Consider the following 144179-nt stretch of genomic DNA (forward strand, 5'->3'; position numbering starts at 1 on the left):
AAGCTTTCTTGAGAAAACTTCCTTGAGAAGCTTCTTTGAGAAAACTTCCTTGAGAAGCTAGACCTTAGCTACACACACCCCTCTCATAACTAAGCTCATCTCCTTGAAAAGCTTCCTTAAGAAGATTTCTAAAGAAGCCAGAGCTTAGCTACGCATATCTCTCTAATAGCTAAGCTCACCTCCTTGAGATGAGAAGCTAGAACTTAGCTACACACCCCCTATAATAGCTAAGCTCACCCCCATGACAAAAAACATGAAAATACAAAAAAAAGTCCTTCCTACAAAGACTACTCAAAATGCCCTGAAATACAAGGCTAAAACCCTATACTACTAGAATGGCCAAAATACAAGGCCCAAACGAAGGAAAAACCTATTCTAATATTTACAAAGATAAGCGGGCTCATACTTAGCCCAGGGGCTCAAAATCTACCCTAAGGCTCATGAGAACCCTAGGGCCTTCCCTTGGATCTCTAGCCCAATCTACTTGGAGTCTTCTACCCAATGCCCTTGCGGGATAGGATTGCATCAAATACCCCCATCACGATCCAAGGTCATGTGTTTCATTCGGATCTTTTCGTATTGGGCCTTAGCGGGGCAGACATAGTGTTGGGCGTCCAATGGTTACAGGAATTGGGGCCCATAGTTACTGACTACACCTCCCGGACGATGCCCTTCACTTGGTTGGGGGCCCCAGTCCAGCTCACGGCAGACGTTCCCCTCCTCCCTGCTCCGGCCTCTGTCCACCAATTCCATCGACTGGTTCATACGCAGGGTGTCACCGCTTTGTTCCAACTCACCCACATGCCTGACCCGCATCCACCCACCATCAACTCTTCCCCCTCTGATACACCTCCTGCCATATTACCTATCCTCTACCGATATGGCCATCTCTTCCAAGAACCATCCACCCTTCCACCACCACGGCCTATATCCCACCATATCCACCTACAACCAAACTCTCAACCTGTTAATATTCGCCCATACCAATACCCACACAGCCAGAAAGCCAAGCTCGAATGCTAAATATCCAATATGCTTCAAACCGGGTTGATCCAAGTAAGTCACATCCCCTTTTCTTCCCCAGTGTTGCTAGTCAAGAAGAAGGATGGTAGCTGGAGGTGTTGCGTTGATTACAGGGCATTGAACGCGATTACCATCAAGGATCATTTTCCAATGCCAACCATTGATGAACTCTTGGACGAATTACCCAATGCTTCTTATTTCTCCAAATTGGACCTCCGTCAAGGCTTCCATCAAATCCCCACGGCGTCCACCAACATCCACAAGATTGCATTCCGCACTCACCAAGGACATTACGAATACAAAGTGATGCCCTTCGGTCTTTGCAACGCGCCGACAACATTTCAGGCAACCATGAATCAGCTGTTTAAGCCGTTCCTCTGCCGGTTTGTTGCAGTCTTCTTCAATGATATTCTCGTCTATAGCCCCACCTTGGAGACATATCTTGAACATTTGCAGGCAGTTATGGAAGCTCTCGCTCAACACCAATTTTTGTTGCACCTCAACAAATGTTTGTTTGGTCAATCCCAATTACACTATTTGGGCCATGTGGTTTTAGCAGCAAGGGTGGCCCCTGACCCCTCCAAAATTAGTGCCACGGTGGACTGGCCACTTCCTCACACCGCTTCCGAGTTGCGTGGTTTCTTGGGCCTCACCGGCTTTTATCGGTGTTTCATTCGCCAGTACACCGCCATTACCAGGCCTTTAACTGCTTTACTGTGCAAAGATTAATTTCATTGGTCAGATGAAGCTACCCACTCATTCCTTCACCTTAAGGAAGCGATGACACAGGCTCCAGTGTTGGTCCCGCTTTGCCTTCATCTTATTAGCGCCCATAAAGTTGCTTCGTTGTTCATTGATATCGTGTGTAAACTACACGGGTTTCCAAGGAGTATCGTGACTAATCGTGATCCTATTTTCCTTAGCTGTTTTTGGCATGAGTTGTTCCGCCTCTCTGGCACTAAGCTCCGGCTCAGCACTGCCTACCACCCCGAGATAGACGGCTAAACTAAGGTCCTGAATCGAGTGCTCGAACAGTACCTACGGGCATTTGTACACGATAAACCATCACAATAGTTTTCCTTCCTTTCTCTCGCAGAATGGTCATATAACACCTCCGTTCATTCCGCCACCGGTGTATCTCCCTTTGAGGCCACTTTTGGTAAACCGCCTCCCTCACTTCCCAGTTACTTAGCAGGGGACTTTTCTATTGAAGTTGTGGACTCCATTTTAGCTTCACGGACTCAGCTCCATGCAGTGCTCCAACGTCGTCTTGCTAAAGCTCAGACTGCCATGAAGAAACAAGCAGACTCTCACCGTAGGGACGTCTAGTTCAATGTCGGAGATTGGGTTTTTGTGCGCCTGCGTCCATATCGGCAAACATCTCTTCAACCTCACTACACCAAACTCTCTAAGCGCTTCTACGGTCCATTCTGCATTCAGGCACATATCGGTACGGTGGCTTATCATCTTCAATTACCCTCAGCCTCCAAAATCCACCCCGTGTTTCATGTTTCACTTCTGAAATCGTACAAGGGGCCCACTCCTGTAACATTGGATCCTCTGCCACCTCTTTAGTCAGACAATCATCTTGTCATCACACCCCTTTTTATCTTAGATTGGAAGTGGGATCATAGCCTGGATCCACCAGTACAAAAGGTCTTGGTCCAGTGGGCCAGCCTCGCTCCAGAAGATACCTCTTGGAAGGATTAGAGTTCTATTTGCACCACCTACAACCTTGGGGACAAGGTTGTTCCTCCAGGGGTGGGTATTGATAGTAACAATAATCCTAATGACAGCAGGCCCACACGTGTACACAGGAAACCAACATACCTACAAGACTATATATGAGTTGCTCCCTTGTAGTGGTCCTTGCCGACAGCTCTGGCATTTCTGTTATTTTGCTTTTTGCATTCTGTTATTCCTGTCTAGTAGCTTTGTGCCTTTCTGTTATGGCCCAAGTGTCAATATCCATGAGTGTATTAATTATAAATACCATGATCAATGAAGAAATAAAGGCAAGGAAGAATTTGAGTAAACTTACTATTAGTGTAGTCTGATAGTTTAGCTTACGCCCCTATCAGAACCGCAAAAACCCTCTCCCAAGAAAACCATCAACACCTTCGCCCAACGCACCTCCATCTACCGCTACGTCACCCGGTATCTTATTCATCACCACCACCTTTCAATTAATTAATTAATTAATCATCCCTTAAACCAAACAACACTTATCGAAACAACGATGTTTAATTTGTTAATAACTTCTTACCTCGCTTGCGCTCACGTGTGTGGCCGAAGGCGTGAACGACATTGTCGGAGGTATTGCCGATAGTTTCCAAAATTCAATTTTTTCAACACCTATGTGTGCCATGTCATCTCACAACACTGTAACAGACTTTGCAGACAAAAGGGGCAATCATGGACAAAGAAACAACCTTCTTGAGCTGATCTTGCTGCATCTTTTTCTTTCTTTCTTTGCTCCTTCCTTTATCGAAGACCGAGTTGCAACTTCAAAATTCAGGACAAAAACATAAAAAATTGAACTGGTTAAACCAATTCGAAAATGGAGATGAAACCCTATAGCAGAAGCAAAAAGACTCCATATGAGCTTAGAGGAGACGTAGAGACTATTTGGTGAGACAGAGAAAGAGGCTGAAACTATTTTTTTATTTATTTCGTGAGATAGAGAGAGACAGGTGTCAATAAAGGAAAGCTGGTACAAATTTTTTAAAATTCCCATTTTGCTAATATAGGAAGATAGGTGTCGAACAAAGGAATGAGAGTAAAAGTGTATTTACGATGCACTATTCTTTTATATAGATATTGTAAGTTCTATTCTATGATTTGTATCAACATTCGATTCAAAATGCCAGTGAAATTACACGGACGGAGAAATCCAACAAAACCACACCGTACCCGACCAGCAAACCTTCTTTCTCTTAAAGGCTGTCTTGGGAATATCTTTCTATGTCAGTCCCGCTGCGACAAGATTCTCATGCAGAAGTAGAAGGAAAGGAAGTGAAAGCATACTAAGAATCCAGTTAGAAAAGAGAAAGGCCTTCGAGTAAAGTCAAGAATGTTTTAGAGTGCTTCAAAAGGAGGTGCACGGGCTAAGGGAAAAGCTCCCAGAAATGACAGGAATTTACTTTACCATGAATGAAAGTTGGTTGCAATCTGTCAAAAAGGAATTTTATTTTGTGTTGAGTATTTAATAAAATAATAATTTTTTTATTTTGGTATTTTATTTTATTTTTTAATAAGTTCGTGAATTTTATTTCAACTAATAAAAAGTGAAAAAAAATTATTAAATAATAAATACAAATTTCACTAATTTATCAAGAATTAAAAAAACATCAAGAATAAATATAAAATTTTTGTTTTATTAGAAACACAATGTAAAATAAAAATTTACTAAGAAACAAATATAAAAATTAAATATTTACTAGAAATTAAAAATATATTTAAATTTTTTTTTAATCTATAGGACCTCATAGATTTATCCCAATAGCTATAATAATTACCAAAGGATATTGAGTCATTTTTTATTTGAAAATATAACGATAAAGAATCGGATAAATATTTATTTTTTTCATTTAATTTGTTAGACAACGACAATTATGTTTATAAATGATGAAAAATTAAAATTTTATCTCCAAATTTATAAAAAATTGTGACAAATAAGCTTTCTTCATTATCATTATTTTTGTAACTTTCACGTGATTAGAAATTCTAGATAAGGACCCATGAACGTATTTGAACATTCTAATATTGAAGGGATGGTCCCTATCGTGATTAGAAATTCTATATAAGGACCCATGAACCTATTTGAATATTCTAAAATTGTAGGGATGCTCCCAGCGTGGTGCGGCATGTCGTGCGCTGATAAAAATGATTTCAATGAACATATTAGGTTAAATTATAAAAACAGAAACGGTAAAGAAAATCTAACAACCCAACCAAAAGTAACTAAGCCAATCTAAATGACTTGAAGATGTGTAATATATATGGCCTTGAAGATTGAAAATTTGAAATCATGATGCCTTGAGTAGTGCGAAACAGAGCTGAGAGGAGAACCTAAATTGCCTTGAAAGTAAATTGAATTTGAAATGCAACCATAGATAAAATGACAGAAATGTAGAATGCTTCTGAAATATAAACTGAAATCAAATGCAAAACAATATAAAAATTGCATAAAAGTAAAGAATAATAAGCAAATAAGTTAAGAGTTCATAGAAGAAGTAACGGTGATTGACAAAAGTTAAGAGTTTGGAGAAGAAATGTAAAAGGAAAAATTTTCATGAAACATAAATTGATCAAAGAAACAAAAGTGCAAAGATTGTAAATTGTACTAAAGCATGGGTTCGAACATACACTTTTTATTGGTAATTGATAGTCATTTTCTTGTGCGATGTGTTGGTGTAAAGGTGTTTGTGTGATCTTTGTAATGAAGAAATTGATAGATACAATCACACATTTATTATAATACAGACTCAATCCTTACTTCAAACACTCGGACCACTTGAAAAGTTTAGGGTCATGTTACAATCCCAAAATTGTGATTGTAGCAGATATCAGGCTAAACACTTACCATGTTCTCTCAGGTTGATCCCATGAACTATGTGTCGCCGCTGTTCACTTTACAAAATATTTTGCACGTCTACAACAACTCCTTTGGTTTACCATCACACAAATTAATGTGGCATGAGTATGAAGGAGATCAGTGAAGTCTTGATCCAAGGAGAATGAGGAGTGCAAATGGTTGTTCGGTTTCAACTAGCATTCCAACTGAGATACGAAACAAAATGAAACAATTGTCCCAACATGCCTTCATCTCTAGTTTTCCCTTAGAATGCATTTGGATAGAGAATTTTAACTCAGGAAAATAATTTATGAGAGAATTTAAATTTCCGTAATCTAAAATTCATTGTTTGAATATTCTTTTACGAAGAATTTAAATTTTAGAAATTTTAAAACAAAATTTTAAACAACTAAAAATGTGAAATTTGAGTGTGGGTGTAGGATGGACAAGTAAAACTGCACCCTCTAGTTAGGGGAGCAGCTGTCTCTATCCACCACGCGGCGGAGGTGCTCACCGGCACGAGGTTTATGGGTCATGCCTTGCGCCGTTGACGGAATGTTGTGGTTGGATGTGGTGGTGTATGCTGTCGTGTCTCGATTCCCATGCAACTTTCCACGCCGCATCAATATTCTTCTCTTTAGAAGCACACCAATCATATTTTCTCTTCTCTTTACATTCATTTCCTTTCACGCGGACAATTTTAATTTTTTTATCCAAACACAAAATTTTAAAAATAAAAGAATTTCAATTGAAGTATTTGAAATTCTTAGAATTTAAAATTTCTCACAATTTTAAATTCCTCTCATCCAAACATACAAATGTTATTGTTTAAGTATTTTATTTATAATGTAATGTTCTTCTATAAATAAATTATTAAACAAAAAATATTATCATTTAAAAATTAATGACATAAACAAAAAAAATTATATTTAATAAAATAATAAGATTAAAACTTTTACTTTTTTTATTAAAGCAAAAATATTATTAAAAAAATTCAATTTTTTTTTAAAAATTAAAATGTTAGCTTAATAATATTCTTGTATAAATTAAATATTATCAAATAAAGTATATTATCAATTAAATCTTGTATAAATTAAATAATATAAGAAAAATAATTATACTTAATAACGTCAATTTCTTAATCAAATTTAAATTATTTTAATAATTTAAATTAAAACATAAATTTAAAAATAAAAAAATTTAAATTTTAAAAGAAGTCAATGTTCAGAATGTTGGAAGTGATAAATTCTGGCTTCTCAAACAACCTCAAAAGTCATGTATTTTGAGAAATAAAATGTAAAGTAATGTATGTTGGGAATATTATGATGAGAGAAGATGTAAATGGATAAAAAAATTCTATAATGGTAACAATGAAAATGAATTTTATCTTTAATTACATTAAAGATATTCTCCTTATCTAATTTCAAAAAGAGAATTGTTTACTCTTTTCACGGTTCTCCATAAAATAAAACCTTCTTCCTTTTAACCTTTCACTGTTGCACTTAGAACTCAAGCTCTACAACTTTCAATCCCACTTCTCTATTTATCTCCTTTTTCTTAAAATTCCTTCCTTTTCCTTTCACCATGGTTGCTACTTCAAACTCTACCGAAGGAAGCAACCTTTCTAATGTTGTCACTGCTACTAAACTCTTGGAGTTTAATGGAAAGAGATTAGCTTATTTTCCAAGCCTACAACCAGAGACAAAGAAGCTCTGGGAGACTCAGTTAATCATCCCTTTCTCACTGGCTGAAAAGTCTTGGAGTTTAATGGAAAGAGATTTGCTCCTTCTCCAAGCCTAGAAGCAGAGACAAAGAAGCTCTAGGAGATTCAGGTAATCATCCCTTTCTTATTGGTTGAAAAGAAATTAGCTTTTGCAGGTCCAATTCGTACCAACCCACCAATAGAGTCCTTCTATTTCTTTCATAGTACTGAAGAAGAAATCCCTCCATTCATGATGATATAATCATAAGGATTTCATGAAAGAGCCTAAGAAAATTTTTCGTTCAAATTTGTCTTCTGATCAAACGAATTATATTGCATGGTTTGAAAGGCTCGAGACCGAGTATGATAATCACTGGAAAATGACAAGGATTTTCGATCTACTTCAACTCAGCAAGCTCAACATACAAATATTGACATTTCAATGGTGATGGATGCTGCTCTCTTTTGGAATCAAAACACTTTCCCTTTCGAACTACTATGTGGTCCTGTGGCTCCAACACTTCTTGATGTCGCATCAATTACTGTTTTAATGCCTATTGGTGAAAAGTACTTTGTAGGCTCTTTTGAAAAAAAAATTGACCCTAAGACTCTCAACTGGGAGAAAATATCTTTTAGAGGTTTTACAGAGAATCATAGAGGAGGTCTAGATGACTAGATCGAAGATCCAATCATTGAAGGAGAGAACTTAGTCTTCATGTTATATTGGGTTTTCATTAATTTCAATTGTACTAAGTCTATTCAGTTCCCTACCAGTTTTTATAATCTTGCCCAATTGCTTCGTACTGGAGTGCCTCGACTCTATCTTGCCAAACTCCTTTTGACAAATGTTTATCAAGCCTTTGCTAACGCTGCTAATGGTCTTCGTTGAAAGGAACCCATAACTGGCCTTTCTGGACCATTTTGGTTTATACAGTTATAGCACAATTTGATCTTCAAACAAAACTTGAGGCGAGATACCAGACTTTCACCTGCCCTGAAACTCGAAGGTGCAAGACTGATTTATTATACTCTATCAGGAAAACCTTTAGAACAAATTTTCAGAAAATACATTAAAGTGCTTCTGAAGACTATTGATTTTGTAGAAGATTGTGCACCCTTCATTCAAACATAAATCACAGGACCTGAATGTTTGAAGAACACTTTTCCTGCTGAGACTCTTGACCAACAAGCTGAATTGATCAAAATGTGGTCAGGTTTCTTGACTTGGGATATTCTAGTTGATTGTCTTAACATCAAGGATGTTTCCTTTTTCCCTCACCAACCACAACTATTTTCTTGTCAATTTGGTTTAATTCAATTAAAACCATATCCAATCATGAAGAAACTTCCAGACCCTGAAGACTTCGTAGTATCTGAGGAAACTTTGCCAAAAGAACTCAAAACTTTTTCCCAAGAGGAAAATGCAATTTCAACCAATACCCTTTGAAGAGAGCTTCTACCTGCACCAAAGAGTTCCATGAATGGTGGAACAATTTCTATTTGAAAAGGACCATTTCGCTTGAAAATACTACAAGAAGTTGATTTCATTTCCATCTCGAACACTACAAACAATTTACTAAATTCGAGAGCTTCAATAAGGAGTTTCATAGCCCAAATGATAGTTTTACAGATAAAGTAGCAACCTTGTCCCTTAGAAAGAAGATTAGACAAAATAGGCTTAATCAAAAAGTGATAAACCCCCAAGCCTCAAATGATTTTGATAATTTTGTCCAAATAATCTTCCTACTTTTCCTTCAGCCAAATATGGTCTTATAAAATCCCTTAGACAATCAAAATGGGTAAGTGAAAATTTGTCTTTTATTGCTCTAAACGAACTTGATCCCCTAGGCATGAAAGGATTTTTCCCACAAAACTCTTCTATGACCCTTACCTTTAGCTTGATGATGAAGATCTACCCCCTTAGCTTGTTAGTATTCATAAAGTAAAATTGCTTACTGAAACTCCCTGGGGTAAGGTTTATCAAATTTATCCATTCAACTCCCTTTGCCTTTTACTTTTTGATTATATTCTGATTTCATTAATTTCTTTCATTTTTTCATCTCAGCACTGCCTAAGAAAATTCCAGAGAACCATGATGCTTCGAATGATGCAAGTAGTGATGAAGAACCAAAACAAGGCAAAGAAGTCTTCTTCCAAACCAAAGAGCAATATTGCCATTAAGGTATGTTTAACATACTACTCACTTTCATGCTTCTAATTCTTCATTTTGAGGCCTTCATTTTAAATGCCTTTATATGTTTTTTGCCCTCCAAAGCAACTCCTTCGGATATAAGATCGAAAAAATGTGCATCGGTGATTAAGAGGAATATTGGAGCAAAGAAAACAACTTCTACCTCTGAATCGAAATGTAGTGCATCAGAATCTATTACCCAAATGGGTGAAGTATAGAAATCGAATGAAGTTGATTCTCCTTCAGAAAGAACAATAAGTTTCGTCTTAAGTCATTTATCATTACTTTACACATGGCTCAATAACTTATTCTAATTATGCATTATTAGGTAGTTGATGTTAAAAACTAAAATAAAAAATGAAAGAAAATAAATACGAAGAAGATGCACAATCTTAAATTAAATAACAAAATAACAGTAGTAAAATAAAATTAATTGACAGCACATGAATAATGCACTATAACATACAATAAGCACAAGGAAAAAATAAATTAGGGGAAGAAAAATATAGTCTGGGTTAAAGCGCGTAAACGCTATCCTTAGAGAGAAAACGCCCCACTGCACTAGTAGGAAAATTTGATTACGCTCCTCTCACAAGATACGACAACCCGTTGGTTCCGATCGTGTGCATCGAAAGGATCTCGAACCTTCTGAACACCAATGCTCTTGTTCTCATGAAAATAAATTTTTTATAAAAAAAGAAAGAGACAATTTGTTTTTTTGGAAGAAAGAAACTCTGTCGTTGCTTTCTTTTTTTAGAAAAGAGGAAAGATATATATATATATATATATATATATATATATATATATATATATATATATATATATATATATATAGGCATTTTGCAACAACAAAATATGACCGTTGGAAACCAACCTACAATTGTCACAACAAACAGTAACAAACTAGTTGACTCATTAAAACAAAATCTTAAGAAAATCTAAAATAAATATTTTATTTTATAAAATAGAATTAATATATATTTATAAATTTTAAATTAAAACACAAATATTTACCAACATTCCCCCACATAATTTAAAATTTTAAAATATATTTTTTAAAAGATAATTTGTATAAAAACATAAGAGAAAGAGGATGTGATATTGTATTTCGGTATAAGGAACCTTCCGGGTTTGAGCCTTATACCTAGTGTTTATGAACTTCCATCCGAGAAAAATGTAGTGACTTGATTGTCTTGAACTACATATTCTTTAATCGGACTTTAGTACACAACCCCTACAATATTGACGTTCAATTAGGTTCTAATCAGTGGTAGCGCGTTACACGGCCTTGCGCTTGTATCTTGTTTCGTGAGTGTCACTTAGAGATTAGTCCATATCTCACAGTGGCGGCCCCACCACCACACTCACTAGGTGAATCCTCAAAGAGTGAGTTGTGACTCTCACCCCTACAATAATTGTCATCGGACTCATTAAGAGGTATTTTTTTCCACCAAAAATACACATATATAAATACCTCAACCTTAATATTGCCACAATTTATAATACACCTCGTCATAGGAATGAGAAACGGAACAACTCCGTCAAATTTCATTTTGGTGTACTTTAGTCAACAAACAATTTCGTTGTTACCCGTTGAACTCCATTCATGGGATCACCAATCACACGGAGACGAGTGTCCATTGTTGTAACTAAATAATAGGCTTTAATCTCATTCCCCTCAACGACTCATATACTTGTTGACATGTCAACCCTTTTGTAAGCGGATCCGCAATATTATTTTCTGACCTGACAAAGTCAAGAGAAATGACACCATGAGAAATCAAATCTCTTATAGACTTATGTCTCACTCTTAAGTGTCTTCTTTTTTCATTAAAATTTTGCTTGTCACTTTAGATATAGCAATTTGACTATCACAATGCATTGAAATTGGAGGTATACGCTTATTTAACAATGACAAATCACATAATACATTTTTAAGAAATTCAGCCTCACTAGTAGCAGTATTTAAAGCAATAATTTTTGCTTTCATGTGAAATAATAATTTGTATAGTAGATTTTCATGATACTGCACAACTAGCTAAAACAAAGACATAACCACTTGTCATTTTTATTTCATCAAAATCAGAACTTCAATTTTATATCACTAAATCCCTCAATTACTTTCCAATCTACCAACTGCATGTGCAATATCAGACAGGCCTAGAGAAGTTTGTCAAATGCAACAAAGAACTGATACTTTGAGAATATTTATGTGAAGAAAATCCTTTACTCAAAATTTTCTTTAACTTGATGGATGAGTCATAAGGAGTAAAAGCATGTTTCGCATCAAAATAATTAAACTTCTTCAATAGCTTTTCAACATAATAAGATTGGGTAAAAGTCATGTCATCATTTTTCTTTATAAGCTTAATTCCCAAAATCACATCTACTTGACCAAAGTCTTTTATGCCAAAGTTTCTAAACAATAAGGACTTCACATAATTTATGAAATGCATATTACTATCAAATATCAATATGTCATCCAGATACAAACATAAAATGACACATCCATTATCATCAAATTGTTTCACATACACATATATATCACTATCATTAATTTGAAAATCATACAAAAGAATAACTTAATCAAACTTTTGTGTCATTGCGTTGGAGATTGTTTCAAAGCATATAAAGATTTAACAATTTATTTTTTAAGGAAAAAGATTTTCAAAGAAAGTGACATCTCTAAATTGCATAATAATAACATTAGAAATTTTAGTCACTTCTAAATTAACAACTAAAAATCTATAAGTAGTATTATGTAAAAAATATCCAACAAAATACAATTAACATTTTTTTTCCAATTTTCCTTTTCTTATTAATAAGGATGTTAACCTTTACTAAACTCCCTCACACTTTAAGATATTTCAGATTTGATTTTCTTTTTCTCCATATCTCATAAAGAATTTTTTAAAAAAAATATATAAGATACCATATCAAAAAAGTGACATACAAAATATAAAGTTTCACTCAAGTGTTCATTTTATTGCTTTGTGTGTTGTATTTTCACATGTTTATTATTATTATAGCAAGAAGCTACATATATAGAGGCAACCAGTCATTAACGTGTAACAACAAAATATTTACAACAATAACGTTAAAAAACAACATAAAAATCAAACAAACTTCCTAACATTAAATATTTGTAACGTTCACAAAGGAAATTGACCAAGTAAAACATTGCTTCCTAACATATAGGAATGAAAATTAGTGGGATGCTTTTAGTTTTTCACATAAACTAATTCTAAAAGCATTTTATCTTAAACAAAAATACAATTGATAAAGAAAATATTTTTCAACAATCTCATACTAATTTAAAATTTCAGGAAATAAATAATATAATAAAAACATTTTTAATGGAACATAATACATTGTGTTTTCATCCATTAATTTTTCATGCTTACTAGAAAGGAACTCAGTCATATCCATTATAGATATTTTGATACAACATCATGCTACTGCAGAAAAGACTATGCAAGAAGAAAATATAAAACATTTTCTCTCTAAAATAATTTTCTCTCTAAGACTGTTAAAAAAATAAAATAAAAAATGAAAGAAAATAAATACGAAGAAGATGCACAGTTTTGAATTAAATAACAAAATAACAGTAGAAAAAAAAAATTTAATTGACAACACATGAATAATGCACTATAACATACAATAAGCACAAGGAAAAAATAAATTAGGGGAAGAAAAATATAGTCTGGGTTGAAGCGCGTAAACGCTATCCTTAGAGAGAAAATGCCCCACTGTACTGGTAGGAAAATTTGATTACGCTCCTCTCCCAAGATACAACAACCCGCTGGTTCCGATCGTGTGCAGCGAAAGGATCCCCGAACCTTTTGAACACCAATGCTCTTGCTCTCATAAAAATAAGTTTTTTATAAAAAAAGTAAGAGACAGTTTGTTTTTTTGGAAGAAAGAAACTCTGTCGTTGCTTTCTTTTTTTAGAAAAGAGGAAAAAGATATATATAGGCATTTTGCAACAACAAAATATGACCGTTGGACATATGACCATTGGAAATCAACCTACAGTTGTCACAACAAACAGTAACAAACTAGTTGACTCATTAAAACAAAATCTTAAGAAAATCTAAAATAAATATTTTATTTTATAAAATAGAATTAATATATATTTATAAATTTTAAATTAAAACACAAATATTTACCAACAGTTGATCCACTTTTGAAACCTAATGGAGGGAAGAAATGAAAAGTTGAGGGCACTGAGACTTCTAAAGAAATTTTTTTCTAGATTCTATTAGCATTCCCAAGGCTCAGATTTTGAAAAAGAAATAGGTAAATTTTCTCCATTACTCCTCATAGATTTACTGAAATACTTAGGGGGTGTTTGGTTTAGTTGTTTTCTATTTTCATTTCCACTGAAAACAGAAAACGGTGATGAAAATGTGTTTGGTTTGATTTCTGAAAACATTTTCAATGAAAATGAAAACAGTAAACAACTAGAAAATGAAAACAAAAAATTTTCGTTTTCAGTATTTTCAGTTGAGAACAGAAACCTCATTTTGGTTAAAATGAAATTGGGATGACAATGAATGTAGTTTTAAGCAAATCTAAAAATACAAAAAGACAATAAGTCAACATATCATAAATTTTCAGTATTTTCATTTCATGAAAACAGAAAACAAGAAATCAAACCAATCATGTTTTCAGAATTCAAATCTTTTGAAAATGAAAACAGTTTTCAGAAAATGAAAATAGGAAATGAAAACAGAAAATGAAAATGCAAACCAAACACACCCTTAGTTTCCCAAATTAGTATTTTCGATGTGTCAGTATATTCCCACTAGGAAGTATGCTACTCGTTCCCAATTTCTGTGTCAGTATATTCCCACTAGGAAGTATGCTACTCGTTCCCAATTTCCTAAGCAGTCATCGAATCTTCAACCATCACATGTACATCGAATGACTCGTTGTCTTAGTAAGTTTTATTTTTCAATTGTCATTTTTTAATTATGTTCTGTATTTTAGGATGGAAGTGTGGTGAACATATCTTCCTCTCAAGATCAAGAAGCTAATAGTGATCAAGATTAGGTATGAGTTAACTTCATGGAATAATCACTCCTTCTTCATCCATACTTTTTCTCTCATACTTAAATTTCCATGTTAATCTAGGAGCTCAATGTTGCTTCCAAGAATCTCATGGATCCCATACCTGAAGATATTATGGTAAATGTGGTCGAAATGGAAATAAAGACAGTAGGGAATGTGGATCCACCTTCAAAACCACCAACCGAATTAGATGAAGGTAGCAAGAACGAATTACTCATATTCATATGCTTTTTAAGAGCTCAATGTTATGTCATTCGAAAAGTCTTTGGTTCTAAAAAGTTTTATTTCATCCCAAGATTCTGAGGAAAGAAGAAGAGAAATAAGCAACTGCTAAAGAAGACAAAGAAGAAGCAAATAATGAACCAGAGTCTTCGAAGAGCCCAACACCTTCCTAAGAAGCACAAGAAAAGGAACAAGCTACCCGTGAAAGTGAATCTTCTCCTAACAAGACCATGCATGAAGAGGGTTATGTTAACATGCAAGCTCAATCTAATCCTTCATCCATTCTTCAAAAATGCACTCCTACTCATGTCACTTCAACAATTCAATCAAACCCAATGGAAAAAGAACCTTCGAGCATTGCTCATACCAATAACAAAGCAACAGTTAGAGTTCAAGAGGTCACCAAAAACCCATTTTTGCTCCTCAAACTTATTTCGAGTGATTCGACCATCTCCAAAGGATCTGACACCAGTGTGCCAAAGCCTACCTCCAACCAAATCTTTGAGCAAGCAATCACATATTTTTGAAGGCTAGCATATTCTCAATCTCTTAGGTTAATCTTGATATTCTATCTTTTTGAGGTTAATCTTGATATTCTTTTCTACATTGAGGTGATTAAACTAGTTGAGGAAATTAAAAAAATGGATTTAAATATTTTTATGGTTTTGGTTTATAGAAGAAAAAAAATAAACTAATGCAAAGAGAGATTTGAGTGATGATAAGAGTGACAATGGGTTATGATTCACTAGTACCAATTTTCTCCTAATCCCAATACCAATGAAATTCCTTTCCCAGTTAGTTATTGATTCTCAAAATCAACCAAAGCCTATAATGAAGGTCAGAGGATATTCTTTCCCCTAAATCAATACTCCAATGATCATGACTCTATCAATTTAAGTCATATGATATAACTAATTCTAGGGATGATTAATTAAATATTAACTAATCTATCGAAGATTACTCAAATAGTTTGATCATATAATTTGGTGTAAAATATTCTCTACCTAGATTTATCAATTACATGTAGATGATCAATTACATTCTAGGGCATTCTAGATTGGCTATGACCCTCATGGTAGACCATGACCCTCATGAATTAACCAAGATCATGGTGAATTTATCATGGCCTTTGTCGGATTATCAACGTTATTTTGGAGGGTTGCTATCATCTTATTGTAGTTGTATATATATATCTTTTCTTTCTTTCTTTTCTCATTTTTGTTTTTGTTTTCTCTTTTCTTCTCTTTTTATCAACCTCTTTTTGTCTTTTATTTCACTTGAGAGAAAGACTTATGATTTATTCACTGGCATAACCTACAATGTGTATTACTTCCCCCTTTTTTCCGCACATCAACAATTTACACAATATAGTGCAAGGACCAAAAAGGAAATAATCATTCAATCTCAAAGTAGTCAACTAGGGGAAAAACTAGTCAAAACAATTCATTGGTCTCAAGAAAGCCTATCAAAGTCTCATGTTTTCATAAAACACAAAATTCATTCAAGTATATGCATGTCAAAATAAAGAATAGAACAATGTTAATGAAATGATCAATTCACCCACATTAAAATAATCAAAGCTTAATACTCACATTTCTAAGCTCTAAGAATAGTCCACAATCAAGCATGTTAATGTTCCTTTCTGAAGTAAACTCCAATTACTCTCTCACTCTCACAGACACACAATTACTCACACACAAATAATTTGTTTTAATCAAGGGAATAACCAAAAGTACAAAATAAGAACAAAATAGAAGACTAAAATAAAATTGTCTAAACTAATGCACTTGAGTAACAACTAAACTAAAATGTCGAATCTGAAAAACTAATTGTACTTGACACCTATGCTAACTGCCTGGGCCGTGGTCAGATGACCATGGTTGTACTCGATGCCTGATGTTGAATGCCTAGGCCATGGTAAAATGACCATGACTATAGTATTGGCAGGAAGACTGTCTTAGAAACTAAATTATAAATGCAATAAAATGTAAATTAAATGGATACAAATCATAGGTTGCTTCTCAAAAAACACTAGTTTAACATCACGAGCCTAACGTGTAATGATATAGTTGCTCAGAGGTCAGAGGGGTGTGCAATGGTTTGCACCTGTTAGAATCCCTCATGATATGCCTTCATCTAGATAATGGGTTTAGCATCCTCTCCTTTGACAACTTCCATCATATTAAGTTTCCTTTGGGATGACCATTTGGGCAGGCACCCCTATTTAGTGTTGATCTTGTGAGTGCTGAGCGTGGGGTTTGAACCATTCATGTCATGAATGTTCCACCCAAAGGTTTCCTTCTTGTCCCTAAAAACCCGCAACAGTTTATCCTCTTTAGTTTCATGTAAACCTGCAGAAATCATAATCGGAAGAGAAGATGGTTGGTTAATAAAAACATATTTGAAGTTGGAAGGAAGAGGCTTCAACTCCAATTCGGTAGGTTCATCAATAGGAGGCTTTAGCTTTGGAACATTGCCACATTCCAACTTGTCACAACTGGGTGGTCAGGGACCACGTTGAGGTTGAAGAAACGTCAATATTTTCTCTACTTCAAGATTCAACTCCCAATCAAGGTCCTCATTAGTGAGAACTGTCTTTAGAGGGTTAGGCATCCCCACACTTGGGAATGCCCCTTTTATCAGTGCATCAACTATATCAACAGACTCAATAAATCAAAAGGAAGCAAATGAGGAAGGTTGTTTCAAAGAATAAGATAAATTAAATACCACTCTCTCATCCCTTAATCTAAGGGTGAGTCTACCAAGCCTAACTTCAATAAGTAAATCACAAGTACTAAGGAAAGGACATCCCAAAATGATAAGGACATCTTCATCATTCTCCATATCTAAACTAACAAAATTAGCTGAAATGATGAACTTGTCCACCTTAACCAACACATCCTCAATCACCCTTCTAAGATAGACAACTGAACGATCAGCAAGGTGAAGAGTGATGTTAGTAGGTTCTAAGTCTGTTATGCCCAACTTCTTAAATACAAAATAAGACATCAAATTTACACTAGCCCCCAAATCACATAGACACTTATCAAAGTTAGACCCTCCTATTGAACAAGGAATAGTAAATTTATCGGGGTCTTTCATCTTATGGAGAAGTTTTCTAAGGACCACAACGAAACACTCCTTATTGAAACTCACAGTGCAAAAATTTGTCACTTTTCTTTTGTTTGATAAAATTTATTTTTAATGATTTTCATAAGATGACATTTGTGCTAAAACCTCAATGAAAGGGAGGTTGATTTGAAATTTACTCATAACCTCAAGAAATTTTCTAGCTTGCACATCCTACTAGTCATTCTTAACTGTGTGAGAAAAGGATAGACTTACCTAAGGAGATGTTAGTATCTCCTTTTTTTCATCCCCTTCCTTCTTTAGCACTAGATTCCCATTAGTAGGAACCTCAACTTTCTTAGGTGCTTAGTCCTTCTCAATAAGGACGTCATCCGGAGTTGGGAAAAAACCTTCCTTCTCCTCGAAGTCCTCTTGAATCCTCTAGTTTCTAATCATCACAACATTGGCATCCCCCTTCTTAGGATTTGGTTCAGGTTATGAAGAGAGGTTGCCTGATTGCCTTTGTGAAAAGAGAGATTGTATGCTGGTTAGTTGAGACTCCACTTGCTTCATTCTCTGATCATTTTGGGCCATATATATTAAAGAATGGTTTCTTGAAGAGTGGGTTGTCTCCCATCTTGTCTAGGACTCTGATTTTGCATGGGTTGAGACCTATACATTTCTTGATTTTGCTTGAAGTCCTATTCTTGATTGAATTTGTGGGGGCATTGATTATAAGAACTGTTTTCTCCCCTAACAAAGTTGATCTCATCCATGGTTGTAGCTAGCTTGCCATCAATAATGCATTCTCTTAGCCCATGCACAATCCCACATCTATGACAAGTTGGGAATAGAGATGTAGTGATGGGGACTTGAGCTTGAGCTCTCATGAGTGTCTCAATATTCAGTGTTAGAGTTTGTATTTGTTTTCCCAATTCAGTTTGAGAATCATCTTTCTTCACCTAGTTGATGCGTCTCTTCATAATCTTTTTATCCCCTGAGTTGTTATAGAGGTTAGAGCACATATCATCAATGATCCTGATGGCATCAACAGGGGGTTTTAACATAAGGTTACCCACACAAGAAGCATCTAAACTTGTCCTATTTTGCGAGGACACTCCACCATAGAAAATATGAACTAGCCTTTGTTAAGAAAAGCCATGATGTGGACACCTTCTAATCACCTCTTGCAATTTTTCCCAAGCTTTAGGTATGCTCGCTTGTTCCCTTTGAACAAAGTTTCCAATGTCCCAAATGTATTGCTTCGTCTTCATGGAGAGGAATACCTCCTTAAAAACATACTTAGCACTAGTTGCATGTAGTGATACTATTCTCTAACAGTGAACACAACCAATCCTATGCCTTCTCGTTAAGAGAGAAGGGAAAGGCATAGAGTCTGATGTATTCTATTGATGTATAGTTCTGTCTCACTATGTTTTTGAACTTGATGAACTTCCTCAAGTATTGCATTAGATCTTCATGGGCAACACCACTAAACATGTTATTCTCCAACATCTGTAAGAACCCATGTTATTCTCCTTAAAGTGTGTGTGTGAACCAAGAATCCTTTTGTAGTAATGAATTTAATTTAGAGTATGTTTGGATGAGGGAATTTAAAATTCTGAGAAATTTTAAATTCTAAGAATTTCAAATACTTCAATTGAAATTCTTTTATTTTCAAAATTTTTGTGTTTGGATAAGAAAAAATTAAAAGTGTGATGGTGAAATAAAATGAATGCAAAAAGAAGAGAAGATATGATTGATGTGCTTCCAAAGAGAAAAATACTGATACGACATGGGAAGTCGCAAGGGAATCGAACACGGCGGTGTACACCACCACACCCGACCACAACATTCAGTCAACGGCGCAAGGCATGATCCAGACCTTCCGCACTAGTGAGCACCTCCATCGCATGATGGGTAGCGACGACTGCTCCCCTGACTGGCGGGTATAGTTCTACGTGTCCCCCTACGCCCACACCCGACGATGCTCCATGAGCTCAAACGATGTTTCTTGAAGAAGAGGATCATCGACGTGAGGGAAGAGTCGTGAGTTCGAGAATGAGATTTTGAGAACTTTCTGGTGGAAGAGAGGATGAATGTTATAAAGAAAATATGCGAACATTTTGGAAGGTTCTTCTATCAAGAAGAGAATTTCAATTTCTCACCTTTTAGAAGGAAATTGAAATTCCACATTTTTAGTTGTTTAAAATTCTGTTTTAAAATTTCAAAAATTTAAATTCTTCATAAAAAATATTCAAACAATGAATTTTAGATTACAGAAATTTAAATTCTCTAATAAATTATTTTCTTCAGTTAAAATTATCTATCCAAACACAATCTTAAGGCTATTGAAATAACTTACCATTCAATTTAAAAATAATTTATTTCTCACCTCTCACAAGCATTAAATTTTTAAACTCTCTCATCTCTCACCTTTCACTTGCATTAAACATAGAATGTTAGTATTCTTTAAAATAAAACATAAATTGTTACTACCTTTAGACCTTAATATAAACAAAATTAAATAACTTTAAATTAATTAAGAAAATTGGTTAATTTCATTAAAAAAATACTTTCTCATCCTTAATTATAGGACATAGTTTACTAATTTGTGCTTATTAAAAAAATTAATTAATTAATTTCTTAATATTGAATTTCTCTATAATATAATATTTTTCCAAATTTATTATTAACTTTATAGGAAACTTATTCATTTTCTTCAATCTTCATAAGATAGACAAAGAAGCAATTCAAGGTATTTTAGTCATAAAATAATTAATGCACAAGACAATTGAAATGAAGTCTTATAAAATGGACTATTTTTTTTTAAACCATGTCTTATAAATAGAGACAAATGGAGTAATCTCTTTTTTTTTTCCTAAAATGTTTTTCATTGGAATTTGATATTAAGAATAAAAAGTAGTCAATGGAACTAGAATCACTATTAATTGAAGGATAGTTTTGGAATAATATCATTAAATAGAGTCGATGTAGGGAAAATTTACTTATATTTGAGGCCAAAATATTTTTATTTTGTTGTTTATATTTAGATTCAAAGTTAGTATATATCAAATAAATATTACACAAATAAATACTTTCATTACATATATAGAACTATACATAAAATATAAATTCTAGTGATGATATTTATAGTTTATGATATGTTTAATTATATATCTAATTATATTTCCTTTTTATCAATTAGTTATATAAAAATAGGGACTGAGACGTGCAAGGAACTAGTAATTGGCAATTATTCTTATGTACCAATAGAATTAAAAGAAAAAATGGAAATTTTAATAAAAAGTATTAGTTATGAAAATTTTGGTCTCTTAATTGATTCCTAACATTTTTCTTTTTACGTGATCATTTTTCCCATAAAAAAAAACTTTTTTCTTACTACGCAATTTTTTTCGAGGCTAAACACTGATAATGTGGATCGATACTGTGAAACAGCTAATTAAGTGGTTACATAAAAATTATAGCAAGTGTTAACTAATGAAAAGCACATTTATAAGGTAAACAATGTTAAGCGTTGCTCACCGCTTTTTTGGAGTTTTGGATGTGGTTCAATACTTCAATAATTTCGAGTAAGAATATAGGGAAGTCTTGAAGAATGTTTTTCAAGTTGAAGTGAAAGTGGAGTTTTCTTGGACGGCGATGGAATGCGCCAACATGCTCTCCTATTAAAGTAGTTTTCTTCTAAAAAAGGTGAATAATCTTTAGAAGAAAAAAAAATCATTAATTGATTTTCTTAAATAATTTCGTTATTTCTCTCCCTCCCTTTCACCTCTCACACAAATATGTATATATTTTATACTTTAAATTATTATGTATTTTTTTATTATTAAAGATTATGCTAATTCTTCATTGTTTTTCTAGGGACACTATCTGAGGTGAAATTCTAAAAAAAAATATTGCAGAAATCTATGGGTCTTGTCCAAAATTAGGAAAACATTAGTATTTTGGTCAAAATCGAAAAACGTGGTTCTTTAGCGCCCGAAAGGAAACTTGTTGCATTCCGACCAAACTCAATCCAAAAAGATGCCATCAATGCGTAACATGCCATGAAAATTTTAAGTCAACTTTGTCTTTGTTTCTATTTTATTAATGAATTTTCATTACATTGGTCATTCCCAACAACCCATATGAAATACCGAAAACGTCACCATCTGTTCATCTCATTGGCTAGTGCATACATTTTATGACACACTTCAGCACACAAATTTTCACCTTACTTTAGAATTTGACTAATAATTTATTTGGGAATGATATTTGATATATGTATGCAATATCTTTATTCTTAACTTTTATATTTTGACGAATGGCTATCATTTTTCATAATCCACTGCATACCAACTGCTCTGGGCCCGTCCTTTGTGTCTCTTCCTGCGTGTAAATCAACGCGGTTAGCAAGACTTGTTTTTCGTTAACCCTAAATAAGAAAACCATGCTTTTGGTAATAAATAACGAGAAAATTATTGATCACTGAAACAAAAAGTTCAAAGATACGTACTACTCCATTCCATTGTAAGATTAGAAACATCGTATAATAGGAAATCAGTTTGTATTTATATTGTTACAGGTCTAGTCACGAGGTGATTTCTAAAATATCCGGTTAGTAATTGTGTTTTGTTTTGTTTAATATGAACGTGTTTATACGTAGAAGAGTGTCATTAATTCATTAAGCGCAATTAAAAATTTATTGACAAGAATTAAAGCACAATAATATGAATTATTTTAATGAGTAGCATAATATATGAATTAAGTACTCAGAAAAAATGATAACGTAAATGTTAAAATTAAAGATGGATAATTTTTTTGGACATAAAGTTGGATAATAAAATAAGTGCATGCTTGAATTAAAGTTGGGAGTACTAAAAAGTACTTTTATTTTAGAAATAACAATTTTTTTCCTTCTCAATTCATGTATTGAAACGCTTAATTTTACATTTAAATTTGCGAAAATATTTTATGCAACTTTAAATCAAAGATAAGGCTAAATAGTTAGCTAGGAGAGTTATAATATAACATATATAAATAGAAATAAGATAGTAGCGTGAGTAAAATTTAAATCTTCAAAAACATGATAAAAAAAATAATACTTTGATCAAAGAGTTTTAACCTGAAGAAAAGGACATTAAGCAAAAGTAACACACACGGTGAAGTAGCACTAGCACGTGACTCCCTAAGGCACTTAGTAGTTTGAATAACACGGTACTTTGATTTTGAAGCAGTCTGAGTAGTGCATTTTCCTTAGTAATTTCCCTTCAGACGTTTGGAAAACGTCCACTACTTAAGTTTCTCTCACTCTTTCCACTTCGGTCAACCATTGTTTGTTTACTTCTCACACCTCCTTCCTTCCAAAGCCACCATTCTCCCTTCTTCCATTTTTTGTTTCTCTTTTCTCACTGCCCAATTCTCTCTTTCCCAATATATCTGCAGCCTTTGTATTCAAGTTCTGAGGCTTTGTTTCCATGTTTTTCCTTCATGGGGTGCTGATATTTCTCCGTTTTTTGCATCATGGGTTTTTCCCTCAAAATGGATTCTTTTGAGATGATGAGTTGGTGAGTACTGTGGTATTTATTTTGGGTTTTGGCTTCAATTTGGACTGCATGAAATGGCTTCTCTTGTGAGAAAGTTAAGGCCTTCTTCTGTGCCTACTGTTACTGTGGAAACTGAAGATAGCTTAAGCAGCTATGAGTACTCCCTTGCTGTGGTGTATAATGGCCCTCCTCTCAGTTACTCCATTCCTGAAATCCCTGCTTTCAAAATTGACCAAATCCCAATTGCAACCATTGCTTCTCTCTCTCATGATGACGTCTCAGTCCCAGTTATCCAACCTCTTGGCAAAAGTCTTCACAAAAGGAAGCAGAATCACTGGGTGACAGATTCTGTTGTCCTTTCAAGCTTGGACTCTTGTGCAGTAGATTCACCACCAGCACCAGACGGTGTTGATGGTGATATGCACAAGAGTAGTCCAGACACTTTGGAATTTCCTGATGATAGAGATGGCACTTTTCTTCACACAACTTCTGACACCACAGAATCAGGTCCAGGTTCGGTTACAACCTCTCTATTTGCCCCTTCTGATGAGATTTGTTCCTTCAGAGAGGAAGAGCAAACACCAAGTCCAACTCCAAAGCATGTGAAGCGTGTTTCTGCGGTGACCTTCTGTGATCCTGAGTCAAACTACATGGTGGAGACAGATAGTGATGAGTTTGGTGACTCTCAGGTTGAGAGTGTTCCAGTGATGGAACGTGCTGTGAGGCCTGGGAAGAAGGGTTCTTGCTATAGGTGCCTCAAGGGGAACCGTCTTACGCCAAAGGAGGTTTGCATTGTTTGTAGTGCAAAGTATTGTCGCAGCTGTGTGGTGAGGGCTATGGGGTCCATGCCAGAGGGAAGAAAATGTGTGACTTGCATTGGCTACAGAATTTATGAGAGAAATAGAAGCAAGCTGGGGAAGTGTTCTCGTATGATGAAATTGTTGCTGTCTGAGTTGACTGTGACTCAAGTCATGGATGATGAAAGGTCTTGTGAAGCAAATCAAATACCACCGGAGCTTGTTTGTGTCAACTTGCAACCTCTGAATAGGGAACAGCTTAAATTGCTCCTCAACTGTCGAAACCCACCAAAACAACTGAAGCCAGGATCCTATTGGTATGATAAAGCATCTGGATTTTGGGGAAAGGTGAAAACTTAATTTCAACAACTACTTACTTTAATTTAGTCTATTTAGGGTGTGTTTAGGTAAAAAGCTTAATTAAGTTCTTATTCAACAAGCTGTTTTAATTTATGTGGTAGGTTATGCCATACATTTGATCATATAACTTACTGAAATAAACTAAGATGAGGTTAGTTTGAAAGATTCATGAAGAAGCTTAGTGAAATAAACTAAAAAGAGCTTGTCAACCTTTTTGTGGATATATATCTCAGATTAGTTTAGTGTACCTTAAAAAATGGCACTTAGAACTCCAGGAATGTGCCTTCAACGTGGTTTCATTTTACTTACAAAATTTAATTCATGAATCTTTCAACCCCATTTAATGTTTTTCCAAGTGAAGTTCTAATCTATTGCATTGCTTGATTTTACAGGATGGCCAACCGCCTAGCCAGATAATCAGCCCCCAGCTTGATGTTGGGGGTCGCCTGCACAAAAATGCAAGCAATGGAAACACTAATGTGATTATAAATGATCGCGAGATTACGCAAAAAGAGCGATTGATACTGCAGGTTTTTTGTCTTGAACACTATTATATTTTATTGCCTATACATAAATATATATTTTAAGGATGTTAAACCAAAATGTTGCATTGCATTGATTGTTGCAGTTGGCTGGAGTGCCGTGTGAGGGAACACCTAACTTTTGGGTGAATGCTGATGGATCATACAGGGAAGAGGGGCAGAGGAATGATAGGGGCTGTATATGGGATAAGGTGATCATTGTTGAGATGCATGCTTCCTTTCCTTGTTTGGTTTTTATAGAAATAACAGCTCATCAATAGTTTTGGATTTCCCTTTTGCAGCGTGTAGCAAGGTTGGCTTGTGCAATTTTGTCTTTGCCAGTCCCTTCAAAGTCTGTAGCTCTTTCTTGTGAAGGTGAAACAGCTAACACAGACAGCGTTCATCGAAAAATACTTCACAAATTTCTCCTTGTTGGTTCTGTCAATTCTGGTGCATGTACTATATTTAAACAGGTAGGTTTCTCCTTGGGAGAACTCAGTTTTTCAGGCGCCTTATGTTGTATTCATATGCATGCATGCTTAATGAATTGGCAAAGTACATGTGTACATTTAATGACTGTGCTGTGATTTTAAATGCTGAAAGGATAGTCCAATTCATTTTCAGCTCTTCAATTTACTTTTCAGTCTCATAATTTGGGTGATGCTTTGTCATATCAATATGGAGTTGGATATAGAAGAACTACATATGGACTTGACACACCCTAAGTCTTATTAGCTTTTACTTTTGAGTTTACAGTGAAATGCACTAACAACAGCTTATAAGGTCCCTGCCTATTATTTTCTTTAAAGCTGTCCTGTTCTCTATAATACCTTCTAGAAAGTAGGGATGCTCAATTTATGAGGGCATTTATGTGTGTGATATGAATGTTAGGGTCATAAGAGCTCAAGTTGTTGATTCTTATCAGTCACATTGCTAGTTGTCATGAGGTTCAGATAAGTTTTGAGTGCTTAATCTATATCTTGAAAATTTCTGGCTAATGTAAATTGTAATTTGTCAAATTTTGGAGTTTACTTTCCTCTTCTGGTGTGTATGAGACTGCAGTTCTGAATACTTCTTTATACTTTTAATTAAAACCTTGATTTTGAGTGACACTAATGACTGAACCTTTTATCTTAGGCCAAGCTTCTGTATAATGATCCTTTCTCTGAAAATGAGCTCCAAAATATCAAGTCGGTGATCCAAAGTAACCTGTTTACCTACCTTGGTATACTGCTGGAGGGACGTGCACATTTCGAAGAAGAGAGTTTGTTGGAGAATAGGAAAAGAAGGTCTGTTGATGAATCTACATCATCAGGTAATTCTTATTTCCTTGTATAAAAGGTTGACCAGAAGGCTATTTCTTTTTGGACTTTGGATGAAGTAGGGGGCAGCAATTTTTTTAACATTTTCCCTTTTCAAAATTTTCTGGATAGTGTAAACTGTAAAGGAAGTTGTCTTCCATAGAACCTTCCTTTAACAATGTTGAATATAGCAGAAGGAGTATTGTCAACTTTGCGATGACATCCTTCTTTTCTCAACTAAGAAAGGTTAACTATGTTAGTCTCTTACAAATTGCAACAGATGCATAGCTTTCGTTTTTGGAAACTGTGCAGTTTATCTGGTTTTGTATCAGTAGAAGACTAATGCTTCAGACTATTTCATTATTTTCTTGTCTCTAATGTGATTTCAGTTTTAATAGAAATCTTTTTACCTTCAGTTTTGTGCTTATCCTTTCACATTGATCCTAAAAGATGGTAGACACTTATTAATTAGCTGATAGAAGAAGCTTGTCTGCCATTAGTTGGAGATATGTGTTATGGAGAGAAGTCACTGATTTTAGTTTGTACAGGGAATATCGGCAGTGATGATGTTGAAACAACACTCTATTCCATTGGCTCACGATTGAAAGCTTTCTCAGATTGGCTACTCAAATACATGGTGTCAGGTAACCTGGATACAATATTTCCAGCTGCTACACGTGAATATGGACCAATGGTGGAGGGTTTGTGGAAGGATAAAGCCATTCAAGCAACATATGATAGGCGAAATGAACTAAAAATGCTACCCAGAAGTGCAAACTATTTTCTGGATCGTGTGAGTTAATGCTTGGTTGTCTATCTGCTCATCCTCACATGCATATTCAAGATCATTCATACTATTTTTTTAATATTAATGAAGCCAATATGATTTTTAATTTGTTCAATTTTTTGTCTGATGTCATATCCTCTATTTCCATCTGTTTCAGCATGGCGTTTGGATCATTGATCATTTGACACATAATCTGAAGCAGAAATTAGACAATAAATTTACAGAATTTGAATGTAGCTTTTCCCTTGTATTAGTTGTCTTACAGTTTTGTTCTTTTCTTTCTCTCTTTCAAACCCTTTTGGATACCATGTGTTTCAACAAGGTTCATGACTATCTAAATCACTTCAGTGGGTTACTAGACATTTTGTGAATCTAGGCAGTGGTAAAAGTTTCTTGAACTGATTAAATTTATTTATAACGATCTGATGAACAATTTATTGTCTCCACTTAACAGTGGATGTCTAAATCCTTTTGACTGTGAAATTATTTGGCCATGCATCACATCAATAAACAATAGATTTTCATCAAAGTCTAATTTATCTCTCACATGCAGGCTGTTGAAATTTCCAAGACTGACTATGAGCCATCTGATACGGACATCTTGTACGCTGAGGGTATATCGTTATCCAACAGCCTCACTTCAATGGAATTTTGTTTTCCCAAGTCAAACAGTGAGGATTCTTTGTTTCCTGAGTATCAACATGAATCTTCTCTCAGGTTAGCTCCATCATTTTGTGCAGTTCGTCACACAAGAACTTGTTACTTCTGAATTAAGCTCACATCAGTGTGCATCCACTAGTAATGTTCAGTTTCTTGATGATGAGTTAAATCTTAGTTGTGTTCCAAACTGATGAGTTAGACACATAATAAAGGAACAATTTGGCAAGAGTAGTGTGCATGCATGTTTTGCCGTAGCTCACTTACACGTGCTCACATTTTAAATGCCAACATTTTATTCAACTACATACGTCTCTAGAAAAGAAATACTCTATAAGAATGTTTAGATTTGAGTAGGCTTGTTTCAACAAACAGTGTTGTGTGTTATTTCACTTTATCTATTTTCATGACTGTAAAAACATATGGATCCTGAAATATTTTAATTTGGAGTGAACCACCACATAGGTCACCGAGATTGTAAGCATCAATTACTTTAGTCCATAACTCAGTAAAACTCTTGTTTTTTTTCCCAAATTTTGCAAAATGTCATTCACTTCAATCTTTTCTGACTGCATTTTTAATTGTCATTAAGTACTAAAGTGAATGGCATTTCACAAAGTCAGGGACTAAGGTTACATTTTTATAAATTCAGGGACTAAAGTAATCGACACTTACAATCTTACGACCAATGTGGGGGGTTTACTAAATTTATATAAACATCTTTAGCTATGATGGATCTATTATGTGTACTTGCTCTCAGTTATCAACAGCTTTCTTACTCCACTTTATGTTCCATTAATAGATACCAACTGATCAGAGTACATCCTAAAAGCCTTGGAGAAAACTGCAAGTGGTTGGAGATGTTTGAAGAGACCGATGTTGTAATGTTCTCAGTTGCCTTATCTGACTATGATGAGTACACTACAGACAGTAAAGGAGTTTCTACCAACAAAATGTTGGTAGCTAAGAATCTCTTTGAAAACATAATTTCTCATCGAAGCTTCCATAACAAAAAATTTCTCCTAGTATTGACTAAATTTGATCTGCTTGAGGAGAAGATTGAACACATTCCTCTAGCACAATGTGAATGGTTTAGCGACTTCCAACCATTTATCAGTCCCAATCAGAAGAAAGGCTGTAGCAATGGCAATAATAACTCTTCATTAGCACAATGTGCTTTTCAATACATTGCTGTCAAGTTTAAGAGATTGTTCCTTTCCATCACTGGCCGAATTCTCTTTGTTTCACTGGTTAATGGATTGGAACCTGATACTATTGATGAAGCTCTCAGATATGGAAGGGAGGTTATGGAGTGGGAAAAATGGGATCCCTCTATTGTAACTGATCCAAAGTCCGAGAATACTTCAACAAGCATTGATGAGCAAAGTTACTTATGTTAATTTGTATGGTTTAATTACTTATTTGATTTTTATAGTTACAAACTTTTTCTTTTAGTCTTTATACTTAAAAACATCCTTTATTAGTCTCTATACATACAATGTTTGATATCTTTTAGTTCTCATGAACTAAAAGGAATTAAAAATGATATATGTAGGGGTCACTGTACTTAAAAACATCTTTAATCCCTACATATATCATTTTTAAGTATAGTAACTAAAAGGAAGAGTATTTGTAACTATAGTTACCAAGTGATTAATTAAACTCATCTGTATAGAGAAACTTAATTCTGTAAAGGGGCTTAAAAGAGTTCATGATTTTCCATACAGGGATGAAAAAGTGATACTTAAGGTGAGGGATTCATAAAATTTTGAATATAGATTCATTAGGCTGGACCCCAATATTTAATTTTGATCTTGTTCACAATGGGTCTTAGTCTTGCGAAATTGTCTATGTACAGATATACTTGTACACCACGAAACATAAAGGGGAAGAACAGAGAAAAGGGTTGGCCATTTTGTCATCTTGAATATGAAATTGAAGATTAATTTGTCCTCTACTTTTGTTACGAGAAGAAAATAATGTTCACTTGTTTGCCAAAAATATCCATTAGTACGAAAGATTTTGTTTATTCTTTCCTATAGGCCAATTTAGTCCTTGTCTGCATGAAGATATTATAGCTATTTGGTAATGTACGAGTATCACTTTTCATGTCTCCGACCAATCCTTGATATTTTTAGGTTTTCCAAATATCTTGATGAGAGCAGAATGCTTTACCCCTAATATCTTGTAACTTCAAAGATTTCGAGCTAAGGACATGCATACTAAATTTGATAGAAAGGTGTAAGAGATTTCTCTATCACTTTTTTTAGAGTTTTTTTTTTTTTAAAGATTGTTCTTTGTCTAAAGTGTTGTGTAATGGAGGAGATTAAATATCGAAAAAATTTTCATCAATATATTACGAGCACTCCACACAAGTAAGGTGTAAGAGATTTCTCTATCACTTTTTTTAAATTTTTTTTAAAGATTGTTCTTTGCCTAAAGTGTTGTGCATCGGAAGAGACTAAATATCGGGAAGTTCTTTATCAATATATTACAAGCACACCACACATGTAAGCTGGATATCACACACTAAGTCAAAATCTTAAGGTAATAAAACTCTTTATTGATCACTTAGGTTTATTTTCATGAGACACATGTCTTCTTTATAAAAAAAAAGTCTTGTTGAAACCTAACTTTATTTTGACTTTCTAATTAATGTTGTTTTCTTGTTTGAATTATTTAATATAACTCTACTTGTATACATGCATCTCAAGAATATTCTTTCAAGACTAATTAAACAATGAAAATTCATAAATTGTGATAACATTAATTATTAAAAGAGAATAAGTTTCAAAAATTTTAGTAGGCTAAAATATATTTTTAATTCTTAATATATTTCCAAATTTTATGTTTGCTCCTTAATAATATTTATTTTTGCATTTTTATTAAAACAATAATTTTGTTTTTGGTCCTTATCACTTTTTTCAGTCCTTGATAAATTAATGAATTAAAAACCTAATAATAAATATTTTTTTAGAAAATAAATACAAAATCACTAATTTATCAAGAACTAAAAAATGCTAAAGATTAAAAATATTTTTTTTGTTTTATGGAGAAATAAAAACAAAGAAACTTTTTATAAAGGAATAAACACAAATTTTAGATATTTATAATAAATCATAGACATATTTTAACCATTTTAATACATCCATCATAAATTGCGTTGGTTTACGTAATAAAGGAAATTTTTAAAGCTGACACTATATGCTAATTAAAAAATTTGGATATAATTTTAATCATTACAACCTGAGTGAAAGGTTTCTTTTCATGCCTTTTGTAATTGAGTCTTAGTAGGAAACATTGGTAGGCCAAAAGTTACATATCATCAAGGTTTGATTATGGTTAAGGGACAGATATTACTAATCAAAAAATTGATAATCCAAAAATATTAATTTAGTATGGTTGTAGCTAAAAAAAGTCATAAAAACAAATACAATCAATCGATGTTATCATGGTGTTAAATTGTGGTTCAATACCGTAATTATGGCCACAACCTAAAGGTTGTTTTGAATTACTGTAACTGTATCACGACCGCAATTGTGACAGTCACATTTTTCATAATTCCCCATAACGTAAAGATTTTTCAACTCACGCAACCGTAAATTAAAATAATGGATGCACCTAATATTAGGATCGTATTATATGCTTGCAAGCAAAAACTTGATGTTATAGTCGAAGTAACAGACTATTTTCTAAAGACCTTGGTAATAATTCATGATTATGGTACAATTTTATTTGATAAAAGATTCTTGGAATAGTATTTAATTTAAGAAGGTACATACACCCTTTGTAGTTGTTGGCACCAAATAAAATCAATAGGTTCCATCCAAATTTTAGCATTGGCACAAAAAACCAGCAACTAGACCAACCAAAATTCTTAATTTGCACATTTCCAATAGTTAACACTTAACACATCATTTCCATTACAAACCTCCTTCTCTTAATTATCAACTAAATCGTACACAATATATAATAAACAACACATTTTGAGCACCTAGCACACACATGCACATGCGTCAGCATGGCACAAATCTATCCATAAGCAAACACACTGTTGCCTCTGACATGGTTTCATGAGTGCTGTCTCTCTGAACAGCCATGATAGCCTTGTGAGCCTCCTTCTCCACGACTCTTTCTTCTTCTTCTGACCCCTCTTTGCCTTTGGAAAAGAGGCTCTTCCGGGCCATGACAACTTTCTCTCTGAGCTTTGTCAGCTCCCCCTTCCACCCCTCTACCATGGCAGACATTTTTTTTCCTCAGCACTCAATTCGTTATATTTGTATATAAAAAAAAAAAAACTATCACTCACTCTCACAAAAACTATGTAATCTAAGAACCCCTTTTGTTTCTTGATCTCTCTCCAATTTTTGTTTTAATTGGTACGTGGTTAGAGTGAAACTGTTCATGTTTATATAGAAACTAGAAAGGGGAATGAACCTCGAAAGTGGGTGTAGGTTTATAAAAGGGATGTTTTGGCGCTTTTTTTGATACAATGGCGCATAAGGAAGGATACCAATGGGATATACTGCCAGTTTGGGATATTTTTTTGGAAGATTTATATCTTGGCTGCTGAATTCCATGAGTAGTGGTGCATATTCATTCACTTTCATAATGGTCTCCTTTGGTTACTTTGACTCCGCGTGTATCAAGGCATTATCACATATTAAATTTATTTTCATGTATAATATTTCAGTTTATTTTTAAGAATAACGGGTACTTTTAGGTTTTAATTTTAAAATTTTAAATTCAATTCTTTTGAATTAATCATATTTTATTTATTTATTTATACTTGTAGAATTTAATTAAATTAGTAATATTTTTTTGTAGTTTTAAATGTTTTTATTTATATTTTAAATAAATTTAAAGATGTGCAATATTTGCAAATTGAAATTTAAGTGTGAAAAAAAACTTAAAATCATTTAATTGATTAAGAGCATTTTCAGGACCATTTTAAGAACATTTAATTCCAGTATTAAAAAAAGACCATTTGAGAACCTTTCAGGATAGTTCATTCCCTATTCCGTTGTGGACAGAGAGAAGAGAATTCAGTTATGCACAACCAAAATGCCAAATTGGTTTTTCCTATTCGATTGTAGGGAGAGAAGAAAAGACAATTCAGTCATGGGCAACCATTTGAGAGCATTTCAAGACAGTTAATTTTTTCTTCGTTATTGCTGTTGTTTAATGAGATTATATTTAAGTTGTCATATTTACTTTCTTATTCTACTTACCTTGAATTAATTAAACCTTTTAGAAATGAATTTCCAAACCAAAGTAAATTCTTATTAAAAATTACCTACGAATTTTGTAGGTATCCCAAGAAATGAGTTTCAAAATTAGAGTAAGCTCTTCAAAACAATTTATGCAAAACTATCTACGCACGAAAGCATACCTAGGCAATAAAGGAAAACAAATTGGACAGAGAAATATAAAAGGCTCAAAGCCAACATACAAAGCAAACAACAAAGTATAGTCGAAAAAAGTTCTCTTATTTAATTTATTCAACATTGATAATATTACATTGATTTTGGATCAAATCCTACAATAAAGATGACAAAACCACCTCCCTAGTGCATAGTATACAAAGATAACACTTAGAAAAATCCACAAAGGGAAAGGAGAATATAGAGACAACAAAGACCATTCCAAAAGCAATCGACGGCCCAAAAGAGCTTTCCAAATGGGAGAAGGCCAAAATAGAAAAGCCAACACCACCTTCTTGAAAAAAATACAATGCTCACAGCAACATCTAGATCATTCGAGCGGGCTAGAAGAAGAAAGTATACTAATGCCTTGGGACTCTTCCTCAACCTAGGCGGAGCGACTGCAAAAGAAGGCCAAAAAGGAACGGTTTGACCTTGTAGGAGAGCTCTTGGGATGATTTTTAGACACTAAAACTAGGCAAAAAAACTTGTTGGTGTCTAAACCTTTAATCACTCAAGCCATGTTGAGAAAGATTAAGGGTGCTCCAAGCAACCTCCAAACTTACATTAGCCACTCTAGCATTTTGGAGACAATGAGCATGTTCATCAAAATGACTAGACTGACTAATAAAAGGAAAAAGAGGTTGAGCATCAAAGTGAAAGAAAAATTGTGAGTTTTTGAATGGAAAGAAACCAAGAGAAAAAAGTACTAGCGAAAAGGAAGAAAAGTTCATATTTATAAGTAGAAGAGAAAACACTATTAAAAAAAAGGCTTTCTACATCGGTCAATTAACATCGGTTATTGCAAAAACCAATGTTAACGAAAGCGCGGTGGCATTTTTGTAAATAAATGGAGTTACTTAACATCGGTTTTATAAAAACCGATGTTAAGTACTTAATGTTAACATCGGTTATTTAAATAACCGATGTTAACATGATGTTAAGATGAATATGTTAACATCGGTTTTGTAAAAACTAATGTTAACTTCATAGTGTTAACATTGGTTTTGACAAAATCGATGTTAAGGAGTTGAACTAAACATCGATTTTTTGAGAAACCGATGTTACCTTGTTGATGTTAACATCGGTTTTTAGAAAACCGATGTTAACAGATTCATCCTAACATTGGTTATCCTTAAAAAACCGATGTTGATGTTGTTATGTTAATAAGTTAAAACGTGTTGAAATTTCACAACTTGCGCGCTCGAAAACCCTGCTGCACTCTCTCTTCTCTTTCTCCTCCCACCTGAAATCTGTCGGAAACCGCTCGGTCGACACCCACATTGCCCCACATTCATTTCAATACTGTCGGAAACTGCTTGCTGGAACCCACAAAACCTCCTATCGAAGAAAAGTCGAAGAAAACCCTACACTGCTCTTGGAACAGTCGTGGGTGCTCAAAGCTCAAAGCTTTCTATGCTGCCAGTTAACAAGGTATGAGCTCTACCTTAGTTTGTTGCTCTTCTTAGTAAGTTCTTAATCAGTGCGGTGGCATTGTCCGAAGGTTCTTATCAAATTATTGGGTCATATTGTCCACTTGGCTAACCATATAAAAGTATCAATAAGAATTGTAATGTGGAGTTTCATTTTGTTGTGGCAGTTGATTGTGCTTTACGTGGTTTTCAAGCTTGACAAGAGTTACACGCCGAGCAAAGTTTCCATCCGTGCCGGTGATGGTTTTCACAACTTGAAGGTAAATTTTTATTTTATTGGTTTGGGTTTGATTGGGATGATTATGCTTAATTATTTGGTGTTCACTTTGGGAACATTTTTAGGAGATTAAGACCGTGGAACTCGTGAAGCCAACTGGGTGGGTTTATCTATCCTTGTCTGGAGCTGATCCTAGGTAAGTACAGTGTTCTTTCTGTATCCAGCTTTTGTTGGTTTAAGTTTGTATCTAGTTTTTGTTGTTTGGAGGCCTGGATTTTTTTTTCAACCAAATTTTGTGTGCATGTTTTGGTAGATTTCTAGCATAGTGTGAAAATGAATTAGTATACTTTTCTTCATTTTTTTCTATAAAAATTTAGTGATGTTCATATTAATTGAATGATTTGCTTTCATTGGAAAAGATTGTCATATCTTTTTCTTCCAGTGTCTAAAATTAAGTGGTTACAGGTATTATAGAATACCCCTGCCATCCCTAATACTTTATTTGTAATTTGTAACAACACAATGCTTGAAAAAACTTTTTGGTCCATGCTAGAAATTAATGCCATGAGGACCTGGGCTCTTGTCATTGCCACATTCCCAAACAACATTCTGAATTTCAATCTCCTGAAAAGGGGCCACAAGCATGGAATTCTGCTATTGATCTATGGTTTTGAAACTAATACCATCAATCTTAGGTCTCTAAAAATCTGCTTCTTGGAATCTGTTGGAGAAGAAGGTTCTGATTTCTTCCTTCACCTTATTAGGTTCATCTGCCCATTCACCTTCAATGAGTAGTCCTTTGATGCAATTTGTATTTCTATTTGCATTCACCCTGATATGGAAAAATCTAGTGTTGCAGTCTCCCTTCTTTAACCATCTTGATCTAGATTTGTGCCTTAGCAATGCTTCATGGGCCTGGGCAGCCACCCACAAATCTTCCTGCAGCTTCTTTCTTCTTGAAATTTCCAAATCAGTCATCTGTCTATGCAATGTGTCCTCCTCTAATTTATTAAGCTCCACTTCCAAGTGCTGGACTTTTTTAAAGCTATCCCCATATTCTTCCTTGTTCCATATCTTTAATCTGCACTTCAACCTTTTGATTTTTTTCTTTTAGTACATATGCAGCTCTGTCGCAACCTACCCTTCGACGGGAGGGCGACGCTTGACTCGCGGGTGCGTGTTGCAAGAAAGGAATACGCGCAGAGTCGCCACCAACGTTTATTTGAGGAAAACGTCAGAAAAACCAGAAAAGACGTGATCTACGAATTTTAAGTGAAAGGTTCGGGAGTTGTATTTACACACGGGGAAGGTATTAGCACCCCACGCGTTCGTCACAAGAGACGGCAGCCTTTAATCAAATGTGCAAATATGACTTCAATTCTTTTCCCTTTTTACGTTCTTATGTCTTTTTTATGCCTTTTTATGTTTTTATCTTTTTGTGGTCGACAAGGGCGTTTCCCTTTGCTCCTACGTATTCCTCAATTGTGATGAGAAAATCAGACCTACGTAGTTCTTTTGTGAACAAAGCGTTTTGGTTAAGTTATTTTTTATCCTTTTTTGCAAGATGTGTTTTTTATTGAATGAAATGTCATTTAAGGCGTTGGACCATTAGACAATCTTTCGATTCTTTTGAAAAGTGAGAAAACATTAAGGCATTGGACCATTAATGATTTCTTTATTTTTGAAAGAGGTAACAAAGTTACATATTGATTTTAGGCTTTTTAGAAATCTACCCTTAACCAATAAAAGTAGAAAAGATCATTTCAAGGCGTTGGACCTTTGAAAATGGCTTTTTTAGGTGATGACAAAAGTTTGGTTTATGAATTGATTTTAGCCTTAGTTTCACTTTGGTTATTAGTCGATTCGATTTAAGAAAGAGAAATCCCAAAGAAAAACGTCCGATTGATTTTTTTTTTTTTTATTTCGCTAAAAGATATTTTTGATTATTATATTATTATTTTACCTCTTTTTGGTTTCCAACGTGATTATGGCATGACCGAACGGTCGAATTTCATTTTAACAGAAATTAACGGATGTTACAATTCAAATGATCGGTGGAAATTTATTTTATTTTTAATTAGGGGAGAAAATGACTTAAGTAAATGACTAAAGCACGTCAAAAGGGGGTACGGAAAGTAAATGAAATGAAAATAAAAGCACGTGAAAACAAATGAGGACCACTAAGGGTACATAGAATGAATTGAAAAGTTCGATTTCGGGAACTTACCGGTTGAAGACCAAAGAACGACGAAGAACGAACGACGAACGACGAAGAACGGTTGAAAATCTTCGCGAAATCACCCACGAAAACGTTACGGAAGCGCCTCGACTTGGATTTTCTTCATGGAAATAATTTTTTTCACTAAGTTCAAGTGATCTCGAAATACCAGAAGGGCTGAACATTTTTCTCCTTCACTCCTCCCTCTATTTATAGGAAAATAGGGGAGGAGCTTGCCACCCAGCTCGCCGCTAGGTTGCTTCCTCCAGAAGCAACCGCCTTCTGGAGGAACATCCTGGAAGGCCCAAGTGGGCCTGGTTTCTATTTGCACCCCCATTTTTACTAAGTATACCCCCTTGCCTTTTTTTGGTGATTCTTTTTTCGTAACGTTACGAAACTTTACGAATTTCATAACGACACTTATTTTCTTTCCATAAGGTTACGGAACCTTACGGGCCATGTAATTACTCCTTTTTTAGCTTTCGGAATGTTACGGAAACTCATGAATTGCGTAACAATACTTATTTTTGATTTTCGGCATGTTACGAAATTTCACAGATTGCGTAACAATGCTTTCTTTTTATTTCCGGCATGTCTCGGAACTTCACGAATTTCCTAACGATGGGTGCCAAGTACCTCGAAGTGGTCAAACGAAAGTTGCATGCCACCAAAAAATGGTCCCCGGACGAAATTAGGGTATGACAAACTCTATTGATGTTCTTTAATTCCCCTCTCAGCTGCCATCATATCATCTCTATTTTCCATATCCAATATAAGCCCCTTAACCTTATTGGCATCTTCCCCATAAGTCAAGCCCATTTCCTTTAAAAGAGCACATTGCAGCTCTATTGGGTCCTGTTGTATTAAAGGCATGGAATCGGTTTTAGAAACTGAGTTTGAGTCCACAACTGGTTCCTTAAACTGTTGGGCCTTTCCATTACTTCTCAACACCTCATTTCTTCTCACATAAACCTTTGTGGCAGAATGAGTTGGGCCACTTATCCGCTGGCCCACTTCCTCACTTGCTACCTTTAAGTCTTATTAACCAAAGGGAACATTGACCCTGCTTTTCTTCTTTATATTCGAATTGCTGCTGTGAGGCAGAATTACCTCAAGAGGCAAATCCTTCTCCTTATCCCCCTCTATGGCTATTTCTTTTTTTTTTTTTGAACGGCCAAAATTATATTAAATATATAATAGAAGTTACATAGTACCAGAAGTACTACAAGAAGCCACAGGAGGTAAGATCTCCTGGAACAGAAAGGCAATTAAAACTATCCATCAACCCAACAGAAACAATACATCCCAGCCCAACAACACAACACTACTTAAAAGCCAAAGCCATAGATGAGGACCATTGGTGAAAAGGAACATTAAAATCCTTTTCCCACCCCTTCATCCAGACCAAGAGAGGAAAATTGTATTATCCACTAGGTTGAGATGACAAAAGGATGATTGTTGAAGATAATGTCATTTCTGAGCTTCCATATTGATGTTGTAGCTGCTATCCACCAAATTTTCCTCCTTGTGTTGGTATCCTTTAATCCTGCCATGGGAGAGTGCTGAAGGAAATTATCCATAGGCCTACAATGGAACACTCTAGGTTCCTTAACCCACGAATTAAATTCCCACCATAGAGGCATAACTTTATGACACAAGAAGAACAAATGAGAGGCAGATTCAGCTTTGTTTTGACAAAAGGGGCAAAGATCATTTTCAATGGTAACATGCCTCCTAATTAAATTATCCTTAGTGGGCAATCTGTCCCACAGAAGTCTCCAAGCAAAAACTAGAGCTCTAGGAGGGATTTTGATGTTCCATAGGTGCTGGAAACCAAGACACAGATCTTCATCAAGATGTTCAGCTTTGACACAAAGATAGGCAGAATTGGTAGAGAAAATTCCTTTAGGGTCAGCTCCCCACACCCAAGAGTCTTTCAAACTTGCAGATGGACTAATTGCAGCAGTTTGATCAATAAACTTTGAGGTTCTTCCCATTTCATTATCAAACAGATTGCGCCTCCAAGAAAAGCTCCATTCCCACCCAGATTCACAAAAGGATCCCATGCTTGCCACTGTCTGAAATTTTTTAGATGAGAGGATAAAGCCCATATCCATGTTTGGATGTTAGAATTCGAGCCCATAGTTGGTTTTGATTAGAGGATAAAGCCCATATCCATGTTCCCAACAAAGCTGCATTAAATCTAGTAATATCCTTAATCCCAAGTCCCCCAACCTCCTTAGGGAGGCAAATGCCCTCCCACTTCACCCACGCAATTTTCTTGAGATCTTGAGAACCCCCCCCACAGAAAATTCCTTTGTAAAGAGATCACTTTCTGAACTACTTTTGAGGAATTTTAAAAAAACACAGAGATATATTGGTAGAGCAATTAGTACTGAATTTATCAAAGTAACCTTCCCTGCCATTGATAGGAATTTCTGGTTCCACTTAGATAGTTTTGCTTCAAATTTTTTAATCAGTGGTTCCCACACCAAGCAGCTAGAAGCTTAGCCCCTATAGGAATCCCCAAATAATGAAAGGAGTCTCCATCTGCCTACACTTGAGAAAATCAGCTGCATCATGTACCCAGTTAATATCATCTCCAAATATCCCTACATTACTTTTTGAAAACTTAATCTTCAACCCAGATGCCATTTCGAAGCCCCTAAGCATGGCCTTCAGCACAATCACATTATCCCATAAGGCTTCTCCCACAAAGACAGTATCATCTGCATATTGTAGAATGTTTACTGGCACCTTTTGCTTTCCTACTAGATAACTTATGTAAAGCTTTGATTAAAGCTGTCCTCATCATACCAGTCAAGCCTTCTGCCACAATATTAAAAAGAAAGGGGCTAAGGGGTCCCCTTGCCTCAAACCTCTAGTGGGACAAATTCCTTTGTGGGGTTGTCATTTATTAAGATTGATATAGTGGCTGATTGAAAGGTGGTCCGTGGTTCTGCAGGGCAAAACAGTTGGTGTTAATGTAGAAGATGATGATTCATACATGGACACCTATGTTAGTCCTTTGACCGCTCAAATCATCGTAACGTTGTCGGAGAAGAAGAAGCTGACGACGTTCATGCTAATCGAAATGATCATGATGAAGGAGAATTGATTAACATCGTCTAATGTAATTTTCTGCAGAGACAGAGGTCACCAAAGCTAGTAAGTGACAGCTACATTTTCTCTGATTGAGGCATCGGTTTTTTGTTTCAATTTGCCTCCTTAGGACTTCATCCAGCTGATGTTTGTCGCCAGTTTCATCATCCACCACCCTTTTCTTCTCTGTCTTCTCACGTTTATTGTTGTTAAACCCATATTTATGCTTTCTTCCCTTCATGTCTTGTTTTATCACAACTTTAGCTGAATCTCCCATCTTCAGCATAGTTGAATCTCCTATCTTATTCTCCAATGACACACTTTGATGGCCTGTATCTCTTTTCTTCGTATGTTCTAGTGCTTCAGCTTCAGAATGCATAGAGCAATTAGAATTTTCCAGTGATCACCAAAGGCTTCTGCATCAACATTGACACTCTCCACCCTCTTTGCTTTATGCTTTTGTGCTGCATTCTGTGCTTCCTCCTTATAAATCTCACATTTATTAGAGGTTGCACTAGAACGATCAGCACCAATCTGTGCTTCTTCCTCGTCTACCAGCTCAATATCTTTCCTTTCAACTTTTGTTTTGTAAATTACAGTGTAGTTTACAAAAGCAAAGGTGAAACAAAAGATATTGAGCTGGTAGAGGATGCTGATTCTTCTAGTGAGACCTCTAATAAATCTGAGAATTATAAGGAGGAAGCACGGAATGCAACACAAAAGCATAAACCAAAGAGGGTAGAGAGTGTCAATGCTGATGTAGAAGCCTTTGGTGATGACTGGAAAGTTTAGATTACTCTATGCATTCTGAAGCTGAAGCACTAGAACATATGAAGAAAAAAGATACAGGCCATCAAAGTATGTCATTGTAGAATAAGACAGGAGATTCAATTGTGTTGAAGATAGGAGATTCGACTAAAGTTGTGATAAAACAAGACATGAAGGGAATAAGGCATAAATATGGGTTTAACAACAATAAATGTGAGAAGGCAGAGAAGGTAAGGGTGGTGGATGATGAAACTGGCGACAAACATCAGCTGGATGAAGTCCTAAGGATGCCATGTACATGTGTATTTCTGAAGATATAGTATTTATATTCCATCAAGCATACATTGACTATTGATTACATGTAATAGACTTTTTATAACATGGTTGCTCCAAATCACAATTAAAAAGCACATCTAAATCACTTTCAGGGCACCCCTTTTGACCCTCCCAAAGTCATGGATGATGTTTTATTTCTTGCTTGGTCTTGGTTAAAAGCTAGTGAGAAAGGTTTCAATACTTTATTTAACCATTGGTCTACCAATCTTTCGGAGTCCTTTGGTTAATTTGTCTTGTCTCCTTCTGTGGTGGGGTTTTGTTGGCTTTTTTGTTTTTGGAAGGTGGCACCTTGGGTGTCTTGTATCTGATCTCCTCAGTACCTCTGGTACTGTTATGTTTTATTAATAATATTATACTTTTTCCTTCCAAAAAAAAAATTATGACTGATCATCTTTTGATTAATCCTATTTTGTATGTTGTTGTATGTTATTGTATAAAAGATCATGGGTTCTCCACCTGCCTCCCCTCCTTCTCCTCCTCCTCCTTCGGACGCATCGACTTCGCCGTCTGCCGTGAATCGGACACGCAAAGCCTCACGTCTATGATCGTTGTCCACTAGACCACCTGGTGCTGAGATACTAGTGGTGCATGTTGATCCTGCTACCGGGAAGGCTGACGGTCCCCACAGGAAGAAACTAAGAACATATTTGGGGATTGTGGCGCGTGATAAGGTGGACGTCACCTACGAGAACTGGAAGGAGGTCCCTACTGCTTAGAAGGACCTGATTTGGAAGGATATTCAGGTATTTTTCTTTTCTTATTTGATTTTGTTTAATTAATAGCCAAAAAATACATTATTGTAACAAATAAACTTTATTTCATGTTGTCAGGCGGAATTTGATATCCCAGAGGCTTCTGAAAGTAGGACGAAAAAGAAGTTACTACAGACCGCGAGGGAGAGATGGAGGCAGTTTAAATCTGACCTCACGAGGAAATGGGCCCTTGTAGCCGATCAGGACGGTGTCAAGGACACTGTCTGTGAGAAATACGGCTTCAGCAAGGAAAAGTGGGCCCGGTTTTGCCAGACTCATAGAGACCCTTCTTGGGAGGTATGTTCCTTGCCATTTAAGTTGTTTTTCAAAAAAGATGATGTTGTTATACTTCATTCTACCAATTTCAAACATTATTGTTTAATTTTTTTAAGATGTGTGCAAGAAGGCACAGGCCATCCAGAAGCATAATACTGCCCCCCACGTTTTGTCTCGTGGGGGTTATGATTATTTGGAGCAGAAGCTCCTGGCTGAGAAGACGAAGAAGAAGCTGGAGGAAGCTGCACAGTCAGGAAGCGTTGATGATTATTTGGAGCAGAAGCTCCTGGCTGACAGGTGCGGCTTGTACATAGAAGCAGATCCTGCCCGCCTGGTTGCCATGGGGAGAGTTTATGGGGGATCCACTGTTGTTCATAACACTCCTTTGTTGCCTGGCCAAGTAAAGGTGAGTGTGGAGGAGGTTACAGACGCATTTGCTCTAGTTCCTGCACTTCACACCTTCCTTGCTTGGCCGACACATCTGGTCAAGTCTTTATCACAACAGGTACTTATTGTCCTTACTATATGTTTCTTTTTTTAAAATTAATTCATTAAGCGTGCCTCAAATTAGGCTATTTAACTTTGTTTCATGAACAGGTAGCTGTGTCTCTGGCAAAACCACCTCCAAAGCCCGATCCAGTGGTCGATGATCCGCTTTATCTGATGACATTGACCATCCCAGAGCTTTTCTTGAGGCCTTATCAGGTTAGATGGGATGCCACCCTGTTCGGGGTCTTTAATCCAGATTTCCCCCTCTATATAAAGCACGAAGACCTCTCCGAAATCGCACACGGTGGTCAATGTCTCAGCATATCAGTGTTACAGTTGTGGATTTTGTAAGTCATTTTATATTACTTTTAATTACCTGAGTTATTGCTTTCAATTCATAAATATTTAACTTTGACTTAACATAAACAGGCATCTCATTGAAACATGTATGCGAGTGGGGAATTCTTATATCTATGGATTCCTCGAGCCACAGTCCATTCAGAGGTCTGAGCAATCGCAGTTTGAGTCTGAAAGTTACATAAAGAGTTGGATGCAGAGTTCATAACGCGATGTCTATCTTGGAGCCTACCTAAATGGGTAAGTCACAAAATAACTAAATTTAATTAATGTTTACTAATTTACTAACCCATTTTAGGTTCCACTGCAGCGGACACTGGCAGATGGTGGTCATCCTGCCCAAGGAACACTTAGTTGTCTGGTTTTCTTCTTTGCATAACAGGCCAGACAACTACCTTAAAGAGATTATTAATAGGTTAGTGTTCTTTTCAATAAATTTGCATTGTAATACCTTAACGTACAACACCGGTTTTTAATTGTTACACATCTGGAACAGTGCTTTAAAAGGTCTTAATGATGCTCCACAGCCTAAATCAAAGGCTTCTGCTAGGTGGATTGTCGTCAAGGTACGTCATTTACATAAAACTTCCACTTATATATATTTCTTTATGTGTCTGTACACTAGTTGTTTAATTAATATCCAAATTTCATTATGTATTTAGTGTAATAGACAAAAAGGAAGTACTGAGTGCGGCTACTATGTGATGCACTAGATGTCCACCATCATTTTAGGAACTTTTAGGAATAATTGGGAAGCGGTAAGTTTATTTCAAACAAAATCGATTTATTTATAATTTGTATTACATTATTAACTTATTATGATTTATTTCATCATGCAGTATTTTAACGATCCTAGACCATTGGAGCCAGAGAGATTAAAGGCATTGCGAATCCAGTGGGCACAATTTTATCTCCGAGTTAGAGATCAGGCCTAGGATTTAGGGACATTATCTTTAGCTTTAGTTTACTTTAGTTTAACATTTTTGACATTTTCTATTTAATATGAACATTGAATTCATTTGATGATTGTTCTTTATGATAAATCAATTATTTGATGTTTATTATCATTAAAACTGCTTAAAAGCATAATAAAATGTTTATTTGCTGTGAATTGAGCTTGAAATTGCATTTGACAAGTATAATTTTGGGTTTACTGTAAAAATAGAAAGTATATATAAAAAAAAACTTGAAAACAACATCGGTTATTAACAAAAACCGATGTTAATATGATAAACAACATCGGCTATTTACAAAAACCGATGTCGACATGAACCTTAACATCGGTTGTAGTAGAAAACTGATGTTAACGTTTGTATATTAATATCGGTTATTTGTGTATAACCGATGTCAGCGTTTGTATTTTAACATCGGTCATCTGTAGATAACCGATGTCAACTCTTGTATATTAACATCGGTTATTTATAAATAACCGATGTGAACATTTGAATATTAACATCGGTTATCTACACATAACCGATGTTATACACAAAGAACTACACCAAATAAGTGTATGCATCATCAACGTTGACATCGGTTTTCTAGAAAAACCGATGTTAATGGAATATATTAACATCGGTTATCGTAGGAAACCGATGTTAATATGTTATATTAACATCGGTTTTCTATAAAACCGATGTTAATATAACATATTGACATTGGTTTTACTGCAAAACCGATGTCAACGTTCATCATGCGTACACTTTTTTGTTGTTGTTCATTGTGTTTAACATTAGGTATTCAGAGAACCGATGTTGTCATATATATGTTAACGATGTTAACATTGATACATTCAACATCGGCACTTTCAACATCGGTTTTAGAACCGATGTAGAATGTTCTAAATAACCGATGTTGAAAGTGTATTTTCTAATAGTGAAAACAAAGCATAAAAACAATAAAGAAACCTCTCACAGGGAATCGTGTCAATTATAAAAACAAAAGAAAATGTAGGAAGTGTTGAGCAACACGTTAGCGCAATAAATGATGTGAAAGTTCAAAAGATAAAGTAGCATGTGTTTTCAAAAATAGATCTGACATGAAATACTTAATAAAGGAACATGACAAGTTAGCCTAGGAAAGGATCAAATACAAAGTCTGACAAAATTGCAAAACAAAAACCAACATATTCTCAAACAAGGATGCATTGTATTAACAGTTCAACATAACATAAATACCAACTTGAGAATCCGATGTCTAACCAAATGTCAAAGGTAAAAGGCGTATCAAAACCAAGGTGTGACAAAAATTTATTATGATGAAAGTTACTCATTATATAAACAAATTTGCAAAAGGTAAGTCAAAATTAAGATACGAACAACATCCCTGCAAAGCAAGTCGAATAATATGACTAAGAAAGTAATATATTGATAGAATTCCATTTAATTTCACAGTTGTCACATTTAAAGGAACAATTTTTACAATGATCACAAGATACGACGGAGATTCCAATCCCAATGAAAATAAAACAAAAAATCAAGCAACATCGGTCATCGTCAACAAAACTTTGGTACAACTTGAATAGATCTCTGAAAGCTTCCACTTTGACAGCAAAATTAATTACAACCGCTCTAAGCTATATCCTATGTTGGGCTGCAAGGAAAAGGCCAAAATAGAAACCAACAAATGTCAATCAACCCTGATAAGAAGATCACATCACCAAGAAAAGATGAGTGTAGATGATGGTGCCCCATGGCAACAGTGATTCCACATCCCAGGGAAGGCATCTCAAAACACTAAATCTACAACATTGACACAAGCCAACATCAAGACGGACTTTCCATGAAAGGCTCCCAATAGTACGCTATAGGAGGTGCACTAAACCAGTCCACCATAATTCCACACTGTCCAAGACTGATAGAAAAGTGAGAAAGTTTAACAGAATAAATAAATGCAAAAATGAGTATCCCCTGAAACTTCTCACATTCACTTTTAATCATGCAAAATATGTTGAAAAAAGAAGACAACAAAAATGGTTCTCAACATAATAAAAAAGTGGAAGAGAAGACTAAAAAGTTAATTCAACATTGTCATTAGTCACCAAAATACCCTCAACTTGAAAATGAAAATGTAGGAAGTTCAAGATATTTTGGATGACTAATACAGAAAAAAAAGACTAAAGAAGAAGCAAAAAGAGCTTGAGATATTTATAGGAAAATAAGATAGGAGAAGTAGCCAATAAGAAAAAGAAACATTAATCAATAAAGATAAATATGAAATCCATTTTGCCTCAACAAAAATCTGGGAAGAGTTCTCGGAAGAAGTGAAAGTTACATATATTCAATAAAGTATTAATGAAGTATAGAGTCAGTTACACCAAACCAACATTCAAGAGAATCTCGAAGAAATAAAGATGACAGAATAACATAGGTATTACAAAGAAAACCTAGAGATGCCAACAGAAGTCATATATAATTAACAAAAGATGAAACAAAGACATAAAGAACGAATAAAAATGAACACCAAAATTGGCAACAACATAAAGAAACTGTAGAAGCAAATATGTCATGAAGTTTTGATGATGCCAAAGAAACACGCTTCTTATGTTTCATCCAAAACAAGACTCCAAGAAATCCAAGATAAATGATAAATCTAGTCTCTAGAGTCTTAGAAAGAGTTTCTAAATTGATGATGCACAAGTTATGGCAAAAGGATTTTTTTTTAAAGTTTTTAAGAATTCATGAAAGTGGTATTTACTCTCTGGTAATCGATTACCAAAGGCTGTAATCGATTACCAGTGGGCAAAATGCTTTATAAAATGTTTTTAAAATATTTTAAAATATTTTTGAAAGCTTGTAATGGATTACACAAGGCTTATAATTGATTACCAGAATTTTTGAACGTTTAAAATAGCCTTTAGAAATTTGAATATAGATTTCGAAGTCTGTAATCGATTACAGAGTGTATGTAATCGATTACCAGAGTTAAAATTCAAATTTCAAATGTGAAGAGTCACAACTCTTCAGAAAACAACTGTGTAATCGATTACACCATTTTGGTAATCCATTACCAGTGAGGAATTTTCGAAAATAACTCCCAACAGTCACATCTTTTCTAATGTTTTTGAATGACCATCAAAGACCTATATATAGGTGACTTGGGACACTCCTCAGAGTTTTTACTGAACAAAAAAGTTTTATCCTCTCAAAAATCAAATTGTCTTATTCTCTAAAATATTCTTTGGTCAAAACACTTGCAAATTCAATAAGGAATCATTAAGTGATCTTCATTGTATTATCTTTCTCTTAAAAGAGAGAAATCTTCTTCTTCCTCTTCTTATTCAAAGAGATCTGGTTAAGGGACCGAGGGTCTGTTGTTGTAAGGTTATCTGAACACAAATGAAGGGTTGTCCTTGTGTGGTTAGACATTGTAAAAGGAATTTTTACAAGATAGTGGAAATCTCAAGCGGATTGCTTGGGGACTGGATGTAGGCACAGGACGTGGCCGAACCAGTATAAACTAAGTTTGCACTTTCTCTTCCCTTAAACTTCTTTTAGTTATTGTTATTTGTTTTTGCATTAAAGAAGTTTATTTTGAATTGTCTTGTTAGTAATTCATAATAAGGGTACATTGAAAATTTTAAAAAAGGAAAGTTAAAATTTTAATTGAGGAAATAGTCTTTGATATCTTAATTCAACCCCTCTCTCTTAAGATATATGAGGCCACTTGTCTAACAGAAACGAGCCAGAAAGGGAAGTAGACAAAGAAGATCACACAATTCAAGAAAGTCGGAAAGGGAAAAAGTAGGGTAAATGTGAATGTGATGATTAGTTTTACATATAACTAATGTAAATGTGATATTTTATACTATAATCGATATAAAATGTGATGTTTTTTACATCGATTATGCATATAGCCGATGTAAAAAAGTCATGCACGTAGGTTCAATTGAACCTTGTTTCGAGAAACAAAAAAATAATACATTTTAATTTTGTGAGGACAAAAAATATACTAAAAATTTTGCAAAACGGATTATGAACATTTTAATATTTATGAGGACAAAAAATATATTTTATCACACAATTATTCAAGATAAGCTTTAGATCAAATTCATTAACAATGATATGTAATTAATTCACTTATTTTATTGCTTAAATATGCTTTTGGTCCTTATAAGTTAGCGTTTTTTATTTTTTGTTCTTGTAAGTTTATTTTTCTAATTTTAATCCTTGTAAGCACAAACTTATGGAGACTATAAATGAAAAATAAGAATTTTACAGGACCAAAATTGAAAAAATATCAACTTACAGGAACTAAAATTAGAAAATGAACTTATAGGGATCAAGAATAAAAAAAATATTAACTTATATGGATAAAAAATATAATAGACCATTTTCTAATTTAAAAAAAATATTTTTAAATTTAATTTAATTTAATAAATTTTAATAACCATATGAAACAAATTCTTATTTGACCAAGAAAGGTTAGTTCAATTGATAAGAAATGAGCTCATATCTTATGAGGTGAGTTTAATTTTTGCTACTAATACAAGAATTTTGTTGGTAGGTAATTTATAAAATATCTTTAAGTATTTTTTGAGGGTCGAGACCTATGTGATTATGATGAAACTTGAGTTACTGAACTTTCTGTAAAAAAAAAATAAAAAAAATCTTATCTATTTTGCCGTGGTATATAGTTTTTGCTGTAACATACAATCACATTCCATACATCATATTTTCGTTACATTTATTTGATCAGCATAAGCATATACATATAGTTTATTTTCATCACCTCCTAGGTAGAAAACTTGATCACATAGTAATAAGTACAAGAGTAGTAAAGTTAAAGACACTTATTCTTTTTTTCCTTCAAGCACTGAAGCATTCAACAAGCATGGAAACCGAAGCCTCGGAATACATCAACCTAGGTGTGTGAACTTGCATATGTTGTTGGCCAGCAACCACAGCCAACCCAGTTGAACTCTTTTCCTTTTCTTGAATTCCCTGGCTAGGTTCAAGGTGAGAGGGGTTCCAGCCAGCACTAGAGAAAATGGTCTCACTCTTTTCCTTCAGCTTGGTCCACATGTTGCTTGGTTCAAACATGACTAAAGGCTTAAACAGATGTATAAAGAGTGATCAGCAAAATATGAAATGAAATCAAGACTTATAATAGTAAGGACACTTAGGATATTTTGGTTTAATTGAATCTATTGGTGGGGGTGGTAATTGGCAGTATAGATGGTTTGAAACGTTAAGTATCCAGGTACAAATAATGAATGAGATGAGGTTCTTTTAAATAATGAGACGGTGAATTGATGAAATCATTTGGATAAGTGAATGGAAGTGGCTCCCACCTTTCTTTCAATGTGTGTGCTTTTATGTGAAATAAAGATGGAAAACAGGAGGCCAGGTGGGCCTAGCTTTGGGATATGAAATCGATGTCTTAACTACGTTTAGAAAATTGAAAGATATACAAAACCGATGGATTGAAAGAGATGCTGGAATTTTCTACCAACACGTTGACACAAGTTAGGTTTGTGTCTCTTAACAAGTAGTTTAAAATTTAAATTTTGATCTTAAATATAAAATAAATTATATTAAAAGAATATTTATTTTATGTGTTTTTAGATATGACACCGACACATGAATAAGTATTGTTTTTTTAATCTTTGATTTCGACTCTTCAATTTCAACACCGGTTGAAATGTGTTATTTTATCTTCATATATGTTGGGTATCGAGTAACTCTCTTATCCCGTCCTCTATTGGATTTGTAAAATATATTTTTTTAAAAAAAATTATATTAAAAATTTGATTTTAGAAAAAATAAATCAATTGTTACATATTATTTTTAATTTCTTGTATATCAATAAATTCATTGTAACACATTTGTTTATAACAATCGTCAAGAAAAAAAATCTTAAATTATATAAAAATTTTAAAATAAAATTAACAAATAATAAATAAAATTTTACTAATTTCATGATTGAGACGGATACGGGACAAATATGGGTATGGATATGAGATGGGTAATGACATCTCCATCTCCGATTCTGATTAAAAAAGTCGGACAATCCTGGAATCCAATCCCTTATATGATCAACTCAGATATTCCTATTAAAATTGAGACATATTTAGACGGATAACCACCGGTGCAACTCTCTTTGCCATGCTATGTATTTTTATCAATTCCAACGTATTAACTAAATATTTCATATTAAGTCATGATTAGAAAAATAAATCTGAAATTTTCTTCGGGTATAGCTAATAATTCTAAAGGAAGTGAATTATTTTATCGCATGGACCCTAGGCGTTGGAAAAAATTAAGGTTTACATAAGACTTTTTTCGTTATAAATATTTTAAGATTGGATTTATAGTCTTTGTAAAATAAATGTTAGTATTCGGTACCTAAGTTTTCAATCATAAACAAAATTAGTTTTGACTAATAACTTTTTTTCTTCTGGAAATAAGGTGATATCGTGTCCTGAAAGATGGTTTCCCTCGAGATTGGTTATTTTTAGCCAAGAATAAGAACTCTGATATCATTATAGTCATAATAGAAAATAAAAGTTGAATGGAATGCACAAACGACAACAATATGAAAAAGTGAGCCATCGATCTATTTCTCCTATGCTACCAAATGGAAAATTACAAAGAATAAAAATATAGCCTGTAAATATTGTAAAATGCTGAGTGTTGCTCCAGCACCAACTGTCTTGTATACGGTCTCCCTTCATCACGTTTTATGGATTTGAAAGTTAAATTCCACAATTATCACATCATAATTTAAGAATACATTTAGCAATAGAAACTAAACACATAAACAGATTGAAACATCAAAAACTAAAATCAGTTAAAATTCTATTTAAATACTAAAAATGAAAACCTAAAAAACTTCAGAAATTAAAATCATAGTTTACCTTTTTGAAAATTACTTTTCAGAATATGTATATGCTTCTAGAAACTAAGTTTTGGTACTTTTATTTTATTACAATTTTTTTCTTTATAAGCACTTATACCCAATCTAGCATAGCATGTGTGCATGACTTGTAACGTTAAAAGAAAGATTTCAAATTAAATAACACTGGACTTATATATATATATATATATATATATATATATATATATATATATATATATATATATATATATATATATATATATATATATATATATCATTTTATGTTTATTTATTTATATAAATAAAAACGATAATTTTTAACTATTTTATACTATGTCAAACATGATTATATTATCAATGATAAAGTTGATTAATTATATTTTTAATTGAGTTAATTTTATCTTAAAAATTAAGTATATTAAAATTTATTGTAATTTTTTGTTTATTCAATTAATAATAAAGATGCAATATCTTTTGAAAAATAAATCTACGTAAAAAAAATTATACATTTTAAATATTTTTAGTAGTGAAACAAATAGATAAATATTAAAATTTAAAAATAATATTAAATATTATATTTGTAATGAAGACATGTTTTCTTTAAACTTATTAAATATATTGAATTTTACTATAATTTATTTTTTCTCAAAGTAATAATATTAATACAATACCAATATGAAACATAAAAGTTAAAGAATAATAAATAATATGTATATAATTAACAATATTTATTTAAATTTGAGTGTACATTTATGACAAAAATTTAAATATTTTTAAAATTCGTTAAAATAATATGAATTTTATTAAATAGATATAGTCATTAATTATTTTTAAAACTATAATTTTATTTATTTTGAATATATTAGTTTTAAAGTTTGAATTAATTAACCTCATTATGACATAATATAAATTGAATAATCTCAATTTAATAATAATAATAATAATTTTTATTATTTATTTTCCATTAGTTTTAGTTTTATTTTCATTGCTTACTAATTTTCAAAAGTTATTTATAAAAAAATTGTATGTTTCAAAATTTAAATATTATTGTTTACATATTTATTAACTTATTAAAGATGTCATCAATTATTTGTATTTATTATTAATCTTTAATATGTTATTAACTATTACATTCTATTGTTTCTTTGTAATAATAATTATATTATTACATACGTTTGCTATTTCAAATTAATGATATTTAATTGACCCGATAAAATATGATCTCCAATTTTTAAATGTCATTTCTCACATAATGTATTGGATAAATGATTCATATAAGAATTTTTTAATAAAAATATGATATTAATTCAAATGTTTATTCAATATCACAAAAATTATTCAAAGAAACAGTTAGACTTAAAATAAAAATATAAATATAAATAACATTGAAAATAAAAATTTAAACAGATGAATTTTTTTATCAATTATGAATATAGATCCACCTTATACATTACCAATTTAAAATAGTTAAATTCTCAATTTTGACAACGATCAATAACATATTAAAGTATCATTTTTCATACCTAAAAATAAAAATAAAAATAAAGAATGAAAGGAATGATATTATAATAATATAAGAAAGAAGAAGAAGATAGAAAACAAATGGAAAAGAAATTGGATGGATATTTACAATCTTTTGAAGTAGAGTTTATATAGAAAATAAAACCATCAATTTAATAATGAACGTGAAAATAATAATACAAATTTAACTATAATCAATGATTATAAATATTATTAATTTCAAAAATAATTTCATTATTAAAAGCTTTAAATAATAATAAATTTTTATAAAGAATCGAGTGAAAAAAGAAAGAATCAAATAATATATTATACTATAATAATAATAATAATAATAATAATAATAATAATAATAATAATAATGTCTATTATTTTTTATATAGAATAATAATAATGTCTTAGATAATTTTAATATATATTATTGTACAGTATATAATATTATAAATATTTTCAGTTGTTTTGTGAAATATATACTTTAATGTACCATATTTTTTTTTTAAAAATAAAACTAAGCATAGTTAAATATTATTTAATTTATTATTAATGTGGAAATTATAATTTAAAATAGTATCAAATAATATAATTAGGATTAATACATTTAATTAGATGAACTTAATTGAAAATTATATTTCACAAATAAGTTAATTTAGAGTTCATATTTATTTATTTATTTATTTTACATAAAATTCAATCTTAAAACTTATTCATGTATATATAACAGTTTTCTATTAATCTTGTTTAATATGATTCAATAATATTTTAGTACATATAACCATTAAATCTTAAAGGTATTCATTATATTACTTCAATGTGATATTAAAATGATCTAAAATATAATTAATTTTTTTATTATTAACAAAGAGTTATTTTAGAAAACATAATTTAAAATTAAAAAATATTGTTAACTTTATCATAGGATAAAATTTGTAACATATACTTTTACGTATAGCTATTTTTATACAAAACTGAAGCGAATAATATTTATTATTTGATTATTACATTTTTAGTAAATGGGTAGGTGTTTATAGCAACAACCTTAAATCAGATATCCCATCTTATATTTTCAAACTTAATGTACCGAATCAAATTTAAGTTACCTTAATTAGGTAACTTTTTTATTATTTGAATTTTATTTTAATTTTAAATTAATATTTTTAAAGTATATATATAATTTTTTAATGAAAAATGTTAATATCCACGTGTGCATTAGTATTCAACACAAAAAAATTAGACTAAAAGATTGTTTTTCAAAATTTAATTTAAGAATATTATCTTATTTAATCATTTAACTTAAAAAATAAATAAAAATTCATATTTATAGGAGAGAAACATGAAAAAAAGATGAGAGTGAAAAATAATATTTTATTTTTAAATTAAATGATAATATTCTTAAATTAAATTTTGAAAACAAAAGAATAAATGAATATTTAGTCCAAATTTTTTGTGTTGAATGCTAATATACATCAATTAGGGTGAATATTAGCATTTCCCTTTATATATATATATATATATATATATATATATATATATATATATATATATATATATATATATATATATATATATATATATATAAACGTATAAGCTGGATGAATGGATCTAATTATCCACCCAAAGTTGACCAAAAAGCTGGCTCAGACAGAAAAACTACACTACATACAAAGACACATTACTGCACTTTGCAATGATCAAAGCATAATTAAATAACTCAAACAACAAAGTGTAGACTAGAAGGGTTATTAAGTCAGTTATGAGTTAGGAGTAGTTATATTCCTTTAGAAATTCATTAGTTAGTTAGAAGTGTAGTTATCAGTTAGGAGTAGTTATAAATAACTCTTCTCTATTTGCATTACTATGAGTAACGATCAATTTCAGTAGTTCATTGAATCTCTTCACTCTCATTCCCACACCTTCTTCTTCTTCTTCTCAATCTGCTACAATGGATCCAATCTCAATCAAACTGGATGATGACAATTTCCCAGCATGGAAGGCTGAAGTCTTAGGAAAAATCAAAGAACGCAACCTTGAAAAGTTCATGACAATGAAAGATTTGGGAGGAAGGCCACCCAAGTCCAGTGAAGAATACAAAAGCTGGAAGGAGCAGGATCAGGTTCTTTATAGGTGGCTTCTTGCATCCTTGTCTACAAAGATTCTTCACGGAATTGCAAGATGTGAATATGCTTTGGAATTATGGAAGGTGATAGAGGTTTATTTCTTAGATGTAAGTAATATCCTGAACCCACTTGAAGATTTAGAACAAAATTATAATTAGTTTAGTTGGTTCTTTATAAAGATTGTTAATTTATTTGTGGTACACCCTTTGATATATTTCTGAGTCTGAGCATATACATGTGATGAATAACATGCAATGATTGTTTTAGTTTACACGTAGGGGTGGGTAAACGGACCCAAGTCCATAGACTGGCCTGCGGGGCCTACAGTCCGCGTGAGTAATGAACCAATTTTTTTAAACGATCCATGGTTATGTCATATTTTTGGACCCGCCCCGCTTAATCCGTGGACCATGCGGGTTTGGCCTGCGGGGTCTGTGGGTTACCCGTATTAGGATTTTATTGCTTTAAATATGGAATCATTTGTTATTGGAGATGTTTAAGTTTCATATTTTAGATTTATTGCTTGAATTTTTTTTTGTTAAGACATTATTTATTTTATTGATGTAATTGACTAATTGTTAAGCTTTTATTTACATTTGTATTGAACTTAATTTGATTGTATTGTATTTTTATTGAAATTGAAATTCGTTTAAAACTAGATCTGTTTGACCCGCGAGGTCCGTAGGGCGGAGACAGACCAATTTATTTGGTCCATGTAAAAATGCGGGATAGGCTGGTCCAGTCTGCTGTTAATGTAGGCTTATGCAGGTGGGCCTTACACGGGGCAGATCAATCCGCTTACCCACCCTCGTGTTATTTCCCACTTAACATTTTATCATGCAATAGCGTTTACTTGGTTATAGGAAAGGAATCATGAACACCCTTTCAAACTGGAGTGACAAAATTACAAAAAAGAACCACATGACTACACAAGATTCATAGACTATTATCTAATTATACAACCACCCACTTATCAAAAAACTATTTCTAAGTCGTACCATTGTATTTTATGGACATATTGTAGTGTAGATATATATGTGACACATTGCTTTAAGGGCATGTATATAGAAAACAGTTGTATTCTGATTGCTCTGCTTCTGTTATAATGTTGCTACTTTTATGTGTTTTAGAGCACATAATTGATCAAAAGGACACCTAAAAAGTTGCCTTCATTCATAATTAGTCTCATAGGATATGCTTATACTTCTAACTGTAGCAATGAAAATTTGTTAACATAAATGCAAGGTATATTTTTTCTGAAAAAGTAAGCTAATAAATTCATTGTGATAAATAGTATATTCTTAAAACAACCTATATATACCTTGTTCTGTAACACACGAACATGGCTTGCGTAAAAGCCAAATTCATCTCTTTGATACTGAAGTAGAAAATGTTTACTTCTGCTTCTCACTGACTTCTATTAGATCTCTTGTGAATTTGGTTTGGTTTCTTTCTGGAAATAACTGACAGATGGTGAAAACCTTTATATATAGTTGTGTTTCTTAAAGATTGTATTTCATATGATATTTTCACCTTTTGTTTCTTGGCAGCTAGAAATTGAAGATCTACGCAAACAATATAAAAGTAATTTGGAAGAAACTATCATTCTTCAACTGATGCGTGGCAAGATTCATGCTAATGCTGTGGAGTGTCCGGAAACTAGCAATGAAAACGAAGCCATAGAGGTCCATCATTTGAACTCCATCACCTATTTGTTGAATCATTCAATTGAAGTGCTTAGGTTCTTGCTAAATGGTAGTATGGCCTTTGTGTAGTTGGAATATCCAAAAGCCAATGAGATTGGCCTAACATATCACTACATCCTAACTCAATTTAAGGGAATGAATATTTTTAGTACTTTTCACTTAGAATAATATATAGTTTTTGCACAAACCTAAGCAGCAACCATCATCTCTAATATCACTTAAAAGATGTCCGTCAATGGGCTAAGAGAGAAACCACAATATCTTGTACTCTTGTGTGTTTTTATCTTACTCACATGGTTCTCACCTTTATAAAAGTTTGCAATTTGGTTAAGAAAGCTATTACCACTCCATGCTATAATTAAACTCGCTATCTTGCACTTGCTATTTTCTACTTTCAATTTTATAAAAACAATAATAGTTTTATCCCACTAGATGAGATTAAACTACATGACACCATTACTCTTTGTCAGAAATCAATTTCTCTGAAATATTATTTACTATGAATTTCTCTTAATAATTTCCTCCAATGGCTTTAATACATTTGGATTTTTATTTTAAAAAATGCCCTTAACTTTTCAGTTTTTCCTATTTTTTGACAGAAACCCCTTAGTTTAGTTCAAACTTTGATTAATCATATTCTAGCTAGTGTGCCTACTTGCATTTTGAGGATAATTTTTAAACAACTTCAATTACAGTAATTTATTAATTAAGAGAACGAATAGAAAACTGAAAGTAAGAATTGCATTATGAGTCCAGCTCTTTCAAATGACACGGCTGAATTTTTATGTATGATGCCCAGTTCAGGTAGTTTCTTGGATAATAGGTTATTTATTCACCAGCCTTTGAAGATGGTTAATTAATTATGAACCTTGACTTGATGAATGATGCTGAAATGTTGTTGGTGGTCTTATTATTTACTGTGGTTTCTTTTCTAAGCAAGAATAATTAGTACTAATTTGAATGTGATTTTGGTGGGGCGACAGGAAGTGCGTGGACCAGAATCAGCGGCAGATATATTGTCCATGAAGCCTGGCACCTCTGGCTCTGCTTAAGGAATGAGTCATCTTACAACTGAATGAATGATCACAATATGTTGCTTTAGTTTTTCTTTTTTGTTAGAGCAGAACTTGTTAATATGAATTGGCTCAGTTCTTTTAGGTTAAGGGAGGAAATGCAATGCAAGCTTCCGAAACATAGGAATTGTTATAATAAAGGACATACGACAGAAAATTACTGTTAATCATGAAAGGCTCAGTTGATCAACTTTCGAGAATGCTATCCGAAAACTTCACTTGCTTGGATTTGACCCCCTTTAATGGGGAAAATAATTAGTAAGTTATAAAGATGAATAGACCTAGGAGTGTAACACCAGTGCCTTTTTGTATTTTATTTAAATATAAATAAATAAATAAAATTAGTTCTATCATTTTTCTCATTATATAAATAAATTTTTAACTCCAGAGTAGTAAAATTAGGTCATCAGTGCCTTTTGATTTATAAATTTTTAATTGATGAACTCTTTCTAATTGAATATTTGATATGTTAAATTGAGTGTAATATTTATTATCCTAAACATCTAAGATTTTGTTTACTGTATATTGACATATTATTTTTATTGAAGCCGCCTGATACTATCAGGATTTATGTTTGGTTTCTGTATTATCAAATTTTTATCACTCAATTTTTTGTGTATATTAACGTTTACGATATTTTGTGTTTTATGCTTGTACATGCCACTGTTTTCGAATTGTCAGTCAATTCCTATCACTCGAACTAAATGTTTGGCACAAACAATTGTATTCATGTGGCTTGCAATCAAAATTTTATGTTCCAAGTATTGTACGGGTTTGTTGAAATAGAATATATAACCACAATTGTTGCTGCATCGGCTACATTTGTCTACAATTTTCCACAATTTCAAGAAATGTGATGAAATCGCAACCACGACCAAAATTTAAAACCATGTTTCTAATCTTCCAAAAGGGGTGTTATGTTCTTTTTTATGCCAATACCCAAGTCCATATTAAACATAGATCCCACCAAGTTTTCATGTCACAAGCCAGATCACTTTGTGTGCAATTTTTCTCTCCAAATTAAAATTCACATGGTACTATTCAGATACCCCAAAAATAATGTAGTTCTACATCATATCAAGAATTAAAGAAAGATACAACTTTTCCCCCTTTTTTTTCTTTATAAAAATACATATATATGAAAACTGATTAAAAGTTTATGCAATTCTCACTCAGACTCTTCCACAAACGCTTCAACTCGAAGAAGGACAAATCCAATTGCTACCCCAACAAGCACAAGACCATTCATGATGGCTGCAATCTGGAAAATCTCACCAGCAGCATTGCATGTTGAAGAGGCAGCACCTCCACCTCTGCCCTTAGATGATGATTGATATTTCAATGAGCTCACCACCTTTGCAAAACACTGTTCAGTGCACACAGGAAGACCTAGTGATGTCACACTGTTCTGAGCCTTCAACCCTCCAAAGGAATTCAAACCTCTGATGAAGTGCACATTCCTCTCCCTTCTTTTTGTGCTGGCAACACTGGAGATGGCCACAACAGTGATTGTGGCTGGAGTTGTTGCACTGGCCATTGCCATTATTTTCTGAAATGAGATAACATCATCAAAATGAAGGATTAGTTAGTTAGACTCAGACACACTTGATGTTACTGAAGATTGTTTGAAAAATTTCTAAACAGAAAAAGTGAGACAAGTGTGTGATAATGATAGTGCTGGTGAGAGTTATGTTATGAGTAAATTAACCTTTTTGGTGGTGAAGATGGAATGGCTTTTCTAGATCCTGTGGTGTTGTTCTTGGAGTAGAGGTTACAGTGGTGTGGAAGCTAGGGACTTTGTATTTGGATCCACAGGAACCAAAGGATAAGGTAGGAAGTGTATGGTTGGTTGATAAGAAAATGTGATAATTTTGTGGTGTACAATTTTACTTGGATGCTGATCAACGGAACAATTGGAAACCCATCAATTCATTTTGTTAGTTGAGTTAACTCTTTTTGATAACCTTATTCCGCTAATTACTTCTTGGCTTTGAGAGTTCCACCTCGTCTGAATGAAATAAAATGAGTTCAAGTAAATTTAGAGTTCAAGAATTGGAATTCGGCAAGTTAGGGTGTAGGGTTATTTTAATTTTTGACAAATTATTACTTTTTTTAATAAGTTAATCTATTCTGTAAAAAAAAAAAAGTTAATCCAAAAGACACCCTTAATTTTAATTTCCAGGTTTTGTTTTTCTATAAAAAAAATGATAAGCATAATTTCATATATATAATAAATTTATGAATTTACAAAAGAATTAGCCTGAATATATTTTAACCTTAATTGAAACTATTTTTTTAAGAATCATTTTATATCATTTCATTTGTAATAAGAGATTAAATAAAAGTGAAAATACAATCAAAAACTTAGTTACTATCCTAAAATCTAGAAGTTCTAATGTGAGCTACTTAATTAGTTTATGTAAAAGTGTTGATGGGTTGGGTTGAGTTAAACACATGATTGGAATTAGAATGGGATGGATATTTTTTTATAAAAAAAAGTTATAATACTTAATTCAAACAAACTTGTTGACAAATAAATTGGATCAACGAGTCAAAGTATTACTTAAATTTATTTATTATTTGTAAGACTCATTATTTTCTTATAAGTTAAAATTTTATTAGAATGAACTTAAATTCAGCACAAAACCAGTACTGTGCAACAGGATGGAGGTATACATCATTTACCCAAATTTATATAAGTTAATTTAAATAGGATAAATCAAAAGCAAACACATAAAACTCAACTCGAAAAAATGGATAAATTATTTTTCTTAGAAAGACATTTGTTACCACAAAAAGGATAGCTAGGATTCACTTAAAATATATTTTAATCCTGCAAATAGGAAAATGCTTGTTTATAGTCTCTAAAAAAATCATTTTTTGTACTAAAATATGTCCGCGTGTGATCCTGATTACTAACACTCATTAACTGGACTGAAAGGGAATAATAAGGTCGATAGTTTTTGGCAATTGCTTCATGCACCCAACATTTTTCTTGTGCACTCAACTAATTATTGTAAATTCCAAAAATACCTCTGCTATTAAACATATGAATTCGTAATCCGTAAGAGTAAGTTTACAGATTCGTAAGAGACTTATAGATTCATAATCCGTATACAAATTGACAATCTGTATGTTCTTACAGATTGCAGTAATAAGTTTTTGGCCTTATTACAATTAATTTTAATCTAACAATGTATTTTTTAAATCAAAATCATAGGTTTCATAAAAATTTATATATGCAAACAAATTAATTATTAGATCAAAATTAATTGTCACAATTTATTATGTAAATTTACATGTGCATTAAATATGCATTAGAAATTTTAGTGTTATAAATAGTGATATTGATTATTTTATAACATAATTGGCCTATTAACTAAGATGATTAGAACCTTTCAAAGGATTTATGCCTGCGGATAGGGGTGTCCGCGTACCGGTTCGCATCGATTTTGATTAAATTTAAGACCCAACTCAATCAAATTTGATCGGTTCGGTTTGGTTCGATTTTCACAATTTTTTTAACCCTGCCCATTCATGAATAGTTTGGTTTGGTTCGAGCTAATGGATTATCCATTTTAATTTGGTCTTTTTTTCTTAGAACTATTATTTTATATTATGATTTTTTCAAATATCCAATACAATTAATAAAATATTATCAAATGTCTGAAAGCAATAAAATTGATTCATTTAATACCATCAACATAATATTCTAAAATAGACAAATACAAATTAAAACACAATATTCTTCAACAACATTTACTATAATAGTATGAAATACAATTATTTCCTACAAATTAATTTCTTGCAACCAAATTTGCTACAACCACATTTGTTGCAACCAGATTTGTTAAAACAAATGAACAAAATATGATTCGTTAATATTATAGACATGATAAAAAAAATATGAAAAGAGGTGAAACAAATAATAATTTACCTGAAAGTAATACTTTAAGAAGTTTCAACACTAGTAGTTCCAACATTTCGAGTCTCAATACTCGTAGTATTTAAATTTAAATCAAACAACTCTTAAAATTTAAGCAAAACCTTGTTAACACAAAAATTAATTGATATTTTATATAAATATAAAAAAATGAAATAAAAGATTACACACCTGATTCAATCTTTTTCGCTTCATTTATTTCAACTTGCAAGTCATTAACATTTTGCTTAGTAGATCTAAGCCAATTTTGGGCACAAATGAGAGCTTCAACAGTAGTAGGACTCAAGGAACTACAAAATGAATCTAGAATTCTACCTCATGTACTAAATGCAGACTCAGATGATACAGTAGATACAAAAATAATCAATATTTCTCTAGCCATACAGGAAACAATATAATATATGGATGATTTCAATTTCCACCAATTCAAAATGTCAACCTCAGCATGATCATCTTTAACATCATCCTCCGAATAGCTATCTAATTCATTTTTTTTTGCACCTCACTCTGTTTTTTCTTCATTTTCATTCTAAATTCATCATCCCAATCACCATCCTTATCACCTTTGTCATCATTATGTTGTGAGACCATGATTGAAGCCAATGTACTAGAATTGGCTAAATTACTACTAGAATGAGAAATGGGATGTTCTAGTACATATTGTTTAATCAGTTTGTGAATGAGGTATTTTAATTTTTTCATCATGTTAATGCTCTTCTCAACACCATACAAACGATTAAAAAAAATTGAATGTACTCACATTTATAACAAGGATAAAGAAAAACAACAACAAGCAAAAGGTAGTTAATTCCAGCACTTTCGCAATATTTGTTAAACTTTAAGTGCATATTTGTTGTCATCCTTTGTATCACTAAGTCATCACTATGCCTCCACTTATTTAGTGATTTTTTAATACTAACTAGCTTCTTAAAAAAGTTTTAAGAGTAACATGCAATGACCCAGGAAAAGAAAGATTTGCATTCAAAAAGCTAATAAAAACATGACCATGTTGCCAATCAATCTCTTTGGGACATCGTTCCCCTTCACTAGATATGAGATTTAACACATATGCAACCTCAACATACTCATAGCGATAAAATGCATGCTCATATTTTTTAGCAACATCTAACATCGAATAAGTAGAGTTTTACCTAGTTGGTACATCAAGTATTAACATGGCCTTAGTGGATACATTTACTTCTTTGACACACCTCTTAAAACTTGCAAATCTACTTGGAGAAGACTTCGAAAACTTATGTGCAGCTCTTATTTTTCTAATGGATAGGTCAATTTCTTTCAATCCATCGTTAACAATTAAATTCAAAATATGAGTAGAACATCGCATATGCATAAACTATCCATTCAACAAAGTATGCCCATTCCAAACACTCAATGTTCTAGCTAAATATGAAATAACCAAGTTATTAGCGCTTGCATTATCCACTCTTACACAACAAACTTTTGAAATCCTCAATTCTTTTAAATAATTCTCTAGGGTTATCCCTATGGTTTCACCTTTATGGTCAGAAATCAAACAAAATTTCAATATTATTTTACTCAACTCCCACGCTTCATCAATGTAAAGAGCTGTCACACACATATAATTTGTGACGCCCTCTACCCCTCACATATATGTACTAATAATAAAAGGAATAAGAAATAAGAATTAATTAAAAGTTTTTAAAATACATTTAAATACAAGCCTTTCAAAAGGGTAAAAGACTCACATTCACTTTTCTAACATCATAATAAAACTTGTCCAAATAAATAATAAATCATCTCGACTCAAAACAAGGTTGTCCAAGACTTCAAGCAATTAATATAGAAACCTACACACCAATGTCACATCCTATTAAAGCATTTTGTTCTTGTGTCCTCTAGCATGAGGTTCTTCATACTCATCCACCTAACCATCTGCTCCCACGAACACAAAGTTCGAAATCATCACAGGATCAAAACACAAATAGCACACGAAGAGTGAATTATCACATTCCTAACTAATAGAGAGAAATAAGACAACACGTGTATAAAAATAAGCGTAAGGGGTTAAAAATAAAAAAGGGTTGTTAAAGTTTAAGCGGGTCCCATTGCTTTCACTTGTATAAATAGCAGTATCCTATTGTAATAAGATTGATTCAGAAAAATTAATAACACTCAATCCCTTGGGACTGTTCTTCCTCGTGTGAGTTCCACGAGTGAGTTTTCATTCTTCCTCAATATTATGAGTTCTTGTGTGAGGTCTTGGTTCTATGTTTTGAGAGTAGTAAGGAATCATAGATTGATAATCTTCAACCTAACAATTGGTATCAGTTGATGGGCAACGATGGGAGGCAATACAACCAATAAGGATTTGGAGCATCGGATCGAAGGTCTGGAAAAGATCTTGGAGAATTCACAGCGAGACAACTACAAGATTCATCAAGAAACTCAAGCGGCCATTGCAAAATAAAAAAAAAAAACCATCAGTTAGTGATGGGTTCTATGAATTCCATGATGGAGAAACTCTTCAAACAAGTTCAGTTGTTTCGGAGCCAAATCAAATTCAGAAGAAGAAGAAGAGGTGGGCAGCGAGGCAGGTTCCGACAAGATTTTGGACAGAGCATAGATTTCATTCCCTACTTTTGATGGCACGAATTATCGCGAATGAAGAGCCAAAGCTGAACAGCTCTTTGAATTGGAGAATACGCCACAAGCTCAATGGGGAAAGCTTTGGTTATTGTCAATGGAAGGGAAAGCATTTGTTTGGCAAAGGCATTACACGACTCATAACAACAATAAGATGAAATCTTGGCAGCAGATTCTTCAGGATGTGGCTTTAAGATTTGACATGGGGAATTATGATGATCCCGTATCAGAATTATCTAAACTACGCCAAGAAGGTACCTTGTTTGATTATTTTGAAAAGTTTGATCAATTATTAGCTAGGGTAGATGTTACTAAAGAAATGGCTATCAGCTTTTTCTTGGGAGGATTACATGCTTCATTAGAAAAATCAGTTTGTATTCATAACCCTAGTTCTCTACAAGATGCAATGCGATTAGCTAGATTGTAAGATGAGGTCATACAAGAATTAGAAAAGAAATTGGCAGGTACAAAGCAGAAGCAATTTGAGGGTACCTGAAGCTATTACAGAAGCTGGAATTCTACAACAGTTAACTCAAGACCATCACCAATCACCAATACACAAAGTCCATCAACTCAGTCTTCTACAAATCCATCTACAAAGGAAATGTCTACAGTAAAACCTTCTTCAAATAGCAGAAGAGAAATAAGTGCAAGGATAGCAAAAGGTCTCTGCAGGTTTTGTGGTGAGCTATGGGATAAGAATCACAAAGAAAAATGTGTCGTTTGGGGGAAATTAAGTGCCATATTTGCTGCTCGGGGTGAGGCATCAAAAGAATCTGAAGAGGAGGAAGAACAAGAGAATGTTATAGCCTTAGGAAAAGAACAGTTAGCCACTGATGCAGTTCAAATTTCACTAAATCCCCTTAAAGGGATAGCTAGTGGCCAGACCTTACAGTTGAAAGGAATTATTAACAATACAGAGTTACCATTCTTAATGGACACTGGAAGTACACATAATTTTGTGATAGATGGATGAAGAAATTGGGGTTAACAACTCAGTGTATCAAAGAATTTCCTATGGTGGTAGCCAACGATAAACCAGTAATTATAGACAAGAAGTGTAAGCAATTAAGTTGGAAATTTAAAGACCATGAATTTGTGGGGGATTTTTTTGTGTTACCTGGATCTCACTTTGGGGTAATTCTTGGAATGCAGAGGCTGAAAACACTTGGAGAAATAAGGTGGAACTGTAAATCTCTTACTATGGAATTTGAACATGCTGGGAAAATAGTGAAGCTCGTGGGAGAACAACAATGTCGACAGCACCAAGGAGTGTCTACAGCTATGAATTTCATTTTACCAGAAGCTATGATGTTATCTATTTCGATTGTTGAGACCCAACACGAGACTTCACATCAGGAAACAACGAGAACAACAGCAGCAAGACTTAACTGAAATATTATTGCAATTTGAAGATCTATTCAGAATTCCTACTCAGTTGCCTCCTCATAGGAAATATGATCATCAGATTCATTTGAAAAACAATACCCCCTTATCTTCTAAACCGTACAGATATCCACATGCCCAAAAGACAGAAATTGAAAAGATGGTGCAAGAGCTGCTACAAACATGATTTATCAAAGAGAGTGTGAGTGCATTTGCATCACCAGTGGTGCTCATCAAGAAGAAGGATGGAGGGTGGAGACTTTGCATCGACTACAGGAAGTTAAATTTAGTCACAATTAAAAATGAATTTCCTATTCCATTGATTGAAGACTTGTTGTATGAGTTGGAAGGTGCCACTTATTTTTCTAAGTTGGATTTGAGGAGTGGTTATAATTAAATTCGAATTTGGGAGCGTGACATTCCTAAAACTGCATTTAGGATAATGGACACTATGAATGGGTGGTTCTTCCATTTGGATTAACCAATGCACCAGTTACCTTCCAGAATTTGATGAATGATGTTTTTCGGCCTCATTTAAGGAATTTCATCTTAGTCTTCTTTGATGATATTTTGATTTATTCTAAAACATGGAGGGAGCACATGGAGCATCTTTCCTTGGCCTTAAAACTCCTAAAAGATAACACATTGGTTCTGAACAGAAAAAAGTGAAGCTTCCCTAAACATCAAGTTGAATACTTGGGCCATGTAATTTCCAAGTTAGGAGTAGCTCATGATGCAGACGAGATATAAGCAGTCCAGAAGTGGCCAAGACCGACAACAATCAAACAGCTGAGAGGGTTTTTGGGTCTATGGGGATATTATAGAAGGTTTATCATGAATTATGGTAAGCTGGCACAACCTCTGACATCACTTCTTAAGAAGGAAGCAACATTTCAGTGGAATGAAGCAGCTGAGGAAGCATTTTTACTGCATTAAAGATGGCATTAATAAGGGCTCCAGTGCTAGCTCTACCTAATTTTGCATAACAGTTTGTAATTGAAACTATGCTTCAGGTATAGGGGCAATTTTGATACAAAGAGGTCATCCTATCACGTATATAAGCATGGCAATGGGGAAGAAATATCATATGTTATTCACTTATGAAAAGGAGTTTTATGCTATTTTATTTGCAGTGCAGAAGTGGCAACACTATTTTCTCGGCAATCATTTTATCAGCAAGACAGATCAGAAGGCTTTAAAGCATCTATTGGAACAGCCACCAACATCCTTGATGCAGAATTGGGGCTTAGAAAAACTGATAGGGCTGCAATTCACAATTGAATATAAGAAAGGCAGAGAGAATACAGTTGCAGATGTGTTTTCAAGGAAGTGTACAAATGGAAGTGTTGTTGCAATTTACCAGATAGGATCAGATTTACTACAAACAGTGAAAGACACTTACAATGAAGATGCTAAAATACAAAAAAAAAAGTGATAAGATCCGACTGTTACAACAACCCTATAAGCAATATGAGTGGCAAGGAGAGGTGTTGAAGAGGAAAGGAAGAATAGTAGTAGGGAAACAACAGGAGGTGCGAAGCAAGTTGCTTGCTTATTTCCATGAATTTGTCCTTGGTGGTCACTCAGGAGCATCACATACATATAAGAGGTTGAAGCAAATTTTCTATTGGAAAAGGATGCATCAAGAGGTTAAGGATTGGGTGCATAAGTGTACAGTTTGCCAAAGGAATAAACCTGTTTTGACTAAGCCAATTGGTTTGTTACAACCACTTCCTGTCCCTACTCAGGCTTGGCAGTGCTTAGCCATGGATTTTATTGTGGGCTTGCCAAAATCTAATGGGAAGACAATCATTCTGGTGGTAATTGATAGGTACACCAAATATGCTCATTTTGTAGCATTACGGCATCCAATCAATGCTGCTAAGATCGCTCAGGTGTTCATTGATACAATAGTGAAGTTGCATGGATGGCCCAGTGAGATAGTGTCAGATAAAGACCCAATTTTTATGAGTAAATTTTGGTTAGAACTCTTCAAGTTGCATGGATTCTGCCATACCCTAATTTCGTCCGGGAACCTTTGCTCGATGACGTGCGACCATTCTTTGGTCCTCGTGAGGTGCTTGGCACCCATCATTAGGCAATTTGTGAAATTTCAGGACATGCCGGAAAACCAAAAAAATATTGATGCACAATCCGTAAGTTTCCGTGACACACCGGAAATCAAAAGGAAGCGTCGTTGCATAATTAAGTGAGGTTCCGTAACATTCCGTAAGTCAAAAAGGGGATGATTATGTAATCCGCAAGGTTCCGTAACAATTACGGAAAGAAAACAAGTATCGTTACGAAATTCGTAAGTTTCCGTAACTTTACGAAAAAAAGAATCACCAAAAAAACAGCAGAGGGGGTGAACTTAGTAAAAATGGGGGTGCAAATAGCACCCAGGCCCATTTGGGCCCTCCAGAAGGTTCCTCCAGAAGGCGGTTGCTTCTGGAGGAAGCAACCCTGCTCGCCTGGGCGAGCTGAGCTCGCCTGGGCGAGCTGGGCGGCAAGCATCTCCCCTATTTTGCTATAAATAGGGGAGAAAATGAAGAAGAAAGGGATCCCAGCCCTTTAGGCACTTCTCTCTCTTTCAAATTTGCTTGGAAAAATTGTTTCCGTGAAGAAGATCTAAGCCGAGGCGCTTCCGAAACGTTTCCGTAACGTTTTCCGTGAGGAATCTCGCAAAGGTTTCAACCGTTCTTCGACGTTCTTCATTCGTTCTTCATCGTTCTTCGATCTTCAACGGGTAAGTACCTCGAACCAAGCTTTTCGATTCATTCTATGCACCCATAGTGGTCCACATTGTGTTTCGTGCATTTTTATTCTCGTTTTTGTTTACTTTTTATACCCCCTGTTGACGTGCTTAAGCCATTTTACTTAAGTCGTTTCTCGCTTAACTTAAAAATAAAATAAATTTCCACCGAACGTTTGAATTGTATTATCCATTAACTTTGGTTAAAATCAATTCCGACCGTTCGGTCGTGCCGTAACCACGTTGGAAATCAAAAAGAGGTAAAAAATAATATAATAATCAAAAAATATCTTTTTAGTAAAATAAAGCGGAAAATCAATCGGACGTTTTCTCTTTGGGATTCCTCATTCTTAATCGAATTGATTAATAACTAAAGTGAAACTAAGGCTAAAATCAACTCGCCTAGTCAAGCTCGTCCACAAAAATAGGCTTTTGAAGTTTGTCATTTCAATTTCTCACTAAGTAAAATGGATCATTTTTAAAGGTCCAACGCCTTAAAATGGTCACCACTTAAGTAAAAAAGGATCATTTGATAAGCAAGAACTACGTAGGTCTGAATTCCTCATTGAGGATACGTAGGAGCAAAAGCCCCGCTTTTGTCGACCACCCCAAGAGATCGTTAATGGTCCAATGCCTTAACGTTTCTCTCCTTTCAAAAAAACAAGAGATCGTTAATGGTCCAACGCCTTAACGTTTCTCCCCTTTCAAAATCAAAAGACCGTTTAAATGGTTCAACACCTTAAATGACCTTTTGTTCAATAAAAACATATTTTGCAAAAAAGACAAAAACAACTTAACCAAACACTTTGTTCTAAAAGAACTACGTAGGTCTGATTTTCTCATCCCAAATTGAGGAATACGTAGGAGCAAAGGGAAACACCCTTGTCGACCACAAAAGAGAAAAAATATAAAAAGGGTATAAAGGATATAAGAACATAAAAGGGAACATAAAAATCAAAGTCATGTTTGCACATTCGAAAAGGCTGCCGTCCCTTGGGACGGGCGTATGGGGTGCTAATACCTTCCCCGTGCGTAAATACAACTCCCGAACCTTTCACTAAAAAGTTCGTAGATCGCGTCTTTTCCGGTTTTTCCGACGTTTTCCTCAAATAAACGTTGGTGGCGACTCCGCGCGTATTCCTTTCGTGGAACACGCATCCCGCGAGTCTCGCGTCGCCCTCCCTGTGTAGGGTAGGTTGCGACAGTTGGCGACTCCACTGGGGACTTGTTTTTAGAGAGTTAGGCCATTTAATTTTGTGCAATGTTTTACCGTGACTTACCCCTTTGTTGGTTTCCTTTCATTATGTTCTTGTGTATATAAACTATTTGTTGCTTTTAGGGTGTTTTAGAATGTACGCATGAGGTAAATATTTATTCATTTGATGCACACAAACACTAACACTATTTGCACACACTGTGAGTGAAAAAGGGCCCTATACCCGGGTTCATGGGAGCATAAGGAGTGGAGGTGAATCTGTGATCATGCTAGGTCTCCGACTTGCTTGATTACAGTGAACCCTCATCTAGAGCTTCTCTCTTTGAAAACCTATTGTTGCTAGTAGTCCCTACTGCTACAATATGTTCTTCAAAGGGGATGATACCTCTAGAAACCATCAAGAGAGATATAACTACCTTGGGGATTATTGCTAAAAGCCTAATTAGTTCTCTCCCTTATAGGTCCCTTAAATAGGGGCACGAAGCAAACACGCTGCGTGCCATTTTTCACACTGCCATGCATGAGTATCATATACCCTTTTGCTTATGTTCGATAAATATTGTCATACTGTGCACATTCCCGCATTGTGTCTTTTGCATATGCATCATGCGTGGGTTTCGTCTTTGATCCCCTACTGTAAACAAACCAACGGAGGGTCCGTGTCGCCTTCTTAAAAACGTGCGTTGGGGCATTTCGCTACCCCTAGACGTCGTATCTAAGAAGGGGACAAATTCCCCGGACCCCCGTATTCCTAGATTACATCTGTGTCATATGCATTCCATCATGCATTCATCCATTCCACCCATGAGATATCGGAGTTTTGATTTGCACCAGCTTTTATCTCACTTTAGTAAGCATGGGAACAAATCAAACCGGCAAGAGGTTCTACCAAGTCAAGGTCAAAAGCCCAGATACCACCAGCATCAAGGAATTAGGGCGGTTGATGGAACCCCTCCAAATGCAAGCCTTCCGCAAGACTTACGGAAAGATCTTAGAGTTGACCATAGCAGAGGTGTCCATAGAAGCCATTGCATCACTTACCCAATACTACGACCAGCCCTTGAGATGCTTCACATTCGGGGACTTCCAATTAGTACCAACCATTGAAGAATTTGAGGAAATTCTGGGATGTCCTCTCGGGGGAAGGAAACCATATCTTTCCTCCGGGTGTCTCCCCTCTTTGAGCAGAATTGCAACTGTGGTCAAGGATTCAGCCAGAGGTTTGGACCGCATAAAACAGACTCGGAACGGTATAGCGGGCCTGCCACAGAAGTACCTAGAAGACAAGGCGAGGGGTATGGCCAATCAAGGAGACTGGGTCCCGTTTATGGATGTGTTAGCTTTGCTAATTTTTGGGGTCGTCCTCTTTCCAAACGTGGATGGTTTGATAGACCTAGCAGCAATCGACGCTTTCCTTGCCTACCACCATAGCAAGGAAAGTCCGGTGGTAGCTGTCTTGGCAGATCTATTTGATACATTTGACCGAAGGTGCGAAAAGAGTAGCGCACGGATCATCTGTTGCTTACCCGCCCTCTGTGTTTGGTTGGTTTCACACTTGTTCCAACAAGACACAAGACATCCATGTCCGCTCTTGAGCCATCGCTCATGTACTGAAAAGAGGAGAATAGATTGGGACCAGCTCTTGGCCGGGATAGGAGGTAGAACAATCAGTTGGTTCCCCCGATGGAAGGAAGGAAAAGAAGGAGTCCTTTTCTCATGTGGAAGATACCCAAACATTCCGCTGGTAGGACCGAGGGGTTGTATTAATTACAATCCCACGCTCGCTATAAGACAACTAGGGTACCCCATGAGGGGAGCACCGACGGAAGGAAGCATGTCTCCTTTCCTTGTGAGGGATCTCGGCGCACAAAATTCCAAGACTATACAAAGAATCCATAAGGCATGGGAAACCCCGTTAAGGAAAGATCAAGAGCTTAGAGGCATTCGTAATGGCATCATTGGTGGGTACCACGAATGGCTGAAAGTTCGCATACGAGGTTTAGATTGGCTCGCCAAGTTAAAAGTCGTCAGTGAAGAGAATTTTGAAGCACCGGAAGAGGACGAGGAAGTCCAAGCTCTCAAAAGCGAGTTAGGAAAGGCAAAACTCGCCAAGGAGAAGTTCAAGTTGGCTGCTACACACATTCGGAAGGAGTGCGCCGGGTTACGGGAAGAGAATGCAATTACCGCAAAAACCCTTGAACAAGAGACCAAGAGGGCTCGCAAGGAAGAGTATGGCCGGAACAAATTTCGCGGAGCTCTATGGGGTAGCAATAATGAACTCAAGTTGCGAAGGGAAGAAAGGGACCAGTCGCGAACACATAGCATGGCTCTGAAAGAGGAGTTGATGGCTTGTTCAAGGTCCAAAAGAAGCTTGTCTCAGTGTTTATGCGAGACAGAGACCAACATGTTAGCTATCATCGCCAAGTACCAAGAAGAGTTAGGTCTAGCCACGGCCCACGAGCATAGAATCGCGGATGAGTATGCCCAAGTGTATGCGGAAAAAGAGGCTAGAGGAAGGGTGATCGACTCTTTACACCAAGAGGTAACCATGTGGATGGATCGGTTTGCTCTTACCTTGAACGGGAGTCAAGAACTTCCCCGATTGTTAGCCAAGGCCAAGGCAATGGCAGACACCTACTCCGCCCCCGAAGAGATTCATGGGCTTCTCGGCTATTGTCAGCATATGATAGACTTAATGGCCCACATAATTAGAAATCGTTAGGAAACTTGTATGGTCTCTAAGAACTTGACTAGATATGACTTCCTTTTTGAAATAAAATGAGTTGGTCCCATGTTTCTACTCCAAAAAGCTTGTGCAAATCAAATCACTCCTACATCTCATCTCTAGCATGCATTTTTCTTTCTTTACCCACTCCTCACGTTTGGTTTTTTAGGGAAAACACCATAACTAAACGCGCCGCAAGGGATCCCTATCGCACCAGATCCAAATCTAGAACGATGGGTGATCAAGAGGGGACGCAGGAACAGATGAAAGCCGACATGTCGGCTCTGAAAGAACAAATGGCCTCCATGATGGAGGCCATGTTAGGTATGAAGCAGCTCATGGAGAAGAACGCGGCCACTGCCGCCGCTGTCAGTTCGGCTGCCGAAGCAGACCCGACTCTCTTGGCAACTACGCACCATCCTCCCTCAAACATAGTAGGACGGGGAAGGGACGCACTGGGGCACGATGGCAGCCCTCACCTGGGGTACAACCGAGCGGCTTACCCTTATGGATTGCCGCCCAACTATTCACCACCCGTCTTGCAAGAAGATGCGGGCCACATTGCTTCTCCCGTCCATGAAAGAGAGCCTCCTCAGCAGCCCGACGAAGTCCACAAAGACCCTCAAGATTATGCTCGAAGGGATGTCGAGTTCTATCCCCCGATCCCCGAAGGGCCGGCACCAGGCACATTGCCTCAACCCAACATCGCAGCACCGCCAATAGTTTTGTCTATGGAAGGGCCGCCCCCGGCAACTGAAGAAAGGAGGAAGCTCGATCTCCTTGAGGAAAGATTGAGGGCTGTGGAAGGATTCGGGGACTATCCGTTTGCAGACATGACGGATCTTTGCTTAGTACCCGATGTTGTTATTCCCCCGAAGTTCAAAGTGCTGGACTTCGACAAGTATAAAGGGACGACTTGTCCCAAAAACCACCTCAAAATGTACTGCCGTAAGATGGGCGCTCATTCTAAAGATGAAAAGCTGTTAATACACTTCTTTCAGGATAGCTTGGCCGGAGCTGCGGTAGTGTGGTACACTAATTTGGAAGCTTCCCGTATCCGTACTTGGAAGGATTTGATTACCGCCTTCCTAAGACAGTATCAGTACAATTCTGACATGGCTCCGGATCGTACTCAACTGCAGAATATGTTCAAGAAAGAGGGTGAAACCTTTAAAGAATATGCGCAGCGATGGAGGGATTTGGCGGCACAAGTAGCTCCTCCCATGGTTGAGAGGGAGATGATCACCATGATGGTAGACACTCTGCCAGTGTTCTACTATAAGAAGCTAGTGGGTTACATGCCGTCCAGCTTTGCGGATCTGGTGTTTGCCGGGGAAAGAATTGAGGTGGGATTGAAGAGAGGAAAGTTTGATTACGTTTCCTCCACAAACGTGAACGCCAAAAGAATCGGGGCAACAGGGGCAAAAAGGAAGGAAGGAGATGCCCATGCCGTCTCTTCAACACCCGCATGGGTCAAACCCCAGCAAACACCTCATGGTACCCATCAGTACGCGCAACATCACCCAAGCTTCTCGGCTCATGCTGGGAACGCCTCTAGCTCAACACCCGTGCAGCCTAAGGCACCCACCCAGAGGGAAGCTCCCCAAGTTCCAACTCCAAACGCGACTCGACCGGCCGGTAATTCCAACACGACAAGGAACTTCCCTCCGAGACCGTTGCCGAAATTCACCCCGCTCCCAATGACGTACGAAGATCTTCTACCATCCCTCATCGCCAATCATTTGGCCGTGGTAACTCCCGGAAGGGTCTTCGAACCCCCTTTCCCGAAGTGGTATGACCCTAATGCAACTTGCAAGTACCATGGGGGTGCCCCGGGGCATTCCATCGAAAAATGCATGGCCCTTAAATACAAGGTCCAACATCTAATGGATGCCGGATGGCTGACTTTCCAAGAGGATCGGCCCAATGTGAGAACCAACCCGCTCGCCAATCATGGAGGGGGAGCAGTTAATGCAGTTGAATCCGATGGGCCCCACAGGTCCAAACCTTTAAGAGATGTGGCAACCCCTAGGAGGTTCATCTTTGAGGCCCTACAAGAGGGAGGTGTAATTCCCCATAGTGGGTGTAAGGAGGATTCCTGTCTGCTACATCCCGGCGAGATGCATGACATGGAGACGTGTTTGGAAGTAGAGGAATTGTTACAACGGATGATAGACCAAGGTCGACTAGAAGTCGGCATTAAAGGAAAAGAAGAGCAGCACATATGCATGCAATCTACGGAGGGGAGCGGTGTCGTGAAGCCCAAACCTTTGGTGATATACTTCACTAAAAGTGCAGCCTCGCAAAAGCCCGGGCATCCCTTAATGGTCAAACCTGTTCCTTTCCCGTACCAGAATAGTCACGCGGTCCCGTGGAGATATACACCTCCGGAGAAGAAGGAAGAAGAGGTCACAGACGTCAGCTCGCTGTCGGCTAAAGTAACAAATATCACGGGACTGAGTGGTGTGACCCGTAGTGGTCGTGTGTTCGCACCTCCGGACCTACCGGTCCAACCCGCCGACGTCAAGGGAAAAGGAAAGGTGGTGGAGGAACAAGATGGCGAAGCACCCCACGCTTCGAATAAAGATATTCCAGCAAAGGGGCCCCCAGAGAAAAGGGATGGTAGAAAGGAGGTGTCGCTAGAGGAAGCCAGCGAGTTCCTTCGGATAATTCAGCAGAGCGAATTCAAGGTTATCGAACAGCTCAACAAAACCCCGGCTAGGGTCTCGCTGCTAGAGTTACTTATGAGCTCCGAGCCTCATCGGGCTCTGCTAGTAAAAGTGCTGAACGAGGCTCACGTGGCCCAAGATATTTCGGTAGAAGGTTTCGGAGGGCTGGTCAACAATATCACTGCCAACAACTATCTTGCCTTCGCCGAAGAAGAAATCCCCGCCGAGGGGAGAGGGCATAATAAGGCTTTACACGTATCAGTCAAGTGTATGGACCATATCGTGGCCAAGGTACTTATCGATAATGGTTCCAGTTTAAACGTGATGCCTAAGAGCACTTTGGACAAGTTACCATTCAATGCTTCCCATTTAAAACCAAGTTCGATGGTGGTTCGGGCCTTCGACGGCACTCGCCGAGAGGTTAGGGGAGAGATCGATCTCCCAGTACAGATAGGCCCTCACACCTGTCAAGTCACCTTCCAAATAATGGACATTAACCCACCCTACAGTTGCCTGTTGGGGCGCCCGTGGATCCACTCAGTGGGTGTTGTGCCTTCTACACTCCACCAAAAGCTGAAATTCGTAGCGGAGGGGCACTTGGTCATCGTGTCAGGCGAGGAAGATATCTTGGTAAGCTGCCCATCCTCCATGCCTTATGTGGAAGCCGCAGAAGAATCGTTAGAAACCGCTTTCCAGTCTTTTGAGGTGGTCAGCATTTCCTCCGTGGACTCCCTCTTTGGGCAACCTTGTCTGTCCGATGCGGCGGTAATGATGGCCCGAGTTATGTTGGGGAACGGTTATGAACCCGGGATGGGTTTAGGCAAAGACAATGGCGGCATAACTAGCCTGATAAAAACCCAAGGAAATCGTGGGAAGTATGGTTTAGGCTATAAGCCCACTCAGGCAGACATGAAAAGAAGCATCGCAGGAAGGAAGAACAGTGGTCAGAGCTCGCGTTGGAGGCAAGAAAGTGAAGGAAGCCCGCCCTGCCACATAAGTAGAAGTTTTATAAGTGCGGGTCTGGGAGACGAAGGTCAAGTGGTCGCGATATGTGAAGATGATGTTCCAAGTACTTTGGATTTGGTCCGACCATGCCCTCCTGATTTCCAACTGGGAAATTGGCGGGTGGAGGAACGCCCCGACATTTACGCAACAAGCATAATGTAAACCTTTACGGTTTTAAAAGCTCTATAGTTGGGCCTAGGCTTTAGAGTTTTCATTTTGTTAAGGCTTTGCGTCTTTTGTCTTTGAATTTATAATACAAGGATCTTTCTTCATCTGTTCCTGGTCTCTACCCATTCTCATTCATTTGCATGTTTACTTCTTTTTCTGAAACGGCAGATCCGATGACGAGTCCCCCGAAGGTACTAATACCTGGGACCCGTCTATCAACTTCGAGCAAGAAATGAACCAAACGGAAGATGAAGGAGATGAGGAGGTGGGACTTCCTTCGGAACTAGAAAGAATGGTTGCCCATGAGGACCAAGAAATGGGGCCTCATCAAGAAGAAACAGAGCTAGTGGACTTAGGAATTGGCAGTGGAAAGAAGGAAGTAAAGATAGGTACAGGCATTACCGCACCTATCCGTGAAGAATTAATAACCCTGCTAAAAGACTACCAAGACATCTTTGCTTGGTCATACCAAGATATGCCCGGTTTGAGTTCTGACATTGTGCAGCACCGATTGCCTCTGAATCCCGGGTGTTCCCCAGTAAAACAGAAATTGAGGAGGATGAAACCCGAAACGTCCTTGAAGATAAAAGAAGAAGTGAAGAAGCAGTTTGACGCTGGATTTCTGGCCGTCGCTCGGTATCCAGAATGGGTTGCCAACATCGTACCAGTTCCTAAAAAGGGTGGGAAAGTACGAATGTGTGTAGATTACCGGGACCTGAATCGGGCCAGTCCCAAGGACAATTTTCCGCTACCACACATCGATATCCTCGTAGATAACACGACCAATTTCGCTTTATTTTCCTTCATGGATGGTTTCTCTGGTTACAATCAGATAAAGATGGCGCCCGAGGATATGGAAAAGACTACCTTCGTCACCCTGTGGGGAACGTTCTGTTACAAGGTGATGTCCTTTGGACTCAAGAACGCCGGGGCAACTTATCAACGGGCCATGGTAGCTTTGTTCCATGATATGATGCATCAAGAGATCGAGGTCTACGTGGACGACATAATCGCTAAATCTAACTCTGAGGAAGAACACCTTGTCAACCTGCGGAAGTTGTTCGAAAGGCTTAAGAAATATCAATTAAGGTTGAACCCCGCTAAGTGTACCTTTGGGGTCAAATCAGGGAAATTGCTTGGTTTCGTTGTAAGCCAGAAAGGGATAGAGGTAGACCCCGAAAAAGTGAAGGCTATCCTTGAGATGCCAGAACCCCGTACAGAGAGGCAAGTCCGAGGTTTCCTGGGGCGCTTGAATTATATTGCCAGATTCATATCGCAGCTCACAGCCATTTGTGAGCCGTTGTTTAAACTCTTGCGCAAAAACCAAACTGATCGGTGGAATAAGGATTGCCAAGAGGCTTTTGGAAGGATCAAAAAGTGCCTAATGAATCCTCCCGTGCTTATGCCACCAGTACCTGGAAGGCCTCTCATTTTGTACATGACAATCTTGGACGAGTCAATGGGGTGTATGCTGGGGCAACATGACGAATCCGGGAAGAAAGAGCGCGCTGTTTACTACCTAAGCAAGAAGTTCACGACCTGTGAGATGAATTACTCCTTGCTCGAAAGAACGTGTTGTGCTTTAGTATGGGCATCCCATCGCCTAAGGCAGTATATGCTGAGTCATACTACCTGGTTGATATCCAAAATGGACCCGGTTAAGTACATCTTTGAAAAGCCAGCTCTCACAGGACGAATCGCCCGGTGGCAAGTCTTGCTATCTGAGTTTGATATAGTCTACGTCACCCAAAAGGCGATAAAAGGAAGCGCTTTGGCAGATTATTTGGCTCAGCAGCCTCTTAACGACTACCAGCCCATGCATCCGGAATTCCCGGATGAGGACATCATGGCCTTGTTCGAGGAAAGGTTGGACGAAGATCGGGACAAATGGACTGTATGGTTTGACGGAGCGTCAAACATTCTAGGTCATGGCGTTGGGGCAGTGTTGATCTCTCCGGACAATCAATGTGTACCTTTCACAGCCAGGCTAGGATTCGACTGCACCAACAACATGGCCGAATATGAGGCATGTGCCCTAGCCGTCCAGGCAGCAATTGACTCCAATGTCAAACTACTCAAGGTGTACGGCGACTCGGCATTGGTAATCCATCAGCTGAGAGGGGAATGGGAAACTAGAGATCCCAAGCTGATACCCTACAAAGCCTATATCAAGGAATTGGCTAAGACCTTCGATGAGATCTCCTTCCATCATGTTCCCCGCGAGGAAAATCAAATGGCGGATGCACTTGCTACATTGGCATCTATGTTCCAGCTAACACCGCACGGGGACCTACCCTACATTGAATTTCAGTGTCGTGGCAAACCCGCACATTGTTGCCAAGTGGAAGAGGAACGAGACGGAAAGCCCTGTTATTACGACATCAAGCGATATGTCGAAAGCAAAGAATACCCGCCAGAGATTGCCGACAGCGATAAAAGGACATTGAGGAGGTTGGCAGCCAGTTTCTTCATGAGCGGAGGCACACTGTATAAGAGAAATCACGACATGACACTCCTGCGATGTGTGGATGCCAAGGAGGCAAATCACATGATCGAGGAAGTCCATGAGGGCTCGTTTGGAACGCACGCCAACGGGCATGCTATGGCCAGGAAGATCTTAAGAGCAGGTTATTACTGGCTTACCATGGAAGGTGATTGTTGTGTCCATGTGAGGAAGTGCCACAAATGTCAAGCATTCGCAGATAATGTTAATGCCCCACCACATCCTCTGAATGTCATGTCCGCCCCTTGGCCTTTCTCCATGTGGGGAATAGATGTCATCGGGGCCATTGAGCCCAAGGCCTCGAATGGTCATCGCTTCATCCTCGTAGCGATAGATTATTTCACCAAGTGGGTCGAGGCGGCTTCATATACCAATGTCACGAGGAATGTGGTGGTCAGGTTCATTAAGAAAGAGATCATTTGCCGATATGGTTTGCCAAGGAAGATTATCACGGACAACGGCACCAACCTGAATAATAAGATGATGGCAGAAATGTGCGAGGAGTTTAAAATCCAGCATCACAATTCCACGCCCTACCGGCCAAAGATGAATGGAGCCGTGGAAGCGGCCAATAAGAATATCAAAAAGATTATCCAAAAGATGACCGTGTCATACAAGGATTGGCACGAGATGCTCCCATTCGCGTTACACGGTTACCGGACTTCAGTGCGAACGTCAACTGGGGCAACGCCGTTCTCATTGGTATATGGGATGGAGGCGGTGTTACCGTTTGAGGTGGAAGTCCCGTCGTTAAGGATCTTGGCGGAATCCGGGTTAAAGGAATCAGAGTGGGCTCAAACACGCTACGATCAGCTCAACCTCATTGAGGGCAAGCGCTTAACAGCCATGAGTCATGGGCGCTTATACCAGCAGAGAATGAAGAGTGCATTCGACAAGAAAGTACGCTTACGCAAGTTCCATGAGGGAGACCTTGTGCTAAAGAAAATGTCCCATGCTGTCAAGGACCATCGAGGGAAATGGGCCCCGAACTACGAAGGGCCTTTTGTTGTGAAGAGGGCTTTTTCCGGAGGAGCCCTGGTGCTTACCAACATGGATGGCGAAGAGCTACCTTCACCCGTGAACTCTGATGTCGTCAAACAATATTATGCTTAGAAGCTGGGGCAATTAAGGATGTTGCTGCATGTTCTCTATCTTTATGCGTTTTCTAGATTCCCCCCCGGGGATTTCCGGTCCGTTGTATCTCTTGTTACGATCTTTCAAAGAAATGAACATGGATTTGAGGCTTTTAGTCCTCGCGTTAGTTTCACACCTTGCGTTAATTTGTGATCGCCTGAGCCCTTCCGCTCAGTTCATGGGATCCCCCAAGCGCTTAATTAGAATTGAACCTGAACCAACTTTCCCTAAATTTTCTGCGTTTGAAAACATTCATGCATACGCATACGCATACGCATGTGTATTGTTGTGGTAAAACAGGGGCAGGATCGCCTTGGGCTACCTTTTGGGAGTGAAGACAAAACATGAATGGTAGAAACCAGTCAAGGTAGGGTAATGATGCGGCCAAGATTGGCCATACCTGGTTGTTTATTACTTACAGGTACTTAAGGATGAACGCAAGCGGGGATGGGGTCACGACCGACCGATCGTTGCTCTTCTCTGTGCGAAACAAGCAGGGAATGTCGCTGCAAGGCAGCCCCGTATCCTTTCTATTTTGTAGCTTTCTCTTACTATTTGTTTGTTTTAAAAAGGAAAAGAGTAATAATAAGATAAGTAATCAACGCCTGATTCTAACCTAAGTAAGTTCAAGTTAGGCAAAATGCTAATCCATGAGAAGGGAGGGGACATGGTCAATGTTCCCCTCAAAAAAAAAAAAAAAAAAAAAAAAAAGTGCAGGTTAGCTCGCCTGGGCGAGCTGGGCTCGCCTGGGCGAGCCACCTCTGCACCAAAATATAAAAACGACGAAGGGGGGGGCGTTTTTTCATTCAAAAACTTCCCCCTCATTCAAAAAAAGAAAGCTCACGGGACTCACGGATTTTGCAGCCCTTAGGTCACCATTTTTTGCGTTTTTGATTCCGTTTTGCACTATTATTCGTCTCCAACAAGTAAGTACCTCATTCTTGGGCTTTCTAGCTTTCCATTGATGTATTTTGGTGTTCTAAATTGCATGTGTTTGCTAAGAAACATGAGGGATTTATCCTCAAATTGTTGCTTGTTTTTGTTAAATTGAGGGGTTGTAAGGGATGGCCTTGGCCTAGGGTGTATTCTGAAGTGATGGCGCATGCCACATTGTCCCCATTCTCTTGATATTCGTGCCTAAACATGCGCCCACCAAGTGCTCGGTGAAATGCCTCAATGAGATATGAGCATGGTTTTGTGAGCTTTGGGTTGTGGGACTGTTTTATATGTATAGGGACAGCATGAATGATTTAAAATGAGTGCCCGAATGCAATTCTAGGCCTAGGAACCCAAGCTTTTAATTTCAATACAAGAAAGCATGACTTACGCCTAGGAATCTAAGTTTTGGTTTTGAATGAAAAAAGGCATGAATATTAGGACATGTTTGAGAGGTTGTTATTAGAATTTAAATTTGGCTGCCCCATGAGGAATACCTTGCACCTAGGTAGCATGGAAAATACCTTTCAACGGTATGTATATATGTGAATATATATAGCATGGAAATGCCTTGCAAAATGTTGAATAAAATGCCTTGCATAATATGAATATATATAGCATGAAGTGCCTTACAAAGTGTTGGATGGGTAGCGTAAAAGTGTTTTTCAAAATATGTGTATTTGTGAGTAGGTAACAAAAGAAGCCTTCCAAAAAAATGTGTGTATATATATAGGATGTAGCATTGAAAAGGTTTGTCAAAAAATATGTACATGGATAGGTGTCGTAAAATGCTTCATACAAATTTTTTTTATGTGTGCAAATACGTATGTGTCATAAAATAGCACGACCCCAATATGATTATTTTATAAAGTGCATGTTGACACTCGTGCCATGAGAAGTGTTGTTTGGCCCTTGTTTGTAATGATTGTTATATTTCTTGTAAACTAACTTTCCAAATGTTTGCCTTCGCAGGAATGGCCCCGAGGAAGCTTGCCTCAAAGAGGTCCAGGAAGGACAAGGCGGCCGAAGGAACTAGTTCCGCCCCGGAGTATGACAGTCACCGCTTTAGGAGCGTTGTACACCAGCAGCGCTTCGAAGCCATCAAGGGATGGTCGTTTCTCCGGGAGCGACGCGTCCAGCTCAGGGACGACGAGTATACTGATTTTCAGGAGGAAATAGGGCGCCGGCGGTGGGCACCACTGGTTACTCCTATGGCCAAGTTTGATCCAGAAATAGTCCTTGAATTTTATGCCAATGCTTGGCCAACAGAGGAGGGCGTGCGTGACATGAGATCCTGGGTTAGGGGTCAGTGGATCCCGTTCGATGCCGACGCTATCAGCCAGCTCCTGGGATATCCGATGGTGTTGGAAGAGGGCCAGGAATGCGAGTATGGCCAGAGGAGGAACCGGTCTGATGGGTTCGATGAGGAGGCCATCGCCCAGCTGCTATGTATACCGGGGCAAGATTTTGCCCGGACTGCTGCAGGGAGGCGAGTGCGAATCATGCGCACCAATATGACCACCCTGACCCAGATATGGATGACGTTGCTCCTCAGCAACATCCTGCCCACCGATCATAATTCCGACCTCCCCATGCCTAAGTGCCAGCTGGTGTACGCCATCCTGACACGGATGAGCATCCATGTGGCTCGGTTGATCGCTGATGCCATATATATTTTTGCAGGTATGGCGCCCACTAGGCACCCTTTGGACCCAGATAAGTCCAACAGGGCCCTGGGATTCCCCGCACTGATCACCGGACTCTGCCAGTCGTTCGGAGTCCCCGTTGCACCTACCAAGGTGATTCGGCCGCCCATCACCCGGGCTTTTATTGAGAAGTACTGTACCCAGAGACAGGCTCAGGGTGATGCTCCACAGGCCGCAGGCGCGCCCCCACCACCTCATCAGGCGGGCCAGGCTGGGGCATTTGACATGGAGCAGTATTTACGGCATTTGGTTCGCCAGCAGGCAGCCAACCACCGAGCACATGTACGGACCCATGATTGTCTGTACCAGATGAGCCTTAGCATGCAGAGCCAGGGCTTCGCTCCTTTTTCATGCCCTACTCCAGACCAGTTCAGGGCAGAGGTTGCATGGCCCGGAGATTGGCCCGAGGCCCAAGCAGGAGAGGCACCCCCAGAGGCTCCCGGCGATGGAGAAGAAGCCCACGAGGATGAGGAGATGGCTGATTTGCTTGACTTCTTGGGAGGGAGTGGAGACACGTGACTGGGAGATCCCCAGATTCATGTTTTCTTTCATATTTCTTTTGTCATTATTTCTATGTTATTGTTTTGACTTGAGAGACTAATGTTTGTTTTCGTTGTTTCGATTGTCATTTGTACAGCGCATGCATTTTTGTTTAGATTGGTGCGTTAGTATTTATATATCATTACTATCGATGATGTTTGAAATTTTGGAATCGTGTAGAGTTCTTCGTTTAGGAACATCGTCCAAAGTATATATGTAAAATAAACAAAAAATCATGATAAAAATAAAAATAGGGAAGGAAAGAAAATGAAATAGAAAAGGAAAGAAAATGAAATAGAAAAGAAAAGAAAATGAAATAGAAAAGAAAAGAAAGTGAAAAGAAAAAGAGGGCAAATAGGGGGATAAGGGCAAGTAAGGAAAAAGGTAGAAAAAAAAGGAAAAAATAGGTTGTCTAGCTAAAAAACAGCATGCTTTTGAAAAGAGACGATTTCCAACTTTTCTTTGAAAAAGTTCATTGATCATAACCAATTTTTGGAAAATGTGTCTACACCTGAAGGGTGAATGCTGTGAAATTTCCCCGGACGCCCGAAATGGACTCGGATGAATGCACAAATTGATAAAAGAACATATTTTGGAAACATTGGGTTGATTAAAATAGAGGAAACGAATCCTGAGCCCTAGCATCCCATGACCATAAAAATTTGACACTTGAGTGTCCGCATAGGTGCATGCATGACCAGTTTTGCATAAAATTTCCAAATCATCATTGTTGCATTTGTGTCATGGAAATAGTGTGGGGCATCCCTTTTATCCTTGAACCAAACCAAACCCCGACATGTATCATGTCTAGCCATTCTACAAACCTTGAGCCAAAATCCTAACTCACCATAAACCTTGACCCGGGGTGAGGATGTCAATCCTTACCCTCGGAAGCAAAAGAAAGAAAATTCCCAATCAAAAGAAAGGAAATTCCCAATCAAAGAGTGGGAGAAAGCAAAAAGAAAGGAAATTCCCAATCAAAGAGTGGGAGAAAGCAAAAAGAAAAGAAAGAAAATTCCCAATCAAAGAATGGGAGAAAGAAAAAAGAGAAGAAGGAGGAAAGAAAGCCCCTGATCGGGGGTCTAAGGAAAAACAGAAGAAATATGCAGAGAGGTCTTTGGACCGGGCAATATCTGAACAATACAGAATTGTCACCAAATGAACGAAAAAAGAAGGAAAAAGAACCACAACCTAAAATAGTCTTCCCCCTTTGATTACCAACCAGAATCCCGTGCGCTAGCGACCTTTTTCTCGCCCCGCACTAAACAAAAACAGAAAAAAAAAAAAAAAAAATAAAAAAAAAAAATAAAAAAAAAAAAAAGAAAAAGCCAGAAAAATCAGAAGCCAAAAACACACAAAAGCCGAAAGAAAAACTCCCCAAAAGAACCCATTCCCAAGGGAAGTCCTATTTGATCCATGATCACGCATGTAATTTTTGATTTGATAGGAAATAATTTGCAAAGTCAAGTCATGACATATCTATGGTTCGGAATTAGGATGAAACACTTACCTGTGCAAGATTGATACACTTTGAGTGGATTTCTTCTATTTTTGTCGAACCCAGTGTTTCCTCTAAATGGTCATTTAGAAACAAAATGCTAACATCCAAAATCTCATTTATGGTTATGGGAGATTTCATCAGCAGACTCTCCTTCCCCGGTAGACGCATTGTTTTTCACTCAAAAAATCATATGCTGCTCTAAATCAGTTGGAATATTTGTCTCTTTGCTAAAGCATGTTTGCATTTTAGTGGGGAAAACACCGAGACTTTTTCAAGTCTCACAAGTTATCCAGAACTACGTAGGTCTGAGTTCCTCATTGGAGGATACGTAGGAGCAAGAGCTTTGCTTTTGTCGGCCGCCCCATAATCTTTGTCATACTGACCCTGAGGTCATGTGACATGCACCCTTTTGTCATCCAGAGGCGGCGGGCCCGATGACAAGCAGAGACCAAGTTTGGTCATTCTGCACCCAAGATACGCGGAGATACCTTACGGTTATCTGCACCCCTTTGCTAGGCAGACACAGTTGTGTCCGATGGCAAGCAGAGACCAAGTTTGGTCATTCTGCACCCAAGATACGCGGAGATACCTTACGGTTATCCGCACCCTTTTGTCATCCAGAGGCGGCGGGCCCGATGACAAGCAGAGACCAAGTTTGGTCATTCTGCACCCAAGATACGCGGAGATACCTTACGGTTATCTGCACCCCTTTGCTAGGCAGACACAGTTGTGTCCGATGGCAAGCAGAGACCAAGTTTGGTCATTCTGCACCCAAGATACGCGGAGATACCTTACGGTTATCTGCACCCCTTTGCTAGGCAGACACAGTTGTGTCCGATGGCAAGCAGAGACCAAGTTTGGTCATTCTGCACCCAAGATACGCGGAGATACCTTACGGTTATCTGCACCCCTTTGCTAGGCAGACACAGTTGTGTCCGATGGCAAGCAGAGACCAAGTTTGGTCATTCTGCACCCAAGATACGCGGAGATACCTTACGGTTATCTGCACCCCTTTGCTAGGCAGACACAGTTGTGTCCGATGGCAAGCAGAGACCAAGTTTGGTCATTCTGCACCCAAGATACGCGGAGATACCTTACGGTTATCCGCACCCTTTTGTCATCCAGAGGCGGCGGGCCCGATGACAAGCAGAGACCAAGTTTGGTCATTCTGCACCCAAGATACGCGGAGATACCTTATGGTTATTCGCACCCATTCTTTTGCTATCTGTAAGACAGAACGCTTGATAGCATGCAGAGGCTGACACAGTCTTCTGCACCTTTTGTTCCTCCGGGGACAACAAAGTCATTTACATGTGGAAATTTCATGGTCACCCGCGACTCTCGTCAGCCGAGAGGAGCGAAATTAGTGTCATACACTGATTTTCGGGGACCTTTGCTTGATGACATGCGACCATTCTTTGGTCCTTGTGAGGTGCTTGGCATCCATCATCAGGCAATTTGTGAAATCCTAGGAACGACAAATCACGGTCACCCGCGACTCTCGTCAACCGAGAGGAGCGAAATTAGTGTCATACACTGATTTTCGGGTACCTTTGCTTGATGACATGCGACCATTCTTTGGTCCTTGTGAGGTGCTTGGCGCCCATCATTAGGCAATTTGTGAAATTTTGGGAACAACAAGTCATTGGCATGTGGAGATTTTATGGTCACCCGCGACTCTCGCCAAGTCGAGAGGAGCGAAATTAGTGTCTTATCTTTACTTTTCTTTTATCTCCAATAAAAGACAAGTAAAGAGGGGCAACTGTCATACCCTAATTTCGTCCGGGAACCTTTGCTCGATGACGTGCGACCATTCTTTGGTCCTCGTGAGGTGCTTGGCACCCATCATTAGGCAATTTGTGAAATTTCAGGACATGCCGGAAAACCAAAAAAATATTGATGCACAATCCGTAAGTTTCCGTGACACACCGGAAATCAAAAGGAAGCGTCGTTGCATAATTAAGTGAGGTTCCGTAACATTCCGTAAGTCAAAAAGGGGATGATTATGTAATCCGCAAGGTTCCGTAACAATTACGGAAAGAAAACAAGTATCGTTACGAAATTCGTAAGTTTCCGTAACTTTACGAAAAAAAGAATCACCAAAAAAACAGCAGAGGGGGTGAACTTAGTAAAAATGGGGGTGCAAATAGCACCCAGGCCCATTTGGGCCCTCCAGAAGGTTCCTCCAGAAGGCGGTTGCTTCTGGAGGAAGCAACCCTGCTCGCCTGGGCGAGCTGAGCTCGCCTGGGCGAGCTGGGCGGCAAGCATCTCCCCTATTTTGCTATAAATAGGGGAGAAAATGAAGAAGAAAGGGATCCCAGCCCTTTAGGCACTTCTCTCTCTTTCAAATTTGCTTGGAAAAATTGTTTCCGTGAAGAAGATCTAAGCCGAGGCGCTTCCGAAACGTTTCCGTAACGTTTTCCGTGAGGAATCTCGCAAAGGTTTCAACCGTTCTTCGACGTTCTTCATTCGTTCTTCATCGTTCTTCGATCTTCAACGGGTAAGTACCTCGAACCAAGCTTTTCGATTCATTCTATGCACCCATAGTGGTCCACATTGTGTTTCGTGCATTTTTATTCTCGTTTTTGTTTACTTTTTATACCCCCTGTTGACGTGCTTAAGCCATTTTACTTAAGTCGTTTCTCGCTTAACTTAAAAATAAAATAAATTTCCACCGAACGTTTGAATTGTATTATCCATTAACTTTGGTTAAAATCAATTCCGACCGTTCGGTCGTGCCGTAACCACGTTGGAAATCAAAAAGAGGTAAAAAATAATATAATAATCAAAAAATATCTTTTTAGTAAAATAAAGCGGAAAATCAATCGGACGTTTTCTCTTTGGGATTCCTCATTCTTAATCGAATTGATTAATAACTAAAGTGAAACTAAGGCTAAAATCAACTCGCCTAGTCAAGCTCGTCCACAAAAATAGGCTTTTGAAGTTTGTCATTTCAATTTCTCACTAAGTAAAATGGATCATTTTTAAAGGTCCAACGCCTTAAAATGGTCACCACTTAAGTAAAAAAGGATCATTTGATAAGCAAGAACTACGTAGGTCTGAATTCCTCATTGAGGATACGTAGGAGCAAAAGCCCCGCTTTTGTCGACCACCCCAAGAGATCGTTAATGGTCCAATGCCTTAACGTTTCTCTCCTTTCAAAAAAACAAGAGATCGTTAATGGTCCAACGCCTTAACGTTTCTCCCCTTTCAAAATCAAAAGACCGTTTAAATGGTTCAACACCTTAAATGACCTTTTGTTCAATAAAAACATATTTTGCAAAAAAGACAAAAACAACTTAACCAAACACTTTGTTCTAAAAGAACTACGTAGGTCTGATTTTCTCATCCCAAATTGAGGAATACGTAGGAGCAAAGGGAAACACCCTTGTCGACCACAAAAGAGAAAAAATATAAAAAGGGTATAAAGGATATAAGAACATAAAAGGGAACATAAAAATCAAAGTCATGTTTGCACATTCGAAAAGGCTGCCGTCCCTTGGGACGGGCGTATGGGGTGCTAATACCTTCCCCGTGCGTAAATACAACTCCCGAACCTTTCACTAAAAAGTTCGTAGATCGCGTCTTTTCCGGTTTTTCCGACGTTTTCCTCAAATAAACGTTGGTGGCGACTCCGCGCGTATTCCTTTCGTGGAACACGCATCCCGCGAGTCTCGCGTCGCCCTCCCTGTGTAGGGTAGGTTGCGACAGATTCAAATTGCTAAAGTCCACTGCATTCCATCCACAAAATAATGGGCAGTCAGAGCTTTAAACAAAGTATTAGAAAGATATTTCAGGTGTGCAACAAGAGAGATGCCCTCTAAGTGGAGTGAATTCTTAAGTTATGCTGAATTTTGGTACAACACTAAGTTTCATTTAGCAACAGAAATGACCCCGTTTGAAGCTTTATATGGTTATAGACCAATCAGTAACAATCCCTTGATGGCAGGTGATACAACAATTGAAGCAATAGACTACATCATCAGGACTCGAGAGGAAATTGCAACAATTTTACACAAGAATCTCAGGAAAGCACAGGAAAGGATGCAGTTGTATGCTAACAAGAATAGGACAGACAAAGAATTTGCAGTGGGAGATTGGGTATATTTGAAGTTACAGCCATTTAAACAACAATCAATACCTAACTCAGCGTTTCACATATTAGTTGCTCACTTTTATGGTCCTTACAAAATTGTGGAGAGAGTGGGGAAGGTGGCATACAAGCTAGAATTACTAGCTCAAGCTCGCATACATAATGTATTCCGTATTTCCTTGCTAAAAAGACATCATGGAGATTGTCTAGTTTCTACAGCACTGCCAAGTTTTGATTTCAATGATCAATTGGAGTTGAAGCCAATTGACATTCTACCTAGAAGAATAAAGAAAAGACGCAACAGGCCGATTACAAAAGTGCTAATACATTGGCAACATACAACACCAAAAGAAGCTACATGGCATGAGGTGCACAAGTTGAAGCAACAGTTTCCTCAAGTGGATTGGAACTCTTTATTAATGAGGCCAGTGGATGAAAGGGCCTTGGAGGCAAAGCCTTCAGATGGAGGGGAAATTGTAATACTCAATTTATAAAAATAACCGTAAGGGGTTAAAAATAAAAATGGTTGTTAGAGTTTAAGCGGGTCTCATTGCTTTCACTTGTATAAATAGCAGTATCCTATTGTAATAAGATTGATTCAGAAAAATTAATAACACTCAGTCCATTCGGACTGTTCTTCCTTGTGTGAGTTCCACAAGTGAGTTTCCCTTCTTCCTCTGTATTCTGAGTTCTTGTGTGAGGTCTTGGTTCTATGTTCTGAGAGTAGTAAGGAATCATAGATTGATAATCTTCAACCTAACAAGTACATGACAAGACAAACCACACACTAGCAAGTCAGGTCACTCTCACTAGGTAAAATCATAGGGAGACCAGTTAGGGTCACGTTATTTTGTGAGAATGCTCCAACCATATGAGATCAACATAGGCTTAAAAGGAACACTCAAACCGGGTGTATTTACCCCTAAGACCTACACTCTGAAGAGTCTGTCAGGGTCTCTCCCTCCTGATTCAGGTCCAACCCAAAAAACATTTTAACACACAAACTCTATCTATGAATTGTACAAAACACATGACTCCTCAATTGTTCTGAAAATAATTTTATCTCGTCATGCTTGTGATTAAACTCGTCGGGTTTCCACAATGGTTTCCATCACAATACTCGTCGCGCATTAACTCGTCACCCTTAAAGGGTCTTAGCATTAACTCGTCGCCCTTAAAGGGTCTTATAGTCGTGTGATTGTACAATTCATAGCTCATAACTCAATGCACACAACATCTCAATGCACATATATATTATAAGTCAATACATACTCAATTTATCACATACACTCGGTCTCAATCACAATGGTATAATCCCAATTTAACATGTTATCACACCTCATGAATCATATACACTTTATGTATGAACTATGCAATACACCCGACTCTTCAATTGTTTTCAAAATAATTTTATCTCGTTGCGCTTGTGATTAAACTCATCGGGTCCGCACAGTGGATCCTTTCACAATTAATAGCTCACATCTCAATACACATGTATTTCACCATTTATCACAGGTTCAATTTATCACATACTCTCAATTTGAATCACCATTTCATAATCTCAATATAACAATCTATACAAAAGGTTTATCACAATATGGAGAGTAAAACCCCTTAAATAATTTCACACAATTATATCAAAATCATAGGTATAAAAAATGAAAATACCGAGAGCACTCTATTTTATCAACCAATTTGCATCAAAACATCAATATTGTATTTATAATCATAAAGGAAAAATTGCAATTTAATAAATATCCCAAAATAAACTCAATTTAATCCTTTAAGAATCCCTATACATGTTCATTCTAACCCCAATTGCGATAAACTCATCCCTTACCTCTAAAAAGGCTCACGTGTGTATTGTGACAGCAATAACGACATCTGTAGCGGTTTCCTGAGATTCCTCAAATTTTTCCTCTGATTACTTTGATAGGATTCCTAAATGTTAAAGAAAAAAAGGGATTGAAACCTTCATTCCACTGTCTACATGTGATGAGTATTTCTCCCTCCACATACATTATTATACAAATTCCAACGGTGCAAATACTAGAATTTGAATTTCAAACCTGGTGTCCAAATTTAATGACAATCCAACGGTTAACAAGACCATGATCATAGTTTTACTAAGATAGTTTTGGGTTTCTGCGGGAAAAGCAAAAGCTACAATGTGAAGGGTATTTCTCTCAACTCAGACACCTTTGCATCATTTCCAACGGTGATAATGCTATTAATTGAGTTGCGAACCTGGTTCTGAAATATCATGATGATCCAACGGTTAACGAGTACGAGATCGTCATTTTACTAAGACAGGTTTGAGTATATACAGGAAAAAGAGAAGGTTTTGGGAGATGAAAGAGAAAACGAAATTGGGAGGAAGAGGAGGTTAGAAGCTATCGTTAGTATGAAACTAACCTAGCATGTTTCTATTTATCACTTGGGTACTCACAACCTATTATTTAGTCTATTTATTTATTTTTATTATTTTATAAAAAAGAAACTCTATTTTATTCTCTATCAAATGAATAAATAAAATATCATTTTTATTTTCTCTTAAACCATTATTTTAATTAATAAAGTTATTTCTCTTTATTTAGTTAATTATAAAAATCTCATCATTTTTCTAAAACTCTATTTATTTTTAAATAACAATCCTTTTTGAATTATTTTATGAAAAATGGGATGTTACATAACTCATATTTTAAATTTACGGCCAAGTATCAGTAGTTAGTGAAACCATTTGTTTATTTGCAAACAACACATGCTTCAACTTCTCCTTTTCATCATTAAACACATTCATGCAATATCTAGCAATAGTGACACGAGAAGGAATTTTAAATTTAGGTTGGGTATCTTCCATGAACTTCCTAAACCCTTCATTTTCAACAAACTTAAAGGCAAATTCGTCAATAATTATCATCTTTGCAAGTGTTATTAGAATCTGCTCTCGATTAAAATCAACAAGTTTCATACTAACTTTATTAGGATCACTCTCACTATCACTTCCAAAAACAATTGTCTTTTGCTTTTTATCAACCTACCTGTGTGGGTTTTTCTCACATTATTGGAACACATGTCTTCTCAGGTTAGAGGTTCCATAGATAGAACTAGCTGATGCATATGATGCATTACACTACTTACAATAAGCCCTACTATTTTCCTTCTTAATAAAATGTTCCCAAACATCAGAAGGGGGTCAAGCAGCTTTTTTTCCTTGCCTCTGCTTGTGCAGATTCAAGTTGTTGTCCTTGCCCTTGTTGTGGTGGAGTTTCATGTTCTTGTGGTTGTGAATGAGCTTTTGTCCCTTACTTTGATGGACTTTGAGTATGACATTGAGAGGGAGTGCTAATTGGTGGAATTGGAGATGAATTAACAGTCTCTGTAGAGTTTTAATAATATTTATAAAAAAAATAAGTGACGCACACAACACAATCAAAAAATAAGTGACATATAAAAAGAGTTGTTAGTTATGTTTGTTGGTGAAGAAAATTCGAGAATTGGAAGTGAATGTAAAGAAGCATGAAACATGGTTTGTTGTGAAGTGAAGAGATTGTTATCTGTTGACTAAGAAACAAAGCAGCAAGGCACATCAAAACAGAGTGTGGGTTCTCCTTTCACTCTGGTTTTAGATTTTTATAACTATTAAAAAATGAGGTTAAATTCAAATTTTAGTCCTATACAAGAAAAAAAGAGTTTTTGATTTTATCCCAACACGAGAAAATATTTTAAAATTAGATAATGTTATATATATATATATATAAATAGGATAATAATTAGACCAATTTTATGAGTTATCTTTTAACGAAAGTATTTTTATTTTAAAAAAATCTTCAACTAACTTTTTTATGGATTTTTCTTATCTCTTTCTATCTTTTTCATTTTTTTAAAGTTTAATTTCAATATTTTTGTAAAAAAATTATCAATTGTTAAAATTAATCTTATATCACAATATAAGTTATTTATCATAAATTTTAATTATATAAAAAAAACATTTATCACAAAGTGTTCTTGGTTTGTTGCAGATTTATTCCTCAACTTATTAAATTGTTACTATTTTATTAAAAGCACTAAAGGAAATAATGCATTATCACACCTTCCTTGATTGTCAAATTATTTTTTGTTTTTAATATATATATATATATATATATATATATATATATATATATATATATATATATATATATATATATATATAATAAAATTTATATTTTAATTATGGGTTCACGGATCGGTTCAATTGATCAACGAATCTAGAAATCTAAACTCATGACTCAACCCATACATAAATGGTTTTGATCGGTTCAGTTTTGACCGAAATACATAAATGATTAAATCACAAACTGTTTGGATCAGTTTATATCAGTTCGGGTTCATGCGTGACCCATACCCGTGAACACCCCTACCTGCGAATAGTTCCTCAGTCATTGACAACCACTCAAGCACAAAATTAATATATCTATCAAAAAATATATTATTAGATAAAAATTAATTGTTACAAAATTTATTATGTAGACTTCTGTGTATTAAATATAAATTAAAAATTTTAATGTTATATATAACAACATTAATTATTTTTTAATATAATTAACTTATTAACTCAATTAATTTGAGTGTTGTCATAATAATATAAAAGTCACAAGTTTGATACCTGTGTAAATCATTAATTTTAAATTATTTTGTAAAACATTTTTAACAATTCATAGATGTATAGACCCTTTTGGATTGACAATCCGTATGGATTAATGGTAAGGATAATGTTGGAATTGTCAAAAATCTGCTGGGTGTAAAAATAAAAGGATGGGTGCAAGAAGAAAACGCCTGAATGTAGATGTCTAAGGCCACTTAGAAAACAGAACAAGAAATATAAGGATGAACCACTTTTTTCTTGCACAAAGATTAAAAAAAAATGAAAATTAGGGATGTTAATTTCAGTTGAGAATAAAAAAAAAATGCTCATCTACATCATGTTTCAAGATCTATTGTTACAGATGAAAAATATGAACATAAAATGAAGAAAGCTATCATCCATGTTACCTAATAATATCCATATCATATTACAATTCTCCCCAAACATAATATTAAATGTCAGATCAGATTAAAAAAATTCAGCAATCAGAAGAAACCATCATACTCATGCAGGTGAAGCTACAAACAAATATAACTTATTAAACCAAAACACAGCAATGGCACAAACATTTCGACTCAGTTTATGATCAGCTGATTTAACAATCTATTTACAACCCAAGTCAAAAACAAAAGAAATTTGTATCAAAACTACAATAACTAAGTTCATATGTTTATGAACATGTAAAGCATCAAAGTTCCAAGTGAAGAAATTAGATGAACAACAGATCACTCAGAATCCAGGGCTAAATGGACACAGTTTTGCTATCAGAAATTAAATCTCCTTGCTAATTTCTAATCAATTTGGTTGTACTGATGCGATGCTGCAAGTGAGGGTTCAAGAGTTTAGTGTGGCTGATGTTTGGGCTCTGCTGCTGCTGTTGCATAGGAAGCTGGTTCAACAACCCTGCATCCTCGGTTACGCGAAACACCGTAACTTGCAGCACAACTTCCTTCATTCTAAGGAGCTCAAACACACAGACATCACCTTCTCCTAAATTGTTCTCCACTGTGAATTCAAACCATCCTTGGCTTAACTTGGCTCGACCTCCCCTATAGAGGCAGCGAACGGACCACTGTCTACCATTGGACAGCTGAAGTTTGATGAATCCCGAAACCCCATTCAAATTCTTTTCAGCAAAGGTGGAAGGCAGATACTGGAAAACAGAGAAACATGAGTTAAGTATGCAAGATGACATGTTGAAGAAGAATGATGATAAATATCAAATTGAAAAACATTTCACCATTATGCATCCCCTATACAAATAGGAGGGTCGCAGGACAACTCGGCAGAAAGGATTAGTCGGTTCAAATGTTTTTGATGCATTAATTGCCCTTTCTCTTTCTTCTGCCGTCACGGTTCGTTTCCTTGCAGATGCACTTTCATAAAACCTATAGCGCATTTCTGCCTCCTCTTCATTTTCACCAGAAGGTTCCTCGCCATCTATAGTTCCACACATTGTATTAGTAATAAGAAGGAAAATGTCATCTTTTACATTTCCAGACAGAGAAAACTTGAATAAAAATAAGAACTTACAGGGTTCTGATTTCCGCTTCTTTTTTGCGGTTTTATTAACTGCTTCCTCGTTAGAATTAGAATAACGCAATTTCAATTCTTCAGTGGACCTTTTAAACTCAACAGCATTAAACTGAACACCTATGTCTCTGGTTGACTGATTGCCTTGTGAATTCGCATCCTTCAAAGAAAAAGCACTCCCACCATCACCCCAGTTTACGCGATTGAGTTTTGATCCACCATTGAACAAATTCTGCAAAGCTGGAGTATGACTCTTCCCAGGTGTCAGTTGATCCACAGATCCAGCAAAACCCTTGCTTTGCAATGCACCGGGAGTAAGGTACTGAGGTGACAAATCCGACAAACCAAGGGAGTCTACATCTTCCATTTCATCAAAAATATGATGATAATTGGCAAAGCAAGACCCTTCATTATGGTTTCTCATGGCCGATTGATAGTTTACCTCAGACGTACTCAAATTAAAAATATGAACAATGAAAGATGAATTCCCTTCATACATGAACACCAAAAAGTATCCAACACCAATGGAGTAGCGTTGAACAAAATCTTGCCAACCATCAACAAACCAAATTCTGTTGTCTGCTTTCTTCAATCCTATGGGCCAAACACTACCATCAGGAACAGTGAGGGTAGCAATTGTAGAAAGCTGGGTCCCATATTTTCTCAGAAAATTATCCGGAATCCTCTGAAATTCAAAATACAGGTTAGGTTACAAATATGAGTAAATACTCAAAATACAAGACTAAAAAAGGAGATTTCATTTCCACCAACTTTATGATATTGTTATTAACTATAAGATTGGGACATTTAATAATGAAAATGAATGGGCAGACCATCCCTTCCATCACCTAAAAAAGGCCTCATCATCCCTACCTTCACGAAGTGTGGTGGAAGGAATATCCTATTTAGGGAGACTATCATCTACCTAAGAGCTGTACTATTCTGATCTTATTTGTATAGCTGTCCTATTCTGTGTTTCATCATTTTCTTAATTTCCTATTATTACTGATTATACATCTTTTATATAATGGAGTATGCTGAATTGCTGAAGCCTTTTATCTCAAGCAATCAGTGTTATCAATGGCGGATGGCGGAACCGGAACATGGCAGAAGGCCAAAATTCCACCATATAAACACGCCATTGCGCCTTATGGCGCCGCCATGGTGGGCCTTCCTTCACAAATTGCCTATGGTGATTGGCAAAAAATCTGCCACGTCATTCTGCCATAGCGGTGCCATGGCCGCTATTTAACAACACTGCAAGCAATTCAGTAAACCTTTGTTATACCAATAATCTTATGAGTAAACGAGACTTTAAAGTGTATGCAAAGTTATTAATAGCAGATGGAAGCAAGCTAAAAGTCCACCAGAAAAATATGAAGGATGGCATGTTGTATTATAGTAGAACTGTAGAAGCATGACAGCTATGATAAATATATATTCATATGAAAAAAGTATATAAAAAATGCAAAATATAATAAATATAGAAAAACTGATAAATAGATGAACAATAAACTAGAAACATATAAAATTCACCAAAAGTAACCCAATTTACAAATTAATGGGATAATATTGGAAGTATCATAGCACAAAAAGAATAGAATTTATGGATTTATTTGTCTCTATTTATTTGTAAATAAAAAGCATAACTTATGAAAACTTAAAAAGAGGAATATAGTAAGATTGGAAAATAGCCGAGAACACAAGACTAGAGAATTTGGTTAAAAGAACAGTATCTGAATTTTTTTGGTTCGTTTTTCATTTATATTATTGTTTAGTTTATTATAGTATATGATATACTTTAAATAAAAAAATTAAAAAATAGAGAAGCTAAACTGTAACTAAATTGAGGCCCAACAAACCAAAACAAAAATGTTTGGGACACATGGACCAATTCCCCTGAAATCCTAACTCCCTAGGACCCAACAGATGCTAGATATGTGTCAGCCCGTCTATTAAACCCTAACTCCCTATGGCAAAGATTGCAGATAGAGTGGGAGTTCAGTGGCAGTAAGAGGGAGGGGCTACAGGCTGTCTGGCAACAGCACAGATTGTAAAGCCTTTGTTGGACTTGGAGCAGCCAAATCATCGCATCTATCCTTCCACCCCCATCAATAATGTCTGTGAAACACCACCTGCACTGAAACACCTAGAGTGGCTGCTATTTGTCACAAGAGGCACAATTCGCTTTGCGATTTGGGCCTCTGATAGCAAACTGCAATGCGACAACATTAGGAGAAGGAAGGGGTGCCCACAACAATGCCATAGCGGTGTGTTCGCACATGATTGACAACTACGGTCTAGAGGACAACCACACTAGAATGGAAGAGGAGGTGCTTGATTTCCTGAGAATGGAAGAACCTTACTGACATGAAAATGGATGTGTATTTTAAAAAATGACTACTCATTTCTAAATTGTCAGCAACAAGCACACCACTGAGAAACTAGCAAATGCAATCCAAAATTTGTATCTCACTAGAGAAAGAATCAGTAACTATGCTAGCGAAACTTCTAGTATAATTGCATGACATAAATATCTAAGGTTCAACCAGAAGTGGTTCAACCTCCCTTCAAAACACAATCACATAAATATTGTATCAAAACCAAATTGAGTGGATATATATGAAAACAAATAAAGAAAAAGAAAAAAACTCTGCACAGTCATATTGTTCTTTCCTTTCTTCCAGAACAAGTGACAAAGGAAAAGTACAAGTGTTCAATGAAGAAACTAGAATTCTAAAGCAACAAACCAACTTTATTTATATTTATCAAGTAGACATTTCAAAAATCATAGTTATTAATAGCACACTTTGGCAGCAGAGCATGGCCACCAACCACTACAAAACTTCCATCAAGGGACATGTTTCTGTCGTGGACATTGCAGCCGCTTTCGCATCCCAAAAAGTGGGATTCCATGGCCCTATAGTGCTGCTACCGTGTTGGACCAAACCCCCTTTTGGCCCTTGAAACCACATGTTGAGGGTTTTTTAGGGCAAAGTTGACTTTTTTCACTTTTACAGAAGGTTAAAAAACCCTAAACCCTTGTTTTTTCCAACACTTTTCTTCTCTACTAATGTTCAAGACCTTTTCTCTTCTCTCTGTTGAGTCTGTTCTGTGGCTACCTCTGTTTCTGACTAGAGCCACCCATCTATGGCAATTTCCAGCATCACCCACCCTTCACTCCTCTTTGTTATGCCTCTGATTAGGGATTTTATTAAATGTTTGAAACTTTAATGATTATGATATATTATTTTCTTCACTTTTTTTTGTTATTTACTTGTATGTTTTGGTTTAGACCTATGACTTTCTATTGTCAATTATGAATATATCATAAAATCATGAACTTTGAGTAGTTCATTTAATTTTGAACTTTTATACGTATATGGCATAAACATAAATTATACAATTATAAAATCAGAGCATAAAATAAATATCACAATAGTAGCCATCCTGCTATGTGCTACGCCGTTATAGCAGTTTTGGCGTCAGCCACTATGCGCCAAGATTGATGACTAAGCTTAAAATTTCCTTCAGTTGAAACCTTACTTTTTCCACTAAACAACCAAAGTGGGGCAAAGCAATATAAATGTAAATGACCAACAAGTTCTCTAATTTACAGAGAGGAATACACCCAAGAGCATAAATTTCATCATGAAATCAATCTGAAAGCACATCCTCAATGTCTGTGCCACAAGTTATGTCAAATTCATGTATCACTCCGAGAGTGCGTAATCAGCAATAACTCCCCATCCAACACAGTTCAATTCCAAAGCAAAAAGCCAACAGAGCAATTATACGGGAGATTGTTCAATTAAGTACACCAAACCAAGAAAATTGCAACAATTATATCTAATGCATGCAGTGTTAAGATAAACTAGAAAACTAACCAAACCCACTTTTAATTCTAGGACCAACATTCAGTCCAACCCTACTTTTTGAAGAAATTATAAAACCTTAACAGAAAATCCATGAACAACGCCCCCCCCCCCCCCCCCCCCCCAAATAAAAACAAATTCAAATGGTCAAAAAATCAAAACATGGGGGGTGTCAGAAAAAGTGGCAAAGACCCAGAAAGCCTTTTCCCTTGCAACCATCACAAACAACCCCAAATAAAAAAAAATCAAGAGCAAAACATAGCCAATTCCACACACAAAAAATGAAAAAAGAAACACTTGAACGAGAGAGAGAGAGAGAAATGGCGTACCAGTTGTCTGGATTGAAGAGTGGTGGGGAGAACAAGCTTGTCGAAACAAGGGCGAGGCATTGTGTGAGAGTGATTGGGGACTTAGAAAAGAAGGAAAAGAAGATAACGACGGTTCAGAGCATTCTTTGAGGACCCTTTGATTGAAAGATGAAAACTTCGGGATGGTTTTTGCTTCACACTCAGATCTACTCAACTCCTCCCTTCACCTTCTTCTCCACCCTTCCCAGCTTTTGAGTCAAACAAGGATTTTTAAACCTTAAAAAAACCCCAACCCTGTGTGACCTAATTAAAAAGCAAACGAGTGCACCACTCGCCCGAGTCAACTCAATTCTTATTTCCCCAATATATCTTCTTAATCAGTATTTCCCCAATATATAAATGTTCCTTATAATAATTATCAAATGACTAAAATCCAAACTTTCCATTTTCTGGTTTTTATGTGTGTGTACAAAACTAATTTAGGAACATAAATAGCTAAATTTTGAGATAAAAAAATTAGTATAGAAACTTTTAAAGTAACAAAAATTTTTAAAAAAAGTTAATATAAAAGGAAATTTTTTTAATTTTTAATATATATAAATGAGATTTTTTGTGTGAACATATATATAATATAAATATAGAGGTTAATTTATCTACGTGAAAGAAGGAAAATAATACTATTGTCAAAAAATAAGTCCTACATCATAATATATAAATGCATTCCATTTTAATTAAATTTAATATTTTTTTTTTGTAAAAATTATATGTACTATTAAAAGACACCAATTATGATTAACACAACTAATAATAATAATTTGTGTTTCTTAATGAAATGATAACAAGAGACAATTAATTTCGTCCCAATAGTATGGTGTAAGAAAAACTAATTATTGATGATTATTTTTTCTTTTTTAGAGAAATTAGTTATGATTAGTATTATATATTGACTGTTGTTAATAACATTTAATGAAAATTAAAATTTATTATTGAAACATTAGTTAATAAATATTTAAAATTTTACTTTTGCTATATTTTTATTTGAAAAAGTTTTTTTATATAAAGAAATAGTTACAACAAGATTTGAAAAAAAATTATGATTAACAAAATTTGAACCATTCATACAAATTATCCAACTCCCCTCCAATAAGCCAATAAGCGTGAGTCTAGTTCGACAATTAGTTAAAAAAACATTATTTATCATATAAAAAATTACTTAATATATATATATATATATATATATATATATATATATATATATATATTCATTCTCTTGTCATAAAAAGTTAAAATAAAATCTTTTAAGTTGTGATTGCATAAGAATTTTTTTAATGATATAGTAATTAAAATTGAATGATGTAATTAACAATCATGTGATTATCATCAAATCAAGTGTAAGAATGAACTAGTGCAAACAAAGACGAAATTAAATACATTCCAACAACTATCCACTACAAAAATGGAAACCCCTTACCACCTACATCTAAAGAATAAATGTCTCCCTCCTTAATCCTAATATTCATCATTGAGCAACTAAACATGGTCAACTCACTAATTGAAGGACTTGGAAGTGTTATACACTTAAATTTATTGTTACATTTTTTCTTTTGATATCTATTACTAATTTTGCACTCCTTTAACTTTATATCTACATACAGAAATTTCAACTTTTTACTTTTAACGTTTTAACTTTAATGTTACGGCAGCATGCCTCTTTTAAATATCATGTGTTAATTTTTTCCCCCTTAACTATTGAAAACTGATTTGAGAAGTATGAAAGTGGATTTATTTCCTACTAATTAACTTATGATATCCAAACCAAAAACTTCAGAAAAAAAATTCTAGCTTTTATTTGTGTGATCATAATTAGGCATGAAAATAAAAAAAATAAAAAGTAAATTTGTGGATTCCTATGTTTGATTTTGTCCATACTTTGAGACGAGAAAAATCTATTTTAATGGAGGTTGGAGTCGGGTTCAAATTTACCGCAATTTGAAAAAATGAATTTAGGTTTGCCTATGTCACTCTTTGTCCCGCTATGTATATATTTATAATTATTAGTTATATAATTATACATTTATACATAATTCTATTATTATATATATTATATGTAATAATTAATTATCTAATTATTTTCATATTTTATTTATCATTGTTAAAAATATAGAATAATTATTTTAATATTTAGATAAACAATATTATAATACTAATTAAATTAAAAATTAAAAATTATACATTTAACTTAAAAATATAATTTAATTCTTAAATATTCTTATGTTATTTATTCTTTATTAATTTTTATGTATTGTTTGAATTAAAATATAGTTAATAATCATGATTTATTTAAAATATATGAATAAATAAATTTATAAAAAAACATGAGATGGGTTCTCATGGATTTTTCCAAACATGATAAAATTCAATGGGAATAAGGCTAAATTTCCTTTTTTTTCCTCGTCTTTTATATACCCGAATCAACCCCGCCCTGACGATGATAGTTAATCTTGTCATAGACCCGTCTTGTCGTCATGCTTAGTCATAGTTAATCAAGTGTCATTATTCAACCTCTTTCTATTGACCTTGTGAACCACTTCAATTTTTAAATAAGAAATCTTGCCAATGCAACTAGAATGAAATTGTTGTTCTTATATTGAAATGAGTCTATACATGAAACTTTTTGATACAAGTATTCTCGTGGATATCTAAACTGAATAATTAAATCGGGATTTAAACTAAGAAGTTGAAACCTAATTTAGTAAATATGAAGAGATTTATGGAATAAGATTAGTAAAGATAAGATCAAAATAATATTTTAAAGAATAACAAAATGGGAGTGTAAAAATACTGTTTAAAAGGGTATATTTGGTGATAAAAATATAAAAGGCTTAAAATGAATTTAGTTGTCGTTGGTTTGTGCTTTTTCAACATTGACACTTACAAGTTATTTTGCTCATTTTTTGTCTATATAAGTTTGTGTTTTTTTTTTTTATTCTTGCAGTTTTTTTTCATTGTTAGTCCTTTAAGTTTGTACTTTTTCAACTTTAGTCCATTTAAAATTACAATTATTATTTTCATACTGGAGTAAATACGCACTGTTCTTAGTAAATAGCAAAATCCTTACTTTAGTTAGTTGCTTTTGGGCCTTTGGGCCTTAGGCTAGCCTATTCGACCTCGGGTCTAATTGGTCAGTAGAAATATAAATAGGAGTTGTTTTAACTTTCTGTACTCTCCTTTTGCTTCTTGTACCTCTCAAAAAAGACTTTAACAGACAAAAATATCCCTTTTTAGGCACCCCTATTCCAGAAGAATATCTTGTTCAAGAATAGCTATGGTTGGATTCAAATCGCGGGGCTTTGGCCAATTGTTGTCACATGGCTTGGGATTTTCTTTCTTTTATTTTTTGTTCATTGTAGTTGTTGTGTTGGTGATGGTGATTGAGGGTTTAGTGTTAGTGATGGTGATTGGAGTTTCGAGATTTAGGGTTTGCTATCATAGCCCTCGAACGCAGCGGCAACGGAACAGGCATAGTGAAGCTTCTCTGGCATGGGGGTGTTGGTGAAGAAGGTAAATGGTAGTTTTATTCATTGGTGGTGTAGGAAGCAAAAAGGAAGGTGCAGGAAGTAAAATCCAAGCAGGAGTTGTGTTAACTCATTGTAAGGACAGGGAGATTTAGATAAAATTTGTGTTAGCTTATTTTGGTTAAGTGAGAGCATTGTTGTCTCTTAGCTTTTGTGAGAAATCTTATATTCTTATAAAAAAATTTCTCATCTTTTTTATGAATCGTCTTGAACTTATTAATTTCTAGAGATTATGGTGTTGTTTTCTTTCATTTCTTGGACCAATCAACTTTTTCCTTTCTTCTACAATTTTTCTTTGAATTTTCCATCTTTTTGGGATACCAAATTTTGATCCATGAAAGGGGTTTGTATTGATTAGTTAAAAAATTGTATATGAAGTTATTATAAATAAATTCAAAATATCATTGTGCAGTAAATATATTAACAAATTAGATTTAAGTTAATTTTTAGTATAAAATTTCAACATCATAATCTGAATATTAATTAACAGAATATTTATTTATGAAATTATATATAATGATTTTATATGATTTCTAGGCAAAAATAATTTCATAGGATTTTTAAGTAAAAATAGATTTAGTTGATTAACTTATAATTAGTTTTAATAAGTATTCAGTAAAACTAAAAGTTTTAATATGTAATAAGTAATCATATAACTATCATTTTTTAAATGGAAAAATATTATGGTGCGAAATAATCTTTTATATTTTCTTACCTTTATATTTTTTCTGTAAAAATGTTTTATACTATTTTTTAATGTAATATAGACTTCTATAAAACTATTAATTACACTAAAAGTTATGTTTTTGATAAAAAAATATAATCGCAAATTTATTCGAATATTTATGTGAAATATTAATGAATAATAATATTATTAAAAATAGTTAATATTTTCTTAATTTTGTAACAAAATTATTATTTAAAATATAATATAAAACAAATTTTTATTACCCAAAAAAAATTAATACCATTATTGTATTTTGTTATGAGTATAGGCTAAATATGAGCAGGACTCTTAATTGAAAAAATGTTAACGGTTAGAAATAACATTTTTTTAATATTTTGTTAACTTTATATTCATTCTTTTTGTGTCTAAATTTAACTGATTTTCTTACTTCATAAAAACATATTATTATATTTTTTTATTATGAGGAAAACGAAAACGAAAACTACAACGCACAAACGAAACACCTCTAGCTTCGTCCTCAATGATCAAACGAAGTGAGGGGGGAAACTCGAGAATAGTGGGGAAGAAATCCCAGAATGACCCAAGTTAGCAAGGTGGTTTGCACTACGGTTGGCCTCCATGTAGGCATGAACAAGAGAAGGGTGCCAATCGTCCATCTTAAGCATTCTACGGATATCCAGCAGGAGAGGTTGGAGAATATATAGCAGACTTGGATGAACCATTGTTTGTTATTCATGTGAACTACTTCTATCGAGTCCATTTAAAAAATGACCAAAAATTGATTAAGGTTTCTGGCAACTTGAATAACGATTTTGAGAGGCCATAACTCCACCCAAATAGCATTACAGGTACCAAAAAGCTTAATATGAAAAAGAGCCACATGTCTTCCATCAAACCCCTTGACAATCCCCCCACACGCAGCTTGGCTAGACTCGGAATAGTAGGAACTTAACCATTGACATTCACTTTGAAGGTTCCTTCAGCAGGTGGCTTCTAGGCAAATTGGAGGGCACCATCAATGAGGGACACTTAAGCTAGAGGACCCCTGATTGGTATTGAGAGTAGTAGAGTACCATCAATGAGGGACACTTAAGCTTTAACTTTGAGTGAGGTTAAGAGGCAAATTGGAGAGCCTTGGAACACAAGGGATCAGTTCATATATTAAACTTTTCCTTTTGCATTTATTGCAACAGTTAAGTTTAACAAAGTACAAAATAGCTTTGTTCATTCTTCTCTTAGCTTAAATCAAACTTAGCCCCAAGTAAAAATAAAAAAAAAAACTAATCTTGTCTCTATCCTCATGATATGATACTAGATTTAGTTCTTGTCTGTCACCTTCAAAATACATCAACAACATATAAACATTCATTAATTTTTGTCCCTATTTCGCAAGAATTTGAGGCTCCAAAACCCATACTCCCACATTTGTAGTGTACCTCCGTTTTTTTTAATCATCATTACGGAAAAGTGCAATATATATGCATATTCCTTTTGTGATGTCAAATAAATTCAGCATCTAGTCACTAAATAGTTAAGACAATCTGGTGGGGTCAATGTGAGGGGGAGGAAATGTTGTCTGGAATAATCTCTTTGAAGTTTCCTTTCCATGATGCTTATTTGCTTACTCTATTCATCTTCTCTTTAAACTAGAGCAAGCAACTGTTCTTCGATTTTTTTTTTTTTTTGCAAAGCACTGTTCTTCACTTAAATCCTTTAACACTTAAAATCCTTGACACAACTTTTTAGGCCTTTGAGAACCATCAAAATTAAAAATCTTTATCTCGATCTTCTTCCGCCTTTTAACTTCCTCTTCCTCAAGTATTTGCTTGATTGGCAAAGATTCTGTAGATTTAGTGGACACAAATGTGTTATTAAGGAGGGATTTGTAGAGCATTGAAGGAAAACTAATTTAAAATTTAGAACTTGCCTTTTGGATTGACTTTCTTCATTAGCCATGCAAGCTAGTATTGGGTCAACCATGCCTCTTAGGTTCTAACAAGGTTTTTCTTGATCAATCTTTACTCCTTACAAAAATCGTGTATGTTCTGTTCTCATTGCATTTAAGCTGAGAATATTTTATAGTGAAAAGCTCCATCCTCTAACCACCATGTGCTTTTTTTTTTTGACGTTAAAATCTTTCATCAATTAACCACAGGCAAAAAGGTTACATCCGAAAGGATTAGTCCTCTTGAACCCAAACATTTTCAATGGAAGATAAAGCTAGATGGGCTAAGGCATCATCTACATGATTACCTTGCCTTTTTACAAAGAGAACATCAAAGTGACCAATATCCCTAGAGAGGGATCTGCACTCACGCAGAACATTAACAAAATAGCTAAAAAAGCCTTTGACGGGGGTAGGGGGGACCAGGCTTGGGCTAACTGAAGGCGATCAGTTTCCACTACAAAATCCAATAACAAGTCCTTAGCAGTTTTCAAGGCCTATTTCATACAAAGAATATCTGCCATCTTAGGAGATATGCATTGAGGTATGAGCTTTAAAGCTGAGGCAAGAACATGACCCTCACAGTCTCTAAATACCATGCCAAAGCAAGTTGGCCTACCCTGATCAAAGCAAGCATCAAAATTGACTTTAAATCTCTGCTGGGCAGAAGGAGGGGTCCATTGAATGGGATGGGTCATGTTGTCATGCCCTTGTCTCTCTTGAGAAACGGGAATAACCCAAAACGATCTGTCTATGGCTATTAGGATAGGGGTCTGCTTTTGTTCAAAAGTCCAAAAATTATGCTTCTTCCAAAATAGACCATAAGAGGCCATATACTTGTTGCAACTTGCAAGAATCTATCATCTCCAACCTCAAAACACTTAGTTAAGCATTGATCGAATGAGCATTGGCTAATCCACCACTCTTTCACCCAATTGGCAAGTAAACTAGACTTCCTTAACCTATTGGCATATGAGGAAGCAGTGCTCAATGATTTCCTCCTCCTCCCTATAACATGGGCAAATTCAATCCACAAGATGCATCTTTATCTGCGTATTTTTTCGAACAGGCACTATATTCTTGCAAATTCTCCATATTAGATTTGAGCATTTGGGGGAATCTCTAACAGACCACAACTTCCAAAAATCTCCCCAAATGGCACTTGTGGAGGAAGCATTTACCAGTGGGACTTCATGGCCAGGTGGTATCCTGACTTGATAGAGTATCGACCATCTTCAGAAAAACTCTAGATCGAGGTGTCTTGATGAGGCCCCCAAGTAAGAGGAATAACCAGGAAGCATTTTGAAGTTGCCTTGACACTTTGAGATCAAATTAATCTATTAAGCATCCACCTATCATACCAAGCCTTGATGTTCATACCATTTCCAACCTTCCACATTAAACCCCTTTCAACAATGGTTCAAGTAGAACATAAGCTAGCCCACGCATAGCTAGGTTGTGGCCCCTATTAGCTTCCATGGCTGTAGGGACCAATGTTGTTAATGGCGGATGGCGGTTCATGGCAGAAAGCCAAAAATCCGCCATAAAAATATGGCGGATGATGTAACGGAAAATGGCAGACAAATACACACACACACACACACATAAATATTAACAAAACAATAGATAAAAATAAATATAAATAAAAAATTAAAAAAACAATGGATTGCATTCAAATAAACTAAAAAAGTTTCATGAGTTCACACAATAACCAAGTACCAACACCAAATAAACTCATTCAAGAGTTCAAAATTACAAAAGGATAAAAGCATAATGCAAAGTGCAAAGTAAAGGTTGAGGCTCTAATCATCTTCTCCAATCCCAACATAATTATCTTCGTTGTTGTCATAAGGTAGTGGAGCATCTCCCTCTCCCTCTTCTCCATCAGACGCCTCAAAATTAACCATGATTTCTTCTTCTTCAGATTCAAGTTCAATATCCTCCTCAAACTCTAGATCCTCATCATTTTCTTGGACTATTTTTCCTACCTTGATGAAGATCCAACAACCATTGCCCGCTTTTTAGAAGTGTGGGCAGCAATAGTAGTAGGACTAATAGCAGCACTTGTTGGTTGCTTTCTTTCCCTTTTTTTCCACCTAGTATACATCCTACACTCTCCAACCCCCGAAGCCTCATACATAGTTGCCCAATTTAGTGCATCATCATCTTCAAATACCAAATCATTTACAACATCATTATCATCATCTTCATCCATCTCTCCCACGAGCCATTCATTGCACACATCAATATCATTAAGAGAAATTGGATCAATTTCATCTCTTGCATTATATCTTTGCTTCAATTGTTGGTTGTATTTGACAAACACCAAATCATGCAACCTCTTGTGCTCAAGCCTATTTCTTTTTTTGGAATGAATCTACAACATAACAAATAAATGTTGATCTCAATCTCAAATACACTCCAAATAAAACATGACCATCAAAATTAAATAAAAATTAAAAAGCATAGTTAGAGTTTTGTCACAATTACTTGCTCAAATACACTCCAATTTCTTTCACATCCTGAAGCACTGCAAGTCAAACTCAAAATTTTAATAGCTAGCTTCTGCAAATTTGGAGTTTGTGACCCAAACATTCGTCACCAATATGCTACAATACCAACCAAGAGCATAACTTAGAATTCTGAATTATAACATTAATACATAAAAAATAGTATAGTATTTGTATTTTTCATTTGGTAAAAGTTTCTTAGTAGGAGAATGGGTTTTCTTTTGAGCCATTGCAAAGTCAGAACCAGAGTGTTCAGCAACAATCTTGTAAAGATGCAACTCAGTTAGAATTTTCTATTGCACATCAAATTTGTTGGATCGAGTGGCCTCAGAATAATTAAGAAGGGGGGGGGTTGAATTAATTATTCCTAAACCTTTACCAATTAAAAAATTACTCTTTTAAGACTTTTACTAAATTGTTAAGAGAATGAGGAGTAGAAGAGAATCTTAACAGAAAGTAAAAGCGGAAATTAAATGCACAATGGAAAGTAAAAGAGTAGGGAAGAAGGAAACAAACACACAAGAGTTTTTATATTGGTTCGGCAACAACCCGTGCCTATATCTAGTTCCCAAGCGACCTGCGGTCCTTGAGATTTCTTTCAACCTTGTAAAAATCCATTTACAAGCAAAGATCCACAAGGGATGTACCCTCCCTTGTTCTCTTTGAACCTAGTGGATGTACCCTCCACTAGAACTGATCCACAAGAGATGTACCCTCTCTTGTTCTCAGTCAAACCCAAGTAGATGTACCCTCTACTTGTACCACAAAGGATGTACCCTCCAATGTGTTGAGACAAAGATCTCAGGCTGTTAAACCTTTGATACTTTGTGAATGGGGATACAAAAGAATTCTCAGGCGGTTAGTCCTTTGAACACTTTTGTATTAGGGACTAGGAAGAATCAAAAGAATTCTCAGACTGTGTCGTTTTGAATTCTTTGACAAGGGAGAAAGGAGACACAAAAGAATTCAGGCGGTTAGTTTTTCGTTCTTTTGGAAAAGGGAGAAGAGAGACAAAAAAAAGAACTCAGGCGGTTAGTCCTTTGTTCTTTTGGAAAAGGGAGAAGAGAGACACAAAAAGAATTCAGGCGGTTAGTCCTTGGCGAATTCTTTTTGGCAAAGGGAGAAGGGAATGAAAAAGATGAATAACACAAGTTTTTGAACAACGAACTTTTCTTGGAAGAGAAAGTTTTGAACAAAAACTTTTAGAAAGATGAAGAGAAGATGAAACAGAACAATTGTTGAAAGAGATGAAAGAAAATATTGAAAGATGATTGAAAGAAATGATTGAGATGAATTGATAGAAAGATTGCTTAGAAAGATTGATTGAAAATACAAAACAAAGCCTTGCTTTTATAGACTCTTCATGTCTGGTCAAGAGAACCATTTTGAAGAGTTATAACTTTTAGAAAAACTTAAAACCAATTTGAAAAAGTCAAAAACCATTTGAAGAGTTACATCTTTTGATTTATTCAGAAACAACCACTGGTAATCGATTACCAAATCAGTGTAATCGATTACAAAAAGCTTTTAGTGAAAGGATGTGACTATTCACATTTGAATTTGAATTTCAACGTTCAAAGGTACTGGTAATCGATTACCAAAACATTGTAATCGATTACAACTTTTTTGAAATCAATTGGAACGTTGTAAATTCATTTGAAAACTTTTTCAAATCCATTTTGCTACTGGTAATCGATTACAACAATCTGGTAATCGATTACCAGAGAGTAAAAACTCTTTGGTAAACATGTTTTGAGAAAAATCCATGTGCTACTCAGTTTTTGAAAAAACCTTTTCATACTTATCTTGATTAAGTCTTCTCTTGATTCTTGAATCTTGTTCTTGATTATTCTTGATTCTTGATTCTTGAAAACTTGAAACTTGAAACGTCTCTTGAATCTTTCTCTTGATTCTTGAATTCTTTGGCATCATCAAAATAACTTTTAAAGGCATTGCTTCCACAAAATTGTGGAGCCATCTTCTTAATGCAATCAAATAATCCATTGGTGACCTCAAAATCAAACTCCAAATCAGTGTTGCCATAAAAGAACTCTGGATTTAAGAAGTAGGCAACTGCATGTAATGGCCTATGAAGCTGACAATTCCATCTTTTATCAATGATTGCAAACACATCTTTGTACTTGCTTTCATTGTTGTTGAAAGACTTGATAATTGTTTCTTTTGCCTTGTCCATTGCTTCATAAGTATAGCCCATGGCTGGTTTCCTTTCACCATCCACAAGACGAAGCACTTTGACAAGTGGAGCCATGACTTTAAGAGTGTAAACCACACTATTCCAAAAAGAAGGCATAGGCACTACCTTTGCAGCTTCATTCCCCTTAGGCTCCTTAGATAACTTGTTTAAGATCCATTCATCAGAAGTAAACATCTTTCTAATATTGGCTTTCTCTTTGTGGAGCCTTTCCAAGGTTAGATAAGAAGTGGCAAATCTAGTAATAGCATGTCTCACAAATCCCCTCTTGTTAGAAAAATTTCTCAACAAGCTCAAGGTACTAGAATGGGCATAGATAAACCCAACTAGATTAATTGACCTTCTAATTGTCTTCCTTGTCAAGGGAAGCTTCCCAATATCTTCAAGCATCAAATCAATACAATGAGCTGCACAAGGAGTCCAATAAATATGTTTCCTTTTTTCCTCCAACAACTTACTCGCTAAAACATAGTTGCTCCCAGTATCATTTACAACTTGAACAACATTCTTTTCTCCAACTTCCTCCACAATAGCATCAAGTAACTCAAAAAGCTTTTCACCTGTCTTTACAAAATTAGAGCCATCATCAGACTTCAAAAACATGATACCAGCTTGAGAGTTAATAAAAAAATTAATGATGCATCTTTGTTTTCGATCAGTCCATGCATCAGACATAATAGTACAACCATACTTGACCCATTTCTCCCTGTGGCCTTTCATCAAATTTTCAGTGTATTCAACTTCCTTCTTCAGGAGTGGAACTTTTATGTCATGATAGCTTGGAATGGGAAAATGTGGCCCATATTGACCAATGGCTGCAACCATATTCTCAAAACTTTTCAATTTAATGAGGTTGAATGACAAACCTGCTTGGTACCAAAAGCGGGCAATATATTAATGCACCTTCAATACTTCATTCTTATCCATTGACTCTCTTATGTTCATTTGCCTCAACATCTCCATTTTTCTCCGATTGATTGCATTTTCTGGATTCTTACAAAATCTGTCCATTGGTCCTTTTTTAGTCCCACACTTTGTCTTTGCAGTAGCATTACAAAGAGTCCACAAACTCATCTTCACTTCAATCACATCCAATTAGTTCACCAAATTCAAATTCTTTTATATTTGCCACATTACCACTGCCAGAACTACTGTAAGTGGTCCCACTTTTTTTGTTAGCCATATATTCCTTCAGCTCTTTGACTACATTTGGTGGAGTTTTCTTGCAAGATGCAACGTTATCCGACTTCCCAATCAAGTGTTCTTTGGCTCTAGTTATTCCTCCCTTTGTGATTTTTCTGCAGTAATTACAAACAATTGTGTTTGTATCCCCTTCCACAAGTGGATGACAATATCTCCAACCAGGGTCTGTCCTATTTTTCCTTGTTGCAGTTGCAGTTGCAGCATTAGATGATGGTTCAGCCATTTAGAAGAAGGTTGAACAGAAAAAAAAAAGCAAAACCAAAAATAAAAAATAGGTGTCAAACAGAAAAAAAAGTAGAACCAAATATAAAAAATGGGTGTCAAATAGAAAAAAAAATAGAACAAAAAAAAAAAAACAAAAAAAACCAAAACCATGTCGCATACTTTCGCAGTTGCCGCCGTAGCCGTCGTCGCCATCGCCATCCGTTCGTCGTGTGCGAGGTGCGTCGTGCTCGCATGCGTGGTGCGCTGGTGCGCTGGTGCAGGGTGCCGTGTCGCTGGTGCGTCATCCTGCTGCTGTCGTTGCACTAGAGGCTGGAGTTCTCCGTCACCGTCATCAAACATGCCGTCGTTGCACTGAAGCTTTGCTGTCGCTGGAGTAAGCCTGTTGCTATTCGTGGCTTTGTGCTTGCGCTCCTCGTCTCCTTTTGCATGCGAAATTTGGGTAGGGTTGGGTCAGGTCAGCCTAACACGACGTGTTGCGAAGGTTAAAAAAAAAAAACAAAAAAGCACTCTTCCGCCATAACCTCCATTTGACAACGACCTCTATGGCTATGGCGGCCTCCATACGAAACCCACAACACTACCGCTATTTGATGGCATTTATTCGAAAACCCGCAATGCCATACTGCCATGGTGTCACCATAACCACTTTTTAACAACACTGGTAGGGACATAATTTTTCTTCAGTACTTTTAACAAGAGAGATTTTGGATGTTGAAGAATCCTTCACCACTGCTTTGCTAATAGGGCTTGGTTGAAGCTTGTCACCATTATAAAGCCCAAACCTCCACTCCTTTTTGGGAAAGCTATCTTATCCCAACACTGTTAGTGAATTTTCCTATTCTCTACATCCCCACTCTAGCAAAATTTAGCTATTAAAGCTTCAATCTCATTACAAATAGAAAGAGGCAGTTTGACACACAGCATAGCATATGATGGAATGGTCTGCACCAATACCTTGATTTGAATTTCTCGACCTACCTAAGATAAACACTTCTCCTTCCACCCTTTTAGTTTCTTCCAGACCCTATCCCTCACTGCTTGAAACACTTAAAACTTTGACTTACCAATAATAGTTTGCAGTCCTAAGCATGTCATGTTTCTTTCCATTGCCTTAACACCAAGGAGCATTTGGCTTAGCTGCAAGAGAGCTGAGACTTTTTAAGGTCCACCTTCTGGCCCGAGGCATGCTCATGCATCCTCAACAGGTAGGTGAAATTGGTAGGAAGCTTCCTCTAAAGTAGCTTTGGAGAAGATGATATTATCATATGAAAAAATGAGGTGAGATATCATAGAAGCCCTAGGAGAAATTTTAATACCATGTATATGGTTACATTCTACCTCCCTTTTTATTAGGCCTGACAAGGTTTCATCACAAATAGTGAAAAGATAGAGAGACAAGGGATCTCCCTGTCTAAGGCCTCTATTCAGATGAAAAACCTTATGAGGTTGAACATTCACCATGACTTGTTAGGAAACTGAGGTAACACACCTCTCCAGGAAGCCCATACTTTTCATGACTTTTTGGAGAAATGACCACTCAATCCTGTCGTATGCTTTCGACATACCAGCCTTGAGAGCCATGATGCCTCTCCTCTCTTTACTGATATTCTCCACACAATGGAAAGCTTAAAAAACTAGCACTCCATTACTAGTGATTTGTCTATTTTCCACAAAAGTTGCTTGAGTTTCATTAATGAGGCTCAACATGAAGGGTTTAAGCCTATTCGCAATTGTCTTGATATAATTTTGTATACCACATTACATAGACTTATGGGCCAAAATTGAGACGCATGGTTTGGTCTCTTGCACTTAGGGATTAAAGCAATGTGGGTGCCATTAAGACCAACCAAATCCTGCTGACCATTAAGGGAACTAATGGACAAACAAGAAACATCCCCACCAACTATCTCCCAATAGTTCTAATAAAACATAGCTGGAGTTCCATCGAGCCCAAGGGATTTTGAGGGTTGCATTTGGAAGAGTGTCGCCTTAATGATAAACTACTTTTTGAGTGGCATTTTGTGCCATTATGCATGCATTTTCTTGGTGGAACTCACATTTAGATGCTAGTTTTGTATTGCAGAAGTACAACCTCTCAATTGACTAAAAGAGTTGAACATTGCACAAATTTATGAAGATTTAAAGACTCTACACTTGTTATAGGTTGTAGTACATTGACCAAAATCGTGGTAATCAGCACAACCACAATAAAGTGATAAAAATCCTCCAAAACAACGCCAAGATCCAAAAATGATTATGCTCAAATCATGAGGGTCATGGTCAACTCATGAGGGTCGTGGTCAATCAAGAGGGTCGTAGTCAACCAAGAGGACCATAGTCAATCTATAATGGCCCAAGGCTTCAACGTCACTTTCGACCACAACCGTAGTACCCCTTTTCGTGCATTTATCTTTTGAAAGCTATATATAGAGGTCTCTGTCTTTGTAAAAATTATTATTCAATTTTATTCTTTTCTTTTAGAAATTTGAGAGAACCTTAAGGACTTTTAAGAGATGAAGAGCGTGGACAACACTGCTAGGACCGATCGTGATCATTGTTCTTGCCTATTGGTATGCCTATATTTATTCTTTATAGGATTGCTAGTTTTGTTCTGACCATGAGTGGCTAGTCCCCTTAGTCCGGTGTTATGATGTAATTTTCCATTTGTACTCCTTTCCTTGTTCTTAATGGAATTCCTCATGTTAATTAATGATCTTTCTTATTTTAATGTTTATTTAAAACCAACCATTCTAATACTCAATCAATTGCATAGTAGTGATCATCTACAAGTAATTGGTAGATCTAAGTGGATAATATTTTATACCAAATTTCATGATCAAACTGTTTGGGTAATTTGTGATATAACTATAATTAATCATTCCTAGAATTAATTTTATCCTTTGACTTAAATTGATAGATCCATGATCATTGGGGTATTGATTTAAGGCAAAGAGCATCTTCTGACCTTGATCATAGACTTTAGTTGATTTTGGGAATCAATAATTAATTGTGGGAGGAATTTCATTAGGACTAGGATTGGGATAAAATTTGTACTAGTGAATCATAACCCCTGACCACTTTTATCATAACTCAAAACCTCTCTTTATATTCGTTCATTTGTTTTCTTATAAAAAACCAAAACCATAAAAATATTTAAATCCTCTTTTAATAATCTCTATTGTTAGTTTAATATACTTAACTAATTGGGAATACAACTACTCCTTTGGGTTTGATATTCAAACTTTCAAGTCCATTGCTACTATTGCGTAGGGTACACTTGCCCTTATGCGAGTCTAACACATTTTACCCATCAAGTTTCTTACGTCGTTGGAGATTAGTTGTGGATTTCCCTACTAGTTTAATTTTGTTAAACCAAATAGTTTTATTTATAGAAATTCTTTTATTATTTATTTAAGTTTTTGCAATTTATTTCTATTTTTATTTCTCATTGCACTTGATATTCTCCTCTGTTTTTTTGTGTATGCAAACCAAGTCCCAAATCCCACCACCGTAATATGAACCTGATATTGACAAGTTAATCCGAAGACTTCGTGCAAAAGTTTGTGAAGAGATAGAAAAAGCATTGGCAGCTAATCAGGGTCAGATCCTGATGGACTACCTCACTCCTACCTTGGGGGACACCAATCCTATTTTACCACTTGAACTGCCAAAATGAGTCACTTTTGACTTCAAACATGGGCTCCTACAAATGCTGAAGAATAACCTGTTCAGTGGTGTTGCCCATGAAGATCCTATGCAACACCTATGGAAGTTCATCAAGCTTACCAACATAGTGAGACATAATCGAATATCAGCAGAATACATCAAACTCTATGCATTTCCTTTCTCTCTAAATTGGATGGCACGAGAATGGTTACGTGCATTGCTAGAAAATAGTATCACCACATGGAAACAATGTACAAGTAGCTTCTTAAAGAGGTATTTCTCTCCCATAAAGATGGACCAATAATACATTAGGGACATTGGAATTTTGTGTAAAGAAAGCTAGAGAGTCTACCTAAAGCATGAGAGAGATTGCAAGAGATGATTAGAAGCTTTCCGCATCAAGGTTTCTCCCCATAGAGGCTAGTCCACATTTTCTATGGTGAAGTGTTGTCACACAACAGGACAAGTTTAGATGCTGCTTATGGGGGCAACCTCATGTTAAAACCCCCTAGTGACGCCATCAAGATCATTATAGATATGTGCTCCAACCCCTATAACAACTCAGGGGATAGGAGGATTGTGAGGAGACGCATTAGTCAAGTGGAGAAAGATGATTCCCAAACTAAATTGGGAAAATAGATGAAAGCTCTAACATTGAAGATTGAGACACTCATGGGAGCTCAAGCCCAAGTCCACACCACTACACCTTTATTCCTAAACTATGATAGATGTGGGATTGTGCATGGGTCAGAAGAATGCACCATTGATGGCATGCTAGCGACAACCATGGATGCAATCAACTTTGTCAAGGGAGGAAACATTTCTTACAATCAATAACCCAACAATTTCAATCAAGGACAAGGATTTAGGAAGAATCAAGGGATGTGTAGGCCTCAATCCATGCAAGATCAAAGGCCTAGACAAGAGGAGAGACAATCCACTCTTCAAGAGACCATGTTTCAATACATGACCCAAAATGACCAAAGAATGAAGTTGGTGGAGTCTCAAATGACTAACATATAATCCCTCTTGTCACAAAGACAACTAGGCAACCTCCCTTCACAGCCTAAACCAAATCCTAAAAGGAAGGATGTCAATGCTGTGATGACTAGAAGTAAGAGGACTCAATAGGACTCTGAGGATAAGGAAGGTTCTTTCCCAAAAGCTACAAATGAAATCCTTACTAAGAAGGACCAAGCACCTACAAAAGTTAAGGTCCCTATTGATAGGAATCTAGTGGCAAGAAAGAAGGGTGAGAAGGAATTATTGACACCTCCTCAGGTAAATATTCTCTTCCTTCAAAGATTGAAAGACAAAAGTGAGGATCGACAATTTGCTAGATTTGTTTAGATGCTTAAAAATGGTACATATTAATATCCACTTCGCTGAGGTAATTATTCAAATGCCAAAGTATGCCAAATATTTAAAAGAAATTATTTAAAATAAAGGAAAGTTGGTAGACTTTGCTATAATTGGTCTCAATGATGAATGCTCTGCATATAGGGGTTTTGATTGATCTCTGCAAAGGGAAAATAATTTGGAGGTTGGATGATGATGAGGATGTGTTTAAAGTGTTTGATTTGGAAATTAATTCCTTTTCCTCCCCTACATGTAATTTTGTGCAAGCCACCCATAAGATGAAGACTATAATGGTTAAACCTCACCCAAGTGTGGGGAAGGAAGACCCTCAAAGGAAGAAAGTTTTTCCAAAAGACCTTGGATGGAGTAAGAAAAAGATAGATAACATCACCATTCAAGCTCTTGGATATAGAGTGGATGATTATACTTGAGAATTAGTGCAAAAAGGGAAAATCACCTTGTTTGAGGGTGGTCGATTTTCAACTCCATTATCACACGTTAGGCTCGTGATGTTAAACAAACACTTTCTAGGAGGCAACCCATGACTGACATTCATTTAATTATGCTTTGTCGCATGTTTTCTTTTTCATTAATAAGACAATTTGCCTGCCACTACAACGGTTGTGGTCAATTGACCATGACCTAGACAGTTTTTGTCAGTGCCGATAACGGCTATGGTCATGCCACCACGACCGTGGTCATTTAAAAAAATTAGTTTTAGTTTGAGTTTATTTGTATTTTATTTTAGTTTCAGCCTTTTTATTTTCAATTGTATTTCAATACTTAGTTTATTTTAATTCAATCCTTCATTTTGTCTTTATTTTGTTCTTATTTAGATGCATTAAGGACACTGGATGTTTTATATGTGGGAGGGATATCATTGCTCCCCCAACTTTGAGCTGTTTGTGATATATGTGAATTCTAGCATTATTCTTGTTCCATTATTGTGATAAAAATTTCTTGTTCTTGGGTTTAGAATTTTGTGTTTTAAATTATTTCCTTGATATTTTTTTTTGTGTATTGGGGTTATTGGACTTTTCTTCGGGATGAAACATTAGTATGCATGATTATGTGTATTGAACTTTGATTCTTTTAGTGTGGGTGAATTAATCCTTTCATTAGCATTGTTCTAATATCTATTTTGACATGCTAATCCTTGAATGAATTCTAAATTTTCTGAAAAGATGGGGCTTTGATAGACTTTCTTAAGACCTACAAATTATTTTGATTAGGTTTTCCATTAGTTGACTACTTTGAGCCTGAATGATTATTCTTTGTTGGTCCTTGAACTATATTGTATGAATGTTATTGATGTGAAGAAAAAAGGGAACTAATATACATTTCAAGTTGTGCTAGTAAATAAATCCCAACTCCTTCTCTCAAGTGAAATCAAAGACAAAAATAGGTTGATGAAAATAATAATAATAATAAAAAAGTAGAAAAGAGAAAACAAAAATGAGAGAAGAAAGAAAGAAAAGTATATATGAATGATTGTACCCCAAGGTAAATATAAAGAGAGAAAAAGGGACCAAAAGTTAAATAAAACATAAATGTGCAAAAACAGGTAAAAGTTCCCCTAATTTCTGAGTGTTTTCATATAATTGAATGAAACCCTTTGATTAGTTTGTTTCTTTCAGTACCTACCTTACATTACATGCTTGGCCCTAGTACAAGATAACATGTCTAACTTATTTACAATTTTTAGATTTATTTGAGTTAAATTGATTGATTTATAGAGTTGTGAACTTGCTCATTGAATTGTGTCATACCCTAATTTCGTCTGGGGACTATCGTTTGTTGATCTTTTGATTCTTGCTAATCGACTTGCAGCGTTAAACACCAGTTACAGTGCGAAGCAGATGATCATTCAATGTTTTGATCAAGGATGCAAAAATAACCAAAGGGGAGTGCAAAAGGGTCATTTTAAGGCTTTTTCTGAACACTAGCTCACCCAGGCTAGCCTCTGGCTCGCCTAGGCCACCATATAACTTCATGATGAAGTAACCAGCTCGTCTGGGCGAGTTGTCATGACTCCAAATGCCTTGTTTTGCTATAAATAAGCATGAAAAGGGGCTGAGAGGAAGGTTTTGAGGTCCAGAGCTGAAGGATTGAAGAGAAAGAAGAGAAAGAAAGAAGAGAAAAGAAGCTAAATTGCTGCTGAAGCGCGACTGCAATTGTTCTTCGTTCGTCATTCGATTAGTGCTTGTCTTTAAGGATTTGAACATGATTCATAGACCCTTAGTGGTCCTCTTTATTGTTTTGTGCATCTTCATCTCCTTCTCCTACCATCAGTAATCTCATTTCTTCATATAAAGTGATTTCAACCGATTGTTTGTGTCGTAATCTCATTTTATCATTGTAAAATAAAGTTTCAACCGATCGTTTGTGCTGTAATCTCACTTTATCCTTGAAAATAAAGTTTCAACTGATCGTTTGTGCCATAAGTTATCTTTTAAAAAAAATTGAAGGTTAATAAGCAAAACCAAAATAAAACAAACTCATAAACTTCTTCATTTCATCAAATATCGTGTGAAATTGTTTCAAGGTCCAACACCATAACGACTCTTTCCTCTTTTCAGAAATCAAAAGATCGTTTCAAGGTTCAATGCCTTAAACGAATTTTGTTCTTAATTAAAATCAATCTTTCGAAAAAAACATAAAATTAATGTAATGCACAAACTTTCAGACTTAAAGAACTACGTAGGTCTAATTTCCTCATCGCACCTGAGGATACATACGAGCAAAGGCAACACCCTTGTCGACCCCAAAAAATAAAAAATATAAAAAGGGAAAATACATAAAAAAATATAAAAAAAGGAGAATACATAATTTTGAAGTCATGTTTTGCACACTTGATTAAAGGCTATCGTCCCTTGTGACGAGCGTGTGGGGTGCTAATACGTTTCCCGTGTGTAGACAACTCATGAACCCTTATTTTCAAAATCCACAGACCTTCGTCTTTTTGGTTTTTCTAGAGTTTTCCTCGAATAAACGTTGGTGGCGACTCTGCTCATTTTCTCCCTTGGAGACAAACGCTTTGACCTATTACTTTGGCCTTTTCGCACCCCCACCGAAGGGTAGATTACGATAGTTGGCGACTCCATTGGGGACGCTGTTAGAGGGTTCGGCCATTCCATCAGTGTGCAATGTTTTTATCATGACATCTTTATTTATTTTCCATTTCCCCTTTTATCTTTTGTTTTGTCCATTTTTGTATATAACCTTTGCTATGTTGTTGTGTTTGGTGTGTGTTTGGCTATCGATTACATTCATAGTTAGAAATATTTTTTCTATGCAGATATGGCACCTACACTGCGCACACACGTTGAGATATTAGGCCATATACCCAGGTCTATGTGAGCCTTAAGGAGTGGAGGTCGATCTGTGGTCATGTTGGATAACAATGAAGCCTCATCTAGAGTTTTCCTCTTTTAGTGATGCATTGTCGCTGATAGTCCCTATTGCCACAATGTATTACCTAAGAGGATGATATCTCTAGAAGCCAGTAAAGTTACATGAAACCACCCTTGGGAACTATCACTAGAAGTGGAGTTTTGGATCCTTTCCGTTAGGTTCCTGAATTAGGGGGCACATAGAAAACTTACTCTAGCTTGTTCCTTGATCGCATCATGCATCTCTTCATGGCATGTAATGGACATATCATTCCTGCGCTTGTCATTTATCATATTCATGCATTGCATTTACGTAAATCATTACATTACCATACATCTGCATTTAGCATGCTTTTTTTGTTCTACCAACTGCATACATTCTATTTTCATCGTTCGCATGTCATGTTCACTTATGCATGATCCTTGCATTTTCCAAAAAAAAAAAAACAAAAAAAAGAACAAAAAGAACAAGAAGAAAGTCAAAATGAAGGATGAAAGTTTACACCATATTCTTGGTTACATGTATTGGGTACCATGATGATGGCTATAAACCAACCATGTTGGGATTATACACCCACTTCTCTTGGAAGATGATTGAAAATCATGTGAACATGGTACCTAATGCATGGTTAACTAGGAAATGGTGGTTCTTTGGGCATCTCATGTCAATCTCATAATTACATGTGTCATGCATAGCATAAGCATGCCTAAGTCATTCATCTCTATGATATGTTGTCGAAGTATTGGCAATCAAAATTTATGTTCCTTAGATTATGGTGTTGAACCAAGCACATGTTTTTAAGGAAAGGTTCGTCAAGTCAAGGTCAAGTATGGAAATAACCAGCTTGCAAAAGTTGGGGAAGAAGATGGATCGAGTTACATCGCTTCTTTGTCTACTGCCAACACATGATTGAGCTAAATGATTTACAAAAAAATCAAGGACTGTTGATGTCCATGTTTTATTTCCAGTTTCACTTTGACAATATGTGATGAACCATGTTGTTTTAATGAAAATCTAAATTGATTCAACCCTATGTCCTATGTAAAATTCACAATACTTAAACAATGCATCAATCACATACATCCATGCTTATTTTTCTTTTCACATTGGTGGCATTGCTTATTGCATTCTTTCTATGAAATCAGAATTGTAATTATTGTTATCAAAAGGAAAAAATGCGCTTTACGGCGCCCTTACCGAATGTGTGCTAGAGTTAGAGTAATGAGTGAAATAGAGGAGGTGCAAGAGCAGATGAAGGCCAACATGGAGGCCATGAAAGACTAAATGGCCACCATGATGGAGGCCATGTTGAGCATGAAGAAAATCATGGAGGGCAACATGGCTATTGTCACCACTACGAGTGCTGCCACTGAGGTAAACCCGACTCACCCATCAGGCCTCAATCAAGTAAATCCTCCAATCTCAGATATGGTAGGGCAGAGAGGCGAAGCATTAGAAAGTACGGGCGACCCCCATTTTGTGCAGGTTCAAAACAAGCATTCATCCCCACAATACGGCTTGCCTCCCAACTATATGCCACCCGATGTGGCACACACTCCTAATGAGGATGTCAACAACTTTGCACTCATGCCCATTGAGAGCCAACAACCTCAATATGATCATGCATATGTCTCTCAACCCATGGGGGAGACGCATGAGGCACCCCGAGACCATATTCTAGCCAACTTTGAGCCTCACCTTGGATATGCCGCTGAGGGGCAGGCATTTTGCGATGTACCCTTGCTAAACACTTTGGGGGGGCCTCAGTATCACCAACAACTACAACCCTTGCATTTCAAGATGGGAATAGTCCTTCCTGCTATGGTGGAAAGGGGAAAATTTGATCATATAGAGGAAAGGCTAAGGGCCATTGAAGGAGGCAGAGATTATGATTTTGCTGACATGGCAAAATTGTGCCTAGTACCCGACGTGGTCATTCCTCTGAAGTTCAAGATGCCAGATTTCGATAAGTACAAGGGGACTACTTGCCCCAAGAATCACTTGAAAATGTACTGTCGGAAGATGGGGGCGTACGCGAAAGATGAGAAACTGTTGATGAATTTCTTCCAAGAAAGTCTTACTGGGGCAACCGTCACTAGGTATACTAACTTGGAACCTTCTCAAGTCCATTCTTGGAAGGACCTAATGGGTTCCTTCGTTAGGTAGTATCAGTAAAATTTTGATATGGTTCCGGATAGGATGCAACTACAGAACATGTGTAAAAAGGAGCCCGAATCTTTCAAAGAATACGCCCAAAGGTGGAGGGATCTGGCAGCTCAAGTAATGCCCCCAATGATGGAGAAGGAGATGATAACAATGATAGTGGACACGTTACCGGTGTTCTACTATGAGAAGATGGTGGGTTGCACACCTTCAAGCTTTGCTGATTTAGTTTTCGCCGGTGAAAGGATCGAAGTGGGTCTGAGAAGAAACAAATTTCATTATCCTGCTTTAATGAATAGGAAGCCTGGGGCAAATGGAGAGAGTAAGAATGGGGGAGGAACCTATGTTGTGGCTGTCATTCCTACATGGCCAAATTTCCCACCAGCTCAACAATGTCATTACTTAGCCAACATCGACCCTTCTCATTACCCACCACCCTATCAACCAAGAGCACTCAATCATCCGCAAAGGCCACCTCTAAATCAGCCACAAAGCTCGCCTGCCGCACATCAAATACCAAACACCACCCTGAACACAAATCAAAACACCAACCAAGGAAGGAGTTTTCCAGCAAAGAAGCCTATAGAATTCACCCCAATTCTAGTGTCATATGCTAACTTACTCCCATATCTACTGAATAATGCAATGGTAGCCATAACCCCAGCCAAGGTTCCTCAACCTCCATTTTTTCGAGGATACAACTTTAATACAATATGTGTTTATCATGGAGGAGTCTCGGGGCATTCCATTGAGCATTGTATGACCTTGAAACATAAGGTGCAAAATCTGATTGATGCGGGCTGGCTAAAATTTGAAGAGGATAATCGCTTATGAATTCTGACATTGGCAAGCGACACTATGCATGGGGCAATTTGAAGGTTGTTGTTAGATGTCTCCAATGACTCATTTGGATTTTCAAGTTTATGCCATTACTGTAAACAACAGTCACAATGCTAATAATATGGATAAATTTGATGTCCTTGTCTCTCATTCTCTCACAAATTACATCTTTGTTTATTTTAACTTTCATTGGAATGTGAATGTAAGCCAATGGTTTGGTTGCCCAAGTGACTTGCGCTCCTGAGTTTGACTTCCAAGTCTGTTCAATCAGAAATTGCTCGTTCTATGCGTTTGGTGAGGGTGTCGTAAATGACGTGTAAAGTAAAAAGTTCAAAAATAAAATGTTTGATTGACTGTGTTTCAAATAAAAGTACAGATATTCATGTGACCTCATTTTATCATTCCTAAAAGTTGTCTTTTTGAGAGAAAAGTGAGTTTATCAAAGAACAGGAGTCGTTTGACTTAATCTGTCAATTGAAAATCCTTTAAATGTTTCTCATCCTTGAAAATTCATTTTCAAGAATCTGCACAGTTTCTTTCATTTTTCTTTGCTACAAGGTCGTGACAAAAGACAATAATAGATACCTCAGAGTCCTACACTGGGGCAATGAGAGGCATCGTGCATGAGCCTCAAGTGAACCTAGGGGCAGATCAGAAGTTCTCACCTGGTAGGTTGAAAACCCAAAAAGGCGGCCTAGGCAAAAATTAGGGTGATATAAAAAAAAAACAATCAGGGGTGTGTTATTGAGGTTTTGTCCTAAAATCGAAACTACAAAAGCATCTAAGTCAAGATTTGAAATGATGCATGGCCATGTTTCAATATCCCAAACACTATTTTATCCTTTGATACCTCCTCCGAGCCAAAGCATATTTTTTTTCTAAAAACAACACAGAAAAAATAGCAAAAGCAAAATAGAAACCCTAAGTAGGAACCACCGCTAAACCAGGGGGAAGATTAAGGTTTCATTATTTTTGGGCCTTGTATTTAGGGCTCCATAATATAGGTAAGGTACCCTAGAAATGTAGGATTTTTCAGTCCTTGTACTTTAGGGCACATAGACTAGTTTATGTATTAGGGGTAGTTTTGTAATTTCATATGCATTAAGTGAATATTTGATGTGTGTGGTTGGAAATAAATTTAATTTAATTAGGAGAAGCTCAATCCAATTAAATTTTAGAGGGGGAGGTGAGCATTTGCTTGCTACACCCCATTGCCATATCATATAATCACACTTTGTGCATGTCCTTCATGCTTTACATGCCTTATGACACCTAAGCACACTTAGGGGAGAATCTTGGACTTGATCTTGGATTAGTGGGCTGAACCATAGCTAAAATTCACTAATCATAATTAGTGAAATTTTGGCTCCAAAATTTGGCTCCACAAATTCAATTTCAAATTCAAGTGAAATTTGAACAAAAATTCAAATTTCCCTCCAATTTTGTGTGACACTTAGGCTATAAATAGAGGCCATGTGTGTGTATTTTTTTGAACTTTGATAATTTGAGAATTAAACTTCAAAGTTAAGACTTCTTTAGAGGCACTAAATTTTGTGCTCTTCTCTTCCTCTTCCTTCATTCATCTTCTTCTACCTTCAAGCTCCTATCCATGGCTTCCTTTGGTGGTGAGCTTGTTCTAGACTCATCTTCTACTTGAAGTGGCATTTCCATTCATCTTTCTCCTTCTCCATTCCGCTGCAATCGGACCTCGAGAAGCAAAGGAATCCATTGATGAAGAAGATCCAAGGCCTACAAGCTCTACATGATATGGAGCTCGCCAAATATCCTTCTTCCTTCTTCATCAATGGAGTCCTTTGCTTCTTGAAGTGTAATGACAGCGGAATGAAGAAGGAAGAAAGATATTTGGAGACGCCACTTCAAGGAGAAGATGAGTAAAGAAGAAGCTCACCACCATAGGAAGCCATGGATAAGAGCTTGAAGGAGGAGAAGATGAAGGGAGAGAGAAGGAGAGAAAGAGCACGAAATTTTGTGCCTTAAATGAGGTTTGAACTTTGAAGTGTAATTCTCAAATGATCAAATTTGAAAAAATACACACACATGGCCTCTATTTATAATCTAAGTGCCATATGACATGCACAAAGTGTGACTATATGATGTGGCAATGAGGTGTAGCAAGCAAACGCTCACCTCCCCTTCTAAAATTTAATTGGATTGAGCTTCTCCCAATTCAATTAAATTTATTTCCAACCACACACATCAAATATTCACTTAATGCATGTGAAATTACAAAACTACCCCTAATACAAAAACTAGTCTAGGTGCCCTAAAGTACAAGGGCTGAAAAATCATAAATTTCTAAGGTACCTTACCTATATTAAGGAGCCCTAAATACAAGGCCCAAAAATAATGAAACCTTAATCTAATATGTATAATGATAAGCAGGCTCAAACTTAGCCCATGGGCCCAAAATTATCCTAAGGCTCATGAGAACCCTAGGGCCTTCTCTTGCATCACTGGCTCAATCTTCTTGGAGTCTTCTATCCAATGCCCTTGCGGGGTAGTATTACATCATTCCCTCCCCCTTGAAAAAGATTTGACCTCAAATCCCGAGGTTCTTGAAACTCTGGGATTTTTTCCTCAACAACTGTAAAAAGAACAAAAACATATGTATTAGTGGTGTTGGGTATGTTGAAGTAAGGTAAGGTCTGAAAATCCATTTCCTGGGCATCTTCCCATGAAGGAACATGGTTCCTCACCAACTCAATGAGTGGTGCTACAAGTATAGACAAATATGGGACAAACTATTAGACAAGTGGCCTTAGATATCTTAAGAAGGGGGGTTGAATTAAGATATCACAAACTATTCCCCAATTAAAAATTCTACTTTGATTTTAACTCAAGTCCCAAGATTCCTTTTAAAATGAATTCCTAAATAATAATTCAAATTAAACTTACCGAACAAAAACAATAAACAATAATAAATAAAAGAGTTTAAGGGAAGAGAAAGTGCAAACACAGTTTTTATACTAGTTCAGCAAAGTCCGTTGCCTACGTCCAGTCCCCAAGAAACCCGCTTGGGAGTTCCACTATCTCACAAATCCTTTACACCTTCTGAAACGCACAAGGACAACCCTTCCTTTGTGCTCAGATGCTTTACAACAAGAGACTCATAGTCTCTTAGCCCTTTTTCAAAAGTAAGAAAAAGAAGAAGAAATGATCTCTCTTGAAAGAGACATATGTTACAATGAAGCCCTCAATTCCTTATTGAATAACACAAGTGTATGGCCAAGGAATTTTTGAAGATAAGAGATTTTTGTTTGAGAGGATTATGCCTTTTGTGAATAGTGAAAACTCTGAAGAAAATTCATGCCCAAGTCACCTATTTAAATGCCTTTGATGGCCATTCAAAAATCCAATGAAAAGTTGTGACTGTTGGCAGATTTTCTCGAAAATCCTCTTTGGTAATCGATTATAGCATTGGCGTAATCGATTACACAGTTATTTTTATTCAAAATTCAAATTTCCAACGTTCAAAATCTCTGGTAATTGATTACATATGATGTGTAATCAATTATACACTTACAAAATCATTTTTAACAGTTTTAAAGCATTGGTAATCGATTACAGCTTTGAAAACTTTGAAAATAACTTTGAAAACATTTCCAGAAAGCTTTGTGGCCACTGGTAATCGATTACAACCTCTGGTAATCGATTACCAGAGAGTAAAATGCTTGGAAAAGTTTTTGTTAAGATAGAAACTCACTTGGTCAATCATTTGTGCTTTTCAAAAACTTTTCTAAGCGTCTATCTTAAATCTTATCTTGAGATCTTTGCTTTGCTTGACATCTTTCTTTCTTCATCCTTGAAATTCATCTTGAATGATCTTTGAAATTCCTTGGCATCATCAAAATAATTCTTAAATTCCTTGGCATCATCAAAATAATTCTTGAAGCTTTGCTTCTACAATCTCCCCCTTTTTTATGATGACAAGTCCTAAAATCAAGATAGTATATACAAATATATACAAATACCCCCCTTTCTTTTGGAGATTATACTCCCCCTTTCTTTAAGATCTCTTGATTTCTAAGTTCTTTAAGTTTTCTCCCCCTTTGGCAACATCAAAAAGCCAAAGTGTGGGGAAATTTAAAACATCAAACTCAAGCAATCAGTAAACACGAATGTTTCAATCAACCAATCAATCCTTATTTATCCAAATCACTAACATCTAAGAGGCCTAATTTTCTCCTAATGGCAAAGAATGTTTCCTTAGGGTGAGGTTTTGTAAAGATATCTGCAAGCTGATTCTTTGTATCAACAAATTCTAGAACACAATCTCCCTTCAGAACATGATCTCTTAAGAAATGGTGCCTAATTTCTATATGCTTGGTTCTAGAGTGTGGAACTGGATTTTTGGATAGATTGATGGCACTAGTATTATCACACTTAATAGGTATGCGATCAAGAATGATGCCATAGTCAGATAATTGTTGCTTCATCCATAAAATTTGGGCACAGCAACTGCCAGGAGAAATATATTTTGCTTTAGCAGTAGATAAAGTAACACTATTTTGTTTCTTACTATGCCATGATACAAGAGCAGATCCAATAAATTGACATGTCTCACTTGTTCTCTTTCTACCAGTTTTGGATCTGGCAAAGTCAGAATCAGAGTATCCTATTAAGTTACATGTTGAGTTCTTAGGATACCATAATCCTAAATTGATTGTTCCTAATAGGTATCTTATGATCCTTTTTATTGCACTCAAATGTGATTGTTTGGGGTTGGATTGGAACCTAGCACACATGCATACACTAAACATGATATCCGGTCTACTAGCAAATAAATAGAGAAGAGATCCAATCATACCTTGATATTGTTTCATGTCTATAGACTGACCGGATTCATCTTTATCTAAGTAACAACCAATACTCATAGGTGTAGCCATGTGCTTTGCACTTTCCATCCCAAATCTTTTGATCAATTCTTTGCAGTATTGCTTGGTTAACGAATATATCTTCTTTAGTTTGCTTGATTTGTAACCCCAAAAAGTAATTTAGTTCTCCCATCATCGACAAAGATTATGAATAGTGTGGTATCCAAAGATTTAGTGCACAATGAATCATTAGTGGATCCAAAGATTATATCATCAACATATATTTGAACCAACAGAATATCATCATGCTTTCTCTTTATGAATAGTGTGGTATCCACTTTTCCTCTAGAAAAATCTTTCTCTAAAAGAAATTTGCTTAGACGTTCATACCATGCCCTAGGGGCTTGTTTCAAACCATATAAAGCCTTTTTCAATATATAAACTTGATTTGGCTTATCTGACATTTCAAAACCTGGGGGTTGTTCAACATAAACTTCTTCTTGAATTAAGCCATTTAGAAAAGAACTTTTAACATCCATTTGATAAAGCTTAAAATTCATTATGGATGCATAAGCTAAAAGCATTCTAATGGCTTCTAATCTTGCAACTGGAGCATATGTTTCTTCGTAATCTATTCCCTCTTCTTGATTATATCCTTTTGTAACTAACCTAGCCTTATTCCTAATGATTATGCCATGTTCATCTAACTTATTCCTAAATACCCATTTTGTTCCTATGATGAGGTAGTTTTCAGGTTTCTCTACTAGTTCCCACACATTGTTTCTCTCAAAATGATTTAGTTCTTCTTGCATAACAACTATCCAATGATCATCTATTATGACTTCATTTAAATTTTTAGGTTCAATCATAGACACAAAAGCCATATTATTGCATAAATCTTTAAGAGAATGTCTAGTTGTTACCACTTTTGAGATATCACCAATAATGTTGTCAAAGGGATGATCTCTTGAAGCTTTCCATTCTCTTGGAAGTTCATCATTTGATTTGGCTTCTTCTGGAGGATTTTCATTGCTTCCTTTTCCTTTCCCTTTAGAATCTTGTCCATAAATATGCATTTGTTCTAAAGATTCTGCAATATCATCTAAAATATTCTTTCTTGGAGGAATAGCATTAGACTCATTGTCATACCCTAATTTCGTCTGAGGATTATTACTTGATGACATGCAACCTTTGGTTGACCGCTTTGGGATACTTGGCGTCCTTTGTTGCACAATATGTGAAGTCCCGAGACGTGTCGGAAATCAAAAGGAAGCAGGCTTACGCGATCCGTGAAATTCCGTAATGTGACGGAAATCAAAAGGAGGTGTTTTTGCGCAATCCGTGAGTTTTCGTAACTTCTTCGAAAGCTAAAAAAAAGTAAATACATAATCCGTAAGGATTCGTAACCTTGCGGAAGGAAAATAAGTATCGTTACGAAATTCGTAAAGTTTCGTAACGTTACGGAAAAAGAATTACCAAAAAAGTAAAGGGGGTGCATTTAGTAAAAAGGGGGGTACAAATAGCAATCAGGCCCACTTGGGCCTTCCAGTTTCTTCCTCCAGAAGGCGGTTGCTTTTGGAGGTAGCAACCTTGCTCGCCTGGGCGAGCTGGGTGGCAAGCTCCTCCCCTATTTTGCTATAAATAGGGGGAGGAATGAAGGGGGAAGGGGTTCAGCCTTCTTGGCACTTCTTATTCTCTCGAAATTGCTGAGGAAAATTGTTTCCGTGAAGAAAATCCAAGCCGAGGCGCTTCCGTAACGTTTCTGTAACGTTTCCGTGAGTAATTACTCGAAGATTTTCAACCGTTCTTCGACATTCATCATTTGTTCTTCATTTTCTTCAGTCTTCAACTGGTAAGTACCTCAAACCGAGCTTTTCAACTCATTCTATGTACCCGTGGTGGTCAATATTTTGTTTCATGTACTTTTATTCTCATTTTCATTCGCTTTCTACACCCCCTTTTGACGTGCTTCAGTCATTTATTTAAGTCGTTTCTCGCCTAATCTAAAAATAAAATAAATTTCCACCGATCATTTGAATTGTATCATCCGTTAATTTCTGTTAAAATGAATTCCGACCGTTCGGTTGTGCCGTAACCACATTGGAAATCAAAAAAGAGGTAAATTAATAATATAATAATCAAAAAATACCTTTTAGTAAAATAAAGCGAAAAATCAATCGGACGTTTTCTCTTTGGGATTTCTCATTCTTAATCGAATTGACTAATAACTAAAGTGAAACTAAGGCTAAAATCAACTCGCCTAGTCAAGCTCGTCCACAAAAAAGTCGCTAAAAAGGGTTTGAAAGTTTATCATTTCAGTTTTTTCCTTATCTAGTAAATGGATCATTTTTAAGGTCCAACGCCTTAAAGTGATCACCTTTCAAGTAAAAAGAATCGCTTGATTCACGCTTAAGAAAGAACTACGTAGGTCTGATTTCCTCTTAGATGGAGGGTACGTAGGAGCAAAAACCCCGCTTTTGTCGACCTCAAAAAATAAAAAGAAATAAAAGTTAAGGTAACACATTTTCCACAATTCTAAAAAATAGGTTGTTGTCCTTTGAGACAAACTTGAGAGGTGCTAATACCTTCCTCAAACGTAAATACAACTCCCGAACTTAGAATTTTCTTTTTGACCGGTTTTCTTCGGTTTTTCCGACGTTTTCCACAAATAAACGTTGGTGGCGACTCCGCACATCTTTCCTCCTTTGGAAAGCGCACCCGTGAGCCTCGCCTCGCTCGCCCGCACAAGGGCACGTTGCGACACTCATCAAAGGAAACATGAATAGATTCTTCAATAGTCATAGTTCTCTTATTATATATTCTATAAGCTTTATTATGCAAGGAATAACCAAGGAAAATTCCTTCATCTAACTTAGCATCAAACTTTCCTAAGTTTTCTTTTCCATTGTTTAATACAAAGCATTTGCAACCAAAAACATGAAGGTGTGAAATGTTGGGTTTTCTACCATTAAACAGTTCATATGGAGTTTTCTTTAAAATGGGTCTTATTAAAGCCCTATTCATGATATAGCATGCAGTATTAACGGCTTCAGCCCAAAAATATTTTGGAAGAGGAGTGTCATTTAATAAGGTTCTAGCAATTTCTTCCAAAGATCTATTTTTCCTTTCAACAACTCCATTTTGCTGAGGGGTTCTAGGTGCAGAAAAGTTATGTTCAATGGCATGCTTATCACAAAATAATTCAAATTCTTTATTTTCAAATTCACCCCCATGATCACTCCTAATAGATATAATTTTGAGATTTTTCTTGTTTTGAATCATTTTTGCAAGTTTCCTAAATGCTTGAAATGTATCATTCTTATGAGTGATAAATAGTGTCCAAGTGTATCTAGAATACTATAGCAAGGGCATAGTAACTTCCTCCAAGACTTATGATTCTAGAAGGGCCAAACAAATCCATGTGTAGTAATTGTAAAGGTTGAGTAGTTGAAACAACATTTTTGGATTTGAATGAAACTCTAGTTTGTTTTCCCTTTTGGCATGCATCACATAGTCTATCTTTTTCAAATTTTAGTTTTGGTTAACCAAAAACTAAATCTTTTGAAATTAATTTGTTTAAGTGTTCCATGTTAATGTGAGCAATCCTTTTATGCCATAGCCATGGATATTTATATTTGCTAAGAAAACATTGATTATCACCTAGTTTTTGACTTAAGTCTATCATGTAAACATTATTGACTCTAAACCCTATATGCTTTATATTTGTATCATATCTATGTTCAATGACACATTTTTGAGAATCAAATGATACCAGATAGCCTTTATCACACAATTGACTAACACTAAGCAAGTTGTGCTTTAGACCTTCAACTAGTAGAACATTTTCAATGGAGGTTGAAGAATTTGTACCTATTTTTCCAACTCCAAGAATTCTACCTTTGTTGTTATCACCATAGGTTACATGCCCGCTTTTCTTGGGAGAGATATGTGTGAACTTTGATGCATCTCCCATCATATGTTTTGAGCACCCGCTATCTATGTACCACTTTTTCCTCAAGGGTTCCTACAAGATCAATATTGTGACTTAGGTACCCAATCTTTATTGGGTCCTTGAGTGTTAGTGTGAACAATGGATCCTTTTGGGACTCAAATCATTTTAATATTGTTGCAATTTTTCCTAAAATAGCATGTAGATATGCCATGCCCTTTTCTTCCACAGTAAAAACATGTAATGAAAGGAGAATTATATTTTTGTGTGGAAGAAAAGAAATTTTTATAAAACTTTTGTCGTTTTTCTGGTTTATATCCAATCCCCACTTTATCAAAAATACATCTTTGTTTTCCTAATATAATATCTAGGTTATTTTTGCCACTTGAGAATTTGGCAAGTGAGTTTTTCAGATTTTTAATTTCTTCTACATATTTACTACAACATTCACATGAATTTTCTTTTTCAATAGTCATAGTAGAAGCATAAACTTTATCACTTGATTTAGAGATTGACACTTCAGACTTAAGATGATCTAACTCTTTATTTAACTTTGAAATCTCTTTCTCTAAACATGAAATAGTTTTCTTAGATGGAGAAACAAGTTTTGCAAGTTTAATAGATTCGCTATGTAATTCAGCAAATGCATCTTGTGGCTCATCAAAAGAAATAGATTTGTTAGAAGATGTTACCTATTCGTCACTTTCATAGTTTTTGCCCATTAGACATAGATTAATCACTTCTTTTTCAGAATCATCAGACGATTCTAAGTCGTTATCATTCCATATGATGTAGGCCTTCTTTGCCTTCTTTTCTCCAATGTTCTTGTTTTCAAATTTCTCCATTATTTTCTTAAAGATTGGACAATCAACCCTCAGATGTCCGAGTTGATTGCACTCATAGCATCTTGGAGTTTGAGATGATTCTTCAATCCTTCTTTTAGGTTTGAAGTTTTGTCTTCTTTGAGTTTCTCTCATCCTAAGAAATTTGTTGAATCTTTTGACAGAGAGACTAAGTTCTTCATCATCATCCAAGTCAATTGAATCTTCCATATCACTTTCTTCTTGGATTGAAGATGAGGCTTTAAAAGAAATTCCCTTCTTCTTCTTATCATTTTCTTCATGTTGATTTAGTCTTTGCAACTCCATCTCATGTTCCTGTAATTTACCAAATAATGTGGCAAGAGACATACTAGATAAATCTCGAGATTCTGTGATGGCTGTTACCTTGGGTTGCCATTCTCTACTTAGACATCTCAAAACTTTATTTATTAGATCCTCATTTGGAAATATTTTTCCTAAAGATGCAAGATGATTAACTATGTGTGTGAACCTCTTTTGCATGTCTTGTATACTTTCATTTGCATTCATCCTAAATAGTTCATATTCATGAGTTAATGTGTGTTTATCCTAGATCTTTTAACATTTGTTGTGCCTTCATGTGTTACTTGAGGGTATCCCACATATCCTTTGCACTTTTACAGTTTGATACCCTAAAGTATTCATCCATTCCTAGGGCAGATGTAATTATGTTTTTGGCTTTTAAGTTATATTGTACTAGTCTTCTTTCTTCCTCACTCCAATCTTCCCTAGGCTTTTCTATTGTTGTATTTCCAGCAACCATGGTGGGAATATAAAGCCCTATTTCTATGGCTTCCCAAATGTTTAAATCTATAGCCTCTATGAAGATTTGCGTGCGGGTTTTCCAATAGTGGTAACCCACTCCATTAAAAATAGGAGGCCTATTAATTGAATTGCCTTCGGGGAACAAGTAGTTTGATGAGGCCATTAATTCTTGAAGCTTCTAAACTTTACACAAGAATGAAGCTCTGATACCACTTGTTAGACAAGTGGCCTCAGATATCTTCAGAGGGGGGGGGGTTGAATTAAGATATCACAAACTATTCCCCAATTAAAAATTCTACTTTGATTTTAACCCAAGTCCCAAGATTCCTTTTAAAATGAATTCCTAAATAATAATTCAAATTAAACTTACCTAATAGAAAAAATAAGCAACAATAAATAAAAGAGTTTAAGGGAAGAGAAAGTACAAACACAGTTTTTATACTAGTTCGGCAAAGTCCGTTGCCTACATCCAGTCCCCAAGAAACCCGCTTGGGAGTTCCACTATCTCACAAATCCTTTACACCTTCTGAAACACACAAGGACAACCCTTCTTTGTGCTCAGATGCTTTACAACAAGAGACTCACAGTCTCTTAGCCCTTTTTCAAAAGTAAGAAGAAGAAGAAGAAATGATCTCTCTTGAAAGAGACATATGTTACAATGAAGCCCTCAATTCCTTATTGAATAACACAAGTGTTTGGCCAAGGAATTTTTGAAGATAAGAGATTTTTGTTTGAGAGGATTATGCCTTTTGTGAACAGTGAAAACTCTGAAGAAAATTCGTGCCCAAGTCACCTATTTAAATGCCTTTGATGGCCATTCAAAAATCCAATGAAAAGTTGTGACTGTTGGCAGATTTTCTCGAAAATCCTCTCTGGTAATCGATTACAGCATTGGCGTAATCGATTACACAATTATTTTTATTCAAAATTTAAATGTCCAACATTCGAAAGCTCTAGTAATCGATTACACACTTACAAAATCATTTTTAACAGTTTTAAAGTATTGGTAATCAATTAGATAGTTTTGGTAATCGATTACAGCTTTGAAAACTTTGAAAATAACTTTGAAAACATTTCCAGAAAGCTTTGTGGCCGTTGGTAATCGATTATAACCTCTGGTAATCGATTATAACCTCTGGTAATCGATTACCAAAGAGTAAAATGCTTGGAAAAGTTTTTGTTAAGATAGAAACTCACTTGGCCAATCATTTGTGCTTTTCAAAAACTTTTCTAAAAGTCTATCTTAATTCTTATCTTGAGATCTTTGCTTTGCTTGACATCTTGCTTTCTTCATCCTTGAAATTCATCTTGAATGATCTTTGAAATTCCTTGGCATCATCAAAATAATTCTTAAATTCCTTGGCATCATCAAAATAATTCTTGAAGCTTTGCTTCTACACGAACGTTTTGTAAAAGTTTGTTAAGTCATGGATGTGGAAGCAAAGCTTCATGATGAATCAAAAATGATTCAAAGGTGTTTTGATGATAACAATGATGACAACAAAAGATGATGACAAAGGTGATGAACAAAAAGCTCAAAAGATCAAAGAACAACTCAAGTGAATCAAAGAACATCTCAAATGAATCAAGAACAAGTCAAGAGTTCAAGAATCAAGAAGAATTGAAGACTCAAGAAGAAAGTCTACAATCAAGAATCAAGATTCAAGATTCAAGATCTCAAGAATCAAGATCAAGATTCAAGACTCAAGATTCAAGAATGATGAAAAGACTCAATCAAGATAAGTATTAAATTTTTTTTTTCAAAACTTTGAATAGCTCATGAGTCTTTGACAAAACCTTTACCAAAGAGTTTTTACTCTCTGGTAATCGATTACCATATTGTTGTAATCGATTACCAGTAGCAAAATGAGTTTGAAAAAGTTTTCAAATTGAATTTACAACGTTCCAATTATTTTCAAAAGGCTGTACTCGATTACAATGTTTTGGTAATCGATTACCAGTGTCCTTGAACGTTGAAATTCAAATTTAAATGTGAAGAGTCACATTGTTTCACTCAAAAGCTTTGTGTAATCGATTACACTTATTTGGTAATCGATTACCAGTGTTTGTTTCTGAAAAATCTAAAGATGTAACTCTTCAAAAAGGTTTTGACTTTTTCAAATGGGTTTTAAGTTTTTCTAAAAGTTATAACTCTTCTGAATGGCCTTCTTGACCAGACATGAAGAGTCTATAAAAGAAAGACTTTGTTTTGCATTTTCAATCAATCTTTCTAACAACAATCTTGAATACTTTTCCAATCAATTCTTTACAAGCCTTGAATCTCTTTGAACTTCTTCTTCTTCTTTGTACCAAAAGCTTTCTGAAGTTTTCTGGTTTTCCAAACCTTGAAAACTTGTGCTATTCATCTTTTCATTCTCTTCTCCCTTTGCCAAAAAGAATTCGCCAAGGACTAACCGCCTGAATTCTTTTTGTGTCTCTCTTCTCCCTTTTCCAAAAGAACAAAGGACTAACCGCCTGAATTCTCTTAGGGTTCATGGGAACCCCTTGATCACTATTTAAAAAATTAAGAAAAGTAATGCAATAAAACATACCTTTTTTCTATATTTTCATGTTGATTATTGTTACCAAAAAGTATGACAAACCTACTATGTCCCATATGAGTACCTAAGTTTGTATTGAAACTAAAAATAAGAACAAACCTACCTAATGAGTCCCTATGTACACAAATCATGAAGATGTTGGGTGCACGAGTGATTTTACAAAAGAGTGTTGCACCACTCAAAACATTCATCATACCACCTATTTTAGGGATTTGGTGCCTAATAATACCTATTTTGGGCACCAACAAATCACAAGGATTTAAGCTCTTACGAACCAAACCCTCATCCAACAACTCATTTACTTGAGGAACAAACTCAAGCCTAAGAGGTGTGACAATGCTAACAAGTGTCTTTTTACAAAGGATAAAATGTGGAGGTTGTCTAAGAGGGGAAATTTCTTTAATATTTGTCTTTATTTCAAAATGCCTTTCCTTCTTAGCTAACCTCTTGGAGGAGACACTTTCCTTAGACTCCTCCTTAACCATTAAAGATTGTCCTTCTTCTTGGGGGTAGATCGCTTCAGTAGATTATTCCCCTTTTGCTTCTTCACTTTCACTAGAGGAAAGTGAAGTAGTAGCCTCATCTTGGCTACTATAAATGTCTTGGCCCCTCATAACCATGTTTTTCTTGGTGGGGCATTGAGAAGTAATGTGCCCTCTTCCAAGAAATTTGAAGCACTTCATGGAGCTAGTCTTCTCTTGCATACTAGCCTTAAGGGGTTGCTTTTCTGTTGTCTTCCCCTTATCATCTTTTGGCTTAGAAGGTGTCACCCCTAAGATGCCTTGACCTTGGTATTTCTTTGGATAAGAGTGAGAGCCATAAGATTTTGAAGTAGACTTCCTTTTAAGTTGTTGCTATACCCTTATTTCCCAATCTAAGTTAGCCTCTACATTGTCCTTCCCATGGAAGTATGAGAGGTTAATGTTAGCCTCTTGAGGCTTTCTTTCCTTTTCTCTCCTATGGGAGTGAGGTCTAAGATGTGACCTATGCCTTCCTTCATAATAGTCATGAAGTTCTTCACTTAGGCTCTTGCAAGAGTTATGATTACCTTAGGAGGCATTTTTTTTCTTTTCTTAACTCTTTTAGTATTTTCCTTCTTTCTTCTTCCCTTTTTTGTTCCCTCTCATCTTGATTTATTTATACCCTCTCTTTTCCTTTTTCTTTGCTTTCTAGTTTTTCTTTCCATAACTTGAGGGAACTCAACTCATATAAGATTCTAGATAAAGGGTCCTTATGACTAGTACCCTCGCCATTAACACTAGATGAATGATGACTCATGTTGGTTCCTAAGTTGTGATTCTTTCTTGTTGGGGGTTTGAGAAAAAGGTAAAAGCTAGGGTTCCAAAAGAACTCAAGATAAGTGTGATAAGAAAAAAGAAAGTATTATGCAATAATAAGATAAGTTAGGTGTGACTAGTAAAGAAAATAAGCTATGAAAGTAAGCAACAAATTAAAGTGAATGAAATGTAAACTAGGCGATTCCTAAGAGTGTTTGGATGACCTCATTTAAAGTTCCCAACAAAACACTCACTATCTAAAGGAAAAATTGCCTAAAATTATTACACACAAATGGAAGTAGGGTGACCTATTGGAGGCTCCTAACTTCCAATGAAAGGCCTTTTTGTTACAAAATTTGAAAGCAATGATAGTAATCAATTATCAAATACAAAATTACAAAAAGGTTCTCAATTTTGGTGGTTGTTCTCTCTTTGGTGATTCACTCAATTTGGAGTGCTTCTTAGTCCAATAGCTCTTAAGGTGGTTTTACCCTTGCTTCTTGGCTCAAATTCTTCAAGGGATGGCACCAATCCTCTTTTCCAATTCCCTATATGGCAACTCACAAACATGGAAACAAAGAGACAAGCAATAACCAAAGACAAAAAAAAAATGAAATGAAAGCTAAACCAATAGAGTTTTAACAAGAAAAAATTTCAAGGATTATTCAACAATTAAAGCGATGAAAAACACATAAAAGCATGCTAGGACTCAAAGAGAAACTTAGAACGGCTCTAGAGTAGAGTAAAAAAAACAAAAAAAAAGACTCAAGAAACCTATAGTTTTGGAACTTGTTTTCACACTAATTTTCAATTGAAATTTCAGAACTAAGATTGATATTAAATAGGCACCAATTATAGGACAAATTTCGAGCCAAAACAACAAGCACACTTCCCTTTCACTTTTTTTCCTGGACACTGATTTTTCTTCCAACTTGTGTGATTTTTATTATTTTTTACCTTGATCCAAATCTCTTGGTTCTTTTTTTATAATTTTTTTTCCAGATGTCTAGAAAATGAAGTAAAAATTTCAGCTCAAAATTCGAAGTTACCAATTTCCAGTAATTTATACAAGTTCGTATGTTCAAGCTTCCAGCATTAGCGATTTCAACCTAGAAATCAAGAGTAGTGTTTATGTTGCTTAAGGCCTGGATAGTTACAATTTGTGTTTGATTATGCTTAATTATCTTGAATAACACAATTCAAGAGAGCTTAAGACTTATTTTGATTCAAAAATCCAGCCACAACTCAACACCACAACTCAACTTCATCATAGGCATCATGTAGGAAACTTAGAAAACAAAAAAAAGTTCAACAACAAGACTACTTCTAGGAATTGATTTAGAACATGTTATGAACTAAATAGCATGCATGAACTAGACTCAAAATTCAAAATATAGGCTAAGAATGACAAGAATACATGAAAAAATGAATCTAGAATTCAATTAAAAAAATAAAAATTCAACACAAACTTAGAACATAATGTGACAATTATTATGACTAAACATGACTCTACGACAACATGGATTAAGTGATTTATACTTAGCTTTTTGTGTTTTTTTTTTCTAATAAATATTTTGGAAGAAAATTTAGATCTAAGGTTCAGCACAAGAATATTATGAATGAAAAATGATAGAACCTAAAATCAACACAAAAACATGATTCAAGAGTAGATCTACAAAATTTGAACCATAGAAATGCAAGAACAAGTGTAGATCTAAGATTTAATCGGCTTATTTTTTTTGAATCTACTCTAAACAACACCAAACCACAAGAAAATGGAGGATATATGGAGAATAAGATGAAGAACAAGGAGTTAAAGAGAATTCACTGAACAAAAAGATAGAGGAAGCAAAAGAACATCACCTAGATGAAGATGCTCTTGATACCACATGATGTAGCTCCATTGGAGCTTGTAGGCCTTGGATCTTCTTCATCCATGGAATCCTTTGCTTCTTGAAGTTTGATGGCAGCGGAATGGAGAAGGAAGAAAGATGATTGGAGACGCCACTTCAAGGAGAAGATGAGTCAAGAAGAAGCTCACCACCATAGGAAGCCATGGATAAGAGCTTGAAGGTAGGAGAATATGAGTGGAGGGAGAGGGAGAGAAGAGGCACGAAATTTTGTACCTCAAATGAGGTCTGAACTTTGAAGTGTAATTCTCAAATGATCGAAGTTGAAAAAATGCACACACATGACCTCTATTTATAGCCTAAGTGTCATTTAAAATTGGAGGGAAATTTCAATTTCAAATTTTACTTGAATTTGAAATTGAATTTGTGGAGCCAAATTTTGGAGCCAAAATTCCACTAATTATGATTAATGAATTTTAGGTATGGTTCAGCCCACTAATCAAAGATCAAGTCCAAGATTCTCCACTAAGTGTGCTTAGGTGTCATAAGGCATGTAAAGTGTGAAGGACATGCACAAAGTGTGACTATATGATGTGACAATGGGGTGTAGCCAACAAATGCTCACCTCCCCCTCTAAAATTTAATTGGATTGGGCTTCTCCCAATTCAATTAAATTTATTTCCAACCACACACATGAAATATTCACTTAATGCTTATGAAATTACAAAACTACCCGTAATACAAAAACTAGTCTCGGTGCCCTAAAGTACAAGGGCTGAAAAATCCTACATTTCTAGGGTACCTTACCTATATTATGGACCCCTAAATACAAGGCCCAAAAATAATGAAACCTTAATCTAATATGTACAATGATAAGCAGGCTCATACTTATCCCATGGGCCCAAAATCTATCATAAGGCTCATGAGAACCCTAGGGCCTTCTCTTGCATCACTGGCCCAATCTTCTTGGAGTCTTCTATCCAATGCCCTTGTGGGGTAGGATTGCATCACTTACCCCTGACCATGTTACAAGCCCAATAAAGCCCATGTGGATCAAGGAATGACTAATTTTACTTTTGAGTTGGGATTCTGGAATGGAATCTGCACACACTTCTGATTGTTGAAATATATATATATATATATATATATATATATATATATATATATATATATATATAAAGAGAATCCTCGAGGTTTCGCACTTGCACATTTGAGAAGAAAACTCATTTGACCAGGAGTTCATGGAAAATGCCCATAGACAATTGTGATAGTGGGGTACACTTGATGTTAGTCATTCATGCAAAACTCCTTAGGATTCCTTTTGAATCCAAGGGTAGCCTGCACTATATGATTTCTTTCAGGATCAGCCCATGTCATCGAGTTTCAGTGGAATCTCCAAACCCTTTGCATCGCTCTATGACCTTAAATCAGGAAAGTTTCACTTGGTCATATACCAAAGTGTGACAATTCATTTCCATCCTTCAATGGGGCGCACGACCGATCCCAAAGCCTTGTGTTTTCTTGTTGTGCAGAATAATCAAAGTTTTTTAAAAGAAAGGGGAAAACCCTAGGATCAATATTTTAGTTGATTGATTAAATGTCAAAACGACTCTATTGCCGTCACTCCAAAATTGTCAAGTGACTAAATCAAATAGAACATACACTATGAGGGAGTCCCCAAAGAGATTTGCAAAAAGATAGGATGAGGTCGCATGAGTTATCACATCTTTCAGAAGGAGACAGTTAATACGTGTTTTCCACAAAGAAAAAAAAGAGAAGAAAAAAAAATCAAATCAAAATCAAATCACAAAAATAGGAAAGAATGTCATGAACATTGTACAATTTTCTATTGCATTGCATTGTTGCATACAAAACTTGCATTTACTGCATTTCAAGATAAAGGTTGCATGCATTTGCATCCCAAAAATCATGTTAGGTTATAAGCACATAGATTTCTCTTTATATACCCAATTCCCAAATCTAATGTCCTACCTTTTGAGTTTAGGATGAGAGGCCCTCTCAAAGAGTCAACCTCTTGCTTTCTCATAAGGTTAAGCCCTTTGGTACTAGTATCTATTGGCTTGTTTCATAGGACTCAAAGTCCTCGTCTTTATCTTTCATAGGACTCAAAGTCCTCACTTTATCTTTCACAGGACTCAAAACCCTTTCTTTATCTTTCATAGGACTCAAAGTCCTCGCTTTTATCCTTCACAGGACTCAAAGTCCTCGTCTTTATCTTTCATAGGACTCAAAATTCTCACTTTATCTTTCATAGTACTCAAAGTCCTCACTTTATCTTTCATAGGACTCAAAGTCCTTACTTTATCTTTCATAGGACTCAAAGTCCTCACTTTATCTTTCATAGGACTCAATGTCCTCACTTTATCTTGCAGAGACAATCAAGGTCATCTACTCCTTTACTTTTCAAAGACTATCAGAGTCTTTTGTCTTGTGGAGACTATCAATATCATCCGCCTTTACTTTTCAAAGACTATCGTAGTCTTTTATCTTGCAGAGACAATCAAGGTCATTTGCTCCTTTACTTTTCAAACACTATCATAGTCTTTTGTCTTGCAAAGACAATCAAGGTCATCTACCCTTTACTTTTCAAAGACGATCATAGTCTTTTGTCTTGCGGAGACTATCAATGTCATTCGCCTTTATCATTTCAAAGACTATCATAGCCTTTTGTCTTGCAGAGACAATCAAGGTCATCTGCTCCTTTACTTTTCAAAGACTATCATAGTCTTTTGTCTTGCAAAGACAATCAAGGTCATCTGCCCTTTACTTTTCAAAGACTATCAGAGTCTTTTGTCTTGCGGAGACTATCAATGTCATCCGCCTCTATCTGCTCCTTTACTTTTCAAAGACTATCATAGTCTTTTGTCTTGCAAAGACAATCAAGGTCATCTGCCCTTTACTTTTCAAAGACTTTAATGTCTTTTGTCAAAACTATCACAGTCTTCTTTACATTTCAAAGACTTCAATGTCTTTTGTCAAGACTATCACAGTCTTCTTTACATTCTAAAGACTTCAATGTCTTTTGTCAAGACAACAATGTCTTCATTTACTTTTCAAAGACTTAACGTCTTTTGTCTTTTATATGACTTAACGTCCTTGTCTTTGTGCTTTGTAGGACTCGATGTCCTCTGTTTCTAAGCCTTGAAAAAAATATATGTATCTAAAAAAAGAGAAGAAAAAGAAAAAAGAAGAACTTCAGATATCTTCCGCTCTACAGAACTTCAATGTGCTCATGTTTTCTCAGTTTCACTTCCTTGGTTCACCAGTTGCCCGGTCGAATAGCAGGATCACTCGAACGAAATTAGTGTTCTTATCCTTACTTCCCTTTTATTTCCAATAAAAAATAAGTAAAGAGGGGCAATTGTCATACCCTATCATTTGTTGATCTTTTGATCCTTGCTAGTCGACTTGTGGTCAGTTACAGTGCGAAACAGATTATCATTCAATGTTTTGATCAAGGATGCGAAAATACCCGAAAGGGAGGGCAAAAAAGTCATTTTAAGGCTTTTTTCTGAACCTTGGCTCTCCTAGGCTAGGCTCTAGCTTGCCTGGGCCACCATATAACTTCATGGTGAAGTAACCAGCTCACCTGGGCTAGCTATCATGACCCCAAATGCCTTGTTTTGCTATAAATAAGAGTGAAGAGGGGATGAGAGGAAGGTTCTGAGGTCCAGAGGTGAAGGATTGAAGAGAAAGAAGAGAAAGGAAGAAGGAAGAAGAGAAAAAAAAGCTAAATCGCTACCAAAGTGTGACTACAATCGTTCTTCGGTCGTCATCCGATTAGTGCTTGTCTTTAAGGATTTGAACATGATTCATGGACCCTTAGGGGTCCTCTTTATTATTTTGTGCATCTTCATCTCCTCCTACTATCAGTAATCTCATTTCTTCATATAAAGCGATTTTAACCGATCGTTTGTGTCGTAATCTCATTTTATCATTGTAAAATAAAGTTTCAATCGATCGTTTGTGCCGTAATCTCACTTTATCCTTGTAAAATAAAGTTTCAACCAATCGTTTGTGCCGTAAGTTATCTTTTAAAAAAATTGAAGGTTGATAAGCAAAACCAAAATAAAACCAACCCATAAACTTCTTCATTTCATCAAATATTACGTGAAATCATTTCAAGGTCCAACGCCTTAACGATTCTCTCCACCTTTCAAATTTGAGAAGATCGCTTCAAGGTCCAACGCCTTAACAATTCTTTCTGCCTTTCAAACTTGAGAAGATTGTTTCAAGGTCCAATGCCTTAAACGACTTTTGTTCTTAATTAAAATCAATCTTTCGAAAAAAAAATAAAATCAATGTAATGCACAAACTTTCAGACTTAAAGAACTACGTAGGTCTAATTTCCTCATCGTACCTGAGGATACGTAGGAGAAAGGGCAACACCCTTGTTGACCCCAAAAAATAAAAAATATAAAAAAAGGGAAAATACATAAAAAATATAAAAAAGGGAAAACACATAATTTTGAAGTCATGTTTTGCACACTCGATTAAAGGTTGTCGTCCCTTGTGACGGGCGCGTGGGGTGCTAATACCTTCCCCGTATGTAAACAACTCCCGAAGCCTCATTTTCAAAATCCCCAGACCTTTGTCTTTTTGGCTTTTCTAGCGTTTTCCTCGAATAAATGTTCATGGCGACTCTGCTCATTTTCTCCCTTGGAGACAAACGCTTTAGCCTATTACTTTGGCCTTTTCGCACCCCCGCCGAAGGGTAGGTTGCGACAAATTGTGATCTTGAGTATTAGTGCTTGTCTATATAACACTATAAACATCGAGAGATGGTGACCAGAGTAAACTTGAAGCTCTTTAAGACTGTTTGCATGTTAATTATAAACTTGAGGACAAACAATGCTCAAGTGTGGGGAGGTTGATAAACCACTATATAATTGGTATTTTATGTGTTTTTGTGCCATTTTGCATGTATTTTCTTGGTAGAACTCATGTTTGAACACTAGTTTTGTATTGTAGAAGTATAGTCACTCAATTGAGTCAAAGTTGAAAATTGCACAAATTTATGAAGATTTGAAGACTCTGCACTTGATAATGACTATGGTACATTGACCACAACTATGGTAATCAACACAACTACAATAAAGTGATAACAATCCTCTAGAACAACATCAAGATCCTACAGCGGTCGTGGTTAAATCATGAGGGTCATGGTCAATTCTTAAGGGTCGTGGTCAACTCATGAGGGCCATGGTAAATTCATGAGGGTCGTGGTAAATTCATGAGGATCATGGTCAACTCATAAGGGCCATGGTCAACTCATGAGGGTCATGGTCAACCAAGAGAGCTATAGTCAATTCATAATGATCCATGGTTTCAATGTCACTTTTGACCACGACTAAGGGTATTTGTAAAAATTATTATTAAGTTTTACTCTTATCTTTTACGAATTTGAGAGAACCTCGAGGACTTTTGAGAGCCAAAGAGGGTGAAAACACCACTAGGATAGACCGTGATCATCATTCCTGCCTATTGGAATGTCTATGTTTACTATTTTTAGGATTACTAGTTTTGCTCTGATCATGAGTGGCTAGTCCCCCTAGTCCGAGGTTATGATGTGATTGTCCATTTGTGCTCCT

At 35.9% G+C, this 144179-nt stretch overlaps 7 protein-coding genes and 1 long non-coding RNA gene across 9 annotated transcripts; 3 read left to right on the top strand and 5 right to left on the bottom strand.

The window, feature by feature from the left end:
* The first annotated feature begins 7049 nt into the window (after positions 1 to 7049).
* On the top strand, positions 7050 to 9776 carry LOC102662444 (uncharacterized). The gene is made up of 3 exons (XR_415202.3): positions 7050 to 7431; positions 9367 to 9483; positions 9577 to 9776. It is a non-coding gene; the product is annotated as an uncharacterized lncRNA (long non-coding RNA).
* Positions 9777 to 23099: 13323 nt separating this feature from the next.
* LOC112997598 (extra-large guanine nucleotide-binding protein 1) lies at positions 23100 to 29785 on the top strand. The gene is made up of 8 exons (XM_003530292.5): positions 23100 to 24550; positions 24955 to 25092; positions 25191 to 25295; positions 25386 to 25556; positions 26221 to 26398; positions 26933 to 27177; positions 27725 to 27888; positions 28631 to 29785. The coding sequence occupies exons 1-8, from the start codon at positions 23480 to 23482 to the stop codon at positions 29226 to 29228; spliced, it is 2670 nt and encodes an 889-aa protein (XP_003530340.1). The 5' UTR covers positions 23100 to 23479; the 3' UTR covers positions 29229 to 29785.
* Positions 29786 to 31529: 1744 nt separating this feature from the next.
* Positions 31530 to 32213, bottom strand: LOC100802300 (extra-large guanine nucleotide-binding protein 1-like). Its single transcript, NM_001364536.1, has one exon. It carries the CDS (start codon positions 32073 to 32075, stop codon positions 31845 to 31847), a length of 231 nt encoding a protein of 76 aa, NP_001351465.1. The 5' UTR covers positions 32076 to 32213; the 3' UTR covers positions 31530 to 31844.
* Positions 32214 to 48831: 16618 nt separating this feature from the next.
* On the bottom strand, positions 48832 to 49409 carry LOC113002191 (uncharacterized). The gene has a single exon (XM_026129287.2). The coding sequence runs from the start codon at positions 49235 to 49237 to the stop codon at positions 49004 to 49006; it is 234 nt and encodes a 77-aa protein (XP_025985072.1). The 5' UTR covers positions 49238 to 49409; the 3' UTR covers positions 48832 to 49003.
* Positions 49410 to 58452: 9043 nt separating this feature from the next.
* On the bottom strand, positions 58453 to 59456 carry LOC100500243 (uncharacterized). 2 transcript variants are annotated; one of them, XM_006582795.3, is made up of 2 exons: positions 59155 to 59456; positions 58453 to 58995 (listed from the first exon to the last, which is right to left on the bottom strand). In XM_006582795.3, exon 2 carries the CDS (start codon positions 58987 to 58989, stop codon positions 58615 to 58617), a length of 375 nt encoding a protein of 124 aa, XP_006582858.1. In that variant the 5' UTR covers positions 58990 to 58995; positions 59155 to 59456; the 3' UTR covers positions 58453 to 58614.
* A 7347-nt stretch (positions 59457 to 66803) lies between these two features.
* LOC102665925 (uncharacterized) lies at positions 66804 to 91697 on the top strand. The gene is made up of 3 exons (XM_006584253.1): positions 66804 to 67371; positions 88205 to 88824; positions 91581 to 91697. Exons 1-3 carry the CDS (start codon positions 66804 to 66806, stop codon positions 91695 to 91697), a joined length of 1305 nt encoding a protein of 434 aa, XP_006584316.1.
* A 1835-nt stretch (positions 91698 to 93532) lies between these two features.
* On the bottom strand, positions 93533 to 99023 carry LOC100806715 (B3 domain-containing transcription factor VRN1). Its single transcript, XM_003529155.5, has 4 exons — positions 98713 to 99023; positions 94509 to 95193; positions 94216 to 94415; positions 93533 to 94128 (listed from the first exon to the last, which is right to left on the bottom strand). Exons 1-4 carry the CDS (start codon positions 98770 to 98772, stop codon positions 93760 to 93762), a joined length of 1314 nt encoding a protein of 437 aa, XP_003529203.1. The 5' UTR covers positions 98773 to 99023; the 3' UTR covers positions 93533 to 93759.
* A 7678-nt stretch (positions 99024 to 106701) lies between these two features.
* On the bottom strand, positions 106702 to 110446 carry LOC102666056 (uncharacterized). The gene is made up of 3 exons (XM_006584254.1): positions 109421 to 110446; positions 107022 to 107195; positions 106702 to 106887 (listed from the first exon to the last, which is right to left on the bottom strand). The coding sequence occupies exons 1-3, from the start codon at positions 110444 to 110446 to the stop codon at positions 106702 to 106704; spliced, it is 1386 nt and encodes a 461-aa protein (XP_006584317.1).
* Between the last annotated feature and the right edge of the window lie 33733 nt (positions 110447 to 144179).

The sequence above is a fragment of the Glycine max genome, chromosome 7 (genome assembly GCF_000004515.6).
Source record: "Glycine max cultivar Williams 82 chromosome 7, Glycine_max_v4.0, whole genome shotgun sequence".
Taxonomy (NCBI): domain Eukaryota; kingdom Viridiplantae; phylum Streptophyta; class Magnoliopsida; order Fabales; family Fabaceae; genus Glycine; species Glycine max.

Bases quoted from the DNA above. Each gene is read 5' to 3' on its own strand.
- LOC102666056 (XM_006584254.1), bottom strand. From the start codon at position 110,446: ATGGTTGCAGCCATTGGTCAATATGGGCCACATTTTCCCATTCCAAGC. The intron at 107,196-109,420 runs GTCACCAATGGA...CAACAATTGAAG, and splicing joins ATTTGGAGTTTGATTTTGAG to CAAAGATATAATGCAAGAGA. The intron at 106,888-107,021 runs GTTGGAGAGTGT...ATCTTCATCAAG, and splicing joins CTATGTATGAGGCTTCGGGG to GTAGGAAAAATAGTCCAAGA.
- LOC100802300 (NM_001364536.1), bottom strand. From the start codon at position 32,075: ATGTCTGCCATGGTAGAGGGGTGGAAGGGGGAGCTGACAAAGCTCAGA.
- LOC100806715 (XM_003529155.5), bottom strand. From the start codon at position 98,772: ATGCCTCGCCCTTGTTTCGACAAGCTTGTTCTCCCCACCACTCTTCAA. The intron at 95,194-98,712 runs GTACGCCATTTC...TTTGAATTTCAG, and splicing joins CTCTTCAATCCAGACAACTG to AGGATTCCGGATAATTTTCT. The intron at 94,416-94,508 runs GTAAGTTCTTAT...GTGGAACTATAG, and splicing joins GAAGCGGAAATCAGAACCCT to ATGGCGAGGAACCTTCTGGT.
- LOC102665925 (XM_006584253.1), top strand. From the start codon at position 66,804: ATGAAGATGCTAAAATACAAAAAAAAAAGTGATAAGATCCGACTGTTA. The intron at 67,372-88,204 runs GTAAATTTTGGT...CCTTGATGGCAG, and splicing joins TAAAGACCCAATTTTTATGA to GTGATACAACAATTGAAGCA. The intron at 88,825-91,580 runs GTAATACTCAAT...CTGCTTGTGCAG, and splicing joins CTTCAGATGGAGGGGAAATT to ATTCAAGTTGTTGTCCTTGC.
- LOC112997598 (XM_003530292.5), top strand. From the start codon at position 23,480: ATGGCTTCTCTTGTGAGAAAGTTAAGGCCTTCTTCTGTGCCTACTGTT. The intron at 24,551-24,954 runs GTGAAAACTTAA...TTGATTTTACAG, and splicing joins CATCTGGATTTTGGGGAAAG to GATGGCCAACCGCCTAGCCA. The intron at 25,296-25,385 runs GTGATCATTGTT...TCCCTTTTGCAG, and splicing joins GGGGCTGTATATGGGATAAG to CGTGTAGCAAGGTTGGCTTG.
- LOC113002191 (XM_026129287.2), bottom strand. From the start codon at position 49,237: ATGTTTGAACCAAGCAACATGTGGACCAAGCTGAAGGAAAAGAGTGAG.
- LOC100500243 (XM_006582795.3), bottom strand. From the start codon at position 58,989: ATGGCAATGGCCAGTGCAACAACTCCAGCCACAATCACTGTTGTGGCC.